This window comes from Silurus aristotelis (genome assembly GCF_946808225.1).
Source record: "Silurus aristotelis genome assembly, chromosome: 13".
Lineage (NCBI taxonomy): Eukaryota > Metazoa > Chordata > Actinopteri > Siluriformes > Siluridae > Silurus > Silurus aristotelis.
In genome coordinates this window covers 21,210,000-21,354,178 of record NC_139586.1, presented here as the reverse complement: position 1 = coordinate 21,354,178, position 144,179 = coordinate 21,210,000, and the positions used below count along the sequence as shown (strand labels likewise).

At 37.5% G+C, this 144,179-nt stretch overlaps 1 long non-coding RNA gene across 1 annotated transcript; it reads right to left on the bottom strand.

Moving 5' to 3' along the window:
- Positions 1–62,899: 62,899 nt before the first annotated feature.
- On the bottom strand, positions 62,900–134,724 carry LOC310736120. Its single transcript, XR_014536457.1, has 4 exons — positions 134,596–134,724; positions 88,328–88,389; positions 81,661–81,692; positions 62,900–63,226 (listed from the first exon to the last, which is right to left on the bottom strand). It is a non-coding gene; the product is annotated as an uncharacterized lncRNA (long non-coding RNA).
- Between the last annotated feature and the right edge of the window lie 9,455 nt (positions 134,725–144,179).

Below are 144,179 nucleotides of genomic sequence, written 5' to 3'. Positions count from 1 at the left end.
GCAACACTATATAATGCATGTAACACTACACTATAGCAACACTATATAATGCATGTAACACTACACTATAGCAACACTATATAATGCATGTAACACTACACTATAGCAACACTATATAATGCATGTAACACTACACTATAGCAACACTATATAATGCATGTAACACTACACTATAGCAACACTATATAATGCATGTTAGACTACACTAGAGCAACACTATATAATGCATGTTAGACTACACTATAGCAAGACTATATAATGCATGTAACACTACACTATGGCAACACTATATAATGCATGTGAGACTACACTATAGCAACACTATATAATGCATGTAACACTACACTATAGCAACACTATATAATGCATGTAACACTACACTATAGCAACACTATATACTGCATGTGAGACTACACTATAGCAACACTATATAATGCATGTAACACTACACTATAGCAACACTATATAATGCATGTAACACTACACTATAGCAACACTTTATACTGCATGTGAGACTACACTATAGCAACACTATATAATGCATGTGAGACTACACTGGAGCAACACTATATAAATCATGTGAGACTACACTATAGCAACAATATATAATGCATGTAACACTACACTGGAGCAACACTATATAAATCATGTGAGACTACACTGTAAGAACACTATATAATGCATGTGAGACTACACTATAGCAACAATATATATATATATATATATATATATATATATATATATATATATATATATATATATATATATATATATATATATATATATATATATATATACAGTGGAACCTCGTAGCTCACGGCTTCAAAGCTCGCAACCTCGTATGCTCGCGACTTTCATTCTGACCGGCGACTCTCATTCAGATCAGCTCGTGAGAAACCGATTTAAATCGATTTCGTATAGTGTTCTTTGGGTTTTTACTGGGTTGGAAGGGGCGTATCAAAAGGTCATGAAAATTCGGAACTCGCGACCGGTCTTGGTCCCTAACCCTTGCAAGCTCCGAGGTTCCACTGTATATATATAAATATATATATTTACTTTTGTGACTGTTCAATACAGTTCAATTATGTTGAGTATTATAGTACAATTAAACAGTTTAAAAAGTAAACAGCACATTTTTACTTTTAGTGCAATAATTGATTCACTTAAAAAAATCACAGTGCACACCGATAAGAAACAAAATTAGTGGACAGAGCACAAGCAAAACACAACCTACTTGTCAAATGTTTGTGTGAGTGTAGGCTAAGTAGTGAAGAATAAGGTACAATGGTAAAAAAAAGAAAGTATGATTTAGAAATAAAGATCACAAGTAAACTACAGAAATGCAGAATCAACACTAGCAAGACTTTGTACACATCATGAGAACCATTTTGTGGTACTGAAATGTTAATGTCTATGTAGGGCACTTTTAAGGGGAAACAGCAAACACTTATAGAGTGGTTGAGGTGTTGATACGATTACTTCAAATAACTCTTCAAAATGTAAATCATATATACAATCACATTTCCTAGTAAATTTAATTCAGGAACTCGAAAGGGGGGATGTCAACATTCTGACCTGTGAATATACTTTACTGCATACATGGTTGGGAATCCCAAGAGGACCATTAATTTTAACATTTGTAGGGATTGACCCTTCACATTAGGTCAAAGAAATGATCAAACATGCTATATATATATGCCTAGGCATATGGCCACTAATGAGACAAAACTAGAGACAGGTGCAAACTCTTGAGTTCATGGTGAAAGTGAGCTAAGAAGAAACAGAATCCATGTCTCAAATCACATCCTGTTATTTAATACATACATTTTATTTCAGATATTCTAATTAGAGAGCACAAAAGTTGCCTAAGAATGTTGCCTCTTTAAAAAGCCATCTCCCAAACGGACTGCATGTGTGATGCTAATAGGAATGTTGCATATGTGATGATATTGTACAATACAACATGTACGGTAATAAAAAAAAATAAACAATAGGTTTGCTGAACCTCCTCCTGCACTTTAAAGTAAAAACACTTTGATATTTTATTTGATTTTTGAAATCCGAATTATTTGCTGCTTGCAAATGTTGTATATGGATTTTTGTGTATGGATTTTTTTGGGATATTTGTGGAACCAAATACTAAAGAAAATACACAAATATATATCATGAAGAGGTAATTATAAAGTGTTGATAACTTTTGAGTTACAATCATATAAAGATTAAACGATTTTCCCTTCAAAATGTATTTGTTACATCTTTTTATTACAGTAGACCACAAGATGGAGCTTCATAGATCTTGCTATGTGCACAGGGGTGTTGTCATAATGGAATATTTTTGCTTCCAAATCCAAAGACCCCCTATACAATTGCAGTACCAATTTCTGGAAGAAGCACGTAAAGCTGGAAAAGCACGTATAGCTGGAAAAGTCCAAATACTTGTCCCAATACTTTTGTCCATATAGTCTATCCTACAGTGTGCATAAGTATTGACTAGATTTATAGAATAAAATATGAAAAGATTACCCCACATCATTCTTGTTTGCTATCAATGAGATCTCATTATGTATTGTATTGCTTAAGCGGAACATTTGCAATCGCATGCAATATCAAGACTGACCATCACTGCCTGCAACTATACATGATGTAAGACAATGCCTCAATAACCATCAGAACATTTTCCCATTACTTGCCTCCTGAAACTCAATGTAGCTTCAAAAGAGCAAACCCATACTTACCTAAACACCCCCCACACACTTACACATTTTCCAACATCTGTTCTTACTCTCTCACCCACATCAGTGCACAACATTTCTGCCACAGGCTCTGTTTTATTTCCATTATGAAGCAAATTTCCGGAGAGTGGCCCTGGCATTCATGGCTTAGGAGTAACAGCTCACCTGCATCAGCTTTTAGAACAGAGCAGTGTGCATGTGGCTTTGATCAAAAGGCGGTAAAAAAGTCAAGGTCGATGTAAGAACTTTGTTTAGATGCGGCCCATACACGGTGCCCATAAATGAAGCCGTGAAGGTTTAGGGTTTACACTTAAGAACTTCACCTTGTAATAGTGTGACCTTGCTATGCAGATGTCAGGAAAAAATTTGCTTCATAGCAAAGATGGAGAAAAAAAGTGATAGTGAAAGCCTAGACAAAACTAATATTAGTACTTTAGTTAGGGCATGCACTGCATTAAAAACCTAAAATCATCATCTAAATCAAGGGCAAGTCTTTAGGAAAAACCTTGTGGAACTGCTAAAAACGGTAGCGTAACATTATTAATTTGGCAATGCAAAATACCAACCTAAAATGAAAGATAAAAGGGTCATATGTATGTATTTATAGCACTGGATTAAGTTTACAGTGTGTAATTCATGAAGTTACTGTTTTTTGTATGTTAATAAAGATAACTTTTTATATATATATATATATATATATATATATATATATATATATATATATATATATATATATATATATATATATATACTATGAGGGGGATGAGGTAAGTCTGTACAGTCACAATGCATGTCGCTTCTTGATCCAGTGAAGTTCAAGAATGTTTTGAAGATTTCTCTTCTGACTAAGAAATGCAGCATTCCTGAAGAAAGTTACTGAATTTTATGTTTTGATAAATGATATAAAGGCACTATAAATCATATACTTAAAAATGCAAGTTTTTATTTTGTTTCTCCTAACCAGACGTGGAGTGGGCAAACTATAGTAAATATTTGTTAGCAAATCATAGGGTTACAAAAGGCCCAGGAAAAATCTGAAAAGCAAAAAAGGTCATGAGATTAACTCCACACACCATCCAGAGTGTATCAGTGACTTGCATTTAGTGTTCTCAGGATGGCCACTGCATCCTTGGGCAATCAGTTAAATGAATCATGACTCGAGCAAGGACCATTTAAAAATTTACCGTCTCAAATAAAAACATACTATATAGACAAAAGTATTGGGACACCTTACTTTTCCAGCCATATGTGGCTTTTCAACAAACTGTTACAAAATTGTTGAAAGTACACAATTATATAGGATGTTTTTGAATGTGGTAACTACTTGATCTAGGAGACCCAAGCCTTTTCCAGCATGACAATGCCCCTGTGTACAAAGCCAGTTCCAGGAACATATGGTTTACATGGGTTGGAGTAGGAATTTCAATTGGCCTTGTTTGGAGCTTTGATCTCAACCCTATTAAACACCTTTAAGAGTAATTGGAATACTAACTGAAACACCCTACATCACTACATGATTTATCTTACATGCTTGTGGTTGCATGAGCACAAGTATCCACAACTACATTTCAAAATCTAGTGGATCATCTTTCCAGAAGAGTGGCAATGGAAATGGCATGTTCACAAAGCAATGTGGAATAAGATGTTCACAAAGCACATACAAATCTTGTATGGACAGATGTTCACAAGATTTTGTAAATAAAGTGTATCTAATATCAGGCAGGAACTAAAAAGATTCCTCAAGCTATTATCCAGAATCCCTGATTATTCTGGCTGAAAATGTGATTAAATATATTTTGAGATCTTAAAATGTGTATTTCACATATTTACTGTCAAAGTTGAATCATACTGTCTGATAACAGTCCTGTAGTAGTAGTAGATCGTCTACTAAGCCTTGAGATGGTAGCTATAAATTCGCAAGTGATTCAAATGAAGATGAATATTCCTCGCTGGATATCTCATTAAGCAGGCAGGGAACTGTTTGCCATCATTATTTCTTTTTGAGTGATCAAAGCTGCAGAACTGCACAAATTCATTTTGAATGAAGAAAAGACATAAGATTCACTCAGCACAAAGTGGGACAGATAATTACAAACTGAATTACAAATTCTCTCAGATCTCTGATGTATCTGGTTTATTAAACTGTGATTTTAGCTACAAATAGTACACAGCCAGAAGTTAAAGTGATTACAATGCAGTAATTAGTCCTGCATGGCTTGAGGAACTCATTAAAGCATGTGGTTTAAGTGTTATGTTGTGCTCGATTTCTTTTTTGGGAGTCAATTTAACCTACAATCACCAAGTCATGTTAAAATTTTAGCACGTCACCGAAACAAATCTGTACAATACAGTACATATATATTTAAATGTATGTAATTTACCATTTATAATTATCCACAAATACTAACTAAATCCTTAAAGTCTAAATAAATAAATACATATCAATAAAAAAATCCTCATACTGGTTCACTAGGTCACAAACGGAAAATAGCAGCAGTCTAAATATCACTGTTTGAGAGGTAACACACTAAGGAAAATCACACAAAACTTTTTTCAAGTGCTATTTAATTACTACAGGAAGAAGCTGGTCTTTAGACGTTGTTTAAAGACTGCTGGGAGTTCATTCCACCACCTAGGTGGCAAAACAGAGAATATAAGGATACCTGCCTTGTATCCTTGTAACCCGAGAGATGTTGGAACCAGTTGTCCAGTGTTAGACGATTGGGAGAGCAGGCTGTGATAAGTGTGTAGAGGTAGGTGGGTGTACATACTATTAGAATTTGGCATTAACGTAATAGAGTGTAGAAGTCTTTTATTTAAATATAAATTAATAAAAGTGTGTATATATATATATATATAAATTTTTTATTTAAATGTCTCTGGGAAATAAACCTAAATGTAACATGTGGGTCCTTCTGTCCTCAATAAACAGAAATTCCAGCTTGTGAAGATCTTAGGTGGGTAACTGGTTGGTTGCTACACACTCTGTGATGTGTGGGAATGTTTGCATGCTTCATCTCTGAATGTCAGCATGGTAATGCAGATGCCAAACTCATACTGTGGATCAATGCAAGTCTAGTGACCGGGGCCTTTCACAGCCACCACAAACAGCTCAATAGTATTGAGCAAATGTTGTCTCTGTGTTGTAGAAGTCGGGTTTCTGTTTTTCTCTTTCTCTCTCTCTCTCTCTCTCTCTCTCTCTCTCTCTCTCTCTCTCTCTCTCTCTCTCTCTCTCTCTCTCTCTCTCTCACACACACACACACACACACACACACACACACACACACACACACACACACACACACACACACACACATTTGCCTCATTATCCTTGTGAGCAGGACCATCTACTGACAAAATGACTCATTATTAATATTTAATGAAGGTATTTATTGCCTACAACCTGCACACTAATCGGACCCTATCTTTAATGTCAGTAGCCAAAAGGAAACATAGCAAATAAAAGATCAAGAAACAGTTTACTCAAAGAGCAATAAACTGAACCAGTGCAGAAATTATATGTGTTATATGGTTTTATGTATTTTATTTACAACATTTATATATAAAACTGCTTTCATGTGTACTGGTAAAAGCACTATACAAATGAAATTGAAGAATTCAATTAAATTCAAAGTGCAATAACTGCAAGATTGTATGTCTATGAGACTGATTACATGAGTATATGTATTATTTCCTACTTTTCTTTCACTTTATTGTATCATATTCATTGTATTTAGCATTGAGTACCACTGTGACGGCCACACAGCCCACATTCATGTTGTTGTCCACAATGGAGCAAACTGTAGCAAGCAGCTCTCATGTTTACATCTCTACTTCTTCCATTGTGCTAATTCAAGTCGATTTCATTCCTCCACTTATTTTCCTTAATTGGCACTGTTGATCTCAGACTAATGGATAAACACATGAGACTTTAACTCTGACCATGTAATTTTGACCTCGGTCTGCATGTAGAGTGCCACAGTGCATTTATTTTCATTTTGTGATCACAGTGGTTTAGTGACTGATCCTGCAATACATTCAAACCATGTGCTTTTTTTTTTTTAAATAATAATATAGAAAAAGAAAACAGGCTGCTTCAAGAGAATTGATTCAAGGCTAACAACATTTGAGAAGACCATTGATAAAAGTCCTTCACAACAATCAGTTTCCATGTTCCAGTTAAAGTACATAAAATAAAACTCTACAGCATATGGAAAACTGCATTTCTGTCTGTTCCATCATCAAATAATTTATTATCTATACAGTAGGTTATGAAAAATGTTTACTTGGGTGTCTCACAATTCTCCCTCAACCCTGTTATCTAAATACATATAAGTCCTTTTGAAATATTTTTTATTTAATATTACTTGTCAAGTCATGTATTCTGCCTTAATATTTTGAAAGATCAGGAAAAGAAGAGAAGTAGGGAATGATGGTCTACCAGTTTGACCAGCATTCTGGCAGCTCATCAGATTAGGCTGGATTTTAAGACAATGAAATAAAATAAACTTTAATTATTTATATTTATGGCATTTGGCAGATGTCCTTGCTAACTTTAGAAGCAGTTGTTGAAAACATCTTTTAAATTAATTTCAAATGAGTAAACTAACAATGAATAGATTAGATAAACTGTTATAGATTTTTTTTTTTATTCTTATTATAAATCAAATAGAAGATTGCATATTGAACAATGTTAAGGCATATTCTTTACTTGATCATCCTTTTTCTCTCAAGGCTAATCTAAACACATATTGTTCTACGAAAACCTTTAAGATATATGCATCCTTTTTTGGTTTGATCTACTTTTCTTCTTAGCATGTTTAGTATTTAAAGGAGAAACATATTAACCCAGTAAGCCTTTTTGGCCATAAAATATCTGACAAGAGAGAAATGAGATGGTGGTACCTTTGTGGTTTGGGCATTGGCCTTTGGATTTGAAGGTTGTGAGGTTAAATCCCAGCGCTACCACTGCTGGGCACATGAGCAATGCCCTTAAACCTATACCTGTTCAGTTATATGCATGTAAAACTTTCTTTTCGGCTTCTCCCGTTAGGGGTCGCCACAGCGGATCCTCCGCACGTTTGATTTGGCACATGTTTTACGCTGGATGCCCTTCCTAACGCAACCCTCCCCAATTTATCCGGGCTTGGGACCGGCACTAAGAGTGGCTGGGGATGGTTCCCTGACCGGGAATCGAACCCGGGTCGCAGCGGTGGGAGCGCTGCATCTTAACCACTAGACCACCAGGGGACCATTTCAGTTATATGCATGTGATAAACGTAAATCAATTTGGATAAGGGCATCTGCCAAATGCTGTAATTAAAATTCTAGCAAGAATTTGTTTAGGATCTGCTTATGATCATCAATTACTATCCCAAAACTTGTAACTATAGAAGAACTTTATGGCTTAGCACCCTGTCAGTGGCTAAATGATCTGCAATGGTAGGCTGTATATGCATATCACTATATACTCTATATATGTACATTTTCCATAGAAACTTTTTTGGTCAAAGAGAAATTGAAGGCATTGGTGTCTCTTGATATGTACAACTTTGTTGAGGATGTGTCATTTTTTAAATTCCATCTAAGGAGTTAAGTCATACATTCTTAGTTAGCAGTCTATACTCATGTTGTGGTTGTAGATGGCCCAGTATTTACATTTACAGCATTTAGCATAAGCCCTTCTGCACAGCAGGGTGTTACATCTCCAAAAATCATTTAATCAATCAATCAATCAATCAATCAATCAATCAATCAATCAATCAACCATCTTCATATTGATTTTAAGGGGGAAGTGAGAAAAAGAGGCTGTAAGACACTTCTCTAATCTAGTTAAATAGATCAGGGTGCAGCCGTCAGACCCCCCCGCCACTTTTTTTAATATATATATATATATTTACTGCCTGGTTAAGTGCTTAGTGAAGAGGTTGATCTTCCTTCTTCATTCTAAAGACAACAGTGACTCAGTGTGTTCACACCACATTTTACAGAGTGGCAAGAGCAAATAAGAGGACACAAATTTTATGTTTTCACTCACATGCACAAGCAGCATGAGCACACACACACATGCACACACACACTATCCAGGCCAATATAGTAGGCTAACTCCACACCTGCAAGCTTTTAAACATCATCACTGTTGCCATTTATGGAGACCCACCCTAGTTTTTAATGTAGTGCACTAACTCTTGGCTGGTTAAGGGTGCACAGGGTTTGTTTTAATATGCACCACCATGGCCTCTGGCTGTTCAAATGTGTTTTAGCTGACACTTGAAAGTTTCAAGTGCTTCATGGAGTACAACTGCACTTTCTCTCTTTTTACCTTTCTCTCACATACACACACAGTTGTGCATAATTGTATTTTTGGAGAAGTGTCAGTTACTTCAGTCACACGTCTCTCTCTCTCTCTCTCTCTCTCTCTCTCTCTCTCTCTCTCTCTCTCTCACACACACACACACACACACACACACACACACACACACACACACACACACACACACACACACACACACACACACACACACACACACACACAGGTGTTGCAGCACTCTAATCTCAATTGTATACATTATCTTAACATACTGTCATGTTTGCTTAGAACTCATATATTCAAGTCTCTACATTCATAGTTTTAACAAACATTTCTAGCTCACTAATCACCCTGATCTGTTCACCCATGCTTTGCTGCTCCATTTTTTTTTTTTTACTTTTCCCTTACTAAGACTTAAATAGCTACTGCTCCTACAAGCTCTTATGTCCCCTGAAGTTGTTAAACAGAATGCTGTCCCAATTCTGAGACAAATGCAACTCCACATCACAAACATTCATGCATATCAATGACAGTGATGTCTTCTCATTCACAGTGTGTGACACTATTTCTGAATGCACAGTGACAACAATTGTGCACCCATTAGCTGATAATTAAAGCCCCCTCTTTAGTGTGAATCCTCCCCCAACCTAACACAGACATTATGCTAATTATCTCAGAATCTTCCCTCAGCTGGACTTTTTCTCTTCAGAAGGAGCACTCCATTGTGTCCTCCATGTCATGAACAATGTCTGTCTCTTTTTCTCTCTGCATCCAAATAGACCATGGAACAGCAGACCTGCTGTGTGTATGTGTGTGTGTTGGGCTGATCTAGCTTGTCACCACATGCTGCTTGGACAATCAGTCAGATGTCAGTAAAGAACGACTCCTCCAGATTCCTCTCAGTCTGTTCAATTCAATTCAAATCAAGGTGCTCTACTGACATTGCAAAGACTCAATGTCTGTACTAGCTTATGTTAGAGTATATAAATATTTCTATGAAAAAAATTTAATGAAACCCTACAAAAAAACTGAATAATCGACTGATTAACTATAGTTTTTACAGCGTGGTCAATGTTGCCCACAAGTACGGTGTAAACACTTATTCCATACAAAACCTTAGTCTATAGATTAGCATTGTGCAAATCTATGTATGTATAGGGGGTGGGGGGTCCTCTTAGGGGTATAAACCTTAAGATATACAAAATACCTGAATATCTTAAGGCTTTATAAACTGTCCCGACACTCTTCTAAACCTTTCCTCTGCTCTAAAACACTTTCAATATTCTTAAATCTACGTAATTTTACACCAGTGAAGATACAACTTGAATGATGAAGATAATGATGAATTAAGTACTGCATACCTAAGAACAGCATTACAGCTCTTCTGAAAGCCTAATTTTTTAATGCTGGAAAATGCTTATTTACTGCAAAAATAATCAAATTAACTTTTAACAATACTACCTATATACAGCAAAATCCCACGATACAGCGAAAAAATCCACGAAACTAAATTAGATATGTTCCATGCAAAAACCAGCGTTACAGTGAGGCCGCGAAAGCTGAACCGCGATGTGGCGAGGGATTACTGTAGTATCAAATGTTCCCTACAAGGATAGGAGGACAGTGAGCCGTCCTCATTTGTTCCAGACACCTGTGAAAAACAGATACTGTATTTAACTATAACAAATCTTTGCACATATTTATGGTATTAAATGATGCATAGATGAATAATATGTTTATTTTATTCATCTATGACTTATTCAACTTTGCAAAACTCCAAACGATTCTAATAAAATTATTAATGGAAAAATTGTGAATAATCAAATCCACAAAGGTTAAACCTGTGAATGTGGAGGACCGACTGTATCTAATTTTGACCTTGTAAATACAGACTTCAGGGCCATGAGCAAGGACCTTAACCCCTTAACGGCTCAGGTGTATAAATGATAAAACTATAAGTTGTTCAGGATAAGTGTGTCCGCCAAAATGCCCTAAATGTAATGTGTGTGTGTGTGTGTGTGTGTGTGTGGGTGTATGTGTCCCTCTGATAGTAGAAAGCAAAGACATACTGTGCTGCCAAGATTCTGCTTTGTATCTTATTAACAAATGTCAATATTTTTATGTTTGTTTATTTCATCATATTTAGGGCTAACTTTTATGAAATCATCTATATGTACTTATGTTTTATTTCATTTTGAGAATTTTAAACCTTCAGTTGTGTTTTGTTGGGACTCAATCTCTCTTTTTCAAAAGTGCGTCTTTAATTTGTGAATGAGAAACCTATATCTAACACAAACATTAACTGTGTAATGTGTGTTTGTGTCATGCGTTTGTGTCTTATCAGAGGAAAGCCTCAGTTATTCTAATGGTCAACCTGTCTATTATATAATGGAAAACTTCTATCCAGCAGGGCATCTGCAAGATAAAAGATCTAGATATATGATTTGTTAAGGAATTAAAGCAATATAAATCATATGATCTTAACCCACACGAACACATAAGAGATTTTGAAAGTGCTAGACACCAATTGGCGTGAGGTCTCTAGGAAGAATGCTGTTCATTGCTACAACATAGTTAAAGACACTTATAGAATCTATGCTAAGGGGCATTGAAGCTGTTCTGAGATTTTTGCATAAAAGCTTAACATTGCAAATAATGTTTGGATGAAAAATGCAGCTTGTGTCTGTTTTGGTCGTTTCCCCACAGTCTTTCACATATAGTAATGATTGTTAGAGGTTTAGTTTCTAAACCACAACATAACTTCTCCATATTACCCAGGATGCACCGGGGGTCCATTGTATCACCGTTCATTGTTATGCAGCTTTTCGAAGGATGGTAGATCTTAAGGAGGCTTTATATCCCTCAATACTCTCCTTTGACTGATGGCAATAGGGTTTAAGGCTAGATCATTCAAGACCTTAGAGAGTGATGGCCTGGGGGAGGTGGGAAAAAAAAGGTAGTTAAATGCAGGCAGTATTGCGTTCATTTAATTTCTTTGTTGAAAGTTTGAGAGCAATGTTCAGTGTGTAGGTGTTTTGTCAACAATTTTCTCCATTACCACCAAAATGAAAAAAAAGCATATGTATCCTCCTACCTTGTAATTAAGTTAAACTGCAAGGGTTACAGTACATCTGACTTGTGTGGCATAACAAATGGTCAATTAAACCTGTAACCTCTGTTCAAAACTGCATAAATTCGGTGTGGTTTTTTTGTTGTCATAATGGATTTCCAGGCTAAAATGTTAGAGCAACAATGCACTGATCGATTACTTTTTTACTGTTCTGCAAGCATGGCAGGTTCTAATATTTTATACATTTAACCTTATATCTTTTATACAGGCCTGAAGGCTGTGAGGTGTGAAATGTTAAGGGCAAGTGAGATATATGGTCTTTGGCACATGCAAGAAATTCTGTAAAGGAAGACCTTCCAGAATAATGAAAGTACACGTTTGTACTTACTACAAAGCACATTAAACATTAATTAACCAGAGGCCAATTAAAAAATGCAATGACAGCCATTTGCTTTTTAAATTATTAATTTCAGGTCCAAATTGAACAGTTTCAAAAAGAAAATTGTCTGCTAGGTTTTATTGAGCGTCTTAGAGAATGTTCTGGGGTACTTTCAATTTTGTTGCAACTAAAACCCCTAAAGACTTCATTATTTTGTATGTCTAAAAAGTAATCTGTTGCATAACGTACCACTTTCCTAACAATTTGTTTAGAAATGTACAATGTGTTTGACTTGAAAATGCAGAAGTAAATTAAAAGTCTATAACAAAATCTTTATGTAAGAAAAAGATAGAAAAGCTTTTTCACATCTTTGCACTCATGATCTTTGACAAGACAATAATTTTTTTTTTTTTTCTATTTTCTATAATTTTTCTCTAGTATTGCCAGCTCATATTATACAGGAGGGAAAACCAATTAATCAATAATGTTCCTTGTATAGTTATGTTTAATTTATTTTAACTGTTAATTCGATGTCTTTTAATAACTTAATTCCCATTTTTTCGCACTTAAACTTAACTTTCACATTACTGCTTGTCTTCCACAACAGTTTGAACTCATTGACTCAGACTGAACACATTGTCTCTGCCTAGATGTGTATTAGCAGCTTGTCCACTCCTGGGTGATTAGCCATGCTTTGGAGACACTCAGTAATGGTTCCCACTGTACTAAAATAGCATTAGCATAATGTAGAGCTTTACATAAGTGTAATAATTGTGCTGCATAAATTTCCGATTGGTCAAGAGAATTCTCGGTAGACAAAGTCGCTTCCAGAAAACACCACTAGAGAATAATTATAGGATATGCAGCAGTTGGCAGGGTTGCCCTTGCTTTAAACAGGTAAAATGCATTCTAATGAAATACAGCTCTATCTGTTTCATACTTAAGCTTAAAGAAAAATAACTAAATCATTGCAAAGATATGTTGATTATAGAATTCAATATAGGATGCATAATGTGGAAGCATTTTCTATTCAATTACATTTAACATCTAATACTTATATTAAAAGCATATTTATTAAACGTATATTGTATATACATGAATGTATATACATGTATATGTAATAATATACATTTAATAACAACTTAAATAATATACAACATAACACGAGGGTCTTATGTAACACAACACGAGGCCCTATATAACATCACTGGTAAGTAACGTAAACGGAAAAAAAACCAAAAACATAATAGAATGATAATACAACATAAGAAGCCACAAACATTTCAAGACAGATACAACATAACAAAGAGACATCAATGACATGTATTATAAAATGATATAACCTGTACATTGCAAGGTTATATCATTTTTATGTCTTTTATGACATGACACATATCTTATAGACGACCTTATAAAGCATGAGATAATGTAGGGATATATCACAAAGGACCTATATAACATGACATACCATGGAGATACAGAACATGAGGATATACTGGGAATGGTGTGTAATAATACATAACATGAGGATTTATAGCAGGACAATGTTAAAGTTGACATAACACAAATTTTAACAGTGGGACCCTATACATATAACATTCAATATTGATATTATTGTTAGCTACAGTAGTTAACCAACAGTTTTCATCACACACTTAAATTAACTTACAGTAAATTACATTTCTATCAATGCCATGAACTCACAGCTGGGAATCTGCATAATTATATCTACAGTATATTTAGACATTTCCCAAATAAGACTGAATATCTCTTAAGGGATTCTTGTATTTTTTTTTATAGAACTTAATTTCTTGAAAATGTTATAAATAATGCTGTGGCCCAAATATTGTGAGAACAGATGCACTGGTGCTTATAGAGATGGTGCGAAAAGAAAGAATTCCCTTAGCAATTACATATCATCCTACTAAGAAACTCAGACATACCTACACATTTTCAAAATCACATTTCAAAAGTTTGATCCCAAGACTGCTTCTCTTTTTATAGAAACTCGACTTGTATCTTATTTCAGATGATACAAAAACATCAGAGCTTGTCTTAAATGAAATAATAAAAATTAGTTAATTATACAAACTTTATGCCATTAGATTGAAGAATGTCTAATTTTCAGTTACAAGACTATTCCAGAACTGGAAATAACATCCCAGATATAATGCCATCTCATACTTTATTTGTAGTTGATGCTATTGGGGAGCAATGAGGTCAAAGACCCTTAGGAAAAACAGCTCTTGATTTAATGACAACACCTAACACATGATTTTGATTATTAACTGCTTTCACCTCTTAAGGCCTACAACTCCTTTAACTGTTTTGCTGCTGTTGGTAGAGATAGCTTTCATATGTCTGTTCATATGACACTCCGTTTGTTTGTGCTTTGGTGACTGTAAAGGCCACTACTATTTTTTTTACATAACTGGCTGGAGACATAGTCATGGTGGAAGAGACCACTCCTATTAAGATAGGAAATGTTTCATCATAAGGTAAAAAAAGGTGATAAGTTAGAATAATTTTGTATTGATTTGCAGCGGTCCTCACACAGCATAACAGAGCAAATCAGCAGATGCACTCTGCACTGAGGTGTGTGCATTGTCTTGTGTGCCTTCTTCCTGGCACAAGGATGAACAATGATAAATGGACATATTAGTACTAATTCTCTCGAGAATAATTTCATTATGCTGGCTATAAAGAGGACAGATTAGTATGAGAGGCAGACGCTCCCATGTGTTCCTAAATTGCCTCTTCACCCACCTTCCCTTTAAAACTGTTGCCTGTTTTACCGACTGAAAGATGTGTTGGGGGAAATTGGCACTAATGACTTGTCAGCCTTTTCTTGTACAGCTGATATAAATCTACTTATTTATACTCTCATGCATGAATGCTGTCAATTATGAAGACTTTGCAATTTGTACCTTATTAGGTTTGTTTCCATGCATTCAGCAATGTAGGTCAATTAATAATGTTAAAATTAATTAATAAAAAATCTTGGCAGACCATTTCTGAGATCTTTTCTTATGTTGTTAACATGGATTATTTTGGTGGGATTTCTGACCAATTGCTGTGTAAATATTTAGCCCCCTCTTCATGTTTTTGAAGTAGTCTTTTTGATTTGTGCCCTGTTAAGCATTAAATTGTGCACATAAATGAAGAATACTTATATTTCACCAACAGACTGAGAATCGCTTCCCAAGGTGTGTACAGTTTACACCTGTAGGTCTTGTAGGCCATTTTTCTGTGTTTTATATTTACAAAAGTGTCAGGATCTTCCGGGCACACTTCGGCATTTCCGGTTTCGCGGCGTATACTTCTGGGTCGGCAGCTATCTTGTCGTTTTTTCTTCGCACCACCCGGTAAATAAGGACATCTAGACTTTAGCTCAGGGTGAGATTATCTCACCGGCTTCCTAGTACCTAAGTAGACTCTTGCCACCATTCCTGATTCCGTCCCTAATCCCTGGTTTTGACTTTGGACTTGTTTTTCGTTTGTGTTTTTACGCTGCCTTTATTGTTCTGTTTTGGACTGTTATTGGATTTGTTTGTGTCTCGGCCTGCATTGCCCTGATTACCTGTGTTTTTACCCTGTTTTATTGGACTTTGTTTTTGCCTTGCCCCATTGCTCAGTTTGCCCTTTTATTAAAGCTAGTATTTTCCTTACCCCCTGTTGCATCCTGCATTTGGGTCCTCATTCACCCAGTTACCCATGACTTCTGACAGAATAATCTGGCCTTGCATTGTGTCCTGTATTTTCTGACTAAAGGTATTGGGAAAACCTTTTTCAGCCATATGTGGCTCTTCTTTAAACTGTTACCACAAAGTTTCTAGGGACACCATTGTATAAGATGTATTTGGATGTGGTAGCAGTAAATTTTACTTTACTTGAACTAGGAGACTCAAATCTGTTCCAGCATGACAATGCCCCTGTGCACAAAGCCAGCTCCTTGAAGATATAGGTACACGAGTGGAGGACATTGGATGTTCTGCTATGGAACGATGACCTTAATCCTACTGAACACCCTTGGGATGAATTGAACTGCTGACTGCACCCCAGAACTCCTGATTTAATACCTTACTTTAAAACCCGACTCTACTAATGTCATTGTGGCTGAATGAGTACATATCTCCACAACCAAGCTCCAAACTCTAGTAGAGCATCAATCCAGATAAGAGTGGAGGGTATTATAATAGCAAATTGGAGCGAATTGTAAAATGGGATTATTGAGGTGATATTTTGTTTTCATAAACTGTATCTTTTTAGTAAAGCCTTTTAAAATTAATTTGCTGTTTCAAAATATCTAAACATGATATTGTGATTGGAGAATTTTGGATCGAAAACATTTCTTGTTAGAAACTTAATTTAACCACATAGAGCTCTATTTGGGTTGCAGCCATTGCCTATCATTGTCTTATTTCACATTGGACATTGTAATATAAACATTACTACTGTTGTACATAATATACAGAGTTTACTTTAACAACACATTTCCGACAATAAATTGTACTAAATACACTTTTACTTGATATTGTTATGTAAAGATTTTTACTTTGCTTCACTTATTTTTGCTTACAGTTACAAAAAATAATGTGCAGTATTAATAAACACACTAGGTTCAGATTTTAATAACTTTTTTCAAGACAAATATTTATGAAAAGCAGTTTCCAGCTGAATGTATATATTTCAGGTACCAAATGCTTAGTCAGCAGCAATGCTGTGACAGTGGACAGAGATCATTATCCCTGGCCCAATTGATCAGATTTGTTCAGTTTTAAATAGTGTGATAATGATCTGTAAACTATACTACTCCAAATTAAATAAAAAATTTTGTCACATACACATTCATACAGAATACGACATGCAGTGAAATGCTTTGTACGACTGTCCAACATTTAACCATAAAGTAATACAATTTAAGGATAAAAATTAAGTAGATAAATAAAATGTATAAACTATAGAAGATATATATAAATATATGTACTGTATATACATGAATGAGTATGGCAGATATTGACAGTACAAAAAGTGACACTGTGCTGTGCAAGTTCAGAGTTGTGTTAAACTTTATATACAAAAGCAGATTTTGAGATTTACTACTACTATGACTACTACTACCACCATTGCTACCAACACTACTACATAAGGGAGATTTTTACTTTTCACATATATAAAACAGCACAGTGAAATTCTTACTTTACATATCTGAGTGATGTTAGGAAACTCGGGTTGGTGCGCAGGGTCAGCCATGTTACAGCACCCCTGGTGCACAGAGTGGCTAAGGGCCTTGCTCAAGACCCAGAGCATTAACCACTGAGCTACCACCTCCCCTACTACTACTACTACTACTACTACTACTACTACTACTACTGATAATAATAATAAATTTTACTATCCAGTGTCTTTCTATTCACTCTTTCTTTAGGTTTTCCTAATCCTTAAAATGTTTGATTTTATTATATACATATTTATCCTAAACCCCTTTTGGTCAACTGGTCAATATTACCAGTACAAGGAGTTTGTAAGTTCTGTGTCCTGTTACTTCTGTCTATAGTCCCGGTAGAAACTGCAATTTTAGAGAGCACTAAAATGCTTATTAGGTCATGGTGTGAGGGAATAAGTGTTGAAGGTGGTAAGAGTTGAGTTTAAACTGACTGATTGGAATGACTGTGTTCTCTCCCCTAATGTGTGTCAGTTTCATAATATGCATGCAAGGTATAAAAAAAAATTACCTGCAAATATCTATAGCAAGCTACAAAATATTAGTTGTATACAATGTTAACCCAAAGCTAATCCTAAATTCATAAATTAAAATTTCATTTAAATGTATGACAATTTTGACAATTTGATGGCAATTATTTTATGACAATAAAAGCTTATTGACTTGACTTGAAATTGGGCCCAGTAGATTTTCTTTACCAATTAATCAGCATAAATGAGTGGAATTATTTCAAATGCTTGATTGTTATTTGCACTAAATTGTACTTAACTGAATTTATCTGCTTCCTAAGCTCACTTGCATATACAGTAAAACACATTGGAAGCATTCCAGTGCGCCCGGATAAAAAATAAAATCAAGGCAATAAACAAAGGGAGAAAAACTATAGAAGGAACACTTTTGAACCCCAAATCTAACAGCAATCTAAAGCTCTAAATCCATAATATCCCATATTCTTGACATCTCATCATTACCACAATAGTTTTAAGTTTAAAAAAAGTAAAAATGATGTTGATGGAGCAAACAGACACAATCCATATATAAACACACACAGAAGCTTTCTGGAAATCTGCTCGCTACTTTAATTTCATTCTGCAACTGGCCAATCCGTTTAGGCCAAATGAAATATTTATTTTCCAATAGCAACAGGCATATTTATGCTGAAGCAATAGTTTCCCAAGTCAGACGTTTTCTCCAGAGCTATAAAACATCTGTGTCGGCATGTGCTGGAAACAATGCAAACGGGAAATAGACTCTGTAGGTACATGAAATGTCCACTCCAATTACACATGAACACATACTCACATCTGGGGGTTAAGGATTGTTTGTTGGCTTTAACCCAGACCACAAATAATTTCTAGCTACAGTTAAAATCATCAAGGGTTACATATTTCCTGGTAGGAATAATTTTATTCTTTTTCATATTTTAGCCAATTTCTGACCATAAGATTTGAAAGAAAAGTTTGGTTCTCAACTTTAATAATTGTGACTCCAAATAGCCATTATGTGCATTAAACAGGTATAAAGCTGAGACTCACATGTTATTGGTTTGCTTGGAAAGTCCCACTTGACAACCTAGCCGCGTGTAAAAAAACACACACACACACACACACACACACACACACACACACACACACACACACACACACACACACACACACACACACACACACACACACACACACACACATATATATATATATATATATATATATATATATATATATATATATATATATATTTTATTGAATTCCATGCCATGTAATGGAGCTGGACTTAGACAACACAAAGTGTTGTATAGTATTAGACCACAAAAAGCCACAAAAAATTGCATTTAGCATCGATTCTTCAAGTCTTTTGAACTGCATTTGACGGATGAACACCATTCTATGATTGCAGTTTTGATGTTGGTGGCAAAGAGTGCCTATTAACATGTGGAACCAAAATCTCCCATAGGTAGATCTGCAGATTGGTGACTACAAAAGCCATGGCCTAATTATTTTCAGCCTCATCAACCCATTGAAGAAAACTTCTGGCTTGTCTGACATGTAAAAGACCAGTCTGATCCATAGAGAGCAATTAAAGTTGCACCCTGGCACAATACTAATATTACTACTACTACTACAACTAATGTTAATAATAATAACAATAATAATAATAATAATAATAATAATAATAATAATAATAATAATAATAATAATAATAATAAAAAAGAATTTTAATGAGAAACTCCACTTAGAAGAGCTGTAGTTGTTTTGTGCTCAGGTCTGTTTAAAAAGGCATACTAACCTTCCTGATTGCACAAACTACACCAAATCTCTACACGTTTCGATTGCACAATCTACACCACACTCTACACTACACATTCATCACTACACTTTGTATATGGTCTGCAGTAAAACATTCTTTAACAGAAGCTGAATCTAGCAAAACGCTACACTGGTAAGGCGATGACCTCGCTTGTGTTTTAAGTCCTAAAATTATGTAAGCCAAAAAAAAAATAAAACACTCTCCCAAAAGTCTATACAGATCTACAAAATGTTAAAATGTTAGTTTGATACCAAGGTAATCCTAAACCACTCCTGAATTTGTTACAGAACATGTTCTTCTAAAAAAAAAAAAAACAGGTAGATGCACCAAACTGCCTTCAACAGAACACCAGAAAAATTCCAGTTTTTCCTTTAATTATTTCACAATGGTTTTTATTATGCTTTTTTATTCAAATGTTTTTTTTTTTTTTTAAAACATTGGTAGTCAGTTGCAGTTTTAAAAGTACAGCTAAGGAAGGAAGAAAATGCAAACTGCTTGACTGAATGTGACCAATTGCAATTAATTAAAAAAAATACAGAATAATATTTAAAAAATATACAAGTAAAACTACACATTGTTACAGGAAGGAGGGAAATGTAAACAGAAATTAGATCATTTAAAAATAAAGGAAAAACCATCCCCACTTTATATAGATTCATCTAAAAAAATAAGTCAATGACATCATGTTCCCACTTTGTGTTCTCTCCAAATATGCAGAGCTATGTGATTCATCTTCTTCATGTCACCATTGATTTGCACTTCCTGTCTGCCATTGCTGTGGTTCCCTTTCTTTCTCCACAGGTTAAATTCTCCATGACAGCTCTCCCTGTCAGTATCAGAGCCCTGACAGATGTTCCTGTGCACGCAGCTTGCACCTTCTCCTCCTCCAGACACCCGACCTGAATTTGATTAGAGATGCAAGTAACAAGATTTTAAAATGAAAACGATTAATCCGAGGCACTGGGGCTTCATATTATACCTGACCCAGGAGAACAAACAATCCTCTAGGAAAGTTAACTTCATTGGTTTACAGGGGATATTTGTCTAAGCTCCAAAATAATATGAGATGCTGTTGCCAGATTAGAAGCAAAGATCATCTTGTGTGTGTGTGTGTGTGTGTTATCTTTATATTACAATAAAGCTTGCAGAAGCAGATGAATGGGTGCTAAAAATAATAATTGGACTTGAGACTTATCTAGGAAAGAATGTAACATTATTTAATCCCTGGTGAATCATGGATTCAATAAATGACCAATGTGTGTTAAAATATATATTATCATAATGTTTACACACTGAAATATAAGATCACCAAGCCACAACACTGATAACAAGGTTAAGTGACTGATTACAACAAGGATCACACAAATAGTCTCTTCTCAGGAAACAGGGAGTTACATTTGTAGTGCCATAGCCAAGGTTAAGTTACATGTGCAATGAAGATTTAAAACTGAAATTACACACATTGGTGTTTAGACCTCACATGTCTCTACAGAGTAAATGACACATTTTTATACTTTTTCTTTTGAACGAGTTAAAACAGTTTATTTAGTGGCATTGCTAAATGTTTTTTATATAACATGCTATTACTTGATATTACTTTAGATATAAACAAGGCCTACACAAAGTGAAGCAAAACAGATGAGTGCTTGATCGGCTTGTCTTTCAACCCATGCATGGGGACGTTTCGTTTACATGTGAACACACTGAATGAACAAAAAAACTTTGTCACTATTTAAATTGACATCTCAAAATGAATTAAATGCATGGTCATTTTTTTATCCTTATAATTCATATAACAGGGATGTATTAACACCTAGAATGCATAATTAACTCTCAGAACAAAACAGGCACAAAAATGATTCATTATTGAATATTACATTATATTGGCAATATACTACACTCTAATTGGGTATTTATTCCAGTGCTTGCCATCGTCTTATCCAGGTATCAGCATACTAGCAATTTCTCAAGACCCTAGTTATTTGGATTAAGTGGCAAGTACATGTGTTTTTAAGTGGTTTGTCCAGGTACTATTGAAAAATCCCCTCTTTAATAACTTTGCTTGAGAACATTCAGGTAAATGATGTACATACATGATCTACATGCAAGTGTGTTTGCATAATTCAAAGGAAGAGCCCTGAAAATGGTTTCCAAATGAGTTATTTTTTTAAATAAATGCAATTCATTTCTATTTATATGGGGCTCCAACTCCTGGAAGCCCCAGGACACTGCCCTGGTTACATGTTGCATACAAATTCACTACAGAACAGTAATTTAGCCAAAATGTGTATACTTAGGTCCCAGCATTAATGCAAAAAGCTGAAGGATTGTACAGCTATAAGTACAGAACCAACTGAAAAGCGAAGCAAATCTTCAAAAGTATTAAAGTCTAAATAACTAGTAGCTTAACGAGCGTCAATGCGTTACATCATCACTTTGTTTCTCAGCAGTGATTCATTCTTCTGTACTAATATAAGCTTTGCGGAGAACAAAAGCTTGTTATTAAGTAGACACATTAAAAGTCAGCCATCGTCAAAGTCAGTCACTCCACTGAGTGTGAGCATGACGCATGATTATCACTGGCCTGCAGCAACTGCCACAACAAGCAGCAAACCTCTGGCACACATCACTGTAAGAAAGAAAGAAAGAAAGAAAGAAAGAAAGAAAGAAAGAAAGAAAGAAAGAAAGAAAGAAAGAAAGAAAGAAAGAAAGAAAGAAAGAAAGAAAGAAAGAAAGAAAGAAAGAAAGAAAGAAAGAAAGAAAGAAAGATGCGTGTTAATAATCAGTGGCGTTAAAAAAAAAAAAAAATAAATAAAATAAAAAAATTATATATATATATATATATATATATATATATATATATATATATATATATATATATATATATATATATATATATATATATACAGTACAGTCATTAAAGTACAGACCAGTGCCGTTAAAAAAAAAAAAAAAAAAAATATATATATATATATATATATATATATATATATATATATATATATATATATATATATATATATATATATATATATATATATATATACATACAGTACAGACCAAAAGTTTGGACACACCTTCTCATTCAAAGAGTTTTCTTTATTTTCATGACTATGAAAATTGTAGAGTCACACTGAAGGCATCAAGGGCTATTTGACCAAGAAGGAGAGTGATGGGGACCCGGCTTTCATAGTCACCGTACCTGAACTCAATCGAGATGGTTTAGGGGTCAGCTGGACCGCAGAGTGAAGGCAAAAGGGCCAACAAGTGCCAAGCATCTCTCGGGGAACTCTTGAAGCTCATCAAGAGAATGCCAAGAGTGTGCAAAGCAGTAATCAAAGCAAAAGGTGGCTACTTTGAAGAACCTAGAATATGACATTGTTCAGTTGTTTCATACTTTTTTGTTATGTATATAATTCCATATATAATTCCACATGTGTTAATTCATAGTTTTGATGCCTTCAGTGTAAATCTACAATTTCATAGTCATGAAAATGAAGAAAACTCTTTGAATGAGAAGGTGTGTCCAAACTTTAGGTCTGTACTGTATATATATATGTAGCGTTTTTTTATGTGTGTGTTCAACTGCAGACTATACTATACCTGCCAATGTGTGTCAGGTGTGTGTCAGGTAGCTCACATAACCCTAGTGTGTGCAATAAAATCTAGAAATATTACAAATAAACCATTTTTTAACAGCAAAATAGCCAAAAGTTAGTTAATCCACAGAAGTGGCTTCACCATTAATGATTAATCATCAGCTACTTCTGTATTCCCAAAAGAGGATACTGAAAATGTAGCTCTGTGCAAGAAGGTATAATTAGCTAATTTATTCATTAATCTTCATCAACCATTTGATTCTGATCAGACTCATGATGGATCTGGAGCCTATCCTGGAAACAAGAGATGCGTGACAGGAATACACACTGAAGGAAATAGCAGTGCATCATAAGGCACGAACTACACCCACATTACACATTTGTAGACTATTGCTAGTTCACTAATTGCAGTGTTTTTGGAAGGATGAAAGAAAACCGAAAAACCTGTATGAATTTCATACATGAAGTCTGATTTCAATTTATTTCAACACAATGTAATTCAATGCAATATGATGCAATGGAAAAACAATTATGCTATGCAATTCAATATGATATAGAGAATTTGCGTTTTATTTGCTGTTTAGACAGACAGCAAATCATAAATTTGGTGCCGAGAGAACATGCTTGAGAAACAGTTTAGTGCGGAGAAATCAATCTAAGTATAAAATATTAGACACAAATTATTGGTCACTTTCTAAATAATAAAAGTATCGCATATCTTAAACAGTGAATCTCATCTCTCTCTCTCTCTTTATTCACTCTTTGGCCCTTGAGCAAGGCTCTTAACCCTCTGTGCTCCAGGGGCGCCGTATCATTGCCGACCCTGCACTCTGACCCCAGCTTCTAAGCAAGCTGAAATATGCGAAGAACAAAAAATTTCACTGTGCTGTAATGTATATGTGACTATTCTATTCTATTCTATTCTATTCTATTCTATTCTATTCTATTCTATTCTATCTCTGGAATGTCACAATTCCCACGCAGACTCTTCTTTACACATATTATATCCAGATCTTATTTGAAGTTATAGAACATAAATTACAATCTTAAATTTCACTCACTACATATAAATAAATAGTATTTTTACCAATTAAAAATATGTTAAAAACGATGAATCCCAATACAAATGCCAACTTTTACCCTATACACACTTTTGCATCACATTGCAAATGCAAATTGATGAATATTACTTTCCCTACTCTACATCATACACTATATAAAAATATAAATCATATAAAACAACTATTTTACACAATTAAACTAACACTAATATTTATAAATATTACTTCAATACTTTAACACAATCAGAATTCCATTTTTTTATTGCTTTTTTTTTTTTTTGCACAAGTCTGAATATTGTTTATTTATATACAGTATCAATTAAATATTTAACAAAGAATAATCCATCACTCATCCCATATTCAAACTATCAAATAATGTTTTTACATTCTACATTCCTTCCCAGAAGAACAAGAAAATGTTAACTTTTTCCACCTTGAGCCTGTTCTTTGACAGATCGACTCATGCAGTGATCCCAAGATGAAGAAGAAGAAAAATCAAGTACATTTTAAACTCGTTTTTGAAAAAATCCCAGGGTATTGCATATTTTAATGTGAGAACCGATCTTGTGGATACACCAGTATCAAAAATATTGATACTTTAGGATTGATCCGCCCATCCCTACTAGCAATTTTACATAACCAATGCTTCTATCAGCATATTTTTTTTGATGCATGAGGAAACCAGAGGGCCTTGACACACTCAAGTTTGAGCTCCAAACTTTTGTAAATGAGGACTTGCTGAAATGATACAATAATCTATATGGTAACTTGTTTAAGTCAAATATATATATTTGACTTAAACAAGTATATATATATATATATAATTTAGATAAAATTATAATATATAATAATATATTATAAGTATTATATATATATATTAGGGGTGGCACAGTTCACAAAACCCACAGTTCGGTTCGTATCACGGTTTTAGGGTCACGGTTTTTGGTTCTGTACGGTTCTTGTTGTTATTTTTTCTTTCAATCTTCAACACTCCAGAAATTTCCTTCAGCATTTGATATATAGCTTATTAGCTTAATTATCCACAATTTAGTATATAGTATTAACATTTTTGTAATGTAATCATGCAACTGAATTTGACTTGACTTTAAGCACATTATTGGGACCATCTTTTAGTAAAAGCTAGGTGAGATTTTGATACAGCAAGAGAGAAGACATTGATGATGACATGCTTTTCGTTTATTTGGCAAAAAAAAAAAAAAGTGTCGGCGAGAGGGAATATTAAACCGCGGCTCGAGTACATTCATCAGCTGACGAAATCCTTCACACTCATTCACGCTGCACGGTTGCATATCTTTTGCTGTAAACATCCCCAATGCTTTAGTTATGGCTATTGCCCTGTCCAACTTATCACTGAGACGTTGCTTAAATGCTGCGGACAGTAGAAGTTGTTTCCTAACCGGCTCTCTCCTGTTTGTGCTGTTTGTATCGACACATTGGTGTGATGTCTTCTCTGATGTCATATTAGAAATGTTGCCATTAGCATATTGAATGCATTTTGCACAATGCTTGCACACAGTCGCAGTTCTATCTACTGTTTTATTTCCGTTGTCATCTTAAGTAACATGAAATCCAAAATGTTCCCACACACCGGATTTGAACGACGCGGGCACATCCACCAACTCCGGGCAGCCTTCATTATCTCCTCCACTTGCCATTTCTGTACCGTGCCACCCCTAATATATATATATATATATATATATATATATATATATATATATATATATATATATATATATATATATATATATATATATTAGGGCTGTCAAATAGATACTAATGACACAATTTTTTATTAACGTCTGATTAATGCATAACACATTTTTGTTTGACCATTTTTATACAAACTATAAATAATTAAATATAAAGAGATGAAATTTAAACCTTCAACACAACACACATTTATTTATGATGTATTTTCTTTACTTAGATATAAAAAAATAAACTCCACTAAAAAAAATATTTTTTTAAAAATTTGTTTTACTGATGCGGCAAGTTTCAAATGAAGCAACAATCTGAGTGCACAAATCCGGTAATTAAAATGGTCTGTGTGGAAACATAGCAAAAGTTCTGTTCGGTGTCCTGATGATTTACGTAACAAAAAATACGTGTGTATATATATATATATATATATATATATATATATATATATGTATTGTTTGTATTCTTATATATATTCTTTTTTATTATTATTATTATTATTTTTTTTTTTTTTTTTACAAAATATATATAATAGTAAATGATTATAAACATAAATAGTCAAAGGAATAACTTTACAAGCCTGAATTATATATTTTTTTCTGGGAAAAATACAAACATGTATTAGACTGAACTTAAAACATCTCTAGGTTCGCTGCGTCGAAACGCTTTGGGAACGCCCCTGCGTTGTCCACGCTCTGAACCACGTGTGAAATCTAAGATAGGAAGAGATTTGGATATTTCACCTTCAAGAGTGCATAACATAATTAAAAGATTCAAGGAATCTGGAGAAATTTCAGTCCATAAAGGACAAGGGCGCAAGCCTAAGCTGAACAACCGTGATATCCGATCCCTCAGGTGGCACTGCATCAAGAATCGTCATTCATCTATAAGCGATATCACCACATGGGTTCAGGACTATGTTGGCAAACCTTTGTCAAGTACCACAATACGTAGTTACATCCACAAATGCCAGTTATAACTGTACTGAGCCCTATGTTAACAGTGTTCAGAAGCGCCGTCGACTTCTCTGGGCTCGGAGGCATCTGGGATGGACCATCACTGTGGTCAGATGAATCAGTATTTTAGGTATTTTTTGGAAGGAATGGACACCGTGTGCTCCAGGCCAAAGAAGAAAAGGATCATCCAGACTGTTACCAGCAACAAGTCCAAAAGCCAGGGTCTGTCATGGTATGGGGTTGTGTCAGTGCCCTTGGCAAGGGTAACTTGCACTTCTGTGATGGCATTATTAATGCTGAAAAGTACATAGAGATTTTGGAGCACAATATGTTGCCTTCAAGAAGACATCTTTTCCAGGGACGTCCATGCATATTTCAACAAGACAATGCAAAACCACATTCTGCACACATTACAAAGTCCTGGCTGCGGAGAAAGATTGTACGGGTACTTGACTGGCCTGCCTGCAGTCCCGACCTGTCTCCAATAGAGAATGTGTGGAGCATTTTGAAGCGCAAAATGCGACAACGTAGATGCCGTGCTGTTGCCCACCTTAAGACTTGTTTGCAGGAAGAATTGGACATTACAAAGTGGTAAATTCTTTACTGTCCCAACTTTTTTTGGAATGTTATGCAGGTCTGAATGACAGGAAAGGATGTATATTTACAAATGACATGAAGTTGACCAAACAAAACATGAAATATTTTGTGTTCATATTGTCTGCAATGAAATACAAGTCAAAGTAAATTTAGAAATCACTACTTTCTTTTTTTATTTGCATTTTCCATACTGTCCCAACTTTTTCTGATTTGGGGTTGTAATTCAAAATGCGGACGCCCTGAACCCGCAGCGGGGTTAGTGCTGCGTTCACGCACTTCGTGAAGGGACAGGGTGAGAGTGCTAGGCCTAACAAGAGGACCGATATTGGTAAGCTTTGCCCCGAAAGCAACCTCAGCAATCTCCTGTGTGTGGGAAGGACTGCTACATGGGAGCATGTGACCTCCAGATCTAACGTATAACAAATCAGTCCTCAGACTTGATCTGAGACACGACCTCTCTGAGCAAATATCCTAAACCCGAGCCTCACAAGTGAGCGGTTCAAGGAGTGGAGATCCAGAATGTGATGCAACCCGCCGTCCTTCTATGGAACAATGTAGTACGGGCTGTAGTAGCCTGACGCGAACTGAATCGCGCAGCCCTTCTCCACAGTACGCAGGACCCCCGAGAGACTCCTGGCAGCCCTCCAGACTGACAGAAAGTTCCCCAGGGCAACCAACTCCTCGGGGCTGGCCCCTGCCCCACTCAGAGTGGCTGAAGTGGTGCTCTGCAGCCGACTACACCTCCTGAGAGGCGGCAGATCCCCCCCATCTGCAGCGATCTCACAGGCGGAATACGGGGAGCAAACCGCTGTAGGGAAGTCGCGCCCTGAACATGTCCCGTGGCAGGGCTGGCAGACAGTCCTCCTTAACCCGAACGTCAGGAGCAGCGTACTGCAGCCGTTGACGCCCCTTAAGAGGCGGCGGATAACCCCTATCCGCAACAAACTTTCGGGTGGAATAAGGGAGTTAACCGCTGCAGGGAGGCAGCGTCCCGGGGAGGGATGGGCACTATAGCACGATATATGCTACGGTGCCCGTCCCTCCCCAGGACCACCAGGAGGCCGGTCTGTCGGCCCTGCCACAGGGTGTTCAGGACGCTGCACACCGCCCTCCAAGATGCAAGCCGTCAGACTTATGCACCACAGCCCATTCACTAGAGGTGAGGACGAACCCCTGGTCATCCAGCCCCCCTCGGACTTAGAGCGTCAAAATGGGCCCCTAGGACCTCCCCGCGGGAATCGGGTGGCAACGCTTTTATTCCAGGCTATTTTGCTGTGCCTGGATGTACCAGGGCAAGGCTGCCACCGAGCAGCCCAATTGGAGCGGCAAGGAAGTACCACTGAAATGCCGCCGCGGTCTCCTGAACAACCCGGCAATCGCCCTTACCTACAGTGTCACCAGGTTAGGCCAGGAGGGGTTTACCGTGGCGCTCAGAAGGAAGCTCACACCATCCCCCATAGCAGGCCAGTTTGGTATGCCTGTAACACACACATCGTGTGGAAGCAACCAGCAGCCTGACCTGCTGTGTAGCCCCACCTACCAGAGCCAAGCGGCTCTTCGTAGGCAAACCGATAGCCTTTATATATGCAGCACTCAGGGAGAGATAGCTAGCTAGCGTCAGAGAAGGAATCGCCAAACGAGTGCTCTCCCTGAGGAACAGAAGCTCGGTCAGCAGCCGGGAGCGCATAGCCACACGGCTAAAATGCTAACAACCGAGACCCTTGAGTAGCCGACTAAGCACGCTCCTAAGCTAAGCAAACAACACATCAGCAGATGGAATTCTGCCTGCATTTAAGCTCATGACTGCACAGATAACATGGATCGGTGCTGGTCAATTGGTACCGGGCCGCACAGAAAGCATACATAACTTACAGTACATCCGTTTTATTTATTATCTGATCCTGAACAATGTTTTTTTTTTTTATACCGGATTCTCTCCGCCACATCTGTCTATGACTCACTCTTGATGCATGTTAAGATGCCTCGGTCACATGTCTTACCAACATCCACTACCTTCTTAAAGGGACTGCTCCGGCCGGTAACACATAATACATTACCTCTAAATTGAAACCCACAAGCTAGCAAAATAAACAAAATATAACAGTAAATTCACGTTTATAATTATATTTAGAAAATACCAGTTTCTATGCTGGTCATATCATTTTATTTTGTTGTATTTATCTGACACACCTTAAAGGCCGGTCTGTGAAAATATTGTCTGGCATTAACCCGGTGCAAAAAAGGTTGGGGACCGCTGTTCTATACGACAGCAATTATTGCTCATTTTACAAAAATATTATGAAAGAAAATAAAACATAACTAAATATAAGTCTATTAAAAAAACTGTGTTTGGCAGACAGCTCACAGATTCCATGCCCATTATCAGGTGCCTGCAGGCACCATGTTGGAGACCACTGCTCTACATTACCAGTAACCCAAATCTGGAACTTGAACTGAAGACCCTGGAGCTGCGAGGTGGCAGAGCTCCCTGCTGTGCCAGCGTAACACTCAAATTAACTACATATCCTCTGCAATGTGGTGGTATTTAAAGCACTTTATGAATTATTTTTCATACCTACCTCCGGTCTTCTAAGAATAATCTGCGATACACACATAAAAAAAAAAACATTATACCTTAAAATCTGAGTTTTTTTCTCCTGAATTACCACTATGATTTTAAAGGACAATTGTTAACCATTCTGATAATCTAAAGGGTATTAAATCAAGTCTTTTATGTCAGAAGGCAGCATGTTTCTCAAGTCTGACAGACGTTCACCATTTGCAGATATCAATTAGAATGACATGTAGTGTTTTCTTTGCTTTGTATGTAGCAAGAATAATTTGAGTGGTATGGCAGCAGTGAATCATCATTCAAAGGACATGACAGAATGTGTGCCAGAGCAGGCCAGCAGCATTGCCAATGGTGTTGAGTTATGGAAAGAATTTGAACCACAACTATTTTTAGCAGATTATTCTCATTTAAACTGTCCCATATGCTTTTACAATTGAGATGACTATTTATTCCTTTACAAAATGGGTTACTTTTAGGCTGCTTTATTATTTATTTTGTGAATCCACAGAAGCTTGAATTGGTCAGATTTGACAGTTATGCTTAAAAAACTATGCTTTATGCAATTCATGGTCAAGGACAACAGACAAAATATATATATATATATATATATATATATATATATATATATATATATATATATATATATATATATATATATATATATATAAAATGTAGTATTTTCTTAAAAGGAGGGAAGAACTGTTTGTCTATATATTTAAGGTGTTAAACAGATACACAACAATCAACTAATCAAATAATTACTGCTTTGTAAATTGAACATTAAACATGTAGAACAGGGAGAACTTCAAAACCTAATTGAAATTGTATTGCTCACACACACTGTGTGTGGACTGGGATTAAGTTATTCCAAAAGCCATTGCACTGTAGTGTCACATGAGTTTCTGCACCTGTTTTACATGCATGTTCATTAGAACGTGTATACATATATATAGACCTCACCGCACTCATTATCTCATGTTAGCTGTCATTTAAATTCCCTTTTATTAGCTTTATTTAATGTTTCTTTTTACATTGGGTATTTTGTTTCTAAGTTTGTATGTTTTTGCACAATGACCTGCACTTGCATCCACTTGTTCTATATTACATGACATAAAGATACATACACAGTGTATGGCTGTTGATGCCAAAACAGAATATACTTAACTGAACTTAAATTAATGAATTCAATTAATAAAAAAATATAAAAGCTAGATAAAATAAAAAAGTGTAGTAATAGTTAACATGTAAAGCAAACATTTAAATTTCAGTGATAATAAAGGTTATAATACTCACAGCATATGGTTGCAGTGCAAACAACCGGCAAATGCTAACAAACAACAGTGCAAACAACCGGCAAATAGGATTCTAGGTCCAATCCTAGACCAAAGTTGTGATCTGGATTTTGTACAATTCATTAAGATATGGCTGTGCCTGTGCTTATTGATGCACATACCAAATAAAAGATAAGTTTTAAAATATTTCAAGTACCGTTAATGGTTGGAATAGATTTAATGTTTAATCATTTATAAATAGAAGACAATTAGGAAAGCTAAGAACCTTTATGTATCTAAATAACCATTTCCTAAGGGTGTGGAAAGACTTGTGGCACCAAACTAGGCATCAAAATAATGTCAAATGTTAAATCTGAGAAGATCTCTTTGTGGATCATTTCATAAGAAAGCAGCACATAGACTTCCAGGCAAGTAGAACAGTAAATACACTGAACCACATCCAGTAACACAAGTTAAGAGATGGGACCACGCCAAAGAAAATGGTTATACAAATCTGCTGACCGACTGTCATTTGGGAGGGACTGACCCACTCATTACTCTGGTTTTACTTGAGAGAAATCAGGGCTGATTTTTTTCCAGATTCTGACTGGGATGGAACAAATACAAGGAGGTATGTGAGGTGTGTGCCTTAAAACCAGCAAAAAACCCAAAACAAGCATTTATAAAAGAAAAAAGATGCAATAGTGGTGGGATCTTAAAAGTCTTCTTTAAGAAATAGAGTAAAAAGTTAAAACCTTGTACTTCAGTCTTGAAAGATCTCCTCTTGAACTATAAATAATTGGTTATGAGTCATAAAAAAAGATACTGTGGTCTGGATTTGTGCAGACACTTTCAAAGCTGTGTACATGAAATGCACTTTTCAGATTGAGCTTAAACAAAACTATTACATAATTTTGATAACATATGATCTTGAAGTAGAGATGTATATATACAAGTATATTTTTAGCAAAAAAGAAAATTATTCATGATAAAAAAATATGTCCAAATACCAATTACCTGTATAATAAATAACACTCATCAACTATGTAAAGCCTTTCATCACCACATTTTAACTTTCAAAAATGCTTTATTGCTTGATCAACAGATATGCACAATGCTTAGAAATGCGTTATGGTGAGGGGAAGGAAGTTAAACACATTATGCAAATATATAATCACACAATCTGAGGGAGAGTATTTTGATAAATGTTTATGGACATGCAAGCTCAAAATGTGTGCTGTAGATTACATCATTAATTTATTCCATTACTGTTTCCTTCTCTTTAGCTGGTACATACTTGCATCTTTTGTTGTCTTTAATTTTTTATTTTAACGTGTGTTTTCATTTAATGGAATTTTCTTTGTAGCTATCGTATTTTCCATGTAATTATGGAGTCTGGATGGATCATATCAAGAAGGATTGTCTGTGCCAGTTTTCTAGGCAGTATAACACTGCGCTCTCTTTTTCTGTCATCCGTGCCATCTCTACCTCATTTACTTTTTCTCGTCCATTACATTTCCCGTTCCATAACTGTCTGAGAGGTTCATTTAAGTTTCACAGGTTTCTGTGAATAGCACAGATTTTCTGCCTAATTTCACAGCCACTGGATTTTTTTCAAATGTAGAACATTACGATCACATTTAATTAAAGCACTATAGCATGCCATTGTTCAGCACAAATTCAATTAAACCCTGAATGTTTGTAGTCAAAATAACAAAGCCCCAAACCTTTTCTTTTTTTATTTTACTAATGGATTTGTTTATTTAGTTTCTAATAACTGTCACATTATGAGAATCCTAGCATGCTTGAATGAAACACGAAACCCTAGTAACTGAATTTTTTCTTATCCACATTATTTTTTATTTATACACAGTTTATACAATATTTCTTGCTACCCATATCTCTTCTACCCATGCATGCTGTATTTTTGCAATATTTGTCTCTTCTCTTTCAATCCTGTCCATGTTTTTTCTTAGTGGCAGATGACACTCTATGTACCGAGCTCTTAGGAGCGAAAGAGCCCTCTAAATGAGCTCCAGACTGCTGAGCACACTCCTGATGATTCCCAGAGGGAATGACAGGAAGAAGCGGTAATTTTGGAGCCTCTCATTAAAGAGCTCTGAATGCTTTGTGTATGTGTGTTTCAATGACTGGACCCACCCAAAGTATATAAAGCATATTATACTCTCCGATTCATAACAATGCAAAACACACATTTATTTCCAAATTATAGGCTGAATCTTCTCTTTGTAATATAAAGGTCAGAGAGGTTTTCAGTGTACATGCACTCTTCCTCAGAATAGTCCAAAAGAAATAAAGCGGTTTTTACACTCTTAGTTTTTTTTAGCTTGGTTTTTGCTGTTGAAGACAATAATTTTACAACATGAAATATTTGTTTATTGTGAGTTAAGATTAGTGGTTTTTAAAAGCTTAAATGTAATTTAATAGTGATCAATTTAGCAGGACTGCAACCACACACAGCTGATGAAAAAGTTCTGGCAGAACTTTTGTCTTATTTCATTTTTATAGACTTTGGCATAAAAAATCCAAAATTGTTCTTACACATAGAAGACACAAAAATAACAACTGTCAACTAGATGATCTACCTAGTCTAGCAGTATTCTAGCTATTGGTTTGTTGGTTAATTAACCAACCTACTATATCACTACCATAATTCTTTTTTATTTAACTGATATGCACCATATTTTTTTATTTTTATTTTCTGCATTTCATAGTACTTGTACTCCAATAGTAAACATAAAGTGGAACCAAGCCTAACCTAAAGCTTCATTTACATATACTGTAGATAGTTTTTAAAGATAATTAAAACATAATGCAAACTAACTGGACTGGCATTCCATCTATGGTTTATTCCTACATCACTTCAAATCAGCGTAACCTCTTGACAAGAGACTTGAGGGGCCAGCACTAACATCAACATAGCTTCAAACTAAATAAAGTTGAAAAGCTATTCCACTTGACTTATGCTATAGACTGCCATTTAGAATATTTTTATAGTAACCACAAATTCGGCAGCAAAATTTTGACAACATGCAGTCCTCCAGCATACAGTCTAGCTGCTCATTTTGACTAGTTTTTGACATCTCTTTAACCGTGTTCAATGCAATATCATTAACCATGACAGATTTCAGAAATATTTCCAGCCCAACTAAAAAACCTCACAAAAACCCTGAAACTATACCAAAACATTTGGCAATGGAAAGTATAGATGTTGATTTAGAAACAAATTTTTCACAAATCTTTCACATGTAATCATTATCATTAACAAACATCATCCATCCTTAATCCTTCTTTCCCTCTCCCAATCTTTGCAACTGTATTTTTACAATTGGAAGTAATAGACACTGAATTTCACTAACATTTATCAGAAATCTATTCATGTTAATTAAAATAATTTGCTAATACAATAATAAAATAGTGGTGTTTAAACTAGCTCAATATGGCAACCTTGAGATTCATTCTCATGTGCTCTCCTATTTCTTCACTAAGAAAATGTTTGTAATGAAAGCATGGGGCAGAAAAAAAACATCATGTTTGTGCTTGTTGCAGTTCCTATCATTCACCACTAATTGTAACAATAACTTTATGAAAGCATCGTTTAATGTTGCTAACTCAAAAGATGTAAGTGTTATTTTCAGGTAAAATTTATGAATTTGCGAACCAAGACCTTATAAAGATTTTTTCATAAGATTATAAGAATCCTTTATGAATAGATTATATAAATTCTGGGTCTCTGAAATGTTGTTACTGTGGCAACACTGGAATGTTCCTGGAGCAAGACTCTTGCTGACCTCGATCAAGACTAAGTGGTAATTAAAATTTTGTATAAATGGGTGTGAATAGCTAGAGGGAAAAAGTAGCATATGACAAAGTTTGGTCTGCCATGTTCGGTGTTCTGTAAACCAGTAATTGAGTGGAACCTCTACAGGAATGCTGGGAGGTTCAAGTGATACATATTGTATATGGACGGTCTTAGCTAAAAAATATTGGCCAAAGATAATAGAAAAATGTTTGTTTATGCATGTGAAGAAAGGTTGCCATGTTTTATAAAACTTTAAAGAGATCTTTGTGAGGGTGCACAGAGTACATTCCAGGGGCAATATATACTGCAGAACATCTCTAATCAATAAGGACTGAGTGGGATGAGCAGGGGTTCATCATTTTAATAATACTAGTCATCTTGTTAATAAGGTTACAGAGGCAATAAAGTCGGTGGGTTGGAATTGTTTCTGTGGGAGTAGGTCTATATTGCATCATAACATTTTGATTAAAAAGTCAGAGTGTGACCGCTGCTATGACACTTTTAATAAGATTATGCTAAACTTACCGGACAGATACAAAAACATGAATTTTTTTTTACATAAATATAATATAGCTGAAGAAAAAAAAAAAAACTTTCTTATAAAACATATAATATTCCAAAATAGTCACTTCTTCAGTCCTAAGCTGTATGCTGTTTACAGGTCTTTTTTTTTTTTATTAGGGATATTGTTTTTGTATTACTGCACATTGAAATGAAAATGCAATAGTTGGCCAACGTTTTTTGTATAAGATTAATAAAACACTGGATGTGTCTATGCCACATTTAATCTTGCAAATTAGTTAGTAAACTTGAGGGATTATTTAGAATAGCTGCTGAAACATTTAATAAAGATCATTTGTTTACCCAGAGTGTGGAAGAGAGGTCTGACATCTGACATCACTTTCAATACACTGGTGGAATTGGATGCAACTCTTTTGTCCTGAGAGCAAAAAGTGAATTCCGTTTTGGCTCATTCATAGACTATGGTGACATCTGAGGTCACATTGTTCAATATATTTTGCTGCCTTCCTTTTTCAATCATACATTGTTCTATTGCATGCCAAGAATTTTACCATTAATGTTTTTTAAAGAAAAAAAAAACCCTATATTTTATATATATTTTCATTTCTGTCATTTGGAAGATTATACATTATACACATAGCCACCAAACTGGACCTCAGCTAAGAATACTGATCATGATTTATGGCAAACCCTAAACTAAGAGACCATGTTAATTATGCCAAGACTTCTTCTCCTTAATGTTATCAGCAAAATGTGTCAGGAACTGTTAGAAGTGAAGGATGTTAGTGCAACGTTTTATTGTGCATTGTATAAAAAGAAACGAATGGCAAGTACTAACTAAAACAGCAAAACATAAAGACAATAGGTAAGGCTATGAAAGGTGAAGCAACAAAAGACATTACATCAACAAAAGCATGATGAGGAGGTATGCAGAGCAAAAAAAGAGGTAAAAGAAGAAATTGGAATGAGTTATTAGTTACATGGGACATGCTATACAGTATTTACATTTAAAATCCAAGAATATGCAGATATAAGGCGAAGAAGAATATAACATTTTATACCCAATTTGATCCTACTATCGCTTTTTCATCACTCTAAAAACAATCACTAGATTAGTGTCCATTAAATTAATTCTGATTGACAGCAGGACCTATGAGCTTTCTTGGCTTTGTTGCAACCCCTTGTTAGTGAACAGGTGCTAAGCAGTTGTCATAGAATGTGCTGGAATGCTAAAATGATCTCAGTTCCCATTTATACCCTGTAGAGCGGAAAAGGAGTGATTGTGAGTGGAAAAGAAGTGATTGGTGAGTCATTGTTGTACTGCTTTATCAACAGGGGTGAGGCTGGAAGCCATTATGATCCATTATGGTATGTAAGGCAGAGTCAGATGAGAGAAGAGACTATCGCTGATAAGGAAAAATTTCCAGAATGACGTGTTACCACAGTAAATGGAATTTATGGAAATGGAAATTACTGTGTTATAAAAAGGCATTAAATTGTACTATTTTTCATTTAATATCGAAAAATGCACAGCACTAGTTTTACCTTTTAGAAGGAGAACAGAAATAAGAAATAAAATGTTTCTTAAATATGTTACACATGTTCTGCACACAGTCAGGCAAAAAAGGTCATTTCATTTGTCATGTTTAACTAACTTTAAATGAGAAACAAATATGCGAAAAACACACACTACACAACTTAAAATAAGCAAGTTATTAAAATGCATGTTGTTGAAACTTATTTTTACTAACAGTATATAAATGACACTTCAGGAAAGTTGTAGGCATTGGAATAATTTATTAAGCTAGAATATAGGCTTCATACATAAGAACTTAAATGACACACTATAATCATTTCAATACATTTACAATGATTGCCTTTGGCAGATGCCCTTATGTAAAGTGACACCTTATTACATTTTTTTTTTATATAACTGAGTTGAAGGTTAGGGCCCTTTAGTAGAGGCCCAGTACTGGCAGCTTGGTGGTAGGATTAGAACTCATGATCTTCAGATCCGAAGACTTTATCCACTGAGCTACCACTTCCTGGGCAACTATGACATCCCGAGTGCATACCGGATGAAGCCCCGCCCACACTTCGGCTAATTAGACCACATCTTTGTTATGATAATCCCAGCATACAGAACTCTCAAAAGGTGTTCAAGACCAGTTCGAAAGCAGGTGAAAACCTGGCCAGCAGGAGCCATGTCTGCTCTTGCTTTTAATGCACTGACTGGGACATAATTAGAGAGGCTGCAACCAACAGCGATTCCATCAGCTTGGAGGAGTACACATCATTAAGGACCAGCTACATCAGCAAGTGCATTGATGACGTGACCATCTTCAAGACCATCATCACATGTTCCAACCAGAAGCTGCGGATGACCGCTAAGGAACGTGCGCTGCTAGAGAGTTTAGATGGCCTTATGAACCGCTAAGGTGCGTACGCTGCTAGAGAGTCTAGACAGCCTTATAAACAGCAAACCAGGGCCAAACTGTCCCATGCCATCAGAGAGGTGAACGCACACACCCCAAGAGAATCCACGGACGCTTCCAGGACAGGAAACATCCGGAAACACCCGGTGCATGTGGCAGGCCATCCAAGCTAATCCAGCTAAGGTGAGGAAAATCCTATGCAGAGTTAACCAACAGAAGTCTGCTGGACCAGACAGCTTTCCTAGCAGAGTGCTCAGGGACTGTGCAGAACAGCTAGTGGATGTCTTCCCATACATCTTCAACATCTTCCTGAGCAGCGCAGTTATTTCTACTTGCCTCAAAACAATCACCATAGTCTCTGTGCCAAAGAAGTCTACAGTCTCCTGCCTCCTGTCCATGTGGGCAAGTGCCAGATGGTTTTCGTGGTGATGACAACGTCCTTGGAACGGTTTAAATATTACACGAACCGCAGGGGGTCCAGTAAGGGGTGGTAGCTGGACCCCATTCATTTCACGTTTCATGCAAACGGTTCCAGGACTTCAGTTCAGCATTCAACACAATCATCCCTCAGCACCTGATTGAGAAGCTAAGCCTACTTGGCTTGAACACCTCCTGCTGCAACTGGAAAGCCTCAGTCAGTCGGGATCAGGAACACCGTCTGCAGCACAACCACACTGAGCAGGCCCCTCAGGGTTGTATGCTTAGTCCACTGCTGTTCACTCTGCTGCCTCGCAACTGTGTAGCAATGCACATCTCAAACCACATCATCAAGTTCAGAGATGACACGAAGTTGGTTGGTCTCATCAGGAACGACGAGTCAGCATACAAAGAGGAGGTGCAACAGCTAACAGCCTGTTGTAGAGCCAACAACTTGTCTTTGAACGTTGACAAAACTAAAGAGATGGTTGTTGACTTTATGAGAGCACAGAGCGGCCATTCCCCAATGATCATCGATAGATCACCCATTGAGATCGTCAAGGGCACCAAATTCTTCTGGTGGAAAACTTCACCTGGTCACTCAACTCCAGTTCCATCACAGAGAAAGCCCAGCAGCATCACTTCTTCCTGAGAAGGCTGATGAAAGCCCATCTCCCAGTTTGCAAGACCCTAAAGAGGATAGTGAGAACAGCCGAGAAGATCAGCGGAGCCTTTCTCCCGTCTATCACCGACATTTACACCACACATGGTATCAGCAAAGACAACAGCATTGTGGACGACCCTACACACCCCTCACACACTCTTCAGTCTCCTACCATTAGGTTAGCGGTTCTGAAGCATTAAGGCCACACATCCAAACTTTGCAACAGTTTTTTCCCTCAAGCCATTAGGCTCCTCAACACACAGAACTGAACTGGAATTGAAGCTCACATGCACACACTCACTCAACTGTGTGTTACTGAGCTGCTACAAATCTGAACTCAAATACACATTAATACTAACTCACACTTCCATGTCTTCTGCACACCCATATTAAATTATTATTTTATTACAACTACATAACAGTTTACATGCTGTTTTTGCACATCCATTTCACTGCTACTGTTGCTGTTTTGCACAACCCTTTGTGTTTATATTTTGCGTTTATTTACAAGTACACTCTTATTTACAGTTCTCTTTTGCACTTTTGCAAACTGTACTGTATAACATACAGTAGGTTTACTGGTGGCACTATTTTGTGTGTTTTTGCATATGTCCTACACTGTCTGTTTGCACTGTCTTGTCTTGCAGTGTTTGCAGCAAGTTGCACACGGTGCATTTTATGTGGCGAGGACAACTTTCATTAGTGCTTAGCTCTGTGTTCTTGTAGCTCTATGTTGTTTTATGTTGTTTTATGTTGCTTTATGTAGCACCAAGGTTCTGGGGAAACGTTGTCTCATTTCACTGCAAAAAGCTTCTTGACTTGACCCTAATCAATGATGGACTAAATGCTTTGTCAACAGAACAACTATTGATAACCGTGTTGAGTAGAAAAGCATCTTAGAATGCACAAAACATCAAACCTCAAAGCAAATGGGCTACAGTGAGAAAAGACACATATTGGATTTACTCCTATGAGCCAAACACAAGAATATGGCTTTTATTGATACTATTTACAAATTGAACCTGATGTCTATTTCTGTTTAATAAAGCTTGATCACACTATCAAGATTCATAAATGTTTGGTCTCACATACAACCATAATAATATACTAATACTATCATAAATAGTATGATGTTGAGAAAGGATCTTTTATGACTGTGATATAAAAACAGAATTTCTATAAACCAGAATTTACTTAGCTCCTTATAAACATAACATGATTTCTGCAAACGGATAGCATATGCAATGTTTTTCTGGACTGTTTGTCAGAATTCAGCCTCTGTTAGATTAATGGAATTTCCCTGGCTATGGCACATATAGTATATCATCAGTTTAGTAGTCTATACAAAATTGTCAAGCAGCATTAAACAAGTTTCTGGTCTGTCCTCTTAATTAGTTTCTAATGGATTTCTGTATTGATCCAGTGTCATTAGCGTTATTGTATCTTCCTATTCTTTCTTCTCTCTTAGTAAGTAAAATTAGGTAGCTCTATGTGTGAACACACTTTCTGGCTGGTTAATGCTCTCATGGGCATCATGGCTCCACATTACTGTTTGCCTGATCTGGCAACATCTACAGCCAAGTTAAATATGGCAAAGCAAGTGTATCCTGCATGAAGAAAGACAAAAAGGATGGAGACATGCTGTTAATTAAGAAATTATTTGTCAAGTAATTCAAGAAAAAAAGGCAGGAATAGTGTGTGTATGGAGCCCGAACACTCAAAGGCTTTCTAGATTCTAGGGGTGGTGCAGATTGGAGTGAAAAATAGAGAATAAGAATTTACATCTATTTTGTAATTTTTTGCTTCAGATTTTCAAACACCGTCTACATTTTAACACCAGTGTTTTTTATTGTATTACTTGAAACAAAAAAAATAATAAAAAAAAATATATATATATAAATCTTAACATTAGCGCTGCAATATAAATGCTTTTCATGTACATTGCAAATTCATTTAAAGGTTTATAGTGAATGTGCTTCACTGTTAGGAGTAATGTACAGTTGGTAATTTGTACCTGCGGTTTTGATATCATTCTATATTACTAGATTATACTGAAAATATGTCTATAGTTTATTTATACATACCAGACACGCTATTATATATACAGTACCTACTAACATCTAAATACACACAAAGAGACAGTGGTTCATCTTTTTCATGTAGTTTGTGTTAATTACTATCTTTCTTTTATCAATGAAAAGATCACAGTTTTTTGTCGATACACTTGCCTAGCATTGACAGCTAAGTAAACAAATCTTCAGTAATACTTAAGTAATATTTACCTGATTAACACAAATTAGCACCAGTCAAGCATCAATGTTAGTGTCAGCAATTTCTTGTCAGTGATACTCTTATGGTGGTTCCTTTCTTTTGATGGGGTTTGACAGATTTAGTCAGCAATAGTCCTTTGTAAAAGGGTGAATTTAGGGCTTATACCTGCTTGATCGTTAATACCAAACACTTCTAATTGCATGCACATTATAAGCATACAATGTGTTTTTAACTGAGGTTTTTGCTTGAGCTCATCATATAGTCATACCATTCACACATGTAGCAGCCACACAGATTGAACTACACTACTCACTTCTTTTTAAGCTACTTCATCATCAAAAGATAATTATACTCCTTTCCATACTTCATATTAGCAATATGTTTTTGTGGTTTACACTGATTATAGCCTTGATTGCAGATGCCAAGTTTTCGCAGATGACATCTGGATCAGATGCTGTGAAATCCACATCAGCCCCTCTAGAAAAGCCTGCCGGGTTTTGGATAGAACATGGAAAAAAAATGATGTCAGTCAAATATTAATTTCAAAACACACTGGGGTAGCTGTTTATTTTGTATGATGGAAAAACACAACTCCATGCTGTAGTATGATACTGTCTGGCCACTTCTTCGATGCATCTCCTTAGTCTCCTTCCTGCTTTCTACTGTCTAATGGCACATCATAGTGCTCCTGTACATATTTCATATTCCTTCCCATCACCTCTCTTGTATCTGAGCCATATGCGCTGCATCATGTGCAACATCTGGTACAGCCGTTTAAGCTATTCCCATGTCAGTAATCTCACTGTCACTTCGGTTGAGCCACATCCCAATGCTAAACACTCTGAAAGGTGTTTGTTCATCCGCAAAGACACCACACCTCGGCAAGTTCCTCTTTACCTTCTGGGCTGTGATACATCTGTGAAAATATGTGAAAATCTTTGTCTGCCACTGTAAGAATTCCCAGGTGAATGTGTCTCTCCCCCTACATTACACACACAGGCACACACATAATGCATATATACACATTGTCTAGCACAGCACTTTCTGCTGGAGCAACCTCTTTGTTTGGTGACTTGATACCCATTATGGTGTGCTAAGAAAAGATCGGAGCACCTAATTTGCTGTGGCATTGCTTTAAGGCTGCTGTAATTGGGTTTACTTTAAGGTTTAAGCTGTACAAATATTTTTCATGCTAACTGCAAAGAACCTTTCCTTGTGTCCTAATGTTGTTAATCCTTTGTACTCTGCTGCTCTATTACTCAAATTACTGTTATTTAAAGCTTAAATACTTTCAATAGTTTTATTTCTATGCATGAACCAGACACCTGAAATGTTTTCCTTATTATAATCGATGTTCAAAACTTGAGAGATTGTGTGAAATTTATTTAGTGCAATTGTGTTTTTCACTTGCAGTTGTAGTTTGACTATCTGAACACATAAAAGTAAGTTCCCTGTTGAGATTGACACATATTTCCTATTTAACTGCATCATTTACATTCAGAAAATGTGTATGTATCCATGTACATTTCATGTGTAAAAATCAGCAAACTGTACAAAGAAAATAGTAAAATTTTATTAATAATTGTCAGCAAAATTAAATGCATAAAATGACAAAAACTATAAGGTAATTGGTATTAGCTTCAACATTGTTGCTTGCACAGCATCTCATCTTCTGCTAATTGTTTTGTTCAGTACCAATTAACGGCTCAAAAATAAGGATAAATAATTTTAACCAGTGTCTTTTGGCACCCCTATAAACCCTTAAAAAATAAATGCATAACTGTTGCCCTTGTGGATGTTGCAGGCAAACAGACAAGGTCAAGTTAATAGATAATGTATTTCAAGCGTCTTGCAGGGAGCAGTAATGGGGCACTGCTACCAATTGGACCTATTTCATTACATTAGGAAGGATCTGATAAAGCCTGTGCCACTGTCACTAAAACGAGGGCATGTCTTTTCCTGTGGTATTTGGGATCCAGCCACAAGCTGACAACCCAGTTCTGAAAGTCTTATCTTTGGCAAATTCAAGACATTTACTGCTGCAAACTTCATGGGTCAGTTTAGCAACCTTGCTAGAATCTAATACTGATACTGACAGTGTCAAAACTAAAGTTTGTATCTTTGTGTCATTAAACCCACTAATCTGCAATGTCTTCTGCAGTAAATCACCCAACAAAAGCCCCTTTCCAGTGGGCATACATTGTGGTTTCTGGTTTCAGTGGTGGGACTCTGTTTAGGACCCACATCATGGGTTGAAAGGGACCTAGGGCGGGTTGTTGAGGCAGATAGACCCTCTGCTACTACAACTCTAGTTCCCAAAAAGTTAAGACGTGCAAAATGTGAATAATAACAGAATGCAATTATTTTAAAATCTCATAAATCCATATTCCATATTCATGTTTAAACCGAAAATATATACCATTTTAAGAAAAAAAACAAGGTCATTTTGAATTTAATGGCTATGACAAGTCTAAAAAAAGTTGGGACAGGCCCATGTTTACAGCTGTGTAGCATCATGTCTTCTGTCCATATACATTTGGGAACTAAGGAGACCTGTTGCTGAAGTTTTTGGAGAGGAATGTTATCCTATATGTGTCTAATACAGAATTCTATTTGCGCAACATTTCTGGGTGTCCGTTGTTGTATTTTTTGTTTCATGATGAGCCAAATGTTTTCAAATGGTGAAAAGTCTAGACTACAGGCAGGCCAGTTTAGCAACCAGACTCTTCTATTATGAAGTCATGCTATTAGATAGATGCAGTTAACACTGTCTTGCTCAAATATGCAAGGCCTTCCCTGACAAAGATGTTTTTTGGATGGAAGCATTTATTGCTCTAAAACCTTTATATACCTTTCAGCATCATTGGAGCCTCTCCAAATGTGCAAGCTGCCAATTCCACGGGCATTAATGCACTCCCATACTATCAGAGATGCAGCTTTTTAAAATAAGTACTGATGAGACAGATGGTCCCGCTTCTCTTTAGGGAAGAGGATTTGGGGTCCATGTTTTCCAAAAACAAATAAAAAAATCGATTTGTCTGACCACAGAACAGTTTTTGCCTCAAAACATTTAAAAATGAGCATGTTCATGCATGCCTTTGCATGATAGAGATTTAACTTGCATTTGTGGATAACATGGCAAACTGTGTTCACAGACTGATTTCTGGAGGTTTTAATGAGCCCATGCAATGATTTCCAAAAAATAAAGAGTGTTTTAAATGCACTGCTGGCTGAGGACCCGAAGGTCACTGGATTTCAATATCAATTTTTTCACTTGTCTCTTGTACATAGATATTTCTCCAGATTCTTCTAAAACCGTTAATGATATTAGGTACAGTACTGAATATTATGAGATATTTAACTGTATTGTGGTTTTATGTTGAGAAACATTATTCTAACATTGTTTAACAATGTGTGGACTTCTTTACTTCTGATTGACTCTGTCTCTCTAAAATACAATATTCATACCCAATCTTATTGACCTGCTTTTATTTTAATAAAAAAATTTCCCCCAGACTTTTGTTGACACATCTCAGCTTTTTTGAAACATGTTGCAGCAATCAAATACAAAATTACCCTATTATTTCTCTTCTCTATGGTTCATTTCCTCCGTTTAAACATTTGATTTGTTGTCTATGTTCTATTATGAATAAAATGAGTTAATAGGATTAAAAAATCATTGCATTCTGTTTTTATAAAAATTTTACACAGTGTCCCATCTTTTTGGAATCAAGGTTGTGTGTTGATGTGTCATGAAGGTGCTTCCAGGCAAGTCAGTTTTACAGCATTTTTAAATGTGCACTATTTTATATGTGCCTTTTTTTTTTGCATTAAATCCAAAGAGCACTTGCAGGTTAGATTTTACTGGGCAGGGCTAATTTCACAGCATTGGCCCATAAAAGCCCAGCAAAGCATACTTGGCAATATGCAGTTGATAAATTGGAGGACAGTCAGCCCATGCATTGGCCTGTGCTTCTCTCTGCTATCGGTCAGATTCCCTAAAGTGGGCTCAATATTAAAACAAGTTTTAGTTCTAACAACAGAGTATGCCATTGGTAATGCAATATCAGTTTATTTGTCTTTAGTGAATAGGTAGTGTATATATGGGCATTGTGACTCATCAGAAATACAAAACAGGCATCAACGGTTGACATATAAATTAGGCAGGTTTTTTATTATGTTGTACTTTCTAAAGGGCATGCCATACAGCCTTCACTAAGGTTTAACTGTCCAAAGCCTTTTTTGCTATTGGTTATACCATAATATCCACAAAAAAATCTAGGCTATAGACAGAGCTTTTTTTCTTTTTGGACAAGCAACAGGAAAAAGACCTTTGCTATCAGGAGGATATATATGTGCAACCTCAGCAATAATTTATTACAGCAGAGCCATGTCTAAGGTTGCCAAAGGGGGTATCAGGAATCGCTCTTGTATATAAATGAGCTCACAGCCATCTGTGATTGGCTAGATACATGACTGACAGGGAAGAGTATACAATCCATCCCACAAAGAAAGTAGAGCCAATTTGGTTTCCTTGGTTTCCAGCCACAGATAGCTGTGGCATCAGCTGGTTTCTAACATGCAATCTATGTTAGAATTAATGTTATTTCTATTGATTCGCTTGGGAGTCCACATGTGAAAAAAAAACAGCGTAGGAGTTCACAAGGTTTGGTAAGTTTAGCTTAAAGTAAGTTGGTATGCATAGGCTATTATATATATATATATATATATATATATATATATATATTTATATATATATATATATATATATATATATATATATATATATATATATATATATATATATATATATATATATATATATATATATATATATATATATATATATATATATATATATATATATATATATATATATATATATATATATATATATATATATATATATATATATATATACTTCCCTTGGGCTCACCACCTGCAGGAGGGGCCGTAAGGGACGGTGCTGTGAGGATTGGGCAGCAGTCGAAGGCGGGGGCCTGCTTAGACTGCTGCCCCCGCGACCCGAATTACGGATAAGCGGGAGAAAATGAATGAATGAATGAATATATATATATATATATATATATATATATATTCCTAAATTTAGATATTCCATAGTTAATAGAGGCAAATTTAATAAAAGTCCAGATACTCCCAATATACATGCCAATATAATGCTTTTAATACAAGCATTAAAGTTGGCCAAAATTTTAATATTATCAAAATAAAATATAAAAACAATTTGTAAAATAAAGAATGTATAATATGTAATTCTGCAAATTGATTATCCAATTATAAAACTAATTAAAAAAAATTTTTACTTTAACAATATGGTTTTCACTGTTTTTTTTTTTTTGGTCCACAAAAATCCTCTATCTTTAGATCTAGCCCCCACAATAAACCAGTAACCTGTTTAAAAATGTAAAAATAACCCTAGAAATTCAACAAAGATGCTCTGACATTTAACATGTTAATCTCATCATCTGCAGGAATATAAAGTGGTACTTGAGCAAGGCTGGGGTCAGCATTAGCAGCATGCACAGAAGAGCACCGGTGTGAACTTGCTCTGTTGTAATGGCATGGCTTTTAGCAGGAAAACTAGACACACTCTGCTATAACAAGATCGGCAGACGTCTGAAGGGGAAAATAATATTAATAGAGCTTTTATCAGCTTGGAAAATAAATTTCGCATGGCTGGTGTAGAGAGGCTGACAAAAAAATGGGACACACTGTATTTTGTGAGCTCTTGAACATCTTTTGCATGCTTTAAATGTTAATACCAAAATTACAGCTGTCAATTGGTTAAAATATTTTATCGCAGTTAATCGCATGATTGTCAGAGTTAACTCGTGATTAATCGCAACCTAATCACACATTTGTATCTGTTCTAAGTGTACCTTAACTTAATACTTTTACTATGTTTTTAATACTCTAATCAACGTGGGAATAGACAAATATGAAAATTTTATGTAAATGTATCTTTATTATTAATGAAAACATACTCAATATAGAACATGAAGACAAAATATTCTTGTAAATGTTTAAAAGTAATTACAGTGTTTAAAATTACATAAATCACCAGGACACCAAACAGAACTTTTGCTATCTTTTCACATGGACAGCTTTGATTGCGAGACGTGTGATCATGGCATATTTGGTGATTGATTTGAGACTTGGCACAGCAGTAAAACAAATGTTTACAATTTATTTTCGGGTGGAGTTTATTATTATTATTTTTTTTATATCTGATTGGAGAAAGGGCGTGGTGAATAAATGTGTTGTGTTGAAGATTTTTATTTCACCACTTTTATATTATTGTATTTATATTTTTAATTAAAAGGGTCAAACAGAAATGCGCGCTGCATTAATACCTCAGTGACCTCATCACATCTCGCACTGCACCATGCTGTCTGAGATCCTCCAGCACTGCTCGACTGGTACCACCTTCTCACAGAATGAGAGGTAAGTACAATTCAAGGCTCTTTTCTGTTCTGACACCAAGGTGGTGGAATGAACTTCCCCTAGATGTCCGTACAGCGGAGTCCTTGATTATCTTCAAGCAACGACTGAAGACCTACCTCTTCCTGAAACACTTAAATTAGCACTTTCCAAGTTTGTAGAATTCTAGGGTTTTATTTATATTAAGTTTGTAATCTGGTGTACAAGTGTAGATTTATAGCACTTTTGTACGTCTATCTGGATAAGGGCGTCTGCTAAATGCCGCAAATGTAAATGTAAATTAATCGTGTGTTACTAAAATGAGTGCTGTAAAAATAAATTTGTGTTAAAAACACATTACATGTATAACACAAAAATATGCTTTAGATTTACAATAAAAGGATAAATCTGTAAAACTGTTCTGGTATCTAGTTCCTTAGTTGTGTTAATTGTGCCAACAGCTGCCAAATGAGTGAATGTATAACTGTATAAATAATTAGATTATGCTCAATTTAATTTATTTATATAGAACTTATAAAAAATAACTACGTACTTTGTAACTTTACAGAAATCAATAGTTTCTGAAAGTATCAATAGTTTCTGAAAGTATTACTTTGAGAAAATGTGTAGGTAAATGTTTTGATACATGATTTAAAAAAGTATATGCATAAAATATACATTTTAACTAAAACATTTTTATATTTCTACAGAACATTCCTGCTGTTTGCAGCTGCCACAGATTGTGGTAACTGGACTGAGATCATTTTTAATGTGGAAAACTCCACATGTTTATAGTTTTGTGTAATGTGTATAACTTGTTATAAATTGCTAATGTTAACTCTTCATTATTTAGTGAATAACTCAACACATAATGAGGTCCCTTTAGTTTTATTGATCATTGGACTGTGTTTGTCATGCACACCTTGCTGTAGGGTTAGGATTGACCCTTTAGATAACCTACAATGCAAAAATAATTTTAAAACTCTGTTTGCTTAAGATGCACTGTCATTTATCATGCTAGCTGTATAGCCAACAATATGTGTTGCTCAAGCAAAACTGGGCTGAGCCAAGGTCAACGTTAACAGCATTGATCAAAGCTGTTAATATCAAGATGAACGCTCTATACATCTACACTGAAGAATATCCATTTTAAATTAATATATATATATATATATATATATATATATATATATATATATATATATATATATATATACAGTGAGGAAAATAAGTATTTGAACACTCTGCTATTTTGCAAGTTCTCCCACTTAGAAATCATGGAGGGGTCTGAAATTGTCATCGTAGGTGCATGTCCACTGTGAGAGACATAATCTAAAAAAAAAATCCAGAAATCACAATGTATGATTTTTAAACTATTTATTTGTATGATACAGCTGCAAATAAGTATTTGAACACCTGTCTATCAGCTAGAATTCTGACCCTCAAAGACCTGTTAGTCTGCCTTTAAAATGTCCACCTCCACTACATTTATTATCCTAAATTAGATGCACCTGTTTGAGGTCGTTAGCTGCATAAAGACACCTGTCCACCCCATACAATCAGTAAGAATCCAACTACTAACATGGCCAAGACCAAAGAGCTGTCCAAAGACACTAGAGACAAAATTGTACACCTCCACAAGGCTGGAAAGGGCTACGGGGAAATTGCCAAGCAGCTTGGTGAAAAAAGGGCCACTGTTGGAGCAATCATTAGAAAATGGAAGAAGCTAAACATGACTGTCAATCTCCCTCAGACTGGGGCTCCATGCAAGATCTCACCTCGTGGGGTCTCAATGATCCTAAGAAAGGTGAGAAATCAGCCCAGAACTACACGGGAGGAGCTGGTCAATGACCTGAAAAGAGCTGGGACCACCGTTTACAAGGTTACTGTTGGTAATACACTAAGACGTCATGGTTTGAAATCATGCATGGCACGGAAGGTTCCCCTGCTTAAACCAGCACATGTCCAGGCACGTCTTAAGTTTGCCAATGACCATTTGGATGGTCCAGAGGAGTCATGGGAGAAAGTCATGTGGTCAGATAAGACCAAAATAGAACTTTTGGGTCATAATTCCACTAAACGTGTTTGGAGGAAGAAGAATGATGAGTACCATCCCAAGAACACCATCCCTACTGTGAAGCATGGGGGTGGTAGCATCATGCTTTGGGGGTGTTTTTCTGCACATGGGACAGGGCGACTGCACTGTATTAAGGAGAGGATGACCGGGGCCATGTATTGCGAGATTTTGGGGAACAACCTCCTTCCCTCAGTTAGAGCATTGAAGATGGGTCATGGCTGGGTCTTCCAACATGACAATGACCAGAAGCACACAGCCAGGATAACCAAGGAGTGGCTCTGTAAGAAGCATATCAAGGTTCTGGCTTGGCCTAGCCAGTCTCCAGACCTAAACCCAATAGAGAATCTTTGGAGAAAGCTCAAACTCCGTGTTTCTCAGCGACAGGCCAGAAACCTGACTGATCTAGAGAAGATCTGTGTGGAGAAGTGGGCCAAAATCCCTCCTGCAGTGTGTGCAAACCTGGTGAAAAACTACAGGAAACGTTTGACCTCTGTAATTGCAAACAAAGGCTCCTGTACCAAATATTAACATTGACTTTCTCAGGTATTCAAATACTTATTTGCAGCTGTATCATACAAATAAATAGAAAAAAAATCAAATATTGTGATTTCTGGATTTTTTTTTTTAGATTATGTCTCTCACAGTGGACATGCACCTACGATGACAATTTCAGACCCCTCCATGATTTCTAAGTGGGAGAACTTGCAAAATAGCAGGGTGTTTAAATACTTATTTTCCTCACTGTATATATATATATATATATATACATATATATATAAATATATATATGAACTAAATGTGTATAGACTTTTATATAGTAGATGTAAATGTTAGTAAATGTTACATAAAGTACATACAATGTAATTTTAATATAGGGTCCAAGACTTAATTTTCAACCCTTAACCATTTTTAAAACTTGCTGGCTGAATAAAGAGAAAGGAAAGGACATTTCTGTCGTAAGGGGTGTGTTTGTAAGAAAGAGAGAAAAAGAGAGAGAGAATAGGGTACAAGTGGTGTTTGTTAAAAATTTTCATCCCTCTGATGTGTTTCTCCTGCATCTGTTAGTCAATGAAATGCTTGTTCCAGTAATAGGCTCATTAAAAGTAAAATACTCTCTCTCTCTCTCTCTCTCTCTCTCTCTCTCTCTCTCTCTCTCTCTCTCTCTCTCTCTCTCTCTCTCTCTCTCTCTCACTCTTTTTCTCTCTTCTATCTTTAGCCTCCTGTTCTTTTTTTGTTTTTTTCCTCTCAAACACTTTGCACCATTTGAGCCAAATTGAATCATGTCTCATTTGAGCTTACATCAGAAGTGAAAGAACAAGCTGAATAGCCTCCAAGCACTTATTACTTAAATACTGTTTTCTTGTGTGCACTTTGTGTCAAAGCCTGAAGCTGACTAATTCAACAGTGTCAATTTCTGCTTTCTGCTCTAAACATCCCAAACCTGTTGACTGTGTCTAGATGTAGACGGTGTCTGTGATCCCATACATCAGTTTCATTCTGCATTCTTTCCACGCTGACCATCCAAAATATTTTTTAAAAGATGCACACAACACAGGCAACCATGACGTTTATGATGTCTTCCTTGACCCACCCAAGTTTTTCAGTTTTGGCAGGTCGGAAAACCCCAGCATGCTTACTGTGCCAAAGAAGAGGACCTCTGGAAAACAAACACATCTGTTGCATAAAAACCCCCAGCAAAGGTTTTATTGATGGCACCACAGCCAGGGTCTCGTTTCCTGCAGTAATGTTCAACCACTCCTCAAATTAGGCTATATAAACCATTATGTGCAGTACCATATATATATAGGTTAATAAATAAAGGTGGCATCACATATGAATATGCGCACCTGGCACACGTCAACGCAGAACATTGATGTGTATGCTGGTTTTTTTAGTAAAAAATAAATGTTGATATAAATGACACACCAGATGGGCTCCTAGAACCAAATGCACTAATGGGTTTAAAACATTTTGATATAAATGAAACCAAACACAATGGACTATACAGCATCAGTAGGTCAAAATACTGGGACTGATCAAATTTCAAATATTACTCTGACAGTCCAGCAGACTGCTTCCTCAGAATTTGGTTGGAAAAGATTTATAGTGAAATTAACAGGCTCAAATTCAATATGAAGATGATGATAGATAGATAGATAGATAGATAGATAGATAGATAGATAGATAGATAGATAGATAGATAGATAGATAGATAGATAGATAGATAGATAGATAGATAGATGGATGGATGGATGGATGGATGGATGGATGGATGGATGGATGGCCTAGGCTAGAAGAAGATTGGTAACACTCTGAAGAGATCCAGTAGTGGCCAAGGTCATACAGAGGTTTTTCTAGATGGCAAGTGTTGATCAAAAACGTTGAGTCCTCGTGCTGTGCGCCAGTTGCAGAAGCTGGCTTCAAAAACAGATGCATGAGTTCTGCCAGCATTGCTTTAGAGGTTGCAAAAGCTGAAGGTCTGCTTGTCAGTGCTCAGACCGTACGCCGCACACTGCAACAAGTCGGTTTGCATGGCCATAGTCCCAGTAGGAACTTTCATTTGAAGCTGTCTCACAAGAAAACCTACAAACATTTTGCTGAAGACATTCTGTTCAAGAGCATGAATTGCTGGACCCATGTCCTGTGGTCTGATGAAACTAAGATGAACTCAAATGGTACAGAATGTACGCATGTATGAGGAGTACCAAGAAAATCGTGTCTTGCCTAAAGTCAAGCATGGTGGTAGCAGCATCATGGGCAGGGGCTGCATGAGTGCTGCTGGTACTGGTGAGCTGTGGTTCATTGATGGAACAATGGATTCCAAAATGTACAGTGACATTCTAAAGCAGTATATGATTCCCTGCCGAACGGCAGTTTTCCAACATAATAACAAACCCAAACACCACCAAAATGACAACTGCCTTGCTAAGGAAGCTGAATGTGAATGTGATGCAGTGGCTAAGGCTTTCTCCAGACCTTAACCCTATTAAACACCAGGGGGGCATCCTCAAGTGGATGGTGAAAAAGCGTAATTTGTCTAACATAAAGCAGCTTGGTGATGTCATTATGAAGGAGTGGAAGAGGATCCCAGCAACAACCTTTGCAGCTCTGGTGAATTCCATGTCTGGGAGGATTAAGGTGGATATATATATATATATATATATATATATATATATATATATATATATATATATATATATATATATATATATATATATATATATATATATATATACATACAGTGAGGAAAATAAGTATTTGAACACCCTGCTATTTTGCAAGTTCTCCCACTTAGAAATCATGGAGGGGTCTTAAATTGTCATCGTAGGTGCATGTCCACTGTGAGAGACATAATCTAAAAAAAAAAAAATCCAGAAATCACAATATATTATTTTTAAACTATTTATTTGTATGATACAGCTGCAAATAAGTATTTGAACACCTGTCTATCAGCTAGAATTCTGACCCTCAAAGACCTGTTAGTCTGCCTTTAAAATGTCCACCTCCACTACATTTATTATCCTAAATTAGATGCACCTGTTTGAGGTCGTTAGCTGCATAAAGACACCTGTCCACCCCATACAATCAGTAAGAATCCAAATACTAACATGGCCAAGACCGAAGAGCTGTCCAAAGACACTAGAGACAAAATTGTACACCTCCACAAGGCTGGAAAGGGCTACGGGGAAATTGCCAAGCAACTTGGTGAAAAAAGGTCCATTGATGGAGCAATCATTAGAAAATGGAAGAAGCTAAACATGACTGTCAATCTCCCTTCGGACTGGGGCTCTATGCAAGATCTCACCTCGTGGGGTCTCAATGATCCTAAGAAAGGTGAGAAATCAGCCCAGAAATACACGGGAGGAGCTGGTCAATGACCTGAAAAGAGCTGGGACCACCGTTTACAAGGTTACTGTTGGTAATACACTAAGACGTCATGGTTTGAAATCATGCATGGCACGGAAGGTTCCCCTGCTTAAACCAGCACATGTCCAGGCACGTCTTAAGTTCGCCAATGACCATTTGGATGATCCAGAGGAGTCATGGGAGAAAGTAATGTGGTCAGATGAGATCAAAATATAACTTTTGGGTCATAATTCCACTAAACGTGTTTGGAGGAAGAAGAATGATGAGTACCATCCCAAGAACACATCCCTACTGTGAAGCATGGGGTGGTAGCATCATGCTTTGGGGGTGTTTTTCTGCACATGGGACAGGGCGACTGCACTGTATTAAGGAGAGGATGACCGGGGCCATGTATTGCGAGATTTTGGGGAAAAACCTCCTTCCCTCAGTTAGAGCATTGAAGATTGGTCGAGGCTGGGTCTTCCAACATGACAATGACCCGAAGCACACAGCCAGGATAACCAAGGAGTGGCTCTGTAAGAAGCATATCAAGGTCCTGGCATGGCCTAGCCAGTCTCCAGACCTAAACCCAATAGAGCATCTTTGGAGGGAGCTCAAACTCTGTGTTTCTCAGCGACAGGCCAGAAACGTGACTGATGGAGGAGTGGGCCAAAATCCCTCCTGCAGTGTGTGCAAACCTGGTGAAAAACTACAGGAAACGTTTGACCTCTTTAATTGCAAACAAATGCTACTGTACCAAATATTAACATTGACTTTCTCAGGTGTTCAAATACTTATTTGCAGCTGTATCATACAAATAAATAGTTAAAAAATCATACATTGTGATTTCTGGATTTTTTTTTTAGATTATGTCTCTCACAGTGGACATGCACCTACGATGACAATTTTAGACCCCTCCATGATTTCTAAGTGGGAGAAATAGCAGGGTGTTCAAATACTTATTTTCCTCACTGTATATATATATATATATATATATATATATATATATATATATATATATATATATATATATATATTTATGTGTGTGTGTGTGTGTGTGTGTGTGTGTGTGTGTGTGTGTGTGTGTGTGTGTGTGTGTGTGAATGGTCCTTATGCGTTAGAACTAAACTAAAGAACCAAAGCATCTAAGTAAGATTAAAACAATTTTTGACCTATCCACAAAATCCTTGACTATGCTAGGTAGTCATTTTATGCTCTTTGCAAATGCTCTGTTTCCAATTCATGGTGTTCTTCTGCCATTGCAGGGTGGATTTACCCAGTGTTGAATCTTGAATTGTTTTGCTTTTCCATTTATATACAGTATTTTAGTGTTCGTGTATTCTTGATCCCCAAACAAGTTTCTAATGCCTTGAAATAGTATTTCAAAGTGTATAAAGGCATAAAGTTTACTTAAATCCCAGATATCCTGCAGAAGCCTCTCTGATTCTGGGGTAGATTTAAAAGCTTTGCTGTTTTCTTCATTTCTCTTACTTTCACAATCTTCTATTTTTAAATGGATTGGCAAGATCAAGTTCTTTAAAAACATTGTATACGGATTAACAAACTCACTTTGAAAGCATTAAACTGTGTTTCTTAAGCAAAAGTTCCAGAAGCAAGGTTTATATTAATGCATTTGTTCTTATACATTATTGTTTCTATACGAACAACCTGCCCAAAGTGTTGTATTAAGGTCCCTCCCCATAAAATAATTCTAATTGAGTGTAACTATTGATATGATTTTCGTCAGGAGAGTTTTATTTAGCAATATTCCAGTAGGTAATTCAGCATTGTAACAGAGGTAAAGCTGTTCCCTTAATCTCTTAAGTACAGAGCGGATTGTGGTTTTTGAGCAACATGGCAAGTGCATTTTTTTGTGTTATTAACTAAATGAGCTGATGTGAATGTGAATGGTAACAAGAACTAAATTTTTTTTTTGTTTTGGATGTTTATTAATACATTAATATGTTATTAATTATTACATTACTATAATTACTACATGCATTTTTATATTTCCAATCAAATATACTTGATATACTATATATATATATATATATATATATATATATATATATATATATATATATATATATATATATATATATATATATATATATATATAATAAATATACTACTTGAGGTACAGTTCTCTTAAATCTTTCCATACCCTGAAGACATGGCCTTTGGGATCAAAAGATGAATATCTTTAAAAAGATAAAACAAACATGGCTTGCAACCCATTCATTTTTTTTTTTTCAAATGATCTAAATTATTGCATCATCAGACTTGCCCAGGTGTGCCCTTTTAGATTAAGAGTTTAAACAATTCATTGCACTCAATATCTTCTCTTGGTTTGAGCCCTGGCTTTTGCCTGAAAAGACTGCTTTTGTTGTTAAAAAGGATAAACCAACATAAAAAAATGAGTATGTTCTCTATAAGAGAAAGACATTTTGAACCTGAAAAACAAAAGAAAGAAAATCGATCAGAGCCTTTGCACAAGCAATGAGCATAGCCAATATAACAATTTGGAATGCCCTGAAAAGAAAACACTTGTGTACTAACAACCAGACATCAAACAAGTCAGCCAAGGGAAACAACAGCAGTTGATGACAGAAACATTGCCAGAGCTTTGACGGAAAATACAAAAAACAACAGTCACAGGGCAGCGGTGAAGATATTACAAACCAGTTTTCAAAAAACCCTTTAAGATCAGATATACAGATATCATAGTACAAGATGCCAACCATTCATTATGGTAAGAATGAGTGACAAAAGTTCTCAGATGAACCTTTCTGAAAGTGATAGGCCAAAGTATGGAATAAAGAAAGGCTCTGCTCATTATCCAAAACCTAAAAGCTCATCAGTTAAGCATAGTAAAGGTAGTGTTTCTGCTTCTGGAATGGACTCAGTAATCTTGCTAATGACATGACTTTCAAGGGTAAGAACAGAATGATTTTAGAAATTGACAAAAACATTTGGAATACCAAATTACCGTGAAATTAATGAGGAAGTTCCTCATGCAGCAAGAAAATGACCCCTAGACATACTGCTGACACAACAATGGAATTTATCTAGGAGCAAAAATGTGTAAAGCTTCAGACAAGCCAAGTCAATTCACCAGACCTCAGACCAATTGAGCTTGCATTTCAGCTTCTGAAGAGAATGAAGGGTGAAACTCTTCCCTCCGCCTAAACAAACCACTGAAAGAAAATATCTAAAAAAAAGTCTAGAAAAATCATAAACAAATTAAGAATGCAAATGTTTTGAGATATCATTGGGTTGGTAGCTTGATTTAGTTACTGCAAGCAAGCCAAACATTTTTATTAATAATTTCATTTACTTTCATACTATATGTTCCAATACCTTTGCTTTACAAAAAATTAGTGGACTGTGATTAAAATGTGCAATCATCATAGTTGTTTTTAGCACATCTGGACTCTGATATATTGTCTAATATTCTTATATAATAAACAAATTGATAAATCAATCTATCAATAACTTTTTAACACCCAACCTTCTTCTTGCTCTTTGAGGACATGTGTAACACCTGAGTAAGTGCACAACCCTGCTGTGACCCAGTGTGTGATGATCGGGCCTTGAGTTTCTCACACACTGCCGGCTCGAAAAGTATTCTCTGACCCATTAACACTGAAGAGAAAAGCATTTAAGCAACCGCACTGCCCCTCTTAGCATTTGGCTTTAAATCCATTGTGTTGAGAACAAAGAAGTGACTCCAGTTTTGAAATTCAACAGACTTGGTTGCAGAGGGGTATCAATACTGACAGATTTTCTCCCACGCTCCTTCTTTCCTTTACGCCGTGTGTATGTGTTTGTGTGTATGTGTGTTTGTGTGTGTGAGTGTATGTCTGTGCTGAGCTAAAGTCAAAGGTCATAGTAGCCCTATAGTGTAAAATCATGATAGTGGAACGGTCAGAAGGCCAAGTGAGAGAAGGAGGAAAAGTGACAATGGCACCGAATTCCACCACATGAAGGAAGTAAAAAGAAACAAAAAAACATTACCACCAGCTTTAATAATTTCATCATTTTTCACTCATGATTCATAATTAGTTTATTTATTTAATTGTGTTTAATTTTTAGAATTTTGGTGACGAGTCAAAATGTGTTCATTGTTGATTTTATTTAATCTTTGGCAGTCTGAATTGTTAGGAAAGTGTCAGGACAGTGTGTCATTTTAAAACTGTAGGGCCAGATGTAAAGATGCACATCATTGTATATTTTGTGACCCATAATTGAGGGTCACAAAATATTAAAAATACATAAAAATCCTGAAAAAAGGATTCCATTTTATAAAAGCTATAATCAGAACATAACATTTCTAAGCCAGGAACAACTCAGAAGGCTTATAAAAACATGTATCCTTGAGAAAAGGTTTTACGGAAGATTTCATGGAATGGTTTAGTGAAAAAAATAAAGATTTATTCTATGCTTTTTTTCCTCCAAATGCTGATCAACCAAGATAGGTTTATATCTTCGGTTCTTTAGTTTACTTTGAATCTAATGTAGATAACAAGTAATAAATCCTCTGTATGTTTTTTTTTTAATGCCCAAATACTTGCTTAAAATATCTTTGGATGTTTGGGTTTTTAATCACCACTATGTAGCAGTTTTAGATATTTAGAGTTGTGTCTGTGGAGTTTGTGCACCATAGAGCATTGAACTTTTGTTATCATTAATGATGGTGGATGCTGGGAGCAACTCCAATTATTTTTTATTCTACTGTGTGAAGGTCTTTCCAGGGCAATGTAAAAAAAAGTGCTGATGTGAATACAGCTATGGCTTTCTGTGTGGTGATGTCCTGGTGTCTAAGTGTTTATTGCTCTTTTGGCTGTTTTAAAATAAGCTTGTTTATAGATAAAATAGAAAGGAATATCTTTATTGGATTTCTGCATAAGAATTTCTCCTTTCTCATTAACCAATGTCTATTCTCACACATAAAATTTAGGGTCAGAGTGCAGGGTCAGCCTCTTAGGTGCCCCTAGGGCAATTCGAGGTTAAGTACCACTCTCAAGTGCAAATCAAGACCAGACAAACGAATGGCAGTGGTATGTGCTTCAGTGTCCTCCCATCCAGCCAGTGTAAGATGTATAAAAGAAAGAAAAAATTAAGTTAAATGAATGTATTAATGGTGTAAAATAAAAATGAATGAAAGATTTTAAAGAAAAAGAAAAATAGAAAGTAAAGAAATAAATTTTGCTGCTATGTTCTCTCAATTAGCTTCTTCTATCTGCCCATATTCGATTTAAAACCCTAATGCTCTCCTACAAAGATAAAAATGGATTAGCAAATCTCTCTACCTCTCAGCACCTATCGCACTGCAAATAGCACCCTCCGATCCTCAACCACTGCTTGACTGGTCCCTCCATCTCCCTGGGTACAAGGGAGACAAGCTTCCAGACTCTGCCCTGTTCTGGCACCAAGGTGTCCAAACAGCTGAGTCTTTAGCAGTGCTCAAACAATGTCTAAAGTCATATCCTCCACTTATAGAAGAACAAAAATATGGTATTTTTCAGTCTATGCATGTAAGTTGCTCTAGATAAGGGTGTCTGCCTAATGCTGTACATTTAAATGTGAGGAAGGATGGAAGGAATGAAGGAAGGTGGGTGGAAGGAAGGAAGGAAGGAAGGACGGAAGGAAGAAAGGAAGGAAGGAAGGAAGGAAGGAAGGAAGGAAGGAAGGAAGGAAGGAAGGAAGGAAGGAAGGAAGGAAGGAAGGAAGGAAGGAAGGAAGGATGGAGGATGAGAAATAGGAAAGGATAAAGGAGGCATGTGGAATAAAGGAACAATGTGGAAGGAATAACAAAATGATGGGGACAGAAAGAAGGAATTTGAAAGGAACAAAGGGTTGCCAGAAATACATAAAATAGATAAATATACAGAAATATGTAATACACAAATACAATTAAAACATTATATATTGATTTACTTATATTAATTAAGGCTTAGTGAGATCTGCTATCCCAAAACAGGTCACTAATTTTATATTTCTCCTCCATAACAAAATATAATGCTGCATGCAAAGTAATATTTTTAGTAGTAAGTTAGTAAAGTAGTAAATTGTATTTGCTGAGAAATTTTTGTTTAGATAGTGAGACACAAGCAGTCTTTTTCTTTCTTATTGGTGTTTAAATTGCACAATTTTGTGAACAGATTTAATTGGAACAGTGTTAATCACTGTCACACTTTTTCTTTTTTTTACTGTTTTTGTATTTCCCCTCTGGGAACTGTTTAGTAATTCAAATCCTTACACTGATACAAGATGGAAAGGTGTAGAGGAAGAATCTGTTAGACAATCCACAATACCTTTATTTCTCAGAACACACCACAGCATACAAATATGCTTACCAGAGATTTCACTTCTGAGTTTCTTCTGCTCACCTTATTGAAGACCCTGTTGTACCTGTTTTTTGTAATGTAATGCTGCGAGTTCTACACTACTGCCTCTGCATGTTACTATTTTTTGGATTTATGGATTAGACATGATTAGATGATTAGACAGGAAACACACACAGCTCTCTGTAGAAGGCCTTATAGATGACAATGCATATCAGAGCAAAAAACAAGTCATGAGTTCAAAGGAACTGCCTGCAGAGCTCAGAGAAAGGATTCTTGCTAGGCATAGATCTGGAGAAGGCTACAAAAAATATGCTGGTCACCTAGACAAACTGAGCAAAGGGGTAAAAAGCCTTATTAAGAAAGGTGAGCAAGAACCTCGACGGTCACTCTGACTGATGTCCAGAGATCTTGTGTGGAGCTGGGACCAGTTCCAGAAGGAATCATTGCCCTCCACCAATCTGGGCTTTATGGCAGAGTGGCTAGACGGAAGGCTTTCCTTAGTGAAGAACCCTTGGAGGCCCGCTTGGAGTTTGCCAACATACACCTGAAGGACTCTCAGACAGTGTTATAGCTTATAAGTAAAACCAGAAAGAAATTTATCTCACAGACATGCCAAAACATTAGGCATAACTGTAGGTTGTTAAAATGCATGACAATAAATAAATACATTTATTGATTAATAAATAAAAATATATATTTTCATCCTCTGTACCTAAAAAACTAAAAAATTACCCATTTGACATTTTATAGATTAGGATTTAGGTCAGGGTTTGTGTAAGTTTAATTTACATTTTTTATTGTAATTGTAATATTTAGCTCACTCTATGAACTACAGTATTAGGACAGCTATATGCAGTTCTTTCCCAAACCTTTTCCACAAAGATGGAGGCATAGTCTTTGGATGCAGAAGCATTATTTTTTTTTTTCACTTGAACTAGAAGAGTCCAACCAATTCCAGCATGACAATGCCCCTGTACATAAAGTGAGCTTGATAAACATATGGTTTGCAGGGGTTGGAGTGGGAGATCTTGAGTGGCCTGATATAGAGCAATGACATCATCCGTATTGAACACTTTTGAGATGAATTGGAATGCTGACTGCACCCAAGGCCTTCTAACCCTACAGTAGTACCTGACTTTCCTTGCACTTTTGTGGCAGAATGAACACAAATCTATACAGGCAAACTCCAAAATCTAGTTGAATGTTTTTCCACATGAGTGAAGGTTATTATTACTGCAAACTGGGACTAAATGTGTAATGTGATGGTCAGAAGGTACACAAATCTTTTTGTGATGGGTCCACAAAACTTTGCTCATATAGTATATGATAACTATGCTAATATGTTACAGTTGGCCCAGTTGGTCACAACAAACACATCTTCACTTCCATATAGTGTATTATATAGAGAGATGAGAAGCAACGACACACAAATCCTTTGTTACAGTATATTTTTCTTGTATGAATACTTTACTTCACAATTTTTTTTTGGACAACTTTTTACTTTTTACTTAATTATTTTACACAAATATCTGTATCTGTAATCTATTTGATGAGGATCAATATTTTTCTTCTCTTTGCGTGCCGTTTTCAGCCCATCAACCTGTTTCTTGAAATTGCCTTTCTTTTACAATCTACCACTGGTGTATAATTTCCTGGCTATCACGCACCACAGACGTAGGCTAGCCTATGAAGTTAACAGTCAGTAAGGCAGGAGGCAAAAAGAAGAATGGCTAACATGGATAAGAGCGATGTAAAAATGACTGAGAACAGAGACTTTCCTGATCCTGACCTGATGCACACCATTCACCTTAACTGTTAATTTCTGTAAAGCTGCTTTAAGACAATGTCTTTTGTGAAAAGAGCTATAGAAATAAACTTGACTTGACTTGACTTGACTTGATCACCTGATCATCATCATCTTTTCTCTGCTTATGTTCTGTATGGTGGTTGTTCAGCCTGGATACATTTATTAGGTAACACAATTTTAAATTATTTGGTATTAATATGATGTGAGGTCCAGTTACCAGTATGACACTAAAACAAGTAGCAGTAATGGCTACTTTTTTACTTAAGTACTTCAGGGCCTAAACTTCTTTACTTGAAATAAAACACGAGCATCTGTACTTTTACTTGAGTGAAGTACTTTTGCCATCCCTGATTCTATAACAGCTGGTCTAAAGCCAATGTTCCCTCATGATTTCAGATGCCAACGATCTGTTACTTGTCAAAACACAAGGACCACAGACATCCAGATGATTAATTATAAAACCTTGTAATTTATTGAACAAATTGCTTTTGTTTGTTTAATCACTACCACTACAATAACACTAGTATCCACAGTGCAGATGTGGGATTTTTCATTGTTAAACTTCTGGAGCAGCACATATACCACATCAATAAAAAGCACATAATTCATTGTTATATTCGTCATATTGTCTTTAAACACAAAATGATATTTTGCATGCATGAACATTCATTATACACTTAACAAAAACAGGGAAAGTAAAGTATCATCCATAGTGATTATTCTCAGCCATGACTAGCAATGTTACAGGGTGATATCTTTGCTCTCTGGTAACAGTTCTGAAAACAGGAAAATAAAAGAATTTCTAATTAAATATGAACATTTGGTTTGGCGCAATACATAGGCATTCCTTGTTAACAAAAGATTTTCAAGCAATGCATTTATCTGTGAAACATTCTGTTCAGTTTTATTTATTCTTTATTTAGCTAGAAAAGTACAAGTTCTCTTGAGTCTTGGAGTCTGAAGATGATGGAAAAAAACAAATTCACATATTCACATATTTCAGACTTACAGTACAAAGAAAATGCAGGAGAAATAGCTAAATCGAAAAATCATAAAGGCTATGCTAATAAAATCTATAACACAATTCAACTAAAGTCCAGAGTTATGTGAAATTGCAAAAAGTATCCTTTATGGTAGCTGGATGCAAGGCATACAGGCATTCAAGATATTTAAGGTATTAATGACATGCCAGCCATTCCATACCATGGTTTCATAAGCCAGAGATCTTCAAGTAACACAATGCTGTTGGATTCTTAAATCTGATGGTGAGAAGTTGCTGACTGACTTTCTATAAAAGCAATCTGACAAAAAGTTCTAGCTACAGAGCAAATGACAATTTTATACTTAACAGCCAAAGGTTTGTGAAACGTTTAAAAACTATCACACCTTCATTCTTTGCTGAACATCCCATTCAAGAATTATTAAACCTTTTCTATGGAAGCTTTACACTCGATTTTGGAGCATAGCTGTAGGGATTTGTGCTCATTCTGCCAGAAGAGCATTTGTGAGGTCAGAGACTGCAATAGAATAAGGAGGCCTGGAGTGCAGTCTGTGTTCCAGTTCATTCCGAAGGTGTTCAGTGGGGTTGAGGTCAGGGCTCTGTGGAGGCCACTCAATTTCTTGCACTCTATCTTTGGCAAGCCATGTGTGCATGGAGCTTGCTTTTGTGCACAGGAGCATTGTCATGCTGCAACAGGTGTGAGCCTGTTAGTTCCAGAGAAAAGAAATAGTAATTCTATAGCATACAAAGACTTCCAGTACAAATGGGTGTCTCAGTCAGGTGTCTACAGATATTTGGCTATATAGTATATATAAATAACAGTGTCCTAATACACTATAATTTCTATATTATTTTTAAAAGACTGGTATTAGATGTTCCAGATGAACTGATTTCAAAAGTAGAATATTAAGGACAGACCCTGATTCAACCTTCTGCTTTCCTTCTAACATGGGGAGAAAACTTTCTGTGGTATAAGTGAAATAAAAAATGCTTACCAATTGTCACATTGTTCCCATTGTTCATTATTTATCTATACAATATGTTAACATTTACCTACTACAACAGTGGCTGATTTCACATTTGATTTCAACAACATCAGACCTAGTGTCAGGCTGCAGACGCGGAAGCCGATATAGTCCGATCATTGTCCTTTTATTTTTAACAACCGTACAACACAAAAACACTCATAAGCCGTTGAAAACAACAAACAAAGACATCCGCTCGATACGCGTTGCCCGCTATGAGTTCGAATGTCCCAAGCATAATTCATAAAGCCTTCAGCAATGAGTAATCCAAGTTGGAAGTGGAATTCGCATATACAGCCGGCGGTCGAGCAGCCACGCGATTGTCCAGCTTGACAATATAACGACCGACAGCCTGTGACTCAAGAACTTGAGTTTATGTAGTCTGATCTTTCATGAGCCACAGCTGTCGGTAATCTTGGGAAGCAGCGTGACTGCTATCGAGGGGGGCGTGGCAGGGTGGATCTCTGACAGCTACAGACGGGGGCGTGGCAGGGTGAATCCCTGACAGCTACAGAGGGGGGCGTGGCAGGGTGAATCCCTGACAGTACCCCCCCCTCCAGGGGCGACACCTGACGCCCCAAAACCCACCTATGCCAGGCGGGCCAGGGCACTCCGAGGAAGGCCTCCTTAGACGCCTGGGAGCAACCTCTGCGGAGAGCCGGCATGGGACAACACCTTGCAGGAGGATCCGGAACGGACCCACGCCCTCGGTGCTGACGGGAGGCTGAGTAAAGCCCCTGGCGGGGATTGGAGCCGGAGCGACCTCCATGGCGGGGAACTGGAACTGGACGCCAACCATGACAATGACCGGGGAGTGAAGGACATCCCAGGCGGAGACGAGGAACGTCGTACCACCCTCTGAGGGACCTGGAGGACCGACGTCGCCGTCAGAGGGACCTGGAGGACCGACGTCACCGTCGGAGGGACCTGGAGGACCGACGTTGCCATGCGGGGATCCTGGGGGCGATCCGTCATCCTGAAGAGGACCTGGGGGGGAGACGTCGCCTTCTGTGGAGCCCGGGGGCGAGACGTCGCCTTCTGTGGAGCCCGGGGGCGAGACGTCGCCCTCTGTGGAGCCCGGGGGCAAACCTTCGCCCTCTGTGGAGCCCGGGGGCAAACCTTCGCCCTGCGTGGAGCTTGGATGCGATCCTTCGCCCTGCGTGGAGCTTGGATGCGATCCTTCGCCCTGCGTGGAGCTTGGATGCGATCCTTCGCCCTGCGTGGAGCTTGGATGCGATCCTTCGCCCTGAAGAGGACCAGGGGGCGAGACGTCGCCTTCGGTGGAGCCCGGGGGCGAAACGTCGCCTTCTGTGGAGCCCGGGGGCGAAACGTCGCCTTCTGTGGAGCCCGGGGGCGAAACGTCGCCTTCTGTGGAGCCCGGGGGCGAAACGTCGCCTTCTGTGGAGCCCGGGGGCGAAACGTCGCCTTCTGTGGAGCCCGGGGGCGAAACGTCGCCTCCTGCGGGCGCTGGGGGCGAGCCGTCGCCGTCGGTGGAACCCGGGGACAGCGGTTCAACTTCCCTTTCACAGTCCTGGAGCCGGGGTGAGTGCACAGGGAAACCCCTGGGCGTAGGGGCGCTCCTTGGGACCCTTAGGAGCAGATCGGAGCCTACTGAGCAGCCTGGAAATGAGGTGAAGCCTGCCTGGAGATCCACGAGCGGAGAAGGGCTCGCCTGGAGGTCCACGACATCAGTGGAGCTCTCTTTGGGACACTGAAGCAGAGACGAGCTCGTGGGGTCGCTCGGAGGCGGAGACGAGCTCTCGGGAGGAGCCTGGAGCGGAGACGAGCTCTCGGGAGGGACCTGGAGCTGGGCGGAGCTCTCTGGAGGGACCTGGAGCTGGGCGGAGCTCTCTGGAGGGACCTGGAGCTGGGCGGAGCTCTCTGGAGGGACCTGAAGCTGGGCGGAGCTCTCTGGAGGGACCTGGAGCTGGGCGGAGCTCTCTGGAGGGACCTGGAGCTGGGCGGAGCTTTCCGTGGGCGAGATGTTGCCTTGGAAGGGGCTCTGGGATGGGGCGTCGTCTGGAGAGGGATTTGGAGGAGTCACTTCGCCTTCTGTGACCGGAGGTGTCGGCGCGGCGCTCTCGTGACGACTCTGTGGCGGGAAAGCATGCTCCTGGAGACTCTGTGGTGGCGCTGCGCTCTCGTGACGACTCTGTGGCGGGAAAGCATGCTCCTGGAGACTCTGTGGCGGCGCGGCGCTCTCGTGACGACTCTGTGGCGGGAAAGCATGCTCCTGGAGACTCTGTGGCGGCGCGGCGCTCTCGTGACGACTCTGTGGCGGGAAAGCATGCTCCTGGAGACTCTGTGGCGGCGCGGCGCTCTCGTGACGACTCTGTGGCGGGAAAGCATGCTCCTGGAGACTCTGTGGCGGCGCGGCGCTCTCGTGACGACTCTGTGGCGGGAACGCATGCTCCTGGAGACTCTGGCGGCGCGGCGCTCTCGTGACGACTCTGTGGCGGGAAAGCATGCTCCTGGAGACTCTGGCGGCGCGGCGCGGCGCTCTCGTGACGACTCTGTGGCGGGAACGCATGCTCCTGGAGACTCTGTGACGGCGCGGCGCTCTCGTGACGACTCTGTGGCGGGAAAGCATGCTCCTGGAGACTCTGTGGCGGCGCTCTCGTGACGACTCTGTGGCGGGAACGCATGCTCCTGGAGACTCTGTGGCGGCGCGGCGCTCTCGTGACGACTCTGTGGCGGGAAAGCATGCTCCTGGAGACTCTGTGGCGGCGCGGCGCTCTCGTGACGACTCTGTGGCGGGAAAGCATGCTCCTGGAGACTCTGTGGCGGCGCGGCGCTCTCGTGACGACTCTGTGGCGGGAAAGCATGCTCCTGGAGACTCTTTGGCGGCGCGGCGCTCTCGTGACGACTCTGTGGCGGCGCGCCGCCCTCGTGAAGACTCTGTGGCGGCGCGGCGCCCTCGTGAAGACTCTGTGGCGGCGCGGCGCCCTCGTGAAGACTCTGTGGCGGCGCGGCGCCCTCGTGAACACTCTGTGGCGGCGCGGCGCCCTCGTGAAGACTCTGTGGCGGCGCGGCGCCCTCGTGAAGACTCTGTGGCGGCGCGGCGCCCTCGTGAAGACTCTGTGGCGGCGCGGCGCTCTCGTGAAGACTCTGTGGCGGGAAAGCACGCTCCTGGAGACACTGTGGCGCCGTGGCACGCCCACGGGAACCTCGGAACAGAGCGGCACGCCTGTAGAAGCTCTGTGACGGCATGGTGTGCTCGCCGACGCTCGGAGATGGTGTGGTGCGTCCACGAGAACCCCGGAACACAGCAGCATGCTGGTAGAGACCCTGAGATGAAGCAGCCCTCTCATCAAAACATTGGGGCTGAGCTGCAGGCTCATGGGAGATCCGGCACGGAGCCGCGTGCTCTTGAGAACCTTGGAATGGAGCACCTTCCTCCTCAAGGGGACTGTAGTGGAGATCCACCACCTCTATCCCCAACTTCCCCAGAAGCAGCCCGCTGAATTCGGCGAGTGAGCCGAATTTGCCCCCTTTGGCGCTCCATAGTGAGCTGGCTTTGGCAAGAACTTCTCCAGACAGGAGGGAAATACAGAGGGCAATCTTGGCTCGTTCGGAAGGAAACCGGGAAATGTTAACAGCCACATACTCGCCGATGCCTTGCAGAAATCCGCCCAATTCGTCTTTTTTCCCCGAGTAACAAGCCGGTAATCCCCTCGCGTTTTCTGAGGGGCGTGGCGCAGCCGCGCTCTCATGATCCGGCTTCTGTGGATCTGAACCGCGAGAAGCGGCACTGAGCTTCCGGAGGAAATCCGAAGCCGGGTTCAGCTGCCGATCCGTTGCGGTCGGAATCGCGGAATGGCGAATCCGCGTTTGGTATAGGTCGGTCGTTCTGTCAGGCTGCAGACGCGGAAGCCGATATAGTCCGATCATTGTCCTTTTATTTTTAACAACCGTACAACACAAAAACACTCATAAGCCGTTGAAAACAACAAACAAAGACATCCGCTCGATACGCGTTGCCCGCTATGAGTTCGAATGTCCCAAGCATAATCCATAAAGCCTTCGGCAATGAGTAATCCAAGTTGGAAGTGGAATTCGCATATACAGCCGGCGGTCGAGCAGCCACACGATTGTCCAGCTTGACAATATAACGACCGACAGCCTGTGACTCAAGAACTTGAGTTTATGTAGTCTGATCTTTCATGAGCCACAGCTGTCGGTAATCTTGGGAAGCAGCGTGACTGCTATCGAGGGGGGCGTGGCAGGGTGGATCTCTGACAGCTACAGACGGGGGCGTGGCAGGGTGAATCCCTGACAGCTACAGAGGGGGGCATGGCAGGGTGAATCCCTGACACCTAGACTATGAGCAATGAAACTACTGATATTTAAATCAAAATCTAAATACCATCAATCACTTCATGTTTTTATCAGTCTTTTTATTTTTTTTAGCTGTAGGCATGGTAATCAGTATTTGTGTCATAATAGTAAATGTAAATATAGAACATACCATTTTGTTCTGCATAAATGAACACTATGGTTTTTTTAATTATTTTCAGGACGTTTTGTGTTTATCTTTTGTAGGAAAGTATTATAAAAGTCTCCTCAAATTGCTTCTTGATATGTCTTCATACCCGCCAAAAAAGTGAAATAAATAAAAGATAAGGAAAATAATATTTTTTTATTCATGCCAATTTATTTATGCCAATCTATTTACCTTCTGTTGAAGACACCCCAAAACATTAAGATTGTGAAGGAATAAACCAACTTCAGTTTTTATGCTGGAATGTTATATTCCTGTTCATAGCATTTTGTAAAAAAAAAATATCTTAATGTTTTTTAGGGCAGGGTGCAAGCATTTGATGTTTAGTTTTCTCCAGTTATGTCTACACCATATAGACAAAAGTATTGGGACACCTGACTTTTCCAGCCATATGTGGTTCTTCCAGAAACTGTTACAACAAAATAGACAGTGGCGGATGGTAAAAATTTTCTTAAGTGGGGCTGTGGCACATTGGCACAGCAAACAATTTCAGCAAGCGCTGCAATATGATTTATTGAAATGCAGACACAGTTTCTTATCGCAATCCTGTGGCCGTCGTCTAACTGAGTAGCGATGTTCACTCTTCCCAAAATGGCTAGTTTGACAGAATTATCCATGTATGCCCTGGTGTTCTCATGTTTTCTTATTTTTTTCAGAAAGGTGCTTCATATCTCTCACTCCCGTAACTGTCCATGCTGTATCTGCCCCAGTTGTTTTAAACAGCAAGCACGGAAAGCAAAATAAGGCATCAGCAGATACGCACCCACATAGCCAGGCCTTTTTGGTGTACCAACGTGAAGAGTAGCTTCACGTGTACGTCTTCCCCTTTTCGCTTGTCTGCTGTCTGATTAAGAGGTCAGGCTGATCTGGACCCAGTTCTTTTACCTTCAGTTTTTCTGCCAAAGTTCTCTTCTCAAACGGGCATTGGAGTAGAGATTTTACAGAGTTTTCGTCTCCGGAACTAATTAGACCTGAGTCCGCCATTGTCACATAACATTAATTGAAAATCACGCCACTACTGGCCAAGCCCTCATTTAAGCAGTTTGGGGGCGAAAAAATAAACGCCCATTGCAGATAAGTATTGAGGACGCTGATTGGCTAAATTTTATGTCACATCTTGAATATATTTATATATTGAATAGGCATTTGACTAAATTCTCCAAAGACTACGCCTCTTTTAGTCGATTTCTCGATTGCCCCTCAGCTGAAATTGAGTGGTGCACACAGAGAGGACATATGGTGATTGTGAAAAAAAAATATTTTCCACAGATGATTTTCTAATATATTACATCATACAAATATACATTTAAATAATTTTTATGATTATAATTTTGCGTGTGTGGTTCAGGGAGGGCGGCGCCCTAGCGCCCTCTATTGGCCAGCCGCCACTGAAAATAGATATAGGCAATAGTATAGGATATAGGCAGTGACATTACATTTTCCCTTTACTTGAACTAGAAGACCCAAACCTTATCCAGCTTGACTATGCTGTGCACAAAGTGAGCACCACAAAGAAATGGATTACATGGTTTGGAGTGGAAGATCTTGATTGGCCTGCTATAGACCTCTTACCTCAACCCTCTTGAACACCATTGAGATGATTTGGAATGCAGACTGCACCCCAAGCATCCTCATCCTACATCACTACCTGACTTTACCTGCTCCCATTAGAGGTCGTCACAGCGGATCATCCGTCTCCATACCACGTCTGCCTCTTTTAAACCAACTACCTACATGTCCAAAACATCACAATCGTGCCTCTATCACTGTGCTGTCCCTCTATTAAACTGATTTCTAATACTGTTCTAATACCCTTTTACCTGATTGAGTACAAATCTCCACAACCAAACTTTAAAATGTATTTAAACATCTTCCCAGAACAGTGTATGTTATAATGACAGCAAATGGGGACTAAATGTGGAATGGGTTGTTCAAAAGCACATATGAATCTTATAGTCAGGTGTTGTGTACATAAAGTCTTGTGTACATAAAGACAGTTTTCGATGGATGTGTTGAATAGGTTTCATATGCATATAAATTTCAGTTTGATATGATTGTCATAGTGAGTGCAACAAGGTCAGTTGTTAATTTGATAAGCACCTTTTTAATTAGAAGTATAGAATAATTTTTTCCTATACAATAGCTCATTTAAATCACCCATTTTTAATCTAAAATAAAGATTTTATACTTAAGATTTTACCTTCACATGAATGTCTTCCATTCCCTTGCTTTTTGATATTCTTCTACATCCTGTATAAGCTATTGCCCAGAGATTTTTTTTTTTTTTTACACGGCAGGTTTATTTTTGTTCACTGTAGCCAATGCTACAACTGTTAATGCTTAAAGTCCTCATTATCCTACATAAACAAGTAGTCGTGAGGGTCAATCAAAAACCTGTCGCTTGAAAGGTCTGGTTAACCACAAAAAAGTCATACAATTCAGAGAGAAGAAAAGATATCTAACCCTAAACAAACACCAACTCTGTAGCAAGTTCAAAAAATTTTAATGCGTTATATTTTACACAAATGCTTACCAGCAGCTAAACATTAAAAATAATAATGTTGATATAAACACATACATACATTTCCACAAAGTACATAACTATAAATGTTTAGGAAGTTTTGACCTGAATGTCATGACTATAATGTTAGTTTACAGTCAATGTGAAAAGTATACTGTTTAAAGAATGCATCCTATCGGTATTCCTATTTTGCAACTCACTGTGAAGTAGTACAAATTGTGCTTCACTAGAAAGCTTGTCAAGAAAGCATATGTCTTGGTTAAGAGTGCATTCCCACCATATCTTTCTTTTTCCATCTGTGCTCCTTGCCATTGATTTGACATCTGAGAAGTGTTCAGCTTACCCAAGATTCACACTGGATGCATTAAGTGTCAGGTCAAGTCAAAGGTCACATCAAGCTCACAGTCCATTTACAATAGGTGTCTTTTTGCTTCTACTGATAGGATTTAGATTTTTATCTGTTTTGGCAACTGCAAGATTTAAATACCATTTATGAGGAAGTGAATTTACATTGACAATGTTGTCTATATAATACAAAGGATTAAGACTAAATTGAGAGCTACCAGAAATGCTTGCTTTTAGCCACGCCCCATTTTCAGCCATGCTGAGAATCTGCTCTGCTTAATAATTTATTACAATTACTCTGTTGCCCATAACATCACTATTATATGTCCATTATAAATGCTACTTAGTTCATAACGTTCATTAAGAAGGATATACATAATAGAGTATGAGAAACTGATGGTTGGAAATCTTTGACATCTTTGTACATAATGATTTTAAATAAAATGCACAGCATGCAGAAAGTGGACTTTTGTTATTTTAGGTTTTGTGTGAAGTAGAAATCGAGGGTAAAGTCTTATGAGGGCTGGATTTTGACATTACTCTAATGCAGTGACAAATTAATAAAAAAAAAGAAGAGATTTAGACAGTCAGTGTGTGACATGACACTACACGTGACATACTTGTTGTAAATGGTATAGTCGTTACTTAGTGTTAGCTCAATCAGTGGCCCCCTAGGGAATCAGGAATTTCAGGCTAATTTGAACATCACTATTGGCTTTCTGTCAGATTTTTACTTGTCTAATAGTATTGAATTCGGGTAATTAAACTTCACCGCACTCATCTTCATTCCTCCTAATAATCACACCACGACTCATAAAAGACCTAGCTGTATTTGACTGCCCACTAACAGTTAGCAAAGACCAACAACACCTCGGTGCATCTATGAAATGACACAGAAAACCCCCCTTCTCCTTTTAGGCAAACATTAATAAATGAGCGAAAGCGAGACGCCCACTGACTCCATCTGCGTCTTGTCTGGCACTTCCTTATGACACATTGCCATCATCTTCAGACCTGACTCAGTGCCCTTGCAGAAAAAAAAACACTTCAGTGAATGCGAAAATCTTAGTTAATTCAGCCAATTAATCATTTCACACATTACACACAAGACTGATTTAGCTGCATGTTTTTAGGATTACTTGCTAATCTTTGAGAGAATATGTTAACCTGGAGTCTCAGACACACACTAGAGTTGGACATTTACTGGTTATTTTTTTTGTCTGTCCTTCATGTCATGTCAATGACAGACATCCATGGACCAGTAAAAGGTAGATCTTAAGTTGAAATCTGATCATGCATTAGCAGTCCTGGGACTAATTTTTACTTCTTTAGCTCTGTGTATTGTTTAGCATGGTATCACTTTACAATAACAATACATAAATAAGCATGTACTCATATGTAAACTAAATGTTATTTTATTATGAAATAATGTTAAGTTAAGGCATATACTAATCAAGAACTAACCTTGATACACCATGAGTCACATGAATTATTGTGTGAACAATGGCTAACTTAATTACGTTAGTACATGTTTGTTAATTAATGTAAAACGTTTTTTTTTTTTTTTTTTAATTAACGTTAAATGTAATTTGCTTTATAAAAAAGAATACCCAGGAGCGTACCCAGGAGAATGGTGATCAGTATGGGGTAGTATACTGTAATTTGTAAAAATAATTAACAAATTACAGTACATAATTTAGCAAAACAAAGCAATTTACATAACCCTACTGTATAAATTATACAGTATATATTTCTGTGGCAGCTGGTGCGTGGTTGAGCGGCAGTTCGCAAGTGGAGGCAAAGCTTATGCTGCAGCTTTTGCCTGCCATGAAAAATGTAAAGTATTTGTATAATTTTGTCGTATCGCTATTGTCATTGTAACTCAGTGGAATATATTTGGCAGCAAGTGAACATTTTGGTCTTCTGTCCCTTTTGCCATTTTGCCCAAAGTTGATGTGTTAGAAGCAGGAAAAGATTGGCAAGGGTAAGGATTTGAGCGAGTTTAACAAGGGCAAAATTGTCAAGTCAAGTCAAGTCAAGTTTATTTGTATAGCGCTTTTCACAACAGACATTGTCTCAAAGCAGCTTTACACAAATCAACAGTTAAGGTGAATGGTGTGAATTTGTCCCTGATGAGCAAGCCGCTGGCGACTGTGGCAAGGAAAAACTCCCTTAGATGTTATGAGGAAGAAACCTTGAGAGGAACCGGACTCAAAAGGGGAACCCATCCTCATTTGGGTGACATCAAGAGTTTGAGAGTGAGAACTAACATGATTACTGGAGTATAAGATTAAAAGTGATGTTCTTTCTGCAGTCTTATACAGTCTATATGGTTAGTAGCTCCTAGTTTTATAAGCTCAGCATTTGTGATCATCACAGATCCAGCATTAGCTTCTCCATGCCAGAGCCTTTAAACACTCCAGGAGGTCCAATGTCAAACTCCACACATGTAGCGGGATCCAAATGGCACTGGTACGTCTCTAGATGGTTCGGGATGTTTGCGAGTTCGGCATCTACTTCTTCAAAGGTCCGTAATCATCACGAGGTGGGAGGTGACTGGAGCTGGCCAAACCTCAGGGTGTCTCGGGATGGGGAGAGAAAGAGAAGCAGTGGAGAGGAATTAGCGTAGCTGCTGTTCATGATATTAACAGCACAAGTTGATAATGTGCATGTGATCAGATGTTCTGGAGCACAAAGTTATGATATGTGATGTGTGTTATGTGTAGGCTTTGCTAAAAAGATATGTTTTTAATCTACACTTAAACTGGGAGAGTGTGTCTGAGCCTCGAACACTGTCAGGAAGACTATTCCAGAGTTTAGGAGCTAAATGTGAAAATGCTCTACCACCTTTAGTGAACTTTGCTATTCTAGGAACTACTAGAAGCCCAGAGTTTTGAGATCTCAGGGAGCGTGGTGGATTGTAGCGTGTTAATAGACTGGATAGATACATAGGAGCCAAACCATTTAGTGCTTTATAAGTGAGAAGTAATAGTTTGTAGTCTATTCGAAACTTAACAGGAAGCCAGTGTAGGGACGATAGGATTGGGGTTATGTGATCATATTTTCTTGACCTTGTGAGAACTCTGGCTGCTGCATTCTGGACTAACTGAAGCTTGTTTATTAATGACGCAGGACATCCACCTAGTAATGCATTACAGTAGTCTATTCTGGAGGTCATAAACGCATGGATGAGCTTCTCTGCATCGGATATAGACAACATGTTTCTTAACTTAGAAATATTTCTAAGGTGAAAGAAGGCTGTTTTTGTAACTTGGTTGATATGATATTTGAAAGACAAGTTGCTGTCTAAAATAACTCCCAGGTCTTTTACCATTGAACTAGTGGTTACAGAACATCCGTCTAAATGCAAGTTGAGATGCTGGAGCTTCTGTATACTAGTTTTTGGGCCGATGAGCAAAATCTCAGTCTTATCAGAATTTAAAAGTAGAAAGTTGTGGGTCATCCAATCTCTTATTTCCTTAACACACTCAGTTATCCGAGTTAATTGAGCTGTATCGCCTGGTTTAGATGAGATATATAGCTGAGTATCATCAGCATAACAATGGAAGCTAATTCCATGCCTTCTAATAATATTTCCTAACGGAAGCATGTATATTGTGAAGAGCAGGGGTCCTAGAACTGAACCTTGCGGCACGCCATAATTTACTTGCATTAGCCTGGATAGCTCTCCATTTAAATCTACGAAATGGTAACGATCGGACAGGTAGGATTTAAACCAGTTTAATGCCTGTCCCTGAATGCCGATGTAATTTTGTAAGCGATCTAGGAGGAGATCATGGTCTATAGTGTCGAATGCAGCACTAAGATCTAGTAGAACCAACAACGAGATGAAGCCTTGGTCTGAAGCTAAAAACAGGTCATTAGTGATTTTAACTAGAGCAGTTTCCGTGCAATGATGGGGCCTAAAACCTGACTGAAATTCTTCAAAGATATTGTGATGGCTAGACGACTTTATTTACAGTATCTCACCAAAGTGGATACACACCCCTCACATTGTAACAACCATTTTAGTACATCTTCTCAAGGGACAATAATATAGAAATGAAACTTGGATATATTTTAGAGTAGTCAATGTGCAGCTTGTATAGCAGTACAAATTGACTGTCCTCAATAAATCATCATACAGCAATTATTGACAAAATAACTGGCAACAAAAGTGAGTACACCCTAAGCGATAGCAGCTGTATGTTCCTCAACAATGCAAAGTCACATGCCCTATTCATCATATTAATGTTTTTGTCTGCTTTACAAATTTGTGTATATTATGTTAGAGCAGTTAAAATTTGGTGCTTTGAGTACAGTTCTCTCATACTGACCACTGGATGTTTAACATGGCACCTGATGGCAAAGTCTATCTGAGGATTTGAAAATCAGAATTGTTGCTCTAAACAAAGATGGCCGAGGCTATAAGAAGATCAGTTACACCCTGAAACTGAGTTACAGTACAGTGCCCAGGGTCATACCGAGGTTTTTTCAAGACGGGTTCCACTTGGAACAGGCCTGCACTGCAACAAGTCGGTTTGCATGGCCGCCCTACCAGAAGGAGGTCTCTTCTGAAGCTGGCTCACAAGAAAGCCCCAAAAAAAGTTTGCTGAAGACAATCTGTCCAAGAGCATGAATTACTGGAACCAGATCCTGTGGTCTGATCAGACCACAGGATCTGATCAGACTAAGATAAACTTACTTGGCTCAAATGGTTTCCCGCACATGCGGGAAACCATTTGAGCCAAGTAAGTTTATCTTAGTCTGATCAGATCCTGTGGTCTGATCAGACTAAGATAAACTTACTTGGCTCAAATGGTTTCCCGCATGTGCGGTGACGCCCTGGTGAGGAGTACCAAGAAAATTATGTCTTGCCTACAGTCAAGCATGATGGTGTTAGCATCATGGTCTGGGGCTGCATGAGTGCTGCTGGTACTGGGAAGCTGCGGTTTATTGAGGGAAACATGGATTCCAACATGTACTGTGACATTCTGAAGCAGAACATGATGCCCTCCCTTCAGAAACTAAGCTGAACAGCAGTTTTCCTTGCTGAGGAAGCTAAAGGTGAAGGTGATGGAGTGGCCAAGTATGTCTCCAGACCTGAACATCTAGCAGCTCTGTAATGTCATTATGGAGGAGTGGAAGAGGATCCCAGCAACAACCTGTGCAGCTCTGATGAATTCTATGCCCAGGAGGATTAAGGCAGTGCTCACACAAAATATTGACACTTTGGACAGTTATGAGATGTTCACTTAGGGTGTACTCACTTTTTTTGCTAGCTAATTTGAAAATAATGGCTGTATTTTGAGTTATTTTAAGATGAGAGTAAATCTATACTGCTATACAAGCTGCACATTGACTACTCTAAAATATACCCAAGGTTCAGTTCTATAGTATTGTTCCTTGAGAAGAAAATAAAATGGTTGCTGAAATGTGAGGGGTGTACTCACTTTTGTGAGATACTGTATACACATACTGCACTGTATTTGTAGATACACACAGATGCTTATGTTTGTTTTACTCTGTGTCTGCTATGTTCTCTGAACAATGTGCTCTCTGAATTCTTCCAATAACATACTGTCCATCTTGTAGACCTGCGGCAACAGATTGGCCAGCTCTCCTCATGAACACGGTTAATTACAGTTAATTGACTGATAATGGGATCCTGTCGCTCTTCTCTAAAGCTCTTGAATATGGATTGACAAAACCATATGCACCTTTAAATATAGAGACGCTTACTGCATGATGGTAATCACAAGCTGCATCAAATCAGACATGCTTCATATTGATGAATACCACAGACCTGTAATATCTTACCTGATACACACAGCCAGATGTCTGACATGTTAATCCTTTCCTTCTTTGCTCATTTCACTTATCTCTTTAGAACCGTGGTGTGACACAGAAGATGATCCAGATTAATACATTAAGTAAATTGTAGCCAGAGACACCGCATACATACATTTTAAAATATATATATGGGGATTTCTGCCAGAGGGGTTCAGTATAGAGATCTAATGAGTGTCTTATAATTAGTTTGCAAAGGACATGCAGATTATAGCTAAAGCTGGTTGGTACTGACCCATTTTAAAAGGAACTAGGGCACGTACATGTGTATACACACACACACACACACACACACACACACACACACACACACACACACACACACACACACACACACACACACAATCAATCCGTGTGGTCACTGGTTTGGCTGGAGACTGGAGACATGCTGGCAGAAAATAGCATTAATATACACTATATTCTGCATATTAGAAATATATGGAAAGGTGGATAAAACAGAAAGACTGTGGTATATCAGTATAAATAAGAGCTCTGCTGGCCGATACAGCATCACTACCGCTATGTTCACGCTCTGTTTTTCCAAACATGAATGATCTGCATCTCTCCAAATAATTTTCTCACTCCACTCATCTCATTCTACAGCTTCATCGACATCAACAAATCACACACTTCCTTACGGAAGCATCCAAATTCAGAGTGTTTGGTGTAAAATGAGAGGGCTTTGCAAGTCAGTGTGTGTCCTGCATATTTAGCCTTGAGCTTTGGGAATAGCAGGCAGGCTGGTGGCTACACCACAGCAGATGGAGCTACCCGGCAAAGAGAGATTGAGGGAGGACGGAGAAGATAGGGGAGGTGTAAAGAGTGGCTAAGCTCCAGGTTTCAGAGCAGCAGAAAAAAAAAACATAGGAAATTTAGGAGCCAAAACCAACACCAAATAGGGAGAGGGCATGCAAAGACACCAAAGCAATGTATGTTGGAAAGTAGATGTAGGAGGGGAGGATAGATAAAGGAAACCATTGTTGGAGGGTTGGAAGTACTAAAGGGTCAAAAAAAGAATTGACAAAGGTTTGTGAGAGGAAAAAATGTTGAAGGCAGGATTTGTGAAAGGTAGCGAGTAAGGATATGGTTGCAAAAAAGAGAGAAGCTGAATTATAAAAAGAGAGAGAGAGAGAGAGAGAGAGAGAGAGAGAGAGAGAGAGAGAGAGAGAGAGCGAGAGAGAGAGAGAGAGAGAGAGAGAGAGAGAGAAAGAAAGAAAGAAAGAAAGAAAGAAAGAAAGAAAGAAAGAAAGAAAGAAAGAAAGAAAGAAAGAAAGAAAGAAAGAAAGAAAGATCAAGGAAGCAAAATGAGAGATGGTGGGTGGTGGAATTTAAGAGAGGGATGGCAAGACTTAAATGGAGGTATATATGGTTAGATACAAGGAAGACAAAAAGATGCATATACTAATTAACTAAAAAAAGAAAGTTGGAGGCAGAGATGAGAGATCTTAATGGGGGATAGTTTGACATGAATGAAATGATGAAAAGTGAAAAGGGATGCTAGGAAGAGTACGGAAAAAGATGCTGAAAAAAGAATAAAGATATGTATAGGAGAAAGGATTATTAGAACAGAGTGAGTGAGTGAGTGTGTGTGTGTGTGTGTGTGTGTGTGTGTGTGTGTGTGTGTGTGTGTGTGTGTGTGTATGTATATATACAGTGAGGAAAATAAGTATTTGAACACCCTGCTATTTTGCAAGTTCTCCCACTTAGAAATCATGGAGTGGTCTGAAATTGTCATCGTAGGTGCATGTCCACTGTGAGAGACATAATCTAAAAAAAAAATCCAGAAATCACAATGTATGATTTTTAAACTATTTATTTGTATGATACAGCTGCAAATAAGTATTTGAACACCTGAGAAAGTCAATGTTAATATTTGGTACAGTAGCATTTGTTTGAGGTCAAACGTTTCCTGTAGTTTTTCACCAGGTTTGCACACACTGCAGGAGGGATTTTGGCCCACTCCTCCACACAGATCTTCTCTAGATCAGTCAGGTTTCTGGCCTGTCGCTGAGAAACCACGGAGTTTGAGCTCCCCCCAAAGATTCTCTATTGGGTTTCGGTCTGGAGACTGGCTAGGCCACGCCAGAACCTTGATATGCTTCTTACAGAGCCACTCCTTGGTTATCCTGGCTGTGTGCTTCGGGTCATTGTCACGTTGGAAGACCCAGCCTTGACCCATCTTCAATACTCTAACTGAGGGAAGGAGGTTGTTCCCCAAAATCTCACAATACATGGCCCCGGTCATCTTCTCCTTAATACAGTGCAGTCGCCCTGTCCCATGTGCAGAAAAACACCCCCAAAGCATGATGCTACCACCCCCATGCTTCACAGTAGGGATGGTGTTCTTGGGATGGTACTCATCATTCTTCTTCCTCCAAACACGTTTAGTGAAATTATGACCCAAAAGTTCTATTTTGGTCGCATCTGACCACATGACTTTCTCCCATGACTCCTCTGGATCATCCAAATGGTCATTGGCAAACTTAAGACGTGCCTGGACATATGCTGGTTTAAGCAGGGGAACCTTTCATGCCATGCATGATTTCAAACCATGACGTCTTAGTGTATTACCAACAGTAACCTTGGAAACGGTGGTCTCAGCTCTTTTCAGGTCATTGACCAGCTCCTACCGTGTAGTTCTGGGTTGATTTCTCACCTTCCTTAGGATCATTGAGACCCCACGAGGCGATATCTTGCATGGAGCCCCAGTCCGAGGCAGATTGACAGTCATGTTTAGCTTCTTCCATTTCATAATGATTGCTCCAACAGTGGACCTTTTTTCACCAAGCTGCTTGGCAATTTCCCCGTAGCCCTTTCCAGCCTTGTGGAGGTGTACAATTTTGTCTCTAGTGTCTTTGGACAGCTCTTTGGTCTTGGCCATGTTAGTAGTTGGATTCTTACTGATTGTATGGGGTGTACAGGTGTCTTTATGCAGCTAACGACCTCAAACAGGTGCATCTAATTTAGGATAATAAATGTAGTGGAGGTGGACATTTTAAAGGCAGACTAACAGGTCTTTGAGGGTCAGAATTCTAGCTGATAGACAGGTGTTCAAATACTTATTTGCAGCTGTATCATACAAAGAAATAGTTTAAAAATCATACATTGTGATTTCTGGATTTTTTTTTTAGATTATGTCTCTCACAGTGGGCATGCACCTACGATGACAATTTCAGACCCCTCCATGATTTCTAAGTGGGGGAACTTGCAAAATAGAAGGGTGTTCAAATACTTATTTTCCTCACTGTATATATATATATATATATATATATATATATATATATATATATATATATATATATATATATATATATATATATATATATATTTAAAATGATGAATCTCTTAAGAAACAATACAGGGATCACATGACTAAGGTGTTAAGATTTTCTTCACATACACAGCACTCTGTGTGTGTTTGTATATGTGTGTATGTGCGAGTAAGTAAGAGGAAGGCTGTAGGAGGTCTGATATCTGAGACGATGCGTGAGCAGCATGGAGAACATTCCGCCAACAGACTGCTGCTTGTGTGTGTGTGTGTGTGTGTGTGTGTGTGTGTGTGTGTGTGTGTGTGTGTGTGCGTGTGTGCGTGTGTGTGTGCGTGTGCGTGTGCATGCACTCACTGTATATTGCTATTATAGAAAGCATCTAGGGATTCTTAGTGTCTTGTGTTCATGTACTGTCCAAACAAAACAAACCTGTTACTCCTTTAGACAACATTAATCTCACTCTGTGTCTTTCTACAGGTTTGATGTGCCCTTTCTGTAAGTGCGAAAGTGTACAAGGCAGATCGAGTCTCTGATGGGTGCTAATGTGAAAAGAAACATCACCTTGATTCACTTCCCCCTGATTACCCCACCTGTTCAGCCACCTGCCACTCTTTCTGATCTGCTCAGCCATTTCTGACCCTCACTGCTACTTCATGCCCATAAAACCCCCATTATGCAATGTGACAGGATGATACTCACCTTGACCAGGAAGCAGGGCTTTTTTCACCTCTCTATTAGATCAGAGAGAAAGAAAAAAATCATTAGTTGGATTGTCATAATATTTCATGTTAAGCTGAAAGAGCATGTCTACAGCATTTGATTAACATTTATGGAAAATCTAAAATCATTCATTAAACTTTAGTAACTTTATACAAGTAGAGCATGGATTTAGAGCCTAGAAAACACTGGTTAGGAGCAATGCAGAAAAAAACCCAATTCAGATTCAGGCATCAAATTTAATCACATGCTCACTCACACTTGGAGATAATTCAGAGTAGCCAGTCCATTTTCTGGCATGTATTTGGAAGGTGGGAGGAAACTGGAAATAAGCCTAAACAGACACCGGGGGGAATATGTGAACCTCCACAAAGGTATTGTGTTTGTGCTTCCTCCCACTCTCAAAAACATGCCATTAGGTGAACAGGGTTATCAAAAATTAGCTAGTTGTGAATGTACGTGTGAATGTGTGTGTAATGTGTGTACAACTGTGTGTGTCTACATTTCCATGTTGTACCCAGTGTTCCTGGGAAAGGCTTTACAGAAACTCACAGAAACAATAACTAGGGCTGTAATAAATAGATAATTGCATTTAATTTAAATATTCTTTTAGGCTATCAATAATTTTGCCAAATGATTTTGAGGGAAAACATGCCTACTTAAAGGTACACATTAATTCCTTGGTATTTTTTCCAATTTTCCGGAATTGTGTGAATATTTTGGATTTGAATATATATATATATATATATATATATATATATATATATATATATATATATATATATATATATATATATATATATATATATATATATGAACTATATTTAGTTAAAATATATAGAATACATTAGCGTATAATGATTATTATCGTTGAAATGAACAAGTCATGTTTAATAATGCTACTATTACTATTATATTAGTAAGTAATACAGATAGTTTTCAAGTCAAGTAGGCTTTTATTGCCATTTAAACTATATACATTTGGAACAGCACAAAGTGAAACAAAACTACATTCCTCCAGGACCAAAGAGCTACATAAAGCAACATATAATAGCAGTACATGACACAATGTAACTAGTACAAACACCACAACATAGTACTATGAGACAATAACACTGTGACAGTGCAACACTGATTAGTACACAGAGCGAAATATGGGATATTGCAAAGAAACTGTACATGTAATAATAAATACTGATCATGTAAACATTACCAACTTTTTCATCAGTTACTTTAACCAAATGTTAACAAAATAATAATCTTTTAATCTTTTTTTAAAGATTTGTAAGTGATTGTTCACATCAAACATCAGAACTGGGTGAAAATGTAAACTCAGTGACTTTGACTATGGAATGACTGTTGGTCAGGTGATCTAGGATTTTTACATTGCATTGATTTTCACATCTAAAGCATGGTGCATAAGAAATGCAGTTGATAAAATATACTACATGTTAACATGATGTTGAATTTTTAAATGTACATTTATGGCATTTGGCAGATTTATCCAGAGTGACTTACAACTCTCTTATTTGGACAACTGAGCAGCTAGAGTCTTTGCTAAAGGCCCCAGGAGTGGCAGCTTGGTGATGCTGAGTTTTGAGCTCATGACCTTCTGATCCAACATCTTAACCACTGAGCTACTTTATGCTAATTTGGAAATAACTCTGCTGCTTATATTCATAAGTTTGCCTGGGTACACAAATGCACTTTTTCATGGAACACAGTTGCAGAAGGAATGCTATTTATAATTAAACTATCTGCTATAACACAGATGAGGAGGAGTTTAAATCTGGTTTCTCTCAAGTTCTCCTCCTAATATAATCTCAAAGTTTTTCTGCCCATCATTAACCTCTGGGTTGCTCATTATATGAAAATTCTAGTCCTTGAATGTATATATGGCTGTAAATCTAAATCTTTGATTAGAGAGATGAGAGGAGAATGACCAGGCAAGATTGAGCAGATCAGGAAGCTAGTAACATAAATAACCAATCTTTACACCAATGAACCACAGAAAAGCATCTCAGAAACCTTTAGATGGATGGGCTACAGCAGCAGAAGACAACATCAAGTTCTACTTCTGTCAGTCGAGAACAGGAATCTGAAACTACCTTGGGAAGAGACTCACCAAAAACGGACAGTTGAAGATTAGAGAAACATCAACTGATCTTTTTTGAATCTTTAACTGCCAATCAACTTCACTACAGAGAATGTCTGGTTCTTTCTTCTAAAATGTCAAGCAAATTCCTGACTGGTTTTTGGAAACCTTCACTGAAGCAGCAGAGATGGAATTCAAATAAATTTGTCACCTAGTCGTGAATTATTCTTTACATATTTCCTATTTCTTTCAGAGAAGAAAAGAGATATTCCTCCATTAATTGATTTGTCTGCACATCTGCCATACTGTCACAAAGGCAGTTAAAGCATTTATTAATGAGTGCTTCCCTTGCTTTCAGTTTACATGGCCAACCAGATAAGTTAATAACTAAAAATACAATATACATTTAACCTATTTAATGACTGATTTTTAACACTGTAATAAAATACCTAGGCTTCTTGATCATACTTCATACACTTCTGTGGTTCCTAAGACATCAACAATAAAACAAATAAATCAAATGGTCTTACTCTTTTACATTACTTCTTACATAGAAGATAAATACTTCTTATACAAAATAAAAAAAATAAAAAAATGTGTTTATTAATTAGAATTACCAGCATTTTAATTGAAACTATTTCTTTCTAACAAATAAGTGATTTTTGACAGTTATTAAATATGATCTAATCCAGTGAATATGCAGAATCTGCATTTTCCAAAATTAAAGAAAAATGTGATTCAACACTTGCTGCTAAATTCTGCTAAACATGAGCATATAGCTTGCTTCAAGTCAGTATGATAAGTGTATAAATCTGATTTTCGTCTTCCAAAATTTCCAAAGTATTAAACACTGAACTTTTCTAGTACAAAAGGTTTAGTCTGAATCAGTGCAAAGATAACTGTGATTAACACTTGGGCATGTTAAACGTGTCTCATGTACCACATCAAGTGATTGAATTGGCATTCAATCATTCATTTATTTGCCATTTATGCCACAACATATAACATTTTTAGGGGGTTTTCATGGTCAGGTTGAAACATAAAGCATTTTGGACACATTGGTTAGTTTTTGAATACACAGGTCCATTGCAGGTTAAACCATAATGTGGGAGTGACTGGAATTGTTTAGAATGAAAAGAAAGGAAAATGAATAGAGGACCTTTTTTTTTTTTTTAGAGTATTTTTATGCAACATGACTAAGTAAATTAGCTTTTTTAATATGTAGGGGGGAGTGGGGTAAGATGAGCCATTTTCTACTTATCTGGTCCTCAAGATAAGGTAAAATAAGTCAGAATGAGAGAATTTAACTTAATTTTAGGATGTTTCCTATAAATTAAAATGATCAGAAAGCATATATCACAGTGTTCTAAAGATATGGCTTCTTTAAAAAAAAAAAAAGGGTTCCTTTGGCTCAGTTTGCCCAAGAATTAGGGGTAAATTGATCCAAGTCAGCTGCACAGTTTGGGGGTTAGGGTTACTAAACATTTTAACTGAACATTAATCAAATCCAAATGAAATTTTATATTTCAATATCCTTATGGTTTGCATTTCTAAAAAAAATTGTTTTAATGCCAAATTTCCCTAAAACATACTAAACAGGGACTTTGTAAACTAAATTTAAATTAAGAAATATAACTTTAATTAATAAACTTTTAGTCAAAAGACTAAGTTTGAAACTAAATAAAGAACTGCTGCCCATAGTAACATTGGCATTACATAAGTTGAATGCAAAACCAGTAGTTTTTTACTTTTTGAAACTTTTAGCAAATGTAGTGGTCGTTGTTCTGCGTTGTGTATTTTTGATGATCTGCACTGCTTGTAAAGACATCCGCAACAATTGGATTCTGTCTTTTTCTTTATTCTGGGTAACAAACTAGACAAGCATTAGCAATACTACTGCTCTTCCTGCCTTGCCTCTGCTCTGTAATGGTGCTGCTGAGGCCGAGTTCCACTCAGCTACAACTCTAACACTATATACTTACAATATGTGTAACAAAATGTACAATTTGCATTTTAAATAAACATTTCCAAAATTTTTTTAAATGCAAATACAGGGCTCTTCAATGTACATTAACATACCTGGGTAACAAAACATACACAAGCCTTGCCTGTTAACCACAAAATGTACAATGTAATACATTGAACAACTGACCATGAACCCCAGTGAACAAAACTCTGGCTCAATTTACCATCAATTTAGCATTTATCTCACTTTGCCCCATAGTTACCATTTTGGAAGAAACGAGCTAAATGATTTGAATGGTAAGCACCGGTAACTCAACAACATGCACCAAAAATATATTTACACCTTGAGTATATTAGTTTTGATGTAGCAGCCATTACAGCTGACATGCTAAAATTTTACTCTGACAAACCAAAAACAGCTTTTTCAACAAATTCTCCCATGTGCTTCTCCATTTCACAGTCTAGCAAAAATAATTGGCAGGTACAAAATGTATGGTCATGTAACAATACAAGTATATAGTTGCCTAGATACAGGGGGTGGTTTAACTTGCCCACTGTCTTATCTTACCTCACTCTCCCCTTTGGATTAGAGCATACATTTAGACTTAGATTTAGATTTAGCACATTAAGGTTTGCCTTCCTGTTTTTTTTTACTCCCCAGCAAGTCAACATCCCTACAGTTGCAACCAGTGACTTTATTAGTTGACTGCTGCATTCATGCTGTTTTATAACGGATGGATGAATTTTTGAAAACCTCCTTTAGAGTCTTCAAAAATAATCAAATCATACAGACATTATGAATATCCCTTTAAAAAAATGTCAGAACTATTTTATTTTGAAAAACTGACATTTTTCTTTTCCATCCCTTAATGTTGTTATGTGATACCACTATTATTAATATTTTATTTCCAATTTTGAGATGCACCCATCAGGATATTATGAAGCCTTGGGTACATTGGAAGTTGTACAAGTCAACCAAGCAAGATACAATTGGATAATAGCACACCTGCTGAGAAAGTGGTTCTGTTGAAATTGGTCATTCAGGGAGGTGTTTAAAAGGTGCAACCTTCAGAAGTGAAGGCAAGATCTAAAGTCTAGACTTTCTTTAAAAATTATGTTTTTTTTCCCCTTAAGTCTGTTGCTGAGGCTAACACTTAAGTGTAGAGCTTTGCATTAGCACTGAATAAATGTCATGCCTGTTTATGCTACACAATAATAATCATTAATACACTATAGAGACAAGTTTGTGGACAACTGACCATAAGATTTTCATGTGTGTTTTAAAATTCTTAAAAAAAAAGTCTTCATTTGCAGGTTTAATAAACTCCACTCTTCTGCAAAGCTGCTCCAATAGATTTTGAAGTGTGGTTGTGGAGATGTTTGCTCATTCTGTCACAAGGGCAATAGTAAAGTTTGGTACTGATGTAGAGTGAGGAGGCCTGGAGTACATTTATTGTTCCAATCAATTTCAAAGGTGTACAATTGAGTTGAGATCAAAGCTCTGTAGCAGGTCACTAAAGATCTTCCATTTTAACCCATGTAAACCACACCTCGATAGAGTCTTGTTTACATAGGCATTGTCATGGAACATGTTTGGGTCTCTTAGTTTAAGTGAAGGAAAAAACTTTTATTCTACCAGATCTAAAGTTGTGCCTCTAACTTTGTAGCAAAGAACAGTTTGGGGCAGAGCCACATACAGTGAATTTCCCTCCTTTGTGAACACCCCTCTGGGATAATTAAAGTGATGTATACATCTGCCCATCTATTCATCTATATATCGAGAACAGTTCCTAAAGCTAGCCTTTCTTTATATTATTATTATTTGAAATATTTTACAACAACAAACAAGCAATAATGATTTGAGTTTTACAATATATCCAATACTAATGGAAACAGGAACTTAGATTTTTGACCCTTGTTGCCATTTCGAACATGTATATACTCTTTGCTACACATAATGTGATGATGAAAAGTGGTTCAGATCTTCATCAGTCTTATGTGAAGAGACTGAATGAAACATATTATTCAATGTGTAATATATGTGAACAGGAGATTTGGGGAGTGGATTTTGCAGAAGGAAGTAATTGTGCTTGGCATACATTAGATAGTTATATGGAATCAAAAATGTTTGGGAGACATTATTTCCTTTAGATTTACTCATTGGTAATTTTTTAAGTAAACCTTCCAAATAATGTCTTCGTAGCAGTGATGCTATGGTGGTGCCTATTTATTGCTGCATAAGCAATTTGTAAATATCAGTAGATTTGTAGGTTAGTAATTGTAATGAAATGTATTGCAGTAAAAATGAGTGATAATCAATTGAGGTAACATTATATGATAAATATAGTTCAATTTACATAGTAACCACCTGCTGGCATGTTTTGGTGAGGTGGGAGCGAATTGAAAATCTTGAAGCTGTAGGCACAAATGAAACCCATTGAATCATTGCTCCATGTTGAATGTTAATGCCATTTGAATGATTCATTTTCTTATGAGAGATATAATGTCATGTATTTATGAAAAGTACTTAATTACTAGAAGTGTGAATTTCTGGTTAGTCATAATATCACATATTTGAGCATGACTCACCTTTCATTCTTTTAGCTTGATGCACTGCTGAGAGACTGCATCCATTTGAATTCAGCAAAACACTATAGTTAAAGGTTGAGATGCAAGAGTTAGTCAGCTATATGATTACTTGATCAAACACTAGCAAAAATCATCTAGAAACAGGTCTAGCAGAAGGTACCTGTAATGATGTACACTATATGACTAAACACTTGTGGACACCTGTCCATCACACCATCATAATTTTTAAACAAACAATACATTTTTGTTTATAGCATTTGGCAGACACCATTATTCAGAGTGACTTTTTGACAGTTTGATGGTGCTGGGCTTTAAACTCATGAACATCAAATCAGAAGTCCAACATCTTAACCACTCAGCTAGCACCCCTTTTCCTGTTATAATAACCTCCATTCTTCTTGGAAGGCTTTCTACTTAATTTTGGAGCATGGCTGTCAGAATGTGTTTATTCAGCCATAAGAGGTCAGACACTGATAATCAGTGATGAGGTCTGGGGTGCAATTGGTGTTCCAGTTCATCCCAAAGGTGTTTAAATGAGTTTAGAGTTCTGTGTGGACCACTTGAGTTCTTCCACGATATGCTTGGGGAAGACACACCTACAATATGGTCAGATGTCCATTAACTTTATGCTATATAGTGTATCTAACCAATCTGTTGGAAAGCTAGCTAACAGTGTAAATGGTATTAAAAGTAGCAGCAACAGTGTTTTTTATGCGTTATAAGCTAACCTGTAGTCACTTTTACCTGGCATCTAATCCAGGTTAGCCTTTTTATTGTGTTATTAAGACGAAGAAGAAGAAAAAGACTAAAGGCTAGAAACAATGTTAAAATAGTCTTTTCAACTGACTAAAGAATAAAAAAAAAATTAAAAGGAAACTTCTCAAAGCAAGGATGCATGCCATTTAAAATCTGTACATGCATGCAGATGTGCGGATGTCATCTTCAAGATATAACCCCATCACAGTAAGTTAAACTTCAAGATATACATATTTTCCATCTGCCTTTATATATCCACATGAGGTCTTCACAGTCTTTCAAGGCTCATCATTATGTGTCTGATTTATAAGCATCGAGAGCTCGGCCCTGCTGGGGTCCATATCACGTTTCGCTGTGTTGGACGATTCGATGTTGACCTCGTGTTTTTGATACTCGGCCAGACAGAGTTCTTTTATCCATGTGTTTATACTGGAATCAACCTTGTATACAGTTCAAATGAAGGGGGGAATTAGAAATGCATATCAGGTTGCCAAGCAGATATGCCTCTTTAAAATATTCCCTTTCAAAGGGTAATTTATCAGGAATGTAGCTTTCCATGTCCATCAGTTTCTTGACAGTTCTTTTCTGACAATGGCAAAATCACCAAAAGTTCCAAAGGCAAAAAAAAAAACTTTTTAAGTTTTTTAAGTCCATAAGCAAAATGAACATAAATTCATGAAACTTAAACATAATTGATCTTTTTTGTGGTGAGAATGGGTTAATGTAACTATCAAGCAGTGCTCAAGAGAAGCATTTAACCAAGCTTTTGGAGATCAAAAGTTACAATTCTGACAATGCCACAGCCATCTGTGGCCAGGAGACAAGAGAGCGGTTGTCCATGCCTTGTTGATGGGAGATGGCATACAGTCTAATTCGTCAATCACAATCACACCAGCCAATCATTTGCATCTGTGAGCAAGAGAGCCAAGACACTGTGTAGAGGTGGCTATTGGGTAGGATTTGGCATGCTAAAGTGGATAGGAAATAAAGAAAATGTGCTGTGCTTGCATTTTAACTAAAGTATACAATTTGTGATTTTGAACAATTTAGACCTGATTTTGCCACCTATTATTGCCATTTTATGAATCATGACTAAATTGTGTTTTCCCCCATCCAGATTTTTATTCAGCCCTTTCCTATCATAAGACAGGTTCCAAACAAGGACTGTGACAAGGAGGTTATCACATGCTCCTCTGAAACATGTTTAGTCTGCCAGCTGCATCTTTGCTGTTTATGCGATGCCATGGGCCAGCATAACCCACTTGAAGTAGTGCTCTCAGCCCTCCTCTGCAGGTTAATTATATTTTTAATCAGATAGTAAACCAGTTAAAGGTTTGACAGTGTGACAGGTATATGATATGATTCACCAAGTTGTCAGAGGCAACTACAGATGTTTGATATGTCAAAAAATGTAATAGAATGTCATGTAGTGCAAGAAGTCACAATCTAATAAACATTTCTGAAGCTGTGCAGTCAGTTAAAGCCTTTTCTATAATCATTTTGATGTGGTAATATTAACATGGTAATGTTTAGGTGTGGAAAGTCACTGCTTTTGTTTCATAATTCTTAACACCAACACCAACTAGTCATTTAGAAAAGAAAAAAAACCCAACCCAGTTTATAGATCTTTTCATTGCTTTTGGTGTTTTAAATTTAAACTAAGCACTATCTAGCCCCCCCACACACACACACACAATTTAGACTTACTTTACATTTTACTTTCTAAATGTAAAGTATTGTGACGTGAGCAATGAACAGGGGACAAGACTGCTCTTAAAATACAATGTAATCCCAGGTTTAGTTTAGAATTAAGGCGACATAAGTACAAAGAGCCGTGAGAAAAAAATATTTTGACAACCCCTATTACACTATAAACCGACATTTATTGATGAAACTTCCTGTTACTTTGGAAACTTTGTGTACTTTGCATGCTCAAGACAGACACCTTTCAAATACATCCTTCCATGGAATAGTGTGTGCTGGTGCCATTTTATGGTTTTAGAATGTTTTCTTAATTTTTTTCCCTACATTTATATTTTCAGGAACAATAAATAAATTAGATTTATAAGCACCCAGACAAATATTACACACACACACACACACACACACACACACACACACACACACACACACACACACACACACACACACACACACACACACACACACACACACACTATTTACTTCCCCAAGTCACATCTCTGCTACTAAACACAGACAAACCGGTAGAGATGAATGCTGGCTTGTCAAGGTCACGTCCTATTTTGCTGTGTGTACGTGTGTGTGTGTGTGTGTGTGTGTGTGTGTGTGTGTGTGTGTGTGTGTGTGTGTGTGTGTGTGTGTGTGTGTGTGTGTGTGTGTGTGTGTGTTGGACAAAATGCAGGATCTCCCATGAACTTCCTCAATTTTATGTCACCACTGATATGTTGGGCAAACAGAGAAAGAGGGGGGGGGGGGGGGGGGGTATTACACAAAGTAAAGTAGAGAGGAGTGATGCAATTGAGGATATGAATGTAAAGAGAGGGTATATAAGAGGAGGATCATCATTAATGTGAAAATTTAAATGAAAGACAGGATCAAGAAAATAAATATAACTAAAAAAAAATGATTATGAGATTAAGAGAGAGGAGGCAAAGAAAAGAAAAGAAAAGGCAAAAAAGGTACCTAAAGCAAAAAATTGTACCTATAGAGAAAGAAAGACAAATAAAAAAGAAAAAGATAGATAGAGAGAGAGAGAGAGAGAGAGAGAGAGAGAGAGAGAGAGAGAGAGAGAGAGAGAGAGAGAGAGAGAACCCAGTGGAGTGTCTGTAATAAGAGGTGAACAACTTGATGTTATTAAAGCCTCATGGGTAAACATATCAGCAGCAATACACATGTTCAGCACAAGATGAAGAAATAAAGATACTGGGAGGATGATGAAAGTGGAGCAGTTCTCTTTTGTAAAGGTTGCTTGCTTTTCGGCCAGAAGTGCTTTTTTCTTTTCTCAGATTTAAAGTAGGGGTTCACAAACTAGGGGTATGTGGGTTTGCTTTATTTACAACCGATAAAAAAATTGAGAAATGTTTTATTTTGTTTCGTTTTACTGATCTTACAAAATAATATTTGAAATACACTACATGGACAAAGGTTTGTGGAGACCTGACCATAAGATTCATATGCAATTTTTTAACCTTCCATTCCACATTTACTCCTAATTTGCTGTTATAATACCCTTCACTCTTCTGGAAAGATGTTCCACTAGATTATGGCGTGTGGTTGTGGAGATTTGTGATCATTCACCCACAAGGGCATAGAAGTCCTCTCAAGATCTACTTCAACAACTCATGGAAACCATATTTACAAGGAGCATTGTCATTCTGGAAAAGGTTTGTATTTCCTAGTTTAAGTAAAGGAAAAATTGCTACAACATCCATAGACATCCTATACAATTAAGTGCAGTTTGGGGAACAACCACATAGAGTATGGAAGGAAAAGAATTGTCCCAATACTTTTGTCCACATAGTGTAGCTCCAGGGACCTGAGCTCGGGCAAATGTCTGTGTAATGCTTCTAAAACAAGCTAATAGGTGAACACTCCATGCTGAATTCACAAAATTTACTAAAGGCAGTATTCCAATTAATCTTGAAGGTGTTCAATAAGGTTGAGGTCAGAGCTTTAGAACAAGCCACTGAACTCATTTACCTCCACTCCAACCCATGCAAACCATATATTCACGCTTCGTTTACAGAGGCATTGTCATGCCTGGAACAGGTTTGGGTCTTCTAGTTTAAGTGAAGGGAAATTTCATTCTACCAACGGTAATTAACAATAAACAACATGTAAGCACATTTCACCCATTTGAAGCCATGTAAAGCATTAAATAGTCTTATTTTAACAGAAAAGGTTGAAAAAACTTTTATTTTAGTACAATGATCTGCCAACAGAATAAAAAATTTCTACAAGCTTGAAATGATTAACAATGCCCAGAAAAAAAGATTTAATTATCTGAATGATCTAAATTTGGTTTACTGTAAGATACTGTAGATACATTTGTAGATACAATTGACTACACCCCTTCCTTCTCCTTTTTAATCATACTGACAGGTAGCATTAGTGTATTAATTCAACATTAGACACAGACAAATTTCCAGGTCCATCTACTGTCTATTCACCAAATGAATTAGTTTTGCTGTAGCTCATCTCTCATAAGTATAATTCTAGACCATCATTGAGTACTAACTTCCTATTACAAGTAATTCAAAAACCTGCCATGCAGCCTTCAAATATATAGAAAATATTTATTTTGTGTACCTTTAGAGATTAGTAAATATTGCGGAATGTAATGTCAGATTTTGATTTGAGACACAGCGCAACGCAGTTTACAGCCCAGCAGAAAGCAATCAAAACAGCAGCAGAAAGTTTTAAAGAGAAATAGAGCTTGTCAGCCTGATTAACATCAGTGTGAATGAAATCGATAAACATTTTACAGTTTGACTCCGTAACCTGACAGACAGTGATGTTTTAGCTCTGATATTCCAACTGTAGTAGGTTTTTTTATTGCTCCAGATGCACAGAAGAGGCAGGCGAGTGTGTAAAAACTGCATATGTTTCTGCATGTGCACTCAAAGTCATGTCAATAATAAACAAGGCAACATTGCTTAATACTGCACAGTATCACACCAACTGAGCATGAATTATTTCCCTGATAACATGCTGAGTCATATCTTATTTCTATATGGCATTTGTGAAAGCTTGACTGAATACTAAGCACAAAAAATATTCCTTTGGTTTTTAGTCACCTATGGTATAATAGGGTTTGTTACAGACATAATATTCTCTGATGTTATGGGCAAATGTTACCCCTTTATCTAAAAATCTAGTATGTTTTAAAATATTGAAATATTAAAAAAATTTATAAAAACACAAACACTAGGCATGTAAATAAATTACAAGTGTTTAAATCATTATCATGAAGTAGAATTGCAACTAAGAAACATCCATCTAGTAATTTAAAAGCAAAAGGATTCTCCAAAAGATGATTTGCAGAACCTGATGCAATTGAATTAAAACAGAAATTGTAATGTAAAACATAAATAAATAAATAAATAAATAAATAAATAAATAAATAAATAAATAAATACAATAGTCAAATATCATGACTTGGATTTATGGTCAAAATGTAACAACAGGGACATACAGAAAAAAACAGCCTTTTGGACACTATGACATGTATGGTTATATTAAATATTAGTATGGTTTTGCCATTTTGATAACCTTTTGCTAGGGTAAGTGCAATAGGTTATCACAGTCATGATGATCTACAGTATAATTGCATGATTGGAAGTAGAATATTTACTTTATTAACCTTGAAATCTCATGCAACTCAGAATTTGGACACAATACAAATACAAATGTATTCTGTTTCCTGAATGGAAAAGATCATGAAAAGCCCACATTTTCTGATGTTAGCTAGATAGACTTCCAGTCTTCCAGTCTTTCCTTTCTTTCTCTGACTTTTTGGTTTTTATTTAGCTTTAAAGTTTTTATTAATCAGTAATATTCATGAACATTTAAGCATTTTTCATGTTTGCTGATGATCGCATAACACTATTGAAAAACTTTTACAATAGAAATGTAGCTAGAATTGGAATTTCACCTGGTAAACACAGACTGTTACACAAGAAAGAAAGAAAGAAAGAAAGAAAGAAAGAAAGAAAGAAAGAAAGAAAGAAAGAAAGAAAGAAAGAAAGAAAGAAAGAAAGAGTAAGTAGAATGCAAGAAGACAAAGTCACAAAAAAAAAAAAAAAAAAAAAGGAGAATGTCCAGGTTATTTAAGGGACTGTGTTGATTGGCAACCAGTGTGCTTGATCAGTGTTGTGACTGGATGGGCACACATGACAGTACTTCTCATGGAAACCTGCTAACTAGAAAGTTTCATTCCCTGCATACATCTCAAACTACCCACACACCCTCTCAAAAGTGTCTTATTCTGAGAAAGAATTAAAAGGTAATTTTTAGCATAGACAGAGGCAGGTCTTGTGTTCTGTGCACAATGATAAACCCTGTCACACAAAATGAGTAAAAAAACAGGTTAAAGCACTGCAAGCTATATTTATTTAAAGTGTGTGCATGTACAGTACATACAGTCAGGCCCACAAATACTTAGAAATCTGTCAGTCAAGCTGTGATTGAAGTGTAGATTTTCAGCTTTATTTCAAGGGGTTTTAACAAAAACAAAAATTCTATCAACATTTTAGGAATTACAACTAATTTGGACATAACCCTCTCCCCTTTTTCACTACAACAGACTCAGATAATTGACTGAGAGGTGTGAAACCAAAATTATATTTTGCTGTTTTTTTCCTTCCTGTCAGCTCCAGCCATTCTCCAATCATTCTCTTTGGACCTCTCAACAAAGCATTTTTACAGAGCCCATAGAACCACCACTGAATGGATGCTTTTTGGTTTACAAACCATTTTGTGTAACTCCAGCTTCAGCAGTTTCGGAAATCATCAGTTTAACCTATTTGGCGCCACTACCAAATGTCCACATGTCAATGTTAATGAGCCATTTTGATTTCAGATGTGAAGATTCAAATGCTGCAGCAAGCATTTTAATTTCAGAGTCTATGCTTAAATTGGAGTGTTTTGCGCAGAAATATACATGTAAAAAATGACTGTAAATAAATAAATAACCTACAAAGTTTTCTACAGTAATGTCTCATAAATGTATGTTAACGCTTCATGGATTAAAAGAATCACAGTGAGCTACCAATTCTACTGTGTCCTACTATCTGCTCCCAAACCAAAGCCAAAGTCCTAATCTTCTTTTAGTTAGCACACCATGACATCATCTGGACTGTGTTAATTAGCCAATGAGCACCAGGAAGTGGAAGTGGAGAAAAGCCCAGAATTCTGCCGTCTCCCCTTTACAACATACACACATTCACCCTCTTCCATCTGTCCCCAACACAGAGATGGCGTTCAGTATCACTCCACAACAAGCGCACTGGGCTTCACACTCCGGATGAAGCGATACAGCTTGACGCTCAGATCTTTATCTTTTTTAGAAATTTTGTTTTTGGAAAAGACAGTTGGTACAGTAGCTTAGTGTAAATGGACTTTTTATGAAAAGAGATTTACACCTCAAAGAAGGTGGCAACTTATTATGTGAAAACACAACAGGGAATTAAAACACAACAATCAATGCATTACCTACTTTAAATGATGCATTACTGTATATTACAGCAGTTATTGGTGAAAGAGACATGTTTTTATACATTTATTGCTATATTTACTGTTCTGAATCAAAAAAAAAAAATGTAAAAACATGTTGGGTCCTGTTTTATCTTTTCTGATGTTACAATAAATTATGTACAATTGTAAAATTTTGGTATAAAATGCTGAGTACTAATGGATGAGCATTTCATGATGTCGGTTGCTTGATGATCTCTTTTCCGATGCCCTTCCTCTCATTGCACATTAATTTTACTGCTAAGAAAGTGCACACGTTCTGATTCCCAGGCTGCATCCCAAATCACACAAATCACACCTATGCCTAAATATTGCTACAATGTCATAACATGTGACTTAATATGGCATTATGTAGTTTGGAATGCAGGCCAATATTCCTGAACTGCTTAAATATTACAGAAATGTTATAAATATAAAATAACTCATAAACAGCACATATCCTACAGAATGATTTTGTCATGGATCATTAGCTAGATTAGCTAGATAAGGTGAAAAGGGTTGCATTTCAACTGTTACAAACCGTTGAAAATATCTCTTAATAGAAAGCTTTAATGTATAAATGATTCTACATTATGTAAGGTTGCTTAACAAATGGTAACAGTGGTAATCTGTATTTCTTAGGTTTACATTATGTGTAGGATATACTATACATATCCCAGCATAGGCGTTACTATAGACACAGTAATGTAATGTAATGTTAAGAATAAGAAAATTACTAAAAATTACTATACAGTGTGTAATTTGCCTTAAAGATGGCACTGAATTCAGGGCTAGGCTGTTATATTAAATGCATTATGACACTCAGTGTCAACTTTAAAATTGTTGCATGTTGCATGTCGACCGAGTGACAAACATGTGACAAACAACTGGTTAAGGAATTGTGATCTGCTGACTGTAAAAGGTCATAACATATGATTTTATCTTTTTTTTCCTTATGAAAGCATTCATCAAGTTTTTTCACCATAGAGCCCTGAGGATTCGGATGGAACCATCCTGTGAAAGACCACTCCCATCAGGGAAAAAACTTCTGGTAATGATGAGATGAGTGAACAACATTTATTGATTGTATCAAGTAATGCTTCACTCTAAGAGAGCAAATCAAGCAAACCATGGCAGGAAAATGCCCCTGCAGCATAACAGAGCCACCAGTTTTCTTTTAATTAGTTACCTGTCAGTACATATATGCAAACGTGTCAGTCCTCCTAATACACCTGGAGTAGAGAGAAATAAAGGGAAACACGAACGCATATGATGTATGCATTTTAATATGCATGAGCAGGCTAGATGCTGGATTCACTTGGAAATGACATTTATATTTATTGATCATTCAAAATATGTGAAATCAGAAAGCAATTAAATATTTATCATTATAATCTTGCTGTATAATACACACTGTGAAATAAAATGCCACTTATTTAAGTTTATTTAAAATTAAGCAAGTAAGCAAAAAGATTTATTCCTAAATGATTAAATTTTGTATAAAAAATTTTTTTTTAAATAACAGAAAGCCAAATAATGGTGATAAAAACCCCACTGCTTAAGTAGAGACCACACACACATACACATACACACATATAAAACACAATACCCTCAGCCTTTACAGAGACACCGAAAGCAAATCTTTCAATAACTGTTCTACTCCAATATAATCAAACCGGATGCAGCAGTATTCTAGGGAAATTATTTTATGAGCATTTATATATATATATATATATATATATATATATATATATATATATATATATATATATATATATATATATATATATATATATTCTTGGTAAGACTGTAAACTAAATATATATAATATAAATATATATAAATATGTATATATGTATATATGTATATATATTTATATATATATATATATATATATGTGTGCGTGTGTGTGTGTGTGTGTGTGTGTGTGTGTGTGTGTGTGTGTGTGTGTGTGTGTGTGTGTGTGTGTGTGTGCGTGCGTGTGTGAGTGCGCGTGCTCTCACTGCATTAAATAGCTGGAGCATTTAAGGCCATGCTGACTGAGGTGTGCTCATGGGAACAGAGGTGCCTGAGCAGCCATGTTTTCATGCATAATTGATAGGCTACTGTATGTGTTTATGTGAGGTGGAGAACAGGAGAGACGAGGACAAACAGCCTGTTTGTGTGTGAACGACAGAGACGGATAGAGAGAGAGCGAAAGGAAAAAAGAGAGACTAAGTGGGTGGTGCAAATGTCTGTGTTTTAAGGGGATGTGTGTATGTGTTTAAAAAAAAAGAGAGAGGGAGAGGGTGATGCAGAGAGGGTGTGTAGGAGGGCGAGTGCTCTTCGAGCGTAACCATTAGAGTCCAGAACAAAGCAGCTGCTCAGTCTCTCTATCTCCAAAACAATAAAAGCAAGAGAATAAACTGCACTTTCTGTCTTCCTAATGACTTAATGACGCACTGATAACGAAGTCTCTCACACACACATACACACACAAGCACACACACTGCTGCAAAAAAACCTGCAATGCCTCTCACAGATGAATGTGATCTGTTTTTTTTTTTTTGGAATACCAGGATGTCTATATATCCTTTTTTGCTGAAAAAGTATATATAAAAAAAGCTAAATTTGACATTTCAGAAGCTGCTCAGATAAAAAAAAAGCCAAAATGTGATACAGAAATAGAAACAAAAGAAGGAGAGAAATCCCTGTATCTTTGTTCATCACATCCCCCTCTTCCACCACTCCATGGTCAGGCCTCATGGGTAATCTTTTGTCTCAGCTCTTTGTCTCCTACTGTATCTGCCTGTCTGTCTGTCTGACTCTCTTTCGTGGGCGTGTGCATGCGTGTGTTCGGAGACACTGCAGTCACGCAGGCAGGCCATGTTGCATCATTAATACCACTCTAGGCAAATAAGACTAATGATTCAATCGCATGATTTTTTAAAAAAATACTTTAAATTATTTATTATTATTTGACTAATATTTATTTATTGAATTAACTTTAAAAGTTATGAATACAATCTATTCATCCAATGTTCTGAATTTCAATGCAATGCTAAACTACATAGAAGTAGTATTAGTAATAATAAATATATTGATATTTATTTTATTCATGCTGTTTGTACATTTGTGATAAACACTTGCCTTTTTTGCAATATTACAATATCCCAACACCTTTTTGTAAAAACCCTTTTGTGTTCAGGCTTCCATTATGAAAATATAATTTGCTTTGAATCATAAACTAGTTTACAGTCTTACCAAGAATGAGTTGCAACACAGGTTTCTGTCCACTCAGCATCTTTAACTGATTCTTTACCTTATGATAAACTCTATCATTGGAGTGGTCTCTTGCAGGAAGCAGTGAAAATATTATTGTGGATTGTAGAAGCTGATTTCCATATTGTTTAAATGTGTTAGGCACTGTACACTTTTATATCAATTGGGATTTTCAAACATATAAAACTTAAATAAACACCAAAATCCTAGAATGTATGTCATTAAAAACCAAAAGGCAACGTTATGTTTGTTTTACCGTTTAGACCGAAGCACAGTCATTATTTTGATATTTAAAAACTTTTCATATTCTCAAAATATGGAGTGGTAGCTCCAGCCGTTAAGGTGCTAGGTTACTGATCGGAAGGTCAGGGGTTCAAGCCCCGGTATCGCCAAGCTGCCACTCTTGGGTCCTTGAGCAAGGCCCTTAACCCTCTATGCTCCAGGGGTGCCGTATAATGGCCGACCCTGCGCTCTGACCCCAGCTTCTAAGCAAGCTGGGATATGCGAAGAACAAATTTCACTGTGCTGTAATGTATATGTGACAAATAAAGGCTATTCTAAAAACCCTTCAGTTAAAATTTTGTTAGATGTGCTTAAGCCTGAACAGTTGAGGATTTAAAACAAACAAACAAAAAAATTCTATTCAGTTTCACCTCAGACTTGCCTCTAGATTCATGTTCTTGTCTGAGGAATGGAGTGTGATGTGGTCTTCAGCGGGTGTAGCTTATTTGCCTCAAGTTTGGAACATTGTGCGTTCTGGGATACTGCATTTGCTCAACACCGTTGTAAAGAGAAGTTAGTTGAGGTATCAATACCTTGTTGTCAGTTTGAACCATTCTAGCCATTATCCTCCAACGTCTCCATCCTTTTATCAATTAGGGACAAACCTGCCACTTATTGGAGTTTTTTGTACCACACTGTGTAAACTCTTGCAATATACTATGTGTGGGTAAAAAAACAAGATATCAGCAGGTTTTGAAATGGTCCGTTCAACCATTCTGTGGCCAACATCACTAAAATCACGTTTCCCTTTTATGCTATTTGATATGAACATGAAATGAACAGAAACTGACGGGGAAGGAGAAGAACATTGACGTTAAAATTTACACTCTTACACATAATAATGAAACAGACACTCTGATGCCGAGATATGAAAAAATTACAGGCTGTAAAAATTCCTCAACGGATGGAAACATTTGTGAGTCTGAACCCACTGATACGCATTATCAGATCAGTGCTAAGCACTAATGAAACTCAGAAACAGAAGATCCACATGCATGGGAATATTAATGAGATGTACATATCCACAATGTTTGGCAAAACTTTGCAGTGAAAGAATGAATGATTTCAGTGTGTGTTTATATGCTGAGGTGTCAGGAAGGGAGCTGGAAACGTTGGCAGAGATCATGTTAGAACTTTGAGGACCATCCAATCTGATAGTGGGGATGGCTCCTGGGCAAATGTTGAATGTTTTTTTAAGGACAAATATAGAACATTTGAACTAAGTTTAATGCCAGCTGCAGTCATACAAAAAAAAAAAAAAAACCCCTACAAAAAAAAACGCTTTGTTCTAATGGCTCCTAATAAACATTAATGTCCAGTACCATTTTGGCTAACAAGAAAAAGATGTGCATGTAAGCATTAAAATACAAATTTTTTTGTCTATTTAGAATGAACATCAGCTGTTGGAAAACACCATCTGGGTCTGCTGTGTGCACAAATAAAGCACATGTGGACCAGACCAATAATGAGTGTATGACTTTTACTGCGGATGTGATTGTGTGTTTAATTGCGGATGTGACTGTGTATGTGTTGGGAGCTTGGGATACAATGGGAAGTGTGTGTGTGTAAGAGAAAGAGTCAGAGAGAGAGAGAGAAATAGAAAGCAAGAGAAAGAGAGAGAGAGAGAGAGAGAGAGAGAGAGAGAGAGAGAGAGAGAGAGAGAGCAAGAGAGAGAGAGAGAGAAAGAGAGAGAGAGAGAGAGAGAGAGAGAGAGAGAGAGAGAGAGAGAGAGAGAGATATGCACCATTCACATTAATGACCCCTACTGGATGTAGGAGGAAAAGCTACAGTACTACTATCCCCTGTCCTCCTATTCTGACACCCCTCTTTAATTGCTTTTGGTCATTGATGACTTTTGACATTGACTTTTTCCACTCCTCCGATTGTCCTTAAGTTCCCTCGATCTATCCTCTTCTCTATTGATTCCATTGTTCCTTATTTCTTAGTTTCTCCTACTCTACTTTCACTCCCTATTTCCTTGTTCTCTTCCAATTCCCATTTTTCATAATGGTCTCTTCTGAAATTTCCTTAATTGTCCACTCATTTACCCCAGTCCTCTCCTCACTATCTAGTTTTCTTTGTTAAACATTTCCTTTTTACCCACCATTTTGTACTCTACACCTTTTTTCCATGTTTGCTGTATTTATTCACCTACATTTAATTTTGTCTGCTTCCCTGTCCATCAGTTCTCCTCCACGTTTTCCTTTGTCCTCCTTTCCTTTAATTTTATTTGTCCTTATTTTCTCTTCTACCAAGTTTATATTTCTTCTCTCTCCTAATCTTTACGATTTTCAGTCATTGCAGTTTCACCATAATACCCCTTTTCGCTATTGTGTCTATTTCTTTTGTCCTCGTCTCCTCATCGTTGCCACCTTAGGCTAGAACAGTGAAATGCTGCAGAGTGTAGAGAGAGTGTATATCTGTCTGTGTGTATCTGTGTGTGTGGTGTGTGTGTGTGTGTGTGGGGGGGGGGGGGGGGGGGGGTGTCAGGTTGGACTTGCTGAGGAGCACTGAACCCAACATGACAGCTTTCTGCCTTCAAGCAGCAACAGTTTAATTCACCTGCCACTTCATTTATCAGCATAAAAACAGATAGAAAGACGGAGAACAAGAGGGACAGAGGGAAAGGAAGAGTAAGAAGCAATTTTACAGACAGGAAAGACAAATATTCCCAGATGAGGGACTAGGATAAAGAACAGAGGAGGATAAGAATAAAGCAATAGGAGAGAGACAGAGATGTAGTGAATGACAAAGACAATTCAGAGCAAGATAGAAATAAAACAAATGGATTTTCTGTGAAATCCTGCACAAAAAGAAAGGAGGGGCAGCTTCCTCAGTTTCTCAAGGCCAGTGATCTGCGTCTGTGTTGCAGCAGCAGCACACAAAACCACTCCTCCTTTTACCCCTCCCTCGTTCTCCTCTGACAAACCTCTCAGCATCCTAATAGAGTGCAACTGGCAATTAATGACTCGCAGCATCGAAAAGATGCTGCAAACCGGAAAATTAATTATTTTTAAATAACTTGTCTTGTCTTGCATTTGAAAAGACTGAGCTGTAATCAGCAGGTTTTGGAACAGCCTGATGGGTGATTGATAGTGTGAGACAGAAAGTCACGGTGCATCTCAGCATTTTCTTTTTTACTGACTTATATGTGTAAGTGATGGGCACAAGTGAATGCAATTATTAATGATAACTACAAAATAAATGCTTCAACTGCAATTTTACTTAGAAATTTTCCAAAATTTATGAATACATTTGTTGGTAAATGTTTGGTTTTACACAAAGTAAGTCAAAAACCTGATCAACTGGGAGATGGGCAAGATGGTTATAGGTTTAAAACCATAGTGGAAACATTACAAAACACAATGACTTGAGTAAAAAAATAAAAAATAAAATAGTAATAGTAAGGCTTTTAAAAATTATTAAGTGCTCTAGTAAGTAGTACTCTAGTAAAAAAAAACACCTACATGTTTACTGTTTTACATAATATTAAGTAATATAATTTTTCGACAATATTACATCACTGTTATTAATAAAAGTCTCTATATGACAAGAATAAAAAAAATTGTGAGTTATACTGAAATGAAACATCAATTAGCTTGCTCATTTGTACAACTACAAACTTATAAACGTATTTCGAAGAGATGGCTTTACACTGTATTTTGTTCCCTATCAAAAGCTACACTCGATTCTGCGTTTCATAACGCTATGGGAACATTCCTTCAACCTGTTGTGAAGCATGTGTGTCAAACACGCCAAGAATTTGGCTTAAATAACCTCGGTGGGTGACGTCATATGAATACGCGCACCTGTGAGGCTATGAATAAATTCATCACGGACACATCAGGTTTCTTTGTCTTTAGAGACCCGATTGTGTGTGTGCTGTGTGCACTGCTAAGAAGAGAGAGAGAGAGTTTAAAGAGAGAGAGAGAGAGAGAGAGAGAGAGAGAGAGAGAGAGAGAGAGAGAGAGAGAGAGAGAGAGAGAGAGAAAATATAAATATATTTAAAAAAATTTAAAATAAATAAATATATCATGTCTAGTGAGACTTCCAAGAGATGTGTGCCACCATGTGTGCAGCTCATCTCGGGGGTTGACCGTGCATCACTGCTTAGAAGCCACCCCCCCCACCAAGCCATGTAGAGCTACATCTGCACTGGTGAGGAAGGTGTTCCAGGCAGTGGGTCATTCTGGTGCTTCCCTACACATCATGATGGTTTTGAGTTGTACCAGGCTGGCCTGCTAAAAGACCTGAGCACAGGCAGGGGAATTAGTAAGGGAAGGGGTTTTCAGAACTATGCCAATCCATGGATATATCATTCTGTGCAGTCAAGCAAATGGTGGACAGACATATGTGGCTCAATCTCATGTGCATCAGGGATAGGGACAAGGTACTCACCTTAGATGGCCCCGTGCCACCTTCTAGTCTTTTGCTGACTTCATTGATACAGTCATCAATAGGTTCCGGGAGGCCAGGATACACACAGAAGCATTTGACAAATTTCTCCAAAGCCGTTTTCAGGGGTCAGGGTTGTTGGCCACCCAGGCTTGACTTAGTATTGTACCACTTTGGTGTGAATCCTAGAAACAGAGCATAGCAAGTCACGCACCCCTTCATAGGAACTGGGAAGCGGCTCGCCACTCTCAGAAGCTTAGTAAGAGACCTAACGACAATCTTTTCATCCAAGAAGAAGTCCAGATAATGGTGCACCCAGGATCGTGGAGGTGTGTCCGCTCAGGGAGGGTCATGAGAAAGTCTTGTTGAGAGTAGCGGGTCCTTCCTGGCACCTTTAGGGGATTGCTGTCATATCCTGGCCACCACTGGTGTTCTGGGTGGTTGTTCAGTTCGGTTGCCTCCTACCATGTTTCAGGACACAGTACACCTTCCCCTGTAAAGCGTAATATCAAAACTAGTGCCTGTTTCAGAAAAATCGGCAGCGTGAAAATGACTGGCAATCATCTCTCTGTAGGTTAAAAGGACCATAAAGATGGGCTGCATGAGTTTGTGCATCATACTCCATACTTTAATGCTGTGGTACCCACTATCGTGAAACTGGAGCAAGCATGTTCGCTGACACAAGAATTGCAAGCTCAGAGACTCAGGCTGCTACAGCCTGTATTTTCCAGTTCAAGGAAATGGGGGGGGGGGGGGGGGGGTTTCGTCCAATTTTAGATCCTTGTCGCTTGAGCTGTTATCTTAGAACATGCAAGTTCAAAATGGCAACAGTTAAAAAGACTGCATTTCAGATCCAATTCAGGGATTGGTTTGTGATTATCTGCTTCAAGGATGCATACTGCCACAAAAAATTGCTCAGGAAGACTCTGAGGTTCACTTTTTAGGGCGAAGCTTTTTGTTCATCCTAGCCTCCACCTGTGCATGTTAAGCCCAGTTTAAATCCCGTAAAGCATATCAAGCTTGGAAAAAAGGTCCTGTTCATTACAATTATTCAAGGGTTTTAAGTTCTGTGCATGAGACCATTTTAGTTGTGGCCCGAGTATTTTATCCACGGGCCAATCTCCAGAGGCAGATAAGGGTTATGCACCAGAGGCTTTTTACCCTTTCAATGTGATTCAGACCTCAGTTTCTGAATTTGGGTACCACGCTGGGCACGTTTTTCGTCGTAAGATGTTAAAGCAGCCCAAGGGATCTGGAGAGGTCATCTACTAGAATAGTACATTAATTGCCTTGAAAAGATGGCTGTATTCCGGGCCCTAAAATACTCCCTCCAGCATCTAACAGCCTTTTACATAAATCGCCAAAGCAGACTGCATTCCCTGTCTGAGTCTCTCTTCAGGCCTTTGACCGAGGTGCCTTTAAGATTCCTCAAAGTCAAGACTGTATTTCTTCTGGAGAGAGTAGAGTATCTTCTTTCTCTACCATTCTTTCCTCCTCAAGCCCCAAACCAGGAGAAGCTTAACCGACCATCCACAGAATTTAACTGTGGAGAAGGTCAGAGCAGCTGTTCATCTGCTATGGCCCTCTAAAGAAGGGCCTACCTGCGAACAAGCAGACCCTCAGCAGGTGGATTGTTGATGCTATCTCATCTTCCTATGAATCCTCTGGTCCCCCGCACCTTTTGGGGTCAGAGCTCACTCTATTTAGAGTGTGGCAGCCTCTAAGTACCTGTCCTCTGGAGTTTCCCTCCAAGACATTTGCAATGCTGCGGGCTGGTCAAACCCGCTAACCTTTGTCATGGTTTGTGGACCTGGTAGCCCTCCACTCTCAAGCAGGGGGTGCCAATAGTTCACTCCCGCCCAAAGTTGTGAAGGCTGTGGGCCCTGAGGGGGCACTGCTCAGAGGTTTTGGTCTCTCCACAGAGGTGGTAAAGACCATTTTCCACTCCAGAGCTCCCTCCATGAGGAGGTCATATACCGTCAGATGGCGCCTGTTCAATGTGTGGTGTGAGCATCACCATTTGGATCCAGTTCACTGCCCGCTTGGTTTAGTGCTGGAATTCCTCCAAGGACAGTTTGCTAAAAGGTTGGCTCCATCCACCTTTAAAGTCTATGCGTCCGCCATTTTGCCGTAACATGCCCCCAAGGCGGGTCAATCACTGGTCAGAGACCCTCTAGTGATGCGTTTTCTCCGCGGCACTCAGCTTCCGGTCTGACCTAGAGTGCCTGGGTGGGACCTGGTCGTTGTGCTAGAGGCTCTATCTGAGCCCCCCTTTTGAGCCTTTGGCTGAGGCATCTTGAAGGCACCTCACAGTTAAGACTGTGTTTTTATTGCCCATTTGCACTCTGAAGAGAGTAGGAGACTTGCAGGCCCTCTCTGTGGCCCACTCCTTTCTGCAGTTTACTCCAGGTATGGCCAGTACCTTTTTGTACCTTAGAAGAGGTTACATCCCCAAGGTGCCTTCGGTCGTCCCATGACCAGTTAGGCTACAGGCATTCTATCCTCCTCCATTTCAGGCCCCAGACAAGAAGAAGCTGAGTCCGATAAGAGCACTGGACACTTACTTGCCTGGAGGAACGTAAATCAGCTGATCAGTCTTGCTAACATGCTCTGAGCAGATGGATGAGCAGATTCATAATTAATGCTATTGCATCCTCTTATAAGTCCTCTGGTCTCCCCGCTTCTTTCAGGGTCAGAGCTCTCACTACTCGGAGTGTGGTAGCCTTGAAGGCTTGGTCCTCTGGAGTGTCCCTCCAAGACATAGGCAATGCTGCGTGCTGGCCCACCCCACTGACCTTTGTCAGGTTTTATAACCTTGACCTCAGTGCCACTCCTAGCTCCACTGTCCTTTTGACTTAGCTGTGCTTATACACACTAGTTAGGGATTGGTCAGTCTGGCGGTATTGGATTCTCATTCCCAAAGCTTTGCGACGCAGCTCGAGTTCCTGAAAGGGAACGTCTCTAGGTTACGTATGTATGAGACACTGCGTCTCTATGCCACACTGCCGGCATCCCTGTAGGGCTTCCTTCTCTTTTACAGAAGCTGGCACTGGCTTCATTCTATGTGCTTTTTATAGCTTCCTGGTCGTGACGTCACCCCACTAGTGATCCTGTGCCTTCCGTTGGACAGATTACACAGGTGATTCAGAGCGTGGACAACACGGATGCGTTCCCAAATCTTTGTAACATAGCGTCTCGTTATCTCGGGTAACTAGGGTTACATACATAACCTAGAGACATTTTTGCTGCTCTGGGCTCATATGCCCCCGAGTGAAATCCCATACCTAAAAAAGTGGGAACGAGATTTTGCCGCACTGGTGACCTATTTCAACATCTCTTCAGACAAAGGCATAACCTGAAGATGTGTCCGTGTTGCATCTATTTATAGCCTCGCAGGTGCACGCATTCAGATTATGTCACCCGTCGAGGTTATTTAAGCCAAACTCTTGGCATGTTTGACACATTCTTCACAAATGGTCGAACAAGAAACATTCCCATAGCATTTTGAAATGCAGCCCATCTCGTTCCCGCTTTTTCAGGGAGCACTCAAGTAACCCGAGATGTTACCAAGAATGGGCTTATATCATCAGCAAAATGTGATCCCACTGTCATCACCAAAATGTTTACATATACATTTATTATTATATGGGCAATTTATCTGCATAATCTCACATTTAGCTCTGTGTACTGGTTGGTGCTCCATTATTGTGTTGTTGCACTTTACGTCTTGGATAAATGTTCCGTTTCAAAGTGTACTGAGCTGTATATAGATGGGAACGATAACGCCACTTGACTTTCATTTCCTTTGAAGCATTTAAAATGGAAAAGATACCTGCTAGACAAAGGATGCTCATGTGTCTGCATAGTGTCAGACATTCTGCTGTTGACTAAATAATTTAAGCTGCAAATTTTTGGTAAGAAACTTTGCTTTACTTTGATTTAAACAAACCTCAAGTGCTATGAATTAATGATACTGTTAAACAGTATCCTCACAGTCAAACTAGGTACTTGAGAAAAGATGATCATGATGATGTTGAAATAGTTTCATTACTGGACATTAAATATTGATTAACCAACTAATTTACTACTGATCTGGCAACAAGTATAGAGTATGAGTAGAGTAAATATTAAATGAGGCCACATTTGGGTGCTGTAAATCAGCTGTACAAATGATGTGCCTGAAGGCCATCTTTGTCCTTTGCTCTGTCCAATACAGTCAATATTAGAGTTAACACATCTCTTGTCTGTGTACACAGTCACATACAAGAGCACAAGTCCAGTGTATCAGATGCACAAATTGCATTATTGCATCTTAGAAAGCTAGGAGAGTATCCTCCAGAGCCCTGGATTGACTCATAATGTTTTAGGGACTGCAATAACGGCATTGTTTCAGGGTAGATTGGGAAGTTAAAAGCAAAATGGACAAAATAAACTTAATTACACCAACCCACATGCTGCTTAGAAGTGTTTTGAACAAATCTTTATTTGTGAAACTGTATCTGAAGAACTGCAAGACTGGGACTGATGATAAAGAAGAGATTGTCTGAAAAAATATCAAACATGAACAGTGATACTTTAGAACTTAATGTGATTGAACTTTTGGAAAGCTTAATGGTTGATGTCAATCATTAAAAGTTAAGGCTTGGTATGGCTAAAAATAAAAAATGCTGTACCAAGAACTTCCCAACAGTCTTGGAGCACTACCCACCGATCTTTTGTGGATTTAAGCTGCCTCAAATTCTTCTCTCTCTTCATAAATTCCCAGACAGCCTCAATGATGTTGAGATCAGGGCTCTGTGGAGGCCAAACCATCCCTTTTAGGTAATTCTTGTTCTACTTTTTGCTGAAGATGGTTCGTAATGACATTGGCTGTATGTTTGAGGTTGTTGTACCACAGCAGATAAAATTTTTTGGCCAATCAAATGCCTCCCTGGTCGTACTGCATGATGGATAAGTATCTGCCTGTATTTCTCAGAAATAAGACACCATTAAATCTGACCAAATTTCCAACTCCATTTGCAACCCCTAAACTTGCAAGGATGCTCCACTGTTGCCTCCAGGCACTCATTATTGTACTGTTTCAAGCCCTTCGGTGAACAACTTGTCTCTTGTTGCAACCGAATGTTTAATTTTAATGTTTTTTGTTTTTTTTTTACTCTTTAGTCCGCTACCGTTTTCTGCACCTAAGTTCCTATGTTTTTCTGCAGAGATGAGTTGCTTAGCCTTGTTTTTAAGTATGGGGTATGCATTTTTGGCCACAATTCTTCCATTAACAAAACTTTGGCCAGACATCTCCAGACAGTAGATTAGTGTACCTTGGTCCCACTGGTTTCCACCAGTTCATTGCTGATGGCACTGCTGGACCACTTCCGATGTCAAAGTGAAGTAAACATGATGCGTCTTCTCAAAATAGCTTGAACAGCACATTTTGAAAACCCAGTCTGTTTTTACATTTTTGCTTCTGAGAAACCTTGCTGATGCAGTGTAACTGTCTTGTGCTCAGACTTGCCATGGTGTATGACCTGTGACAACTGTCTTCCATAGTCTTACCTTAATAGAGTTTGGCTGTTCCTTACTCAGATTTAAGCCTCTTGTGAAAGCAATGGTAAACAAACCAAACTTAATTTTTTTTTATTTTTCACATGTTCCCTTACTTTGTATTTAGTAAATTGCTAAATATATATTTTAATTGTTAATTTTTATGGAAGCATCCTTACTTTCCCGCAATTCACCACAACTGCATAAAAGTTGTACAGTACTAAGACCGTGGGGCTGTGGGGTTTTAGCTCTGAGCTATTGATACAAATAAGTTCCCACAGTTATGCCCTTTGGACCCATAACACTGTCTGCTCCAGGATGAACTCTTGCCCCAGGTATTTTTTTGAAGTATGCTGAAAACAAAGTTTTGCTTTACTCAAGTTTAAAGGTGATTGTTGAATTTAAACATGCTTTGACCTGTAAGTATTACTATGAAGAAATGTATTACCAAATCCGAAATCTAACTAAAAAATGACTTATCTATATCTAAGGCTTTGTGGTATTGATGTACAATCTTAATTTTATTTTTAATAACATTCATACAAATTAACATAATTTTGACAAATGTGCTTACGATTTTACAGAATGTTTATTGACCCCCCCAAACAACTAAGGGTTCATTCAGTTTATATTCAATTAGTGTGCAATTTTTCTGTGTATGGAAGATGATTGAAAAACAGCTGATAAAAGTTAGTATTTATGTACTTTTTTCCTGGGTGGTTTATTATAGAAAAAGATAAAATTACTGTGCAATACTTGTACATGTAAAAGAGTTAACGTAAATTGTAGAAAAAGCTTTTATTATTTTTTTAATTGATTTTGTTTCTTATATCACACAGACAAACATTCATTTAGTTGTTTTAAGATTGATCTGATTTCTGCATTTCTCAAATGTTATTAAAGTGATGTAAGTTTAACACACAATGTCATGATTGTGCTACATATACTATAAAAAGTCATGAATGCTTGGTGCATTTTGAAAATTTTAAACATTATTTTTTGAGTTCACAGTAGTGCAGAGAACTGATCCTTGGACATATTGTAAAATCATGGTTTGGGCCTTCATTTCCTTCAAACAATGGAGCAATTTGTATTAGGTGTGGAAGATATCTGTTCACAGTGTTGCATGCTGTGTGAAGTGATTGGTTCAACCTGACATGCTACATCCTGTTTCAAGTTTCATGAAGGAGACAGAGTTCTGTTGAACCGCGCGAGGAACAAATGTGACGTACGGAGCCGTACGATTGATCCACAAATAATTTTTCTATGTAAAAGCAAACCCGCAATTCAGAACCCCACCCCCAAATAAGTGTAGAATCAATTGTGAAATAAATCAAATTACTTTTTTGGTACTGCATATTTATTCAAGGCTTTGTGCCACTGTATAAGATTTACCTCAGCTGTCTTTCCGGTTCATTGCATAAAATGTTCATTGTTGAGATTTTTTTTTTTTTTATGTTCACCAGCCAGTGTCTATGTTTCTTAAGCTTTGTTTAACTGTGATAGATCTGGACCAATGCAATTTTTGCAGCAGTGTGTGTTTGTGTGTGTGTGTGTGTGTGTAATGGCCCAGTGGTCAATAGTCGACCTCCATCTGGGTATTGGTTTTTCATTTTCTTCATTTTCTTGATCTTTGTGTGTATGCTCACAATGTTTCCCCGACATGTAGTCAGAGATTCTTTATTATTTGGGTCTTGGGAAAGATATATGAGAGGTAGGTGTCCATAATGTTGTGAGTAGTGGCATTGCTGAAAACCTTTGTCATTTCAACTTCTTTCTAAGATTTCATCAAATTGCACAGATTGTTCTGTTTTGTCATATTCTCCCAAACTTTAATCACTGCACAAAGCAATGACAACTTACTTAAAAGAAAGTACAGACATGAACCAAAATAGCTTATTGGTTAAAAATGTTACATTTTACAAAATAAATTACATAACTATGACATAACTTGTTTGCCGCTCCAGCTGTATTTTATTGTTGTCTTGATGGGGGCGGGGGGGGGGGGTGTTCCGGTAAAAGTATGCTTTGTGATCAGGATTTTTGGCAGGCTGTGAACAAGTCCCAAAGCAGCATGTCTGTACAGTTATTGAGTGCTCCACAACAAAGAGACAGAGCTCAAATTTCAGACGTGGATAGACAATTTATCACTGTGAATGATGGCGTGCAGCTTTTGTCGAGATCACACACACAAAAAAAAATAATAATAATAGTAATCACAAACACCCCAGGGAAACCATGGAGTACCAAAATAAAAATTGGGAAATAAATGAAAGTTAAACAAGATGCAAATGGCATACTTGTTTGACATGAAGCAAGGTCTGTTATTTAAAGCAATATACTTGAGAATGTAATGTCATGGGGATCCTTGAGGATGCTTCGAGGACTATCTATCAAAAAGCACACTTTAAATGCTATAAAGCCCCCTTTAATGCACAAACACTTCACCCAGTTTCAAGTTCATGGGGAGCATCATTCAGGTTTATCATGTCTGACTATGTACACAATCAAACTGAGGAGGTTCTCACAGGATGAATAGTCTGGCAAACAATTTCCTATTTATAACAACAATCCTTTAAGGAGATCTAAGAATGTCTTATTTATGAATTGTGTTATTGTGTTAAATTATTAAAGGCAAAGAATCATGCATTGCATTTCTAGCCGTGAAGCTTGACATTAACCCACTTGGTATACTGTTAAAACTGAAGACATTTTTATTTACAAGGCCGGATTTGGAAAAGTTGGATTTCGGCTTTCCAACAAATATGTAGCTATAGCTGAGATTTCACAGCTATGTGTCATTTCAGCGTGTTTGCTTTGGAAAATAAAGGAACACTGAATCATAAAACCTCAACAGTCTTGGGCCCAGACCTGCCTCATAAACAACTTGCTAGCTACAAAAAACCTCTCTGTATGTCTGTTTATAAGTTATTCTCAGTGCCGTGGGAGCTTGCCTAGATTTAGCCCAAAGTGATTGCGTGGTCATATGTTACGACTTTTTCAGTCTTACACGAATCAGCAAGTGGATTAGTTATTGCACGGAGGACAGAGCTTTCCATGCTCTTTTTTTCTTTAGAGAGCTATAAACCTTATTCCCTCCTTATATTGTACTACACAGTACTGCCTACTGAGGATGACTCCACAGTATAAAGCCACTCACTGTGGTATTGTGTATAGGAACATCTATAAAATTCATGCTTTATGCTTATTTACAGTTTTGAGCCACATTACCATGCCAATGATGAATCCCCAATGAACAATAAATAATAATATAAAAAATACAACCTTATAATGACTGCATCTACAATGTTTTATGGCATTTCTGGACATTAAGCCAGTCTAAACTAGCAGATGCAAACCCTAAATTCTTACGGAAAATATATTTGTGATTTTTACGTGAATTTTACAGTTTTAACCTAGTTACCATCATGGCTTTTGTTAACTCTGCATACTTTGTAACTAATCTCATATGCTATCTTACATGACTAATCCTATCTTAAAATCCGTAAACAAAGAGATATTCGCTATAGAAACAAAACATATAGGGACACCACATCATGTGGTTATTCCACAAACTGTTACCACAACGTTGGAGGTACGCAATTGTATTGAATATCTTTGGATGTGGTAGCATTTAAGTTTCCCTTGACTTTTTTTTGTATAGCACTTTTTACAATGAACATTAGCCTAAAGCAGTTATACAGAGATAAAGAGGTTATGAAGTTTATTCCTTATGTTTATTCCTAATCTCAAGACAGCGACAACTGTTGCACGGAAAAACACCCTGAGATTGCATGAGGAAGAAACCTTTATAGGAACCAGACTCAAAAGGGAACCCATCCTCATCTGGGTGGCATCTTATGTCCATTCATTTTAGCTCCATCACTGATGAGGTAAATTGTTCAGTGATGGCCACTTAAATGCTGTCCTAAGTCATAGTCGCAGACTGATGATATTAATTACAGTCCAAATCCACCCTCATAGTTCTTGAGTCACTCAGTAACTTCATGGAACTTTAGGCTGTTCATGTGGAACCATATACAGCTGCACAGAGTGGTCTCCAATCGAAGAGAACTCCATCCAGATGTAGGGTGTTGGGATGAATCAGGCAGATCCTATCTGATCTTAGCCAGGAGACCCACGCCTGTTCCAGGTTGCCACATCTTTTAAAACTGCTGCATCACAGGGATGTCTTAGATTTTGCTCTCTCTTAGACGCAAATGGTTTTATCCAAATTCTAACACACGATTTCTACAAACATGTTTCATGGAGTCCCCTTAAATGATTTGACAAGATTACTGCATAATATCAAAATGATTAGCAAACTACATCAGGAAGATCCAACCACCCTGGTGCTTGTCATCTCCTTTGCTTTTTAGAGACTGGCCCTGTGCTCTGTTCGACCTATTCCGAATGCAACCGTGTAACATTCTTTTATCCTTGAGTTTACCATATTAGTTACACCACCTTATTTTGTACACAGGCTTTCTGACGCTTGTCAATTTCTGACTTTGTAAGCAAGCGTCCACCTACCTTAAGTACTTTAGCACTGTCTTCAAATTAAAATCCAAATCCTGCCTCACCACTGAGAATTCTAACTTTAATGTATTTACAAAATTCTAATTCAAAAATAATTTTCATACCCTTCACCATGCTCAAGTAAGGTAGTACATGGTGATGTTATTGAATGTGACTGCAAAGCACATCTGTAAGTTCTAGATAAGGGCATCTGTTAAATGCAAAAAATGTAACAGTAATAGTCTATGCAAATAGTTCGCCTCCTAATCATATTAGAGAAACCCTTTAGCTGTTTGCCAAGCTGGTATCCAGCGACTACCATAACTCATGAAGTAGCATGACCACAGTAAAAGCACTAAATGGAATTAGTTAGGAGTATCACATGACTGACTCTTTTAAGCAGTAAGGTATGATACATTACCATTATAAAATAGATTTTATTTGTATAACAGTATGGTCAGTCATGTGATATTCCACTTACACCACCAGCGATTTGTCAATATGATTATGGTTTTCAACTTATTATAAACAACACATCATGAGTTTTAACGGTTTAAAGTTGAATTTACTGTAATGAAATCTGTGACTAAAAGCAAATTGGTTCCTGTTATCACTTACATTATAGTACATTTAAACAGCAGCTGGTCTGTTAGTAGACTGTATTCTCTATATAGAAGTTTATTTTTTCATCTGGTTTTTATTAGCCTTAAAATCAACTGCATTGTGGTATGAAATAATTAGTCTAATTCAAAAATTGTAACATATGTCTCCATGTATAAATATGATGCAACATAGTACAATTGACCCAATACAGCAACCTCAGCATATCACATCAGCAGTATTACACATTTTACTTATATACTCAGACAATCCAACTTACAATGTACATATTGGGAAACTCTTGGCATTCAATAAGGAATTTCACCTAAAAAAATGGGAATATTAATTCTGTTATTTCTATAACCTTTACATCAGAGTTGATTCTGTTATAAACTTGGCTGAGGTTCAACTGGCCAAATGTTGGACTCTAGAGTGAAAAAAAAGCAACATGTGGCGAGAACAAACCCTCTATTCATTCATCCTTGAGCCTCTGCACTCCTTGTTACCATGTTTGACTGTTTGATTTGATCTAAAGCCTGTTCTTGACAGACCCATTCCCTATTTATTTTTCCAGTCTGTGTATGTTCTCAATCAATCGGCCATTTATCTGTTTTTCTTACTCAGGGATGCTATCCAGAGATGAAATAAAAAGAAGGAAAACAAAATGTTCTGCAAACTTGCATGTTTCTTATTGTTATTTAAAACTCATAAGGATGGAAATAGATTGAAATATCCATCTTAAAAAAACATGCTTTTTAAGCATTTGATACTAGCTACACTCTTTTAAAGATAAAAGAAATCTTTGAAAAAGTGGAGTCACAAAGGAGGAAATAAGCATACGAGACTTGTTACCAAACCTCCGGACACGCAGTTGCTTAGTTTGCACAGAAGAATAAATAGGCATTAGATTCTTTCTGAGGTGAGCATGACTCACAGATATTGCGCTTATAAAATAAACATTTTGCCAACTTGTTTTAGTGATGCAAAGTCACCAAGGCCTTTGATTTTGAAAACATATGCAGGGCAGAGTAGTTACCTTTTTAAATACATTCTACCTATTAGGAGCCTATTTCTCTTATTGATACAGTCATATTTAGCATACATGTATAGTATGTCTTTGTAGGCTGTTGGAGTAAAATGTTCGCTTAACTGAAAGTAACGGTTCTGAACCGGTTCCAACATGAACATAAAGTGAGGTCCATTAAAACATACACGGAACCCTAACCTCAATTCTACTAAAAACCTTTTGGATGAACTGAACACTTTCTGCCACCTTCTTCCCAGTCCTTCTTGCCAGACAGTGTTTGATCACACTAATGCTCTTGTGGCTGAATGAACATAAAAATCACCACAGCCATGCCCCAATATCTAGATGAAGGATTCTGCAGAAGAGTGAAGAATAAATAACTACATACTACAAAAATATGCTGTATTGAACATAAATGTGCCAGGTAGAATCAATAATGGGTTTTCACAGCAATGGTGTAGAAGAACCATTTTTGGTTCCTCAAAAGAGCCAATGATCAATAAATCATCAAAACCAAATCTTAAAAAATATTTATTCAAGAACCTTGTTTTAAGAGTGTAGTGTAAAAAAAAACATCAACATATTACCCTGCCAAGAACAATTTGTTTATTTTAAAAACACAGCTTTATTAATACAAGAAATAAAATCATGAGTGTTTTTGTTTATAATTGCTGAAATGCATATCGATGCAAATTGGAGAAACTAAGGGGAAAATTTCTGATCATTTTGTTAAGAATCAGAGAATAAAGGCTTTCTCGTTTCACTATGATAGTAATGTAATGGACCTAACAAGGGCATCTCTGTATGTATTGCTATGCATTGTAGTTGTTACTGGAGCCTTAAAGTGAACAAACATAAGGAGAAAGCGTAAACAGCGGTTTGGGAATGCTTCCGTGTTGTCTACGCTCTGAATCACGTGTGTAATCAGTCCACTGAAAATCGCGGCTTCACCGGCGGTGTGACGTCATGACCAGGAAGCTATAAAAGCACATAGAGTAAAATTGGCGCTAGCTTCTGAAAAGGGAAGAAAGTGCTGAAGGGATGCAGGCAATGTGGCATGGGACTGACCAGTCCCTGCCTAGTGTGGATGGGCACAGCTAGGTCAAAGGACTAAGGGGCTAGGAGTGGCACTAAGGTCAAGGCTAAATACCTGACAAGGTCAGTGGAGTGGACCAGCCCACAGCGTTGCAAATGTTTTGGAGATAGACTCCAGAGGACAAAGCCTTAAAGTGGCAGGGTTACCAGACCAGCTCCCTTAGGGCGCCGGATGGCCCTGTATCAGAACTTTTTGGCCTTGAGCATCCCACAGGATCCCTAGCAGAGGGAGTACGAGTCATGACGGTCTGATTTTTCCACCTCCAAGTTCCGGAGGTACAGGGTTGTGGTTCGGGCTGCACCCACTGAACAGCACCACAAGAACGACATAGGAGATACTAGGTGCCTTTCAGTAAACATAAGAGTGGCTATGAATCAGCCAATGGCTCTAACAGTCTCTTGAGAGCTAAGTCTTTTGCACAGCAAAGCTCTGGCTTCCTGACCACCTGACATGTCTCCCACGTCTAGCTCCCGTAGCGGGTCAGCCTGATAGGCCTGCAGCAAAGCCATGGTGTGCAAACAGCCTGTGGCTTGACCTGCTGAGGCAAAAGCCTTGCCCACCAGCGCAGAGGTAGTTTGAAGGGACTTGGTGGGCAGCTACGGGGTTTTTAGGGATGATGCAGCACCCTGGGAGAAATAGCTAGCCAGTGTCTCTACAACACGGTGAACTGTCCCATAAACACCTTTTTCTTTTTTTTCTTTTTTTTAAGAGGCAGGTCAAATAAGGCTTCAACCAAAACCTGGACACCCCAGTGAAGCTCAAAAAAAAGAAAAGAAAGAAGGAGCAGACCCCAGCATGGAGGTATTGACACTGGTTGCAGAAAGGGCTTGTAAAGATTACTGGACGGGCGAGCTTGCTGCTGACTGGCTGGCCATTTATTTATTTATTGGCTATAGAATGGCTTGGCATTGGTCACCACCTCTAATAGCTCCTCGAAGGGGACTGGGTGAGGGGTTGTCACCCAGTCCCACAAGGCTCAGTACTTGGTCCCGTCCTTTTCTCCCCCCTTATACCCACTCCATTGGTGAAGTCATATCCTCACATGGGTTTTCTTACCACTGCTGTGCAGATGACACTCAACTTATCTTTTCTTTCCCTCCATCAGATACCACAGCTTCCGCTCGGATCTCGGTATGCTTGACAGACATATCTTCATGGAGGAGTGCTCATCAACTAAAACTCAACCCCAGCAAAACAGAACTGCTGGTCATCCCAGGTCAAGATCTCCAAATAACTCTTCATGACTCTCTGCTCTCCCCTTCAGCCACTGCTCGTAACCTTGGGGTAACTATGGACAATGAACTGTTCTTCTTCCCACATGCTTCCCCCACCCTTTTTGTCCACACAGGCTGCCCAGGTGCTTGTTCAGTCTCTTGTCATTTCAAGACTTGCCTACTGCAACTTTCTGCTGGCAGGTCTTCCCCTGAACGCTATTCGTCCACTGCAAATGATCCAAACCGCAGCTGCACAACTCGTGTTCAATCTGCCCAAGTTCTCCCACACCACCCCACTGCTGCACTCCCTTCACTGGCTGCTAGTAGCTGCACGTATCAGATTCAAAACACTGATGCTTGTCTACAATGCCAAAAATGGACCAGCGCCATCTTACCTCAGAGACCTCATCACATCTCGCACTGCGCCACGCTGTCTGAGATCCTCCAGCACTGCTCGACTGGTACCACCTTCTCTCAGAATGAGAGGTAAGTATACTTCAAGGCTCTTCTCTGTTCTGACACCGAGGTGGTGGAAGGAACTTCCCCTAGATGTCCATACAGATGTCCCTGACTATCTTCAAGCAATGATTGAAGACCTACCTCTTCCTGAAACACTTAAATTAGCACTTTCCAAGATTGATTCGTAGAATTTAAGAGTTATATTTATCTTTAGTTTGTAATCTTGCGTACCAGTGTAGATTTATTCATTGCTAGAGACTCAAAGCACTTTTGTAAGTCGCTCTGGATAAGGGCGTCAGCTAAAAGCCGCAAATGTAAATGTAAATGCAAAAGCGGGGCCAGAACCACGAGGAGCAGGAGCACTCTCCTCTCCATAAACATGTGAGCGCAATCTGTGCAGCTGATTCCCTCAAGAACTGACCGAGCATGCTCTGCTGCCAGACAAGCGACATGGAGATTGTGCGTAATCCCCCCGTAATTCCACCAGGTTTCAAGGTTTGATGAAGTATCAAGTGGAAAGCAGGTTCATGTCATAGCTAATGATTATTAGTACATATCTAATGATTGAGAAATTTCCCCATTGTGGGACGAATAAAGGTATATCTGGTATATCTCTCTTATTAATTAAAACCCAGAAAAACTAAATGTTAAGCCCACTAATGACTTAAAGAGTGAAACAAAGGGTACAAAAGACAGGATTGGATGTTATTTTGACTCACTTTATGCCAAAAATGTAATTTAAACAGTGTAGCGGGACCTGAAGACAGAAAAGGGCGAAAAGTGCAAATTAAGTGAGGTGACAAGAAAATGGTTTGACATGGTACAGATTTGCACTGCACACTAAAGCACGTCACATCGTGCAACGGCTATTTTTAAACAGTTTTTAGTCTCTCAGCAACATGCTGGATGCTAAGTGTTAGATGCACAGCATTAAAAGAAAATGTCAAATATCAGTCTTTAAAACATCCTAGCCAAATGCTGTGGCATGCACTGAATCATTCATCAGATGAGCCATTTGTTTATGGCTTATGGCTGGGAGCAGCCAGACTGGCCTGTCTTCACTTTATGTGGTGGCATTTCTTGTCATAATTGAGCAAGTCGTTTTGTTTATCTGAAACCACTGGGTTTCAGAAATGTTTCTTGATGGTATTCTTAGCACTTGTCCCAGTGAACTAGCATGAAAAAATGTTTGTAATAGAAAGTCATTCTGGAAAAGGGTTTCTGATAACAAAACACACACACGCACACAGACAAAATATGGACTAAAGTACTGGAACATGTGACTTTTCCATCCATATATGGTTCTTTTCAAAACAGTTTCCACAAAACTGGAGGCATACAATTGTATAGAATTGCATGCAAAAGACTGTATATTTTTTAATTTGATAGCATTACATTTTCATTTCACTTCAACTAGGAGACCCAAACCTCCAACAAAGATATAGTTCATGGTGCACCATATCTTTGTATGGCTTTGAGTGGCCTGCTATAGAGCTCTAACCTCAACCCTATTGAACACCATTGGGATGAATTAGAACACAAAGTGCACTCCAGGACTCCTCACCATACATCAGTACCTGACTTTACTAATGCTCTTGTAGCTAAATGGATCACTAATCTCCACAACCACACTCCAAAATCTACTGGAACATTTTCCCAGAACAGTCTATTATAACAGCAAATAGGGACTTAATGTAGAATAAGAAGGTCAGAAAGCACATACAAATCACATGTTAAGGTATGGTCCAAACTTTTTATACAGTATTACAAAAGAGATTTATATAGCATAGTATGGCATACTTCTTGTGAGTTTTCGTAGTAAACACGAACATGAAACAATGGCATTTAGTTAATCTGAGCATGTTTGGCTGTATACATCTGCATATTCATTAAGTTAGATTCTAACATCTATTCATTAAGATTATACATTACTTACTACTTTTTCCCCTCACTATTGCATATTGTGCATTGGAATCTTGTTCTTAGATTCACTGCACTGTACAAGGTTAACTATAGATGTCCTTAAAGTTTAGGAGTCCCTTAGTAAAATAAGATTTTCTTAAAAGTTTTTTTTTAACAGTGTTTACAAAGAAACTCTTGTCTAAATAGTACATTTAATGCCACTTGTGGTGGAGCTATACGTAGTGGTAAAAGAAGATTCTTTGTGAATAATGTCACAGGTCTAGAGAAGAATGTGACATGAAATTAAGGATTTTCAGTAAACCAAAGAGTCATCTTTGGACATTGATTAACAGTTCATGTTTAGATTCATTCCGATCTGTGTACAGCTCCGTCAACTCTAGTAATACAACTGGTTTTGTGTTCTGTTTTTGACCCAGATTCTTTTTATTGTTCTGCTTTTGTTTGGCCATGAGTTCACCTTCTGGCTTGTTACTAAAGATTAAGACTTGCTTTACTCTCTTTTACCACTAAAAATAATTGGGTCCCATTCACTGTGTCTTTCTACCTTAATTTTCCCAGTATGAGGTCCATACACTGTAATAAGCATTTACAGAAGATACATTCATGAAACAGCTTTTTTGACTTTTCCAGTACAAAGTCGATAAGAGCTTTCCAATAGCCTGCTAGCACAGTAATACACATGTATACCGTAGTATTTATTACAATTTACTGCTTACAGACTTGGAACTGATGTATGGAAAGACCTTTTTGTCACAGCAAGGAAAGCTGGTCTGCTACTGGGCACATTAGAGCTTTAATTTATATTTCTGACCTTTATTCGAGCAACACAACCATCAATAAGTGGCACACTGTGCACTGTGCAAACTCCGCCATATCCCTGGCTAATCTCAGTCTACCTGAATGACTCATAAGGGTAAAGTTTTTTGCTGAAGGACTTCCTGGGGTCAACTGCTTATATGTGAATTGTCCACAATCGAAAAGGGTTATAAAAATTTCTGGTTTATCCCAGGAAAGAAGCGACGACAGCGTGTTCGCTCCGGTTCAGCTCTTTACTCTCTATTACCACACACCACCAAGCCCTGTTTTCCCCAGCCTCCACTCCCAACATTCAATTGCGCACCTAACCATGCATGACAGCATCTCACAATTGCCCCTTCTCTCCTCTACCATGATCTGTTTCGTCTTTATGTCTTTACAAAACACTTCTGCTTTCTCTCAGAAAGTCCTAAGAAAAACAGACCAATTACCCAGATGTCCTAGCCAGCTCTTCCCTCTCCTCCACTCAGATCCATTCAACATATGAACCACAATGTCATGCCAATTCAGACTTCAGGGGTCAAAGTGTGCAGACCCTGACACCTCATCACCCTTGCTTTGCCCTAGTGGCTTTCAGTGAATAGCCCTTATTGAGAAGTGAAGCTCATAAATCTTGTGTGCAGCATGTAGTAAAGGCATTGTAGCAAGGTAAGGGAGATTGTAGCAAGGAGTCAGTGGAGAATGACCCTGTCTATTTTTTCCTTGAATTTCTTTTGTCATCTTTCTCACCCCACAGTCTTGGTATGTGTCAGGAACAGGGCATGTGATCGCTCCTAAACAGAACAGCAAACATCCCTGGATATGCCATAAATAAATTCTGAGGATTTAGAAGCCAAAGTGTGGAAAAGGTGTGTTCCTGTTTTTTGACATGCAAAGGACATCATGCACATCTATTGGTAATAAGCAGTTTTGTGGAATTTTGTCCATTTTTTATGAGGACAAGTGGTCACTAGCCATCTATTATTGAATGTAAAAGGCATTTTCACACCAAATATTAAAAACAGAAATATATAGAATGTTTTTTTGGTTGGGGGCAAACCTGCACTAATACAACATAATTAACTTTGCAACATTATGTAAATTGTAAAAGAAATGATTAAAATCTACATAACGTTGCAAAGGTAATTATGTTGTATTAGTGCAGGTTTGTTTCTTTGTTATTTTGATACACTAATGATTATTGTTTGCAACCTAAACTAGTACATTAAATGTTGTTAGCATCAAATAACCAAATGCAAGTCAACATATATTGTAAAAAGTGAGTTGTTTTACAATCAGAAAGGCTCCACTCAATTTTATAGCATTATTGTAAGTGGTGTACTAACCTCAATCACAAATTAGCACATTCTCACTTAAATGCTTTGCGTTTTTATATATATATATATATATATATATATATATATATATATATATATATATATATATATATATATATATATATATATATATATATATATATATATATATATATATATATATATATATATAGGGGGAGTGGTGGCTCCGGCGGTTAAGGCGCTGGGTTGCCGATCGGAAGGTCTGGGGTTCAAGCCCCGGTATTGCCAAGCTGCCACTCTTGGGCCCTTGAGCAAGGCCCTTAACCCTCTATGCTCCGGGGGTCCCTTACGAGGGAAATATCAAGGTCCGTGACGTCGGAGTGACGTGGGGCCGCCTTCCCGTGGGCTCACCACCTGCAGGAGGGACCGTAAGGGACGGTGCTGTGAGGATTGGGCAGCAGTCGAAGGCGGGGGCCTGCTTAGACTGCTGCCCCCGCGACCCGAATTACGGATAAGCGGGAGAAAATGAATGAATGAAAAAAAGGATGATATATATATATATATATATATATATATATATATATATATATATATATATTACCATCCAAACAGGGTTTATACACCCAATAAACCAGGTTCAGAATATATTTATTGCTAGAGACTTCAAAGCACTCATGTAAGTGTCTCTGGATACGAGAATATGCCAAATACATAAATGTAAATTAGCAACAGAGCGGAATCTACAGCAATGCAAAGAGAAATTTAGGCGCTTTTGCTGCCAAAGCACAAGGTTTTAGTTTGAAAAGAAGTCTTTTCTCACAGTGTGTGGAAAAAGAGATGCAAATGCATTTAATTAAGCAAAAGACAAACAGAAAAGCCTAATTCAAAACAAGAATTAACCACAGAGCCACAGCAAGTTATGCACAACATAATCTTGGCTGCTAAACAAACCAAACTACGAAGCTAAATAGGGCCACTAATCAATTTAAAACACAAAGCAGGTGAGTGGGATCAAGAAGGCATGCGACTGAAACCTGTAGAAGTCTGATTGGGTTGATGGGTTATGAAGTCCAACGTGGCTGTATGTTATAACTGAATCAATAGCTGACATTTATATCTCATTGAATATATTACAGAATAGGTTGTAAGATGACTATTGCAGTGACATGTCATTTCTAATATTACATCAAATGATATACTGATAATATGATTTGTCATATTATTTATAGCAATCTATATTGTTACACATTCAGATTTATGTCACATAGATTTTTTGCCCTGAATTTGGTTGTCTCTCAACCCTTTCTATTTATTAATTATTAATTGTGTCATTTTATAACTACATATATAAATAAAATTGCTATAAAAGTACAGAAGTAAAAAACACATTTGGCATATCACCACCAGTTCCATCCATTCACAGTAAATGTGTTTTCACAGTAGAGCCTGAGACATTGTTCAGCAGATGATGGATTCCTTCAGGGAGTATCAGTCTGGTTTCTCATGTTGATCCCGGCTCAAGCTGCGGTTCTGCTTTTCTTTCAGAAATAGGTGACCTACTCTCAGTGTGTGCCTGGTTGCTTGTGACTTTTTCTACATTGACATTTGTGTAATGTCATGGTGATAAATGATGGGAAGGGCTCGATTACTCAACCATGCGGGCTAAGCCTCTTCGGCCCCCCTATTATGGATTCCAGATCACCACTTTCTAAGCACACTATGCCTGAAGATCAGAAAAGGGTTTGTGTGTTATACCTGCAGTAAGACTTTTGTTAGCTAACATGGGTAAATTTGTATAATTCAATGTTTATGGACGTTTTCAATTCAATTAAATCAAATTCAGGTTTTAAGGCAACATGAAAGGATTTAATCTAATATTAGGATCACATCTAATCTAATATTATCGGTATGTAATTTTTATTAAATAATCCAATCCTGCATATTTTGTCTATGGGACATCTATCTGTTATTATGAACAATTTCATGATTTGTGGTTATTTTATTCTTTACTTTATTGCATTTATTTATTTGTTTTTATTGTTCATAACATCTAGATAATGTTTATACTTCTTTCTTGCTAAATTTTAAGGAAAATGTAGAATTTTGTTTTAATTTGAACTTACAATTTTATTAACATAAGACATGTAAACGTCTTCATAGAATAGGCAACCAGTTCTATTTGCATAAAAAAAAGAGACACCACTGTCCTCCAGACTTCATTCAAGCCACAATATACAGAATGATAGAGAGAGACACTCCAGATTCCCAATTTGATTAGGTAATTATGCCAATAATTGTGTAACTACAGTAGCTTAAGAATATAGCAGATTCAAGTTACCAGTACTGTGCCATGAAGTAATACTGAAGGTGATTGTTGTGTGGATATATGTGCATTCATTTGGATAAGCAGTGAGCTGTGCTTGGAATAAATGGGTGCAAATCTGGTGGTGTTTTTGTAGTTGCATTATTTTGGGATTGCAGCATTGTCAGTCAGGTGAAAATGCGAGACACAACACAGATGCACAAATAGACTCAGATTTATGAGCTGAAAAGTAAAGCAATAAAAAACATTGTCTGTTTGCCATGTTGAATACCAAGTTTGATTTAAAAGATTTAAAACATTACCTACCATCTAGTTGTAAACTCAGGTTGTAATTATGGCTTGAGGGGAGGTATGTGTGCAACTGATATTTATAATAATCTCTAAAGCAAATTATAGCATCATTATGATTTCAAATTTGAGATGAATTTTTGATGAATGTTTGAGTAAAACAGAGTTATAAGTTGTTAAAAGTTATACAGTAAAACACCATCAACACTAACCCTTACACCTAACTCTACCTTGGTACTACAGAAAAAGCAAGTAAACCATCAGGACCTTGCTGCCTAATAATGTGCCTCATGGAATGAGAGGAATAAAAGAAAAAACTACTCTATCCCTAACTTACCATTAACTCTACCTTAAACCAAACCCCACCCTAATCATACTTTAAACCCAACCTTACCTTAACCCTAACTATACTTTAAAATTAACTCTTCCCTAAACTGATCATAAACCTAACCCTACTATAAACTTAACACTAACAGGACAATAAACCTAACCCTACCAAAACCCTACCTTAAAATTAATCCTACTTTAACTCTATTAAAAAAAACCTTTACCCTACCCTAAACCCTAACTTAAAACTAACCCTTACCCTAACCCTAGTTTGAATTAATTTTGTTACCTCACTTCCTGAAAAACGTCCTGTAAGAATGCAGACTCTACCACACAGAAAGTTTGAATACATTTTAAATTAAAATATGATGTAAATGTGCAAAGCTTGCTTGAATACGATTGGGATTTTAAACATGATTTGATGATTACTTGTTAGACAAATTGATATTAATAAAATGGCAGGTATCTATCACTACTCTGAAATACTCTGGATGGGGCAAGGTCATACTCTGCTTGATAAGCAAACAAACAGACAAACAAATTAATACATTTAATAGATTTGTAGAACTGCTAATTAGCCACAGCTGTTTGAATGCAGCAAGAGTTCTTACTAGGTCAAGAAAATACGATCATATAACCCCAATCTTATCGTCCCTACATTGGCTTCCTGTTAAGTTTCGAATAGACTACAAACTACTGCTACTCACTTATAAAGCACTAAATGGTTTGGCTCCCATGTATCTATCCAGTCGTTTAACACGCTACAATCCGTCACGCTCCCTGAGATCTCAAAACTCTGGGCTTCTAGTAGTTCCTAGAATAGCAAAGTCCACTAAAGGTGGTAGAGCATTTTCACATTTAGCTCCTAAACTCTGGAATAGTCTTCCTGACAGTGTTCGGGGTTCAGATATACTCTCCCAGTTTAAGTGTAGATTAAAAACATATCTTTTTAGCAAAGCCTACACATAACACACATCACACACATCACATCACAACCTTGTGCTCCAGAATATATGATTACATGCACATTATCAACTTGTGCTGTTAATATCATGAACAGCAGCTACGCTAATTCCTCTCCACTGCTTCTTTTTCTCTCCCCATCCCGAGGCATCCTGAGGTTTGGCCAGCTCCAGTCACGTCCCACCTCGTGAAGATTATAGACCTATGGATGATCATGGAGAAGTAGATGCCGAGTGTTTAAAGGCCCTGGCATGGAGAAGCTGATGCTGGATCTATGATGATCACAAATTGTTCTGTATTGTTGAAAGATTTATGACCAAACTCTTGATGTCACCCATATGAGGATGGGTTCCCCTTTGAGTCTGGTTCCTCTCAAGGTTTCTTCCTCATATCATCTAAGGGAGTTTTTCCTTGCCACTGTCGCCACGGCTGCTCATCAGGGACAAACGCACACCATTCACCTTCACTGTTGTTTTCTGTAAAGCTGTTTTGAGACAATGTCTGTTGTGAAAAGCGCTATACAAATAAACTTGACTTGACTTGACTTGACTGTTTCCTCTGAATGAAATGTGCCTTAAGACTTAAAAAGTTCCTGGTTTCTTGAAAATATTATTTTAGTTGTATAAAGCTCATGGATGTGCTTATATACCTTAACTACATAATATATATATATATATATATATATATATATATATATATATATATATATATATATATATATATATATATATATATATATATATATATATATATATGTGCTTTAAGTTGCCTATAAAGTACCCAGTATCATGTTCAGAAACCTGATCATGTACATCATAAGCCTGAAACAAATGTCCCATGTCTGCTGCACTGGACATGGCAAAGCTAAGACAACATAAATGCTTTGTTAGCCTGTCTGACACAGGATCTGCTCTAGGGAACAGTGGCCTGAACACACAGCGTCTTTTAGTTTGTTTCCTCTGGGGAACATATAAGAGCCGAGTGAATAAAGCTGCTTCGATGTCTCGGGGAGGACATGCTTGCTCAGCAGCAGCAGCATGGGTGAGCTCACTTCCTCTCTATCCATTGGTCAACATGAGCAAGAGCGCAAAAATAAACAAAGGAGCAGGCAGCTTGTCACTATGTACTTTCGATCTCTAAAACCCATTGCTTTGATTAAGACAAAACTCCCATTGCTGCTAACAACCAAATCCTAGTATTTAGGAAAAAAATGCAAGCATTTTACTATAAAAACTGTAGCATATGTTAATGTACAGAACAACACTTTTTTAAACCGATATGGACAAAGCATCTCTTTAAAAAAACATTTATAAAAAATTTACCATCCATGGAAACCACCCAAAAGTCTCCCCATTTGATTTCTTTTGGTTCACAAGACTGTGGTTTATTTATTTAACGCAAAAATTCCCATCATTTTTGTCACTGTCCTTCACACATTCACATACACCCACAAAACATGTGGGTTCTATTGTCATTTCAACTAAATACAGCTAGTACAGGACCCAGTTTAGCGAAACAAACGTCCTCCTGGACCAAGGAATAAGATAAAACAGTGAGACATGAGACAACACAGAAACAAAGGTGTTCAGTAAGGTTCAGGTCAGAGCTCTATTAAAAGCCATTCAAGATCTCCCACACCAATCCATGTATTCCAGGGAAGCATTGTCGTGCTGGAACAGATTTGGGTCTCCTATTAAAGTTAAGATAAAAGTACCACAATAGTACCACATCCAAAGACTTTATATTCGATCGTTTGCCTCCAATTTTGTGGTAACGTATTAAAAAGAAAAAAAAAAACACATACAGTATGACTGAAAAAGACATTTGTCCCGAAACAATTGTCAATATATTGTAGATCTAAAATCCTGAGCTCAGGTTAATGTCTGTGTAGTGCTTTTAAAACACGCTAATACTGTAGTTAAACACAAATATCTAAATTACCAATATAAGAATAAATAGACTTACTGCTTAAATTACAGTTACCTCCATCAAGGAGATGGATGGAGAGGTGAGGAATTCATGGTATAAAAGTCCCAATCATATTTAGGAATTACATTTGATTTGTTCACTTTTAATTTTTAAAAAGGTTTTAGTGTAAATCATTTTAAATCTTTTCTTTTAAGCATGTAAAAAAAAGGGTGTACTGTACAATATAGAAGTATTACCAGTCCTGCCTGTATATCTGAGAAAGAAAAAGGATGTGTGTGGTTTTCCTCCAGGGTTTCCAGTGGTGGTCTTTACAGCTGATTCCTGGCATAGGTCTGGATTGAGTTACTCTGAGCCATGCTGGGATGCTGATAGACCAGCTTCCTTTCCACTATCATCCCAGTGTAAAATAACTCGCCATCTAATGGACTAGTTCCTCCACAAAGCGGATCTACGGCTCGCTGCTAATTGCAAGTATTAGGTCAAAAACAAATCACTGTGTGACCTTAAATCAGTCATTTACCCATATTTTAAAGATTACCACATGCTTGCAATTACCAAATTCACATAACCAACCAAATGTATTTTCCTACTCCCCAAAAAAGAACACAAATGTGTATTAATATGTAGTTATGTGATAAAAAAAAAGAAAAAAACTTTAAGCACTTTATCATTATGCATGGGTTTTTGGATGGTGATTGTTTTTCTTACATACTACTGCTGCAATAGTTTCACAAAGGATCCCAACTGTTTGATTCAGAGGGATTAAATAACTCCATATGGGTTGCTGCATTGCTTCATTTATCACATACTTGAAAGTTAATTATGGTTTTTCTTCTGGTTTTTCCTCACCCTAAATAATAATTTTCCCCAAAGGATTCTGCAGAAAACTCAAAGGAGATTTACATCTTTAGCTAACAAGGCTGTCCTTTTTAAGAATCAAGGCAGCCCAAAGAGAGAGATTTTTTTTTTTGCTCTACTTACTACCAATTATAACAAACATTTTAATCCTTCACAACCAGCGTTAGAGGTGCATCTAATTTAAGCATGCCTGCTGCCCACTATACTGATCAGCCATAACAGTAAAACCACTTATTATTTTGTTACAATGGAATCTATCAAGGTGTGGGCTATATAAGGCAGCAAGTAAACTGTCAATTCTCAACAGTGATGTGTCATTAAGATGAAAAAAGGAAAACATAAGGATCTGAGCAATTTCGACAGGGGCCAGATTGTGATGACTAGACAACTGGTTCAGAGCATCTCCAAACAGCAGTGATCCAAGTGGTCCAAGGAAGGAAAACTGGTGAACCGTTGACAGGGTCACGGACGCCCAAAGCTAGACCGTCTGGTTTAATTCCACAGAAGAGCTACTGTTGCACCAACTGCAGAAAGAGTAATAGCCTCCTAAACATTGTTGCAGACCAATACACCAATTCATGTTAACCGTATTCCCAGAAGAAAAATTCAAAGCAAATCTAAGGTCTGGAAATTCTCAAAATGTAAATCTGTTCAAGCGCCTATGGGATGTGCTGGAAAACCAAGTCTGATCCATGGAGGTCCAACATCATAACTTACCAGACTTTTCTGAAATTTCTGCTAATGTTTGCAACATTGAATCTAAAGAACTTGGTTTCCAATTGCACCACTGACATTGGTTTAACCTGACTCAAGTATACACCAGGTCCTGCTAAGTTAAAAAGCACCTTAGAAGACACAGGAACAGTTTCTTTCCCCGGGCAATCACCCTCATTAAAAACTCACCATTAATATAGTCCCTGCTTCATATCATATCTATAAGTAATGCAGAACTGTCAGTCATCACATTATCCGTATGTTACACATACTATGGCTGCTGTATATTGTACAAAGTTGTAAAGTAACTCTCTATCGTACCTAATGCACGATACTGTTATTTGCACTACCATGCACTCATACTGTCTATATTGTCTCACATTGTCTGTATTGTCTCGTATAGTCTGTTTTTGTCTTGTCTGTTTTGTCTCGTATAGTCCAAGCTGAATGTATAGTTTTACTGATGTCTGTACTTTCAGAGTCACTAACAGCTGGAACCAAATTCCTTGTGTGTGTCAACACACTTGGCCAATAAACCTGATTCTGATTCTGATAATGCAGAGGTGAGAAATACTCCATAGTGTTCTCTCTTTAAATATTTCACTGTTCATATTTGGTTGGTTTCAGAACTATTGTAAAAAACTGTTGAGAATCAGTTGTGTACATTTCAACACATCACCACTCTTACTTTCTGGTTAAATAAGGAAATATGTCCACCGACAGATCAAATCCCAGTTCTTACGATATTTAAAGGAGACTACAACAAAAACATGTGCAGTCACATATCATGACTTGAAGCTTATTGCTCACACTGTTAAAATTCTCTGAAATTACTAATGCTTTTCATCATTGCTGGTTGTTTTTTTGGCGTACGGTGCATGATTTGCAGATATCAATTCATATTATTCAAATGTTAATTTAAACACCTTACCATTTGTAAAGCAACATCAAAAAAAGTTAGCACATGTATTGTTACATATTATAAACACTTAATACATCTCTGTATAGCTAAGAAAACTTGCAGTTTAATTCCTTTGAATGTTAATGAAATTAACAAATCCATAATACAATATAAATCAATCTAATCTATCTGGTGCTGGCTTGAGATAGTTCTTGACTGAAGGTACTGACTAAGCAAAAACTTACACACACAGTGCTGGTGCTTAGACTCTAGCTGGCTGTTGGGTAGAATAAATGAGGTGTCTTCACGAAAAATGGCATTTGCAGTGAGTGATTGATTTTGACTTTAGTATTAATATCAGACCTCAAAGATCTCACGTCAGCTGGCACGGCGGCTGCTCCTGAAAAGGGGTCAAATGGTGGGTAGGAAGTCTATTAACCAGATTCCAAGCGCTCCTTTAGGTGAGCAGCAAAAAAAAAAAAAGGTTGGGCTATCAGTTTGCATTCACCAGATTATTAGCATTACATCTTAAATGAATGAATGCAGGGTCAGCAGAGGGCAAGGGGCAGGCCAGAAAATTCGTCTGGCCTATATCCTGATGTGACTCTGGCATTGAGAAACACGTCCAACATCCTAAATAAACATTTGAAATGGCCCAAGAGACCTTCCTTTTTTATGCTTGTGCTAAACTCCCCTTCTTTTCCAACATCTTTTTTTCCTCCAGTTCTCGGTCATCCTCACACACATCTCTCTCTCACTCATTCATCCTGCCATAAACTTAGGTCAGCAAACTGTTAAAGACGTTAAAATTGATACCCCAGCTGTGTTGAGAGAATGTCTATATGTGGAGAAGGGAGAGGGAGACTGAGGTCCTGTTTGAAGTGGAGCTGGAACATCAAACCCTCCATTTAGAACAGGATGAACGGCTAAAGGGCTGACTTAAGTTTTTCCAGCAAGATGAGATGGATAGTGTTATGGCTTAAAATATTTGTATTTTATTTTTTTTAACTGGGCTCGATTAAATCCTCTGACAGCACCGTGAGTAGTTTGTAAAGAAAGGGTATTGACAATGAACCTCGTCCTGAACCAATCAATGAAGGTCAATAAAACTTAAAAAGAAGATTTAAAAAGCTATATAAAGGGCCAGGTGTTCTTCCTTGTTTTCTTAAAACATATTTGCAACCACACCAGAGCAAACGATAAAATGGGAAAAAAATAATAAAACTCAACTAAAACTAACAGCTAATTAAATTAATAGAAATGTCCTATAACAGAAAATATTATTGCTTCCTAGTTTCCACAAGTAAGATGAGATATGATTTAAAAGAAATCTTCTTTTTTATAAAAACTGGTTGGTAAAATATAGTGGTTATGTGACATGCCTTAGGAAGGGAAAATCCAAGCCTGACTTTCTCTGAGTTCCAAGATAAATAAAAAAAAAATGATGGTATATGTAATTTCAAGTAGAAATCTGGGTAAATATAAATATATTGTGTCTAATCTGATCAAAGTCCAATGTCTTAACCAATGAGCTACAACTTCCCCTTTTTTTACAAGATTTGTGGACACCTGACCTTTACAGCATGACGATGCCCCTGTGTAATGTGAGATTCATAGCACATGCATTGATTGGAGTGGAAGAACCTCTAATGCCTGCACAAAGCCCTATCTTCAACCCCACTTCACACCTTTGGGATTAACTGGAACGCTGACTGCACCCAAATTCTCCTCATCCAACATAAGTGTCTGACCTCACTAATGCTCTTGTGGCTTACTGAACACAAATCCCAGACACACTCCGAAATCAAATGGAAAGCCTTCCTAGAAGCTTGGAGGTTACTGTAAGAGCAAATGGTGGGGAAGGGGGACTTAATCTGGAATAGGGTGTTTAAAAAGTAGATAAGGTTGTGATGATCAGGTGTCCATAAACATCTGCCCAAAATTTTCATTTGCAGCCTTGACATTCTCATCTCTATAAATGAATGTTTTCTAGAGCTAAGATTTTAATGCAAACATGCTAAAATACAGTCAGTGTATAAGTAATTCAAAAAGGATGCTGTTAAGTGAAATTTTATTTTATTTTTATATTATAATTTATTATTACTATATTCTTATTTATTTATTTAGTTTTTGCAATTATTCAAATTTATTCACATTATTTATTCACATTACCAGACAAAACATTTTTACTTTACATACACTGCAACTGAAAGAGATTTTTCTGTATTTAATAGTAAAGAAAAAAAGGAAAGAAAGGTGCTTTATACTTGTCACATGAACTTTACAGCACAGTTACATTCTTTCTCTGCATATCCCAGTGGTGCTAGGAATGGGGTGTGTATGTCCTAAAGATTTTATAAAATATTATACCAAAAATGGTAATGTCTCTAATAAGAATAAGGGGGAGTGGTTGTCATGAGACTCAATAATTTATGTTGAATTGCTACTGGAAGTTTAGCTTAATTACCTTTTAACCTAGCATATTAGTCTATATTTGGAAATTTGTGAGGAAAACACGCAGACCTTGGGTGGGACTAATTTCTCTTTTAACCATGAGAAAACCTCTTTGGGTTAATTGCCTCGGTGAAGTCTCCAGCTGTAAAAACAAGACCAAAATGACCAACCATATGGTGTAAACTTGTGTCATTTGCTGTAACGAGAAAAGAATATGATTTGCAGCTGAACGAGAAAATCATGCATTTGGCTTGAAAGTAAGTAATATGAAGGTGACTCAAGCCTTCATATGAATGCATGTGTTGTGCTGTGAATGTATTCAACAGCTTATCAGGTGTAATTATTTAGTTAAAAGAACAAGCAGAAATTCTATTTTCTGGGGACAAATTAATTATTCACTAGATAAACTACCTAAATACACCAGCTGCACCAAAAGAGTTGCAAATGATTAGAAACTAGTCTAAAAGGTCCAGCATTATAAAAAGATAAAATGCTGCTGCCAACATAGATCCATTCTTTTGAACTAAAGCGTAGCACCATAAAAAGAGAATTTGCACTCACAATGTCAAGATACAGTAATCAAATGTTCCAAAGTATGACATGTTGAATTAGATAAAGATCTCCTGAACTTCAGATGGCATGAGATGTCTTTCCAAAATCCCACACAGCAACTTGGTGGATGTATAATCTTCGTTATTTAAAATAGTAAGATTTAATATTATTATAATAATTTCCTTATATTTGTTACCAGATGCATAATTTTATGTATGCTGAGACGTGGTAGCTCAGTGGCTAAGATGCTTTAAGTTCAAATTCTAGTACGATCAAGCTGATACTCCTGGGCGCTTGAGCAAGGCCCTTATCTCTGCTCGGATGTATGAATGAGAAAAGTCAATTTGCATAAGGGTGTCTGACAAAATTCCAAAAATGTAAATATATAGCGCTATTATACAGTGAAAATCCTAAAGCATGTTACAAATATGTATATTGAAAGAGTATGCAGGAAATCATTGATTTCATTCAACGTGGTAAACTAAGCCATCAAATTCAGACAGAAATGGAGTGAGTGCAACCCTGTCCATGCTTATTCACAGAATAACAGGGTGTAGCTGCATAGCTAATTCAAAACAAACTCACCATGCTTTGTTGTTTCATGTGCCCTTCTGTAATGTGGCATAGCTGACCTCCAGCCAAATGGGATGGAAGCCACAAAACCTTCAACCCCTTGGCATCTGCACGCAAAAACCATACACTACCTAATCGTTGTCTGCTCTGCTCCTGATTACTAGCAAAAACCCAAACACAAGCAGGGCGGCCAAACATTAGTCACACGCACTGAGCTTTCTGGGTACTGAAGTAGGATTAACTGATTACCATCACATACTGCTACAGGCCCAGTCGACACGGTGGTCTATAATTCATGCTTGTGTGAAGAATTTGTAAGAATTTTAAGAAGCATTTACAGTAATTACAATTAATGCTTTTTATAAGATAAAAAACACTAACTTGAACTATTCACATGATTGCATTCTAGTATTTAAATCCTAAACAATATAGAATATTAAGATTTTTAGCTTATGGTCTAATATGTTTCCTGCTAATCTTGATGTTTCAAATAGAAGGAAATCCTTCACCTACATTTCCAAAAGAGCAAAATCTTTCCAACTAGCTAAGATAGATAATCATTTAAAAAACTTAATAAAAAGGCCTCCCAAATGCTGTAGCACAAAAAGAATTTATCTTATTGTTGTGAGGATGCATATTTCAGTAACTCAGATTGTGTGGACTTTCTGCTTTCTGGTTGGGAAGAATGGTTGTACTCCCTTGTGTGTTGATTCGACCAGTATTCAAATGAAGGAATATGTGAGGTTATGCATATTAAAGAGGGCAGTTAGCATGTTCCCCAAAATGTGTGTTCAGTTGCCCTGTGAAAAGATGCAGTGGGATTTCTCTCAGCGGAAGCATGTGTTAGGCCTCATCCACCTCAAATTATAGCCGTTGTGTGTTGTGTGTGATTGCCACACTTTCTACTTCTTGCCAAACATGGGAGAAAATGGGATTAAATGGGATATACGATCACAGACCAACAACAAATACTACCAAACAAGAATATCATTAATAATAATAAAAAAAATAATAATAAGACATGTTAACCTGTTATAAATGCACACAAATGTTTAAGACTTGGGGAGGTTTACTGTAGCAATCATTTAAAGTGATCTTACACATACAACTGGTATTTGATTTCTGTTTTAATGCTTTCACTAGTAGCTTTATGTATAGCCAAGGTCTCACTACTGGGACACATAATGTACTAATTGTATAAGCGCACCATCGTACATCATCTTCACAAATCAAACTGATTGGTTAAGATTAGCACAAAAGGTCACAAAGTGCACCAGTCATATTCTTTCTTAGTTGGATGGTATTTTTCTTTGGATTTTACCACAATTTGCACTCAAGCTTTCCTCCTGGGTCAGATTACTATTATGTCTTTCTCATGGAATTCACTATTGCTTGGTTTTCTGGCTCATAGGTATTTCAGAATGTTGTCAAATGCTATTTAGTACTGGAAATAACATGACTTCTATGTCTCTTTAATTAGAATCCCTGGATATTTTGCTTTTTCACTTAAACCCAATATCAGCTCCACAGGGGCCTCCTAGAAGATTCACATGGAATACTATGTGTGTTAGCTGCTGATATCCATAGATATCAGTAGCTGGCTTTGTGACTGATGCTGTCTGCACCCACTGCTGTGCCTTTATGATAAGTAATGTCTTTGACAATGTGTGCATGTGTGTGTGTCATAGGGTTTAGAGTGTCCTTACAACACACCGTTGACATAACACGTGGCACGCCATCGGCATACTGGCGATATGACCAGCGCTTTGCTTGTTAGAAGTCCAGCCAAACCCCTGAGGCGCCAAACGCCAGGAAATAAGAGATGCAAGCTGTTGCATCAGTGCGCTTACTTCCCATCATGGAAAATACATTTCTTTTTTCTCTCCTTTCATTCTTTATGCAGCTTTTCATATACTTTTCAGCATTATTTAATTCAGAGCCTCTTTAGCATGTTGGTGGTGTGTTTATATCTATCTCAGTTGCTCTTGATACAAAAAGAATAGAAGATGACAGAAGATGAGGACATGCTGAGGTGCCAAGTATGGTCTAAAAACTACCATAAACTTTACTACCATTACTACCATAAACATTATTTACACACCATTAGTGATCCACAAGATATATAGATGCAGGTTCATTACACTCAAATCTGAAAAGGCTCAAGCCATGGTTCATGTTTCATTTACTGGTGTTGGTTTACTAATTGTGGACTGTCAGAATTGATTTATTTGAACCTAAAATTTAATAAGAATCTTTCTTGAAAGGGATTAACAAACCTGATCACATAAAAAATTTGTAGGAATAGGTAGGTGGGGCATTACAAAATAAAATCCTTAAGCATGGTTAATTTGAATCTTAATTATTTGAGTTGGGATAAGAAATATTAATGAGTTAGATAATATAAAATGGATGGAAGTCTTCTTTGTTATTTTTTATAACACAACATAACAGTATATTATAAATATGTGGAAAAATATATTTATTGAATAATTTAATAATATTTAAAATAAAAAAAATTAAATAACATTTTGGTTACTTTTGGTACTGTAGTGCTTGTGGTATTGCTACAATGATCTAAGGCTAATAACACATTGGTAAAAAAAATAATAAAAATAAAATACATGCTGGACCATATAATTGTCAACATATTAAAATTTTCTGTAAAGAATGAGTCTCAAATAATAGTACTTCGTAAATGTCAGAAAGATTCTTCACTCAAGCAGAGTCTTAAAAACAGAGATGAATTATTCATTCATTCATTCATTCATTTTCTCCCGCTTATCCATAAATTCGGGTCGCGGGGGCAGCAGTCTAAGCAGGTCCCTCCTGCAGGTGGTGAGCCCACGGGAAGGCGGCCCCACGTCACGGACCTTGATATTTCCCTCGTAAGGGACCCCCGGAGCATAGAGGGTTAAGGGCCTTGCTCAAGGGCCCAAGAGTGGCAGCTTGGCGATACCGGGGCTTGAACCCCAGACCTTCCGATCGGCAACCCAGTGCCTTAACCGCTGGAGCCACCACTCCCCCGAGATGAATTATCAATGTCTTAAACTGGCAGCGGATTACTTTTAGCATCTTTTATTCCCTACTTATCCCCCACATGACCATGCTGCTTACACACTATAAAGACAAAACAATCTCTGCAGATATGTCAAGTATTAGATCACAGATTAAGAACGATTTGTTCTTTTAACCATCTTGGTCCCTGTATAGCACCTTTTATAACTCAGCTTACTTTCGATTACATTAAAACAAGCTTTTGCCACCCTTTTAGTAGCATCAGAATTTAAATCCAGTGCTTTAACTGGTGCCAAGCTAAGGGATTTTAACCACATACACTCCCACACAACACTAACTGACACAGTTCATTCAGGGATCCCAACGTGCATGTATTATTGTTGAAAATGAGAATAGGCCAGAGTGTATCCATGGATGAGCTGCACACAACTGATAAACCTAATACAATGATTAGCAGGATCAGGTAGTTTAGAAAAAAGTAAAATAAATAGTTAAAGTACAACTATTATTCAAGACTCAAGAGTTTACTGTTGTATGTATAGGAAACAATGTTTTATACCATACAAATAAATTCTTACTTTTGTGAACTACTCCAAGCAGCTTATGACATACATTTAAAAGACATGAGATAGAAAATTACACAAAACCTAAATTACAAATTTACAATAGTGCAAATGTGAGAAACAAAAGTGTGTGCATGTATAAAGGGTGCAGTAAACAATAGAAACATGAAAGATATGCATGTGCAAAGGTTCATATTTGTTGTTCATATTTGTGTGCGCGTGTGTGTCTGTGTGTGTGTGTGTGTGTGTTTGTGCACGCAAAGTTCTTATTTGAATTGTGGGTATGTATGGATGGGGTTGTAGACACATTTAAGGATTAAAGGGTGATCTCTGCCTGCACAATAGAAGCAGTGGATGGATGTCATGTCATCAGGGATTTGTTTATTTTTAACCAAGAACTGCCTCAACAGATATAAAGATTAATTCAAAATTGTTGCTTAAAAATCTAGCATTATATTTTATATGACACTTAAATAATATGAGCATTATTTTATCATAGTATACTAAAAAATACACAAATTACTTAAAAAAATGAATCATTCTATGCATTTCACCTTAAAATTGGAACAAAAACTATACTTGTCAGTGAAGTCATAAAGATTACTTATGTTTAGTATAAGAATATCAGTAAATAGTAATTTGGTGCTTCACACCTGTTGCACTCTTCAATTATAGACATCTAGTGTAACTATCAAAGCAAACTTGCATCATGTTAGTATGGTTATACCTCCACTTACCTTGTTTTTTAATATTCTGACTGTGGCATTTTTTTGTTAATAATAAGGAAAATTTAAAAACCTATTCTATTAGACATTTTTTTTGGTTATATGTAATTTTCTTTCCACACTGCTAGAGGGCGCATATTGTATTTATGTTGAGAAGGAAACACTGATGTGCGTTAAGGTCAAACACACTTGCTGACAATGATTAAACTTGGTTGACATATTTCAGGGTTTTTTTGTTCTTTTCTTTACATTAGCATAAAATAAAAATGCATAATTTTATTGAAAATACAGTAAAATAGTTTGTGCTAACATTTGAGTGAGGTATTGTAATAGCAATGTTACATTGTTGTTTATGTAATTTTTTAACAGGTTTTTACTCAAGTCATGAGCCTTGGATCTAATGAATGGCATAATGAGAGGTTGTTCTGTAAGTATGAAGTAAATTGTAAGAAATATTCAAAACTGAATAATGTGATACAATTTAAAATGTTTTCAGTTGACTTAATAGTTAAAAGTGTTATATTTCCTCTCTACTACTTTCAGTCAATAAAGAGTCTGTGTCTGGTAATTAGTTTAAGAAATAACAGTTTTAGAAGTTAGGGGTTTTATTTTGACTACTAATCAAATCAAATCTTTTCTTGATAACAGACTCAGGCATTTGAACCCTATGCTGTGTATAAATATTAAAACAGGTGGCTGTGATTATTTAGACTGGATACCTGAGTCAAATAATACATTAATTAATTTCCTAGAATGCCTGAACAGCAGTTCCGTATCTTAAAATATATTTAGTTCTGCCGTAAAAATAAATAAATAAATAAATAATTTAAAATTGTGTTTTATTGGCTTTCAAACTGCCCCACAGAGCTTTTTCCGAATCGAAATGTTGTGTCCAAATTTAAAAAGCTTTTGACAAGTTCTATTTTTATTTCTTGTTGCATGTCAAATTTTATGCAGACAAACTGTAAATGCAATCAGACTTGATTAAGTACCGTCAAATGTTCCTACCATAAATTACTTTCAGCTTAGAGTAGTTGCTCGACTGCTACTGAACTGTGTGTGTCTGTAAATTAATGATTTTTATTCATTCATTCATTCATTCATTCATTCATTCATTCATTCATTCATTTTTTAATGTGTAGCAAGGCATTTGGCATCTAAGTGACACGGTTGATGAATTAGCAACACCTCTTGCCTCTGAAAGTGATTTAGCATTCACATTCGAATCTTCCTGTCTAAGAATAGGAAGCATAATGCTGCACAGGAATATATGCAGCTCAAAATGTGTTCTAAGGCTTGTGTCTTCCCCAGTTTTCTCACACACCTTCAGCATTTGTGTCAGGTGTGAGCTAGTGTCAAAGAGCGTTAGCTGGGTCTGTTGGTCCCCCTCACACTCTTCTGGCTAGCACTTGCACGCTAACTTGAGCGGTTTAATTGGTAGAGATACTGTTAGTAGTTACAGATCTGAGGCGTCTTCCCTTGGTGCATTGCAGCAGCTGTAATTAGGGCCCAACTTTATTAAATGTCTCATTTTCTCATTCTCTGGCTTTCCCACAGGACTGGCACAAGTCAATATGGAGGGCTGATAAATACATTTTTTATTATTTTCTGCTCTGGTTTCGTTTCATATATTTTTCTATTAGTTATTATTACTTTTTTTACTCATATGCTTAGCATGCTTAGTGAAATAAGATTCTGTGAAGTGAACTATTATATTGAAGAGCCATTTAAACCTGTGTCCAAAAAAACCTTAGATATATTTATATTCAGTACATTCAGGTAGTCAGCTGACCTCATTCTTTGGGCAGATAATGTGCTGAACCAAGACCTGACCAACTGAAGCAACCCCAGATTACAACACTAGGCATGATGGGTGCATCAGTTCAACTGCCTATTTTCCTACCCTAATGCGCCCATCACTCCGGAACATGGTAATTATGGATTCACCAGACGACATAATCTTCTTCCATTGCTTCAGAGTCCAATCTTCTTAAGGCTATACAGCTGTTTAGTCCCAAACCCCCTGAGTTCCCTTCGCAATGTGCGTGTGGAAATGCTTTTATATTCACTATTAAACATAGCCTTGAGTTCTACTGTTGTTGTTTTTTTTACGATTTGATTTCACTAAACATTTAAGTGATCGCCGATTACGATCATTCAAGATTTTTTTCCGACCACATTTGTTCCTCGAAGATAATGGTTCCCCACTATCCAAGTTCAAACAACAGCTTTGTAAATGCCTTTCTCTGAAGAATGTGTTTATAATAAAATTAATATTTTAATTAAGAACACCACTCAAAACTAGAGTTTTTGGTTTTCTCTATGTAAATTGTAACACATCAATGTAGACAAAACCTCTGTTATAATACTTTCTTATAATTTCATAAAACCTGCATTATAGTTGGCAAATGCATTCATTAATTTTGATAAAAGACAAAAAAAAACCCGATCTATTTTGTAGTGTTGTCTTTAATAGCACTGATCAAAGGCAAAAAAATTATACTTAAAATAATTAAGTATTCTTAATCCAATAATTGATTTCCACCACCGCATTGTTATACAATATATCTTTTAATATCATCTTTGAAAATTTGAGGTTGTAAGCAAATACCACGATTTACATGATTTAATCCAAAGAACTTGTTGGATGATTCCAAAATATGACCATTGGTTATGGTATGTGAAAGTTAGAGCCATACAAACAGTCGGATTATTTTGCTCTAAAGCCTTATTTCAGCTGTAGCTCACTCGTATCATTACCTTGTTCTGCCAAATGCCCCGTTTTGTTCTATTTCTCACAAAATGGACATCCATTTCAGGGGCAATAGCATTTAAAAATGTTTTGCATGGATTCGGCATTGGTCGCTGGAGAGAAGTACAAATTAGTCTGCTTGAAGGCCATTTTATACCAAGCCTTATTGATTGCACAGAGAAATGGCTTAGAGTTCTCCAGATGCAGTTCTGGCAGTGATGGTGTATTTGTCTGTGCATAGCTCTATAAAATATAAATAATATCTGTGTAATAATATAATGTGTGTGTGTGTGTGTGTGTGTGTGTGTGTGTGTGTGTGTGTGTGTGTGTGTGTGTGTGTGTATGCGTGTATGTGTGTGTGTGTGTGTGTGTGTGTGTGTGTGTGTGTGTGTTAGATTGTTGTTTAAACAGAAATGACTACTATATTACAACTATTGTAGATTACTACAAATCCTGCCATAGGATATTACCAGAATTTTTTTTTTATTCATGTTTATAGTAACTGATGCTAGATTTTTGTGTGTGTTAAAGCCACCTGGACTGTACAAAAGGGAATTATGCGAAAATGCTGTTTGTAGTTTGTAGCGTTTAACACCATAATACTCCTTCCCCAGTGTCAATGGATCTTCAACTTCCTGACATACAGACCACAAGCCATACAGGTGGGCAAACAAACCTCAACCTTCACCCTCAGAACTGGAGCCTCTAAGGGTTGTGTTCTGAGCCCTCTGCTGTACTCACTGTACACATATGACAGTGTGGCCACTTCCAACTCCACTACCATCATCAAGTTTGCTTATGATCCTGTTGTGGTGGGCCTGATCTTCAACAACGATGAGACGGCCTACCTATAAAAACTTTCTTTTCGGCTTCTCCCGTTAGGGCTCGCCACAGCGGATCCTCCGCACGTTTGATTTGGCACGTTTTACGCTGGATGCCCTTCCTAACGCAACCCTCCCCAATTTATCCGGGCTTGGGACCGGCACTAAGAGACAGCCTACCTATAGGAGATTAAAAACCTGGATAGATGGTGCCAGGAGTACGATCTTCTCCTAAATGTCAGCAAGACTAAGGAGGTAATAGTGGACTTCAGCACAAAGCAGGAGTGGTCATACCAACTGCTAAAGATCAACGGGACCCCGGTGGAGAGAGTGGACAGAAACTGGACCCCAGTGGAAAGAGTGGACAGTTTCCAGTACCTAGATGTTTAGATCATGCAGGATCCACAATGGTCCTGTCACATCGATAATCTGGTGAAGAAGATGCGGCAGCGTCTGTACCATCTGATATGCTTAAGAGACTTTAAACTACCCTTTTAGATGTTAAGGACTTTCTTCACCTGAACCATTGAGATCCTGATAGGTAGCATCAATTCCTGGTTAGGGAACAGCACAATGAAGGATAGGCAAGTCCTCCAGAGGGTAGTGCGGAGAGTACCATCCCCACCAAGCTGCAGGACATTTACAGGAAGCGATGCAGGACCAGGGACAGGAAGATAGTGAAGTACCATCCCAACAATTGACTCTCTTCTCTGCTGCATTTAGGAAAGCACTTCTGCCACTTGAAGGCAAACACAGAGAAAATGAGGAAGAGATTTTTCCAGCAGGCCATTCAGAATCTAAACCAGGAAACACCTAGTGCCTAGTATATGGACTTCTCTGTCTAACTATTCCTTCATTGCCCAATGATTTTTCACATATTTCACATTGAAATTGCACATGGACACTTAGTTACAATCACACTAGGATACTTAACTTCTGGCAATATCTGTCATATATATCCATTTCTTTCTAATTCCTGTATGTATTATATATAAATTTGTCACATACACATTCATACATAAAAGAAAAAAAACATTATATATATATATATATATATATATATATATATATATATATATATATATATATATATATATATATATATATATATATGTTTTTTTTCTTTTATGTATGAATGTGTATGTGACAAATTTGAATTTGAATCCCTTACGAAGACTTCCTCTTGTTGAATGGTCTAAGCAGATATTTAAAGTGCCTCATAAACCTTTTAGCTGACAGCAGCCAATTAAGGCAGATAATGACAAAGTTCCTCAGTTGAATTGCAATAAGCCTCCATCCTACTTCATTTTCCTTTCATGAGCTTTAGTGTGCTTTTTTACAAAAGCCTTACATTTTCCTGTGAATTAAATTTTTTTTTAATTAGGTTGAACTGAGACATTTATTTCCTCATTCATTCATCACTTAATCTTCAGTAAGAGCATTAATCATGGTCAGAGTTAAGATAAATCCAGGACCTCTCTGAGAAACACTGGGTGTGAGGAAGGAGAAATCACCTAGTATGGTCTGCTACCATGAACACACACTTTCACCCCAGGGGGACAATTTCAAGTACACAATCCACCTACCAGCATATTTTTGGACAGAAGGGGGGGAAATGTATAACACAGAGAGATCCAACACAGGGACAACATGTAGAGCTCTATACAGACACTTACATCTAATCTAATCTGGGACCCTGGAGCTGTGAGGTGGCATCACT